Source organism: Hetaerina americana, unplaced genomic scaffold, assembly GCF_022747635.1.
Source record: "Hetaerina americana unplaced genomic scaffold, ioHetAmer1.1.p SCAF_6, whole genome shotgun sequence".
Classification (NCBI taxonomy): domain Eukaryota; kingdom Metazoa; phylum Arthropoda; class Insecta; order Odonata; family Calopterygidae; genus Hetaerina; species Hetaerina americana.
The window spans coordinates 38,386,359-38,530,537 of record NW_027287205.1 but is presented as its reverse complement, the minus strand read 5'-3'; the positions used below and the strand labels follow the sequence as shown (position 1 = coordinate 38,530,537).

General features: G+C 36.9%; 2 protein-coding genes and 1 long non-coding RNA gene across 6 annotated transcripts in view; 1 reads left to right on the top strand and 2 right to left on the bottom strand.

Moving 5' to 3' along the window:
* Nucleotides 1–11,808, bottom strand: part of LOC139695187 (uncharacterized) — a 16,169-nt gene extending 4,361 nt beyond the window's left edge. The window contains exons 1-3 of the long non-coding RNA XR_011702280.1: nucleotides 11,694–11,808; nucleotides 10,104–10,326; nucleotides 785–903 (exon numbers count right to left, since the gene is read on the bottom strand). This is a non-coding gene — a long non-coding RNA (uncharacterized lncRNA). The remainder of the gene's footprint in view (nucleotides 1–784; nucleotides 904–10,103; nucleotides 10,327–11,693) is intronic.
* Nucleotides 11,809–21,822: 10,014 nt separating this feature from the next.
* Nucleotides 21,823–35,347, bottom strand: LOC139695154 (uncharacterized). The gene is made up of 7 exons (XM_071593807.1): nucleotides 34,927–35,347; nucleotides 33,717–33,783; nucleotides 31,556–31,727; nucleotides 28,573–28,715; nucleotides 24,894–25,023; nucleotides 23,560–23,778; nucleotides 21,823–22,793 (listed from the first exon to the last, which is right to left on the bottom strand). The coding sequence occupies exons 2-7, from the start codon at nucleotides 33,781–33,783 to the stop codon at nucleotides 22,172–22,174; spliced, it is 1,353 nt and encodes a 450-aa protein (XP_071449908.1). The 5' UTR covers nucleotides 34,927–35,347; the 3' UTR covers nucleotides 21,823–22,171.
* Nucleotides 35,348–80,799: 45,452 nt separating this feature from the next.
* Nucleotides 80,800–143,205, top strand: LOC139695009 (uncharacterized). 4 transcript variants are annotated; one of them, XM_071593587.1, is made up of 9 exons: nucleotides 80,800–81,096; nucleotides 99,517–99,668; nucleotides 101,476–101,637; nucleotides 111,359–111,463; nucleotides 116,491–116,685; nucleotides 120,831–121,021; nucleotides 123,016–123,289; nucleotides 125,196–125,412; nucleotides 142,616–143,205. In XM_071593587.1, exons 2-9 carry the CDS (start codon nucleotides 99,522–99,524, stop codon nucleotides 143,143–143,145), a joined length of 1,821 nt encoding a protein of 606 aa, XP_071449688.1. In that variant the 5' UTR covers nucleotides 80,800–81,096; nucleotides 99,517–99,521; the 3' UTR covers nucleotides 143,146–143,205. The 4 variants fall into 4 exon arrangements, with proteins under 4 accessions (XP_071449688.1, XP_071449690.1, XP_071449689.1 ...); XM_071593589.1 differs by lacking the exon at nucleotides 111,359–111,463; XM_071593588.1 differs by lacking the exon at nucleotides 111,359–111,463 and having other exon boundaries at nucleotides 101,476–101,652.
* The last annotated feature ends 974 nt before the right edge of the window (nucleotides 143,206–144,179 follow it).

The following is a 144,179-nucleotide window of genomic DNA, read 5'->3' as shown; positions in this document are numbered from 1 at the left end:
TTTTGTATAGCATTTTGATTAGCAATGGAATGTTGAAGATTAATAGAGGGGAGAATGTTGGACAAGTGAGGAAGGGGCAGAAATAGGATAAGGATTTTGGGCGGAATGAAGGGACTAAGGAAGAATAAAAAAACACAAACACAGTAACCAACCCAAAGGTCGGTTTGGTAAGTGATGGTAGAGTTCACCCAGTACTAAGCCCGATGGCGTGTGAAATTCGCACATCAGGACAGGGTGGCCAGTTCCTTTCCAAGTGCCGGTTATGGTTTCCCAGAAAAATCTGGTACCCTAGAAATCACATAGCTTGGGTGGAGCTGCAGGTGTCCAGAGATTTGCCCGGGAATCGAACCCTCCGGTCAGTAGTCCAATGCTCTACCCCCTGGACTACCGCGACCCACGAAGGTAGAGCGCTTATGGCAGGAAGTATACGGAGATGAAAAGGAGCTTGAGTGGGATGTCGGGTTGTGTTTTGTTAGGAGAAACAAAGAAATGTATTCGTTGTTCAGTCTTTGTCCATTCGAAACCTACCTACTATTTTTGAAATTCTACCGACACGATAAAATACCAAGTAAGTCACAAATATTACGCCAATTTCTTCCAGTTACATCATGTTTTAAGCCTGTTCTAACTTGCTATTGGCGACCTATCATGGTCTACGTGACTATCAAATAGTGTATCGAAGTTAGTAACACTCTTCTCGGGTTTGTCATGAAGTCTGAGGCTTATCTTGAGCGTCAAAATATTACATCAATTGAGAGGATAAAAATGGTATTGAGTCACTCACTTGTTCTCAATGAAGTAATCGACTCTTCTATTTATATTTGTGAACATGGCCCATCCGCAGGGAACTCCGTTGTCACATGTTTTGATTTCACCCATCGCCTCCTCCCTTTCGACATTCCTCTGAAAGAATGGACAAAAAACTTAAGGATTCACATTTCAATGAAATACAATCGTGTATGCTACCAATGTATTACCATGCCACAATAAAGTATCGATATTGATTAAGCCATCAAATTAATCATCTATACCAATTCGTTTATTCTGTGCATAATGAGAGAAACTTCAGTGTAAAAATGTAAGCATCAGTTAACTCACTATTTGCCTCTTATTGATTGATAAGTTGATGAGAAATTAACTTTATGTATTAATGAATGGTAAATATGTGAATCAATATGGTCTGGGAGTGTTCTTGAACTAAGTACAATTTATGGAAAGATCTACAAAGCAGGAGAGCAGAGGCACATTCACACCAAAATTACAGAATACGCTAATAGTAGTAATGATAGACAAAAATATTAATGATAAATTAAAAAGAGGGCGCATTGAATCAAAAATCTAAAAACATAACGAAAAATGTTTCCAGTTGAATATTTACGTACGTGTATTGAAAAATAGATCATAGTGTGGTTCAATTCTACGAAAGGAGTGTGGTGAAAGAATATGGGTATTATTTTCAATGCATGCCTTGCCAGTTGTGCTAATTGGTATCGTGATTTTGTTTTACCTTTGAGCTCTAATCCTAGGCCGTTTTTATAAAGGGTAGATAAAAATTTCTGTACCTCCATGCCAAAACACGCCTATGCACAAACCACCAATGTACAACAATAATCACAAAAAATAAATTGATTCTTGCTAACGCTTGGAGAGCCCAACAGATATAATGTTTTTTTCTTGAATATTAGAATCCTCAAGGAGCAGCAACTTACCATTACTTATTTTAAAATTTTTACTCTTAGATAATCCGTAATATGTCTTTGTTCTAAGCTGATTTTTTGCCTTCTATATCAATATCATTAGGTACTTTTCCAGATATTCATTTGCTATTATTTTTCTTTGATATCTTTGGATTTACGTGTTTTAAATTCCTTACAATAATGCTTCGACGAACTTAGCATTCACAATGAGTCAGTTACTATTTTAATGCCAACAGTTCGACTAAAATATCATGAACCACAGCTGAAAAGTCATTATCAATAAATTTCATAAATTAGAACCCAACGAAGATAATATCCCGCACCCAAACTTGTATTAACCCCTAATTGAGAATCTGAAATTGTACCTCAAGAAATTAAACTATAAAGTATCAGCGCAATGAGTTAAGACGATCTTAATAGGGCTATTTCCCCGAGTTTTAGAATTTCCTTTACCTCTCCTCCCGTCTGTTCTCATATACTCTAGGAATTGAAAATCCCTCAGGAATTCACGAAGGAAAGTTTGGCATCGAGGCTGTTCGCGTATCCTTCCTTAGGAGAGAAGTCATTACATGACTTTTCACCTACACGTAACTTACGGTGACCAGTGTAGCCATTTGATTTGTTTGTTTTGTTTTTTCCCCATATGTGTGCAATTTTAGGAGGATTTATTTTTTCACAGACTAGAGATATTTTGGGATTTTTCTCATGAAAGCTACCAAGTTAAGATCCTTTTTGAAAGGTCTATGCCAAAGAAACAATTATTGACAAGGTTTTATTTAAACATTTCTGAACCTGTATTTATGTACATTAAAGCTGTTACTAAGATTTTTCGTGACATTATATTATTGTTTTGAGCATTCAGAGTAATTGTATGCAATGATCACTAATTTTTTCTCTTGTTCTTAGATGCTTTTTATTTACGTGCATGGCTTCCGGAAATTTTTGATATGTGACTGAAAAATATAGGAATTGATTTGCTCAAGTTTGACATATTATTTACCATGATAAAACCTTCAGTTTTTTCGCTTATGCATTCCTTGCCAAGTCATTGATCACTACCAGGTGACGAACCAGCCTCAAAGCGTACTGAAACTCGTTCATGCGTATCTATGACTCCAGGTCAATGATAAAAAGCCAGTACTGAGTTTAAAAAAAGAAGATATATTTCCTGTATTTTGCCACAAATTAGGCAGAATTACGGGTGACATCCTTAATCACATCCCCTTACTATACATCTGTAGACTTCGTATCGTCCACATTCGTAGAGTTGGTGCAGATTTTAATATTTTCTCCCATTTGCCTTTTTCGCTCCGTCGAAATGTCTTCTTTAAAAGCTCTCAGCTGATCAATACATAGCTGTGTCGTAGATACACGTAGTTCACCATTTTGACACGAGCTAGTTCAAGCGTCGAAGTAATTGCAATATTTTATATTGATTACACTGTCGGGAATTTTGGCGCTTCCTGATAGAGTAGGTAATATACCCATTTTCTCGAGTCACTAATACGCGTATTGCTATATACCCTAGGGATAGAATTTTTACGTGTAATCAAATGTAATAAATGTTAGGTTTATCTAAGTCTAACATAAAATGTCGGAGGTCCCTTAAGGATTACTTAAATCTTGTGAGTTCATATTATTCTCATTGTTTCGTCTCAACACTTATGGTGTGGTGTTCCAAGGAAGGCTTTTGGGGTTTGGGAATTTTCGACATCAAGCCATTGTTACCCATCCGCGCAATAGCACTTTGAGGGGAGAGCGCTTTTGGATACTGCTAACAACCTCTTGAAAAAGGTATTCATTTTCGGCCGTTAAAGCTCTGAAAAAACATAATACAAGAAGATAACTAAAATCCTTGATTACGGAAGAGAAAAGTTGAAACATACCACGATTTGAAAAATGAAACTATTACAAACTGAATCCTTAATCTACCTGAGAAATAGTAGTACAACTTGGTATAGAAGAAGTTCGACCGACATCAAACGAAGAATAGCTGAAGCTAAGAAGGCGTTTAAGAAGGAGAGGAAATTACCATATTCCAAGAACCTATATTCGCAAACAAGGAAACAGTTCGCCAAAACATTTATAAGGAACATGACACTCCACCGATTAGACGCATGGAACATTGGATAATTTGACCAGCGTAGAATACTAAAACATGGTACTGGAGGAGAACACAGAACAATAAATGGACGGGCAATGTGAGGAATGATAAAATATACAGGAAAGCAGGAGAGGAAAGGACCATGTGGAAAGGATTCTACGGGAAAGAAGAAATAGATGGATCGGGCACACTTTGAGGTGAAATGGATTAGTTATAAATATAGCAGAAGGGAAAATTGGAAAGAAGATCCCGCGAGGAAGACCAAGAAATAAGTACGTGTGTATAGGACAAATTAAGAGGACGTAAAAAAGGAATCTATCAGGGGGTGAGAAAATTAACACCCAATAGGGAAGACTCCAGGGCTACATTAAATCAATTTCAAGATTGAAATACTGCTGAAGGAAGCTCAGAAACACAATTTTGTAAGCATGTATCTAATATCTTTGGAAAAAAGTATTATTATTACATAGTACCCTGCAAGTCACCGATGGGTTGAGTGGCAGGGGATGATTACACTCGACTACTTTTGATCCAAAATACTTTTCTCCTCTAGCGCGGCCGGTCAATGTTATTCTGATCAAGTATGCGTCATATAACAAGACTGAAATTCTTATAGATGTATCATTATTGCCTGAAGTTTTAGAAAATCAGTATAAATTAATCCGCCACTTAGCCTAGTTACCGGTCGCCCTCTATAATAGAAGTATAATTTTAATTTCTCTCGATGAAATTAGATCCTTCCTTTGGTATAATTTCCCTAACTTATTACCGTGCTCGAAATAATAAGTTTTTCGCCAAAATAATTAATAGCAATTATAGGGCGTCAGCTTCCTTTTTTCTTCCCTCTTCGACTTCTTGTCACACTCCATTCTGAAGAACAAAATGTTTCATTTTATCACCCCCTCTCCTTTCAATCAGTCCACGCACGTCTATCTTCGGTGTTCCATCAGACCGTAGTGGAGCTCGTATTTTGAAGGACCTCCCAGAGTTTGAGGCTTGTCACTCTCCCCCATATTAGCCGCACTCCTCCCTCCTAATATTGTTCTTGTCCTCTCCCCCTTTCTCCTCTAGTGTCTCGACTCATTTGTATTTCAATTGAATCGTATTGTTGTGTGGTGCTGATTTGTGAATTATGAAAATTCCTGTAGCTAATAATAAGACACTTTAGAAAGTTCCAATAGCATTAGTTCGGTCAGCCGGTGGCCATCAACGGTAAGAGTTAAGGGCTTGACAGCGAGAACAAGTCAGTACCGAAGCACTGTTCGATATCAAGAGAAATGTCCTCTTGGCCCTGATTTTTTTATATTTTTTTACGTTAATTATTGATATTTTTGTCGCGCAACCAATTTGATTGACTGCGTCATGATTTTGAACTAAATAAATAAATGAATTTTATGATCAAGCTGCTGAGAGACAAAATCAGACCGACGAGGAAAGTCTCAAAAATGAATCTTTGTTGAACGCTACATCTATTCCGGGGGAGGAAATCTAAATATCTTACCGTGTAACTTGATTAGTTCAGTCATTCATAAGGCATTCCGAACTGACTGTCACAAGAGAGCAAACTTGGGACCCGTGAGTTCGCAGAACTTCGCGCTTGCAGGAAATGCAATCCATTAGCTTCGCATGGGAGAATATAATAGGAGATTTACGTGACAGTCAGCAGATGTTCGGTTGATAAACGGGATGAAGTTGAGTGAATGAGTATGCCCTTACTTCCTCTTGATTGTCCCATCGCATTGCTCGTTCCCGTTGGATAATCAACCCGTTTCATTGATTGCTGACAGATTTAGGCTGCGTAGAAGCAAGAAGGCATTTTAGAGATAAAGTTCTTTCCCTCGATAAAGATTGTTCTATCGAACAGGGTGTCCCTGTTGAGTTTCAGAGAACCCCAAGGGCGGGAATCGTTCAAATTGTCAATTAAAATTGGGCGGTAGGTTCGATCCTACACAAAAATTTCATGGATTTATTTTGAAAATTCTGAATTTCTTTACCCATGCTTCGAGATTATAGTTTGGTACGATTTAACCTTGCCCGTATTCACTGATATATTAATAAACATTAAGTTGTGTAAATAAAGTATGCTATAATAATAACTATGGAAAAAAACTCATGAATGTAAGAATATCTCTCTTGTTCTAAGAGGCAAGAGGGTTTACGTAAATTGGAGAGTCATGAGATGAGAGAGGGCAGAAAAATGGAAACAAAATGGACGAAGGTAAAAGCAAAGGAAAAATTGATGGGTAGGTTAGGGGGAGAGACATGGTTGTTTGGAAGCAGTCCGATTAGGAAGAAAGAATAAATCCAAGAGGTAATTAAGAAGTATTGTAATTTTGACGACTGTTATAGAGGGGAGAATGTGGAACTAAGGTTGAGCGAGTTAAAGCTTAGGCATTGTGGATATAATGACAGGAGATAGAAAGTATATGGAGCTAAATATGATTTATTTGTAATGTTGGGTTCTGAGTTACTATATAGTATCATGTTTGGCAGACCTTAGAGGTGTAACAGTTATTAGACCTGATCCATGGACGAATAACTTAACCGTTAGACGACATCAATGAAATTGGTTGATAAATGTGGTTGAATAATCGATTCAACTAGTTGAATCGATAACTAGAGTGAATTCTCATCAAAGCTGAATATTAATGAGATAATTATATCTTATTACATAATTTTTCAGTCACAACTGCATACGAAATGAGGAATCAATTTGGGAAGTAATCTTCGCCTGCCAGAAACGAATTATATAAATATTTAACTTGGAGTATTTACTTTATTTAAATTCGTGTGGAATGCCTTCGAGCGGTTCCTCTCCGGCGTCATGGTGATATCACAGTTAAATGATATATGAGCGAATGGAACAACAATCTGGCATCATAGCGCGTGCGTGTAATTTTTTTTACGCGATAAACAACCAATTACGTTACATCAAACTTGTCAGCGAGTAACCAAATATAACGCAATTCATAGCGTCGCCATGAAACGTTAGAGCCGACTAATGAGGTAAATGATCGCGGAATACGCTACGGAGGAGAGTCCAGTTGTCGATAGTGTGGAAAAAGATCCACGATAGCGGCCCTGATCAATAAATCTATTGGTATACTGCGGCGAGAGTTGAGCTTTCTGCTTTTCAATACTTATGAAAAGATTTTATTATACTGCATTCAGGTATTTATGTTGTCTCCTCCTTTGTTACCTTTTAGGTCGTTAGCCTTTCACTCATTAACATTTCCTTTTAGAGGCACGTTAAAATTAACACGTTACTTCGATCATGTTGACGAATTTATTACTGCCTCTCCCATCTGCCAAATTGTTAATACTGCCAAATTATCTCCTTTTCATTTGAGCCATATTAATCCAAACAGTTAAATAAGTTGTTGATATCATGCTCAAGGAAATAAATTTAATAAACTAACGCACACATTACCATGTACATATATAGCAACATTTAAACAAAAAAATTAAACTCAATAGTAGGTCCATAATTTAACTCATACCTTTGATCAAAGGGCTTAGAATTTGAGAGAAAAACAGTCAAACTTCTCCAAATCCTTTGTTTTATTAATAATACAAGAAGGACAACCAATTGCAGGGAAAGCTGAACGGCTGATTTACCGAAAAAATGTAGAAGATTGGAGGCATTCCTAGCAGTTGTCGTGGCCTTGTGAAGTTGGTTTTATCGCATTGTACTCTGGGATTCCTTCGTGTACTTGAGTAACGGAATCAGATAGATCAAATGATTTTGAACGCTGTGAATTACATCAAATTTATACTTACTGCCTTAAAGCATAATTTATACGACAAATATTCGTAATGCTGTAATCCTTAGGTACCTCAAGTCCTCAAGTTTCTAATAAAGTATTTATAGAGTTTTCCTTCAAAACTAGCACATATTTAAAATTTATACGGGACTTTCCGCAAATTTAGTAATAACATAATTTTTTTTCTTTAAACGGTGAAAAAAACATTTGCCTTGATTACGTATAAGCTGCAAGTTCAAATTTTTTTCATCCGTCAAAATGGCAAGAACGCAAATTTTGGTCATCGGACATTCTGGGTCAAAAACCGTCTTTTAAATGTTAAGTGTTTTTGTTTAGCAGTTTTAACGTTGTGATAAAACTAGCTATAAAAGCGATAATAAAATAATATCATCTGATGATAAAAATGTTTATCATATACATGTACATACTAGAGAATAAAATATATGAATACTTCTGGAATTCCTTTAAAAAAAAATCAACGCATGAAATTAGATTTTTCAAATAAGCTTCTGATAAACAAATTATTACCATGACCATTTTTGGAAGATATGCTTTTCTTTCTTTCAAAGCAACAATTTGTAAACTTATTGACTAACACGAAAGGCTGCACCTTTTAAAATAACGTAATTTCACGAAGAGCTTTATTTCGGTTTTATGAATTATCCCGTTTTAATTACTAATAAAATGAGCATAAGTTTTTATAAGTTACAGAATAGTGTGATTATATATCGATAGACACGTTTTTCGAATAGGTTTACTAAAGTTCGCTTTTACGCTCGTATTGTGAGGAAGAGTACTGAGAAATATTCGGTACTTAAACAGATGTTTCTAAACTTTTCTACTTGCAGATCCCCTAAAAGAGATACTTTAATCATCTTATTCCTTAAATAAGTACGTGATGAACCAGTAATGACATTTTGATAATTTAGTTTACCCTTGGCACTTCAGGCCTCTAGTCTATCTCTATTGGGAAAACCCTCGCATAGTGATACGTATGACCGCTGATTCTCATTCGAAACTACCTGAGCGTTTTTGTGCATCCTGGTTGAGTATAGAAGCTTCTTCTTAATCAGAAAAAAACATCCATACTTCTATAAATGTATTATACTAATTTTTAGCTGTAATCAATTTACCCCTCGATCGGAATTTGAAACTGAATTCCTCGTTGCCCGACCGCGTGCTTGAAACTTATTGAAATCAACAGTGTAAGGGGACACCTGGTAGCTTAATTGGTTGAAGCACTTGGCAGGGCATAAACGGTTCCAGGTTCAAATCTCGGCTGAGGTGAATAATTTTAACAATGTAAATTCCTATATTTTGAATGCATAACAGCGGATAACTCCGTGAAAGTGACAGTCGCGGCATCTACCGCAGTTCTATCAAAGTATTACTTATTTTATTTTATGAAAAAGCGAAATTTTACGAGACCCTTCCTCCTCGATGATCTTTGTAATAATACTGTTGGAAATGAAAAAAATGTGATAAAACAGACAGCAGAGTTGAAAAAGAATACTGTGCGATGCCGTGTCCACCCGTCTCATATTTTAATTCCATTTCCTTTTCCTCGCGAGCTGTTTGTTTGCCGTCGGAGGAAGCAATACATACCATGAGCTCAAGTTCATTTAGCACTCTCTTTTAGGCAGCATTTTTCTGAAAAGTTGGTGCCTGAAGGATGTCCCAGCATGATTCCCCACAAACATCTACGTGTGCAACAAAGAATTCCTGGTTGTTAATTTTTTTCGGATTTCTACTACCAGGAACTTAATGCTGTCTTCGCTTACAAATACATTTTTGGTTTGAATTCACTCTCCTTTGTCAAGCTCATCGTACTTTTCTGCTGCCCACATAGCCTATTGTCATGATAAAAATAATTCAGGTGGTTTCCTGTCGCTTCCCTTATACGTAAAGTGGTTTTGAAATGTGAGTATTGGGGAAAAAGGAAATGAATTAAACGGAGAGGACGACTAATGACGATGCTTCAAATATGGTAGGAAAGGATAGGAATGTGCTTGGTGAAATTCAAAGTTGGCAGAAAAATTGGGTGAAGGAAATATTGACATATAGTGGAAAACTGAAATATCAATGGAAGGCTAAATGTTATGAAAGTCGGGAAAAGAGGAAGAAAGAGGATTTTTTGACTGTACTCAGGGAGGTAAAACGTATGAAGGACTGAAGAAAGAAATTATGTTGGTAAAACATAGGAATTCAATGCGACAAGTAGTGTGTACATAATATTTGCTAGCGACCTTTCAGAACCTAACATCAATTGGTGAATTACCTTTTATGATGCGAAATTCGATCCAGAATAATAAATATGATATTTATTTGGTTTATTATGAAGTGGCCACTGATATAGATGCGAAATTCGATGCGGAATTATTAATATGATTTTTATTTGGCTCATTATAAATTGGCCAATGATCTAGATCCGAGTTCGTATCCGGATCGATTGAAATTATTTTTCCCGCGGCACAACTCCCATCGTTTTGCGAAATAACTTCTCTATTGTAGATAGAATAATAACGAAACGGTTATTACCCTGTTGTTTAACGTGGCGCCGTAGACTGCTTCGGGCAAGAGAGCTAGTGTGACTGTCAGAAGTACAACCGCTCTCGACGCGGCACCACACACTTTCCCGCGCATCTTCCAGTATCTGCTCGCTCCTCCCACCTGCTTAACTCCTCCGGCACACCCGGATGTCGGCAGGCCTTTTCACGGTCAACGGGAGAGATGCCCAAGGACCGCTGGTAAAACGTCCACTCTGATGTAAGCAAACCAAAACATTTATTAAAGAGATTCATTCGATATTGCGAGTATAAAATAGAGTTGTGCATCGATGATACACAAGTATTCGTTATGTATGCGTGTAAAGCTATTGCTTTCGCAAAACCTGATAGTACTGATACATAGCCTTCCATTAGTGAGGCATTTAGAAATGACCTAATTTTTAGATTACACTTTAAATTCAGATGTGTGTCCACCTACAATATTAACCTTGATTCCAATGATTATTCAAAGTATTCAAAGACATTTTCAATTTATTTTAGTAACTGAGAAGTGAGTATAGGTTTATTTTAAATTTAAAAAATCAGGATTTTTCTGCAAATAATATCAACATTTACCAATAAGTCGCCTGTGATAAAATCCAAAAAATAAACCGATATCAAACATTGAAGAGAAGAAAATCAAGGTGAATAATTTTACCCTGACCCTAAATGTTTATAGGTTTATGGACCCTTGGAAACCTATCCCCTGTTAACTATGATAAAATTATTTTAAAACTTGAATATGGCATAGTACATTGACGTAACTGATGTCGTGGAATAACGGCATTCCATCTTTTTCTCAACCGTGTCAAAACAAAACAGCAATCATCTCGAAGGTTGATTTGATAGGTGAGAATAGAGCTCATTCATAATAAGCCCTGCGCGGCGTTTAAAATTCGCTCATTCAGTGTAACATTTCCTCAGCCTTTACCACCGAAGATATGGTGCCCGAAAAACAGTCATCTGAGTAAAACTGAGGGTGCCCAAAGTCGCCGGGAATCAAACCCGAACCTTTCGGCCAGAAACCTAAGGGTTCGGGTAGTTACAGTAGAATGAGAGTCCGTAGAGTAACGAGGATAGTAAGCAAGACTAAGTCTATGAGAGAGATACGAAACAATCGAGTTTCTTAGAGACACCGAGAGAATTATTATGGCACTCGCATTACATTGCTATATTTCACCACCAGGATAAAATGAGACAAGTCCCATCACTGAAAAATCCAAATACTCTTTCATCTCCCACATGTACAACATCATAACAAAATCAGACGTAAAAACTACTATCTTTTAAGTTCAAAAAGCAAAATTTAAAACGTTACCCGAGCTCATCCATTATTGCGCAATGGACCTAGTCAAGTGTGAGTGTGAGTGTACGTATTATTGTGGTTACGGAAATATATTTATGTATAAGTGAATGTTTATACATAAAAGGCTGATGTCCTAAAAAACTCCCGCAACACGCCCTCGCGGCAAAGGTCTGCTTGAGTAACGTAGATCCGTTTCTGAAGCGTGTTTTGCAAGGCATCGCGCATCGCACTTACTTTACCTATTTGTTTATATGAGAAAATACAGACCACACTTGCCTATGAACGCGAAACAGTCCCCGCTGGTATTGACGAGAGCGAACTTCGGTGCCTCCCGAGATTATATCCTTCCTCCCGTACTCAAGAGCGTAGCTAGTATTTTGCGACGAAGCGAAAGAGACTGACTCACTGGGGAGAGATGTCGCACGTCCCGAACTTGAGCCCAGTGCCTCTCCCCTCCGCTGTCCCTCATCCCTCGGGACGTGATCGAGAGCCAATGACACCCGCTTCCCTTTCGTCCCCACATGCGGGCTCTCACTTGCCGCGAGCAACGTGACACTCATGTCTCCATCCTCCACCCACAGAGAGCGCTGACAACCTTGACCGAATACCAGATTTGGTCCCCACTACGTAACGAGAGCAAGCAATAACATCTACTACGCGATTTTTTGTTGAGAAACCCCCGCCCGGCCCCCTTAATAGGGATGTCGAATGGATCAAAATGCCTGCGTGCTAAGGATTTGAGCGTAGAAATTGGTACAGTGAGTGAGTGTACGTGGATGTCCAGTAAGTAGAGCGAAGGGCTACTCATCGGAGAGCCCCGGTTAGATTCTCGGGGACGCCTCTGGGCACCTTCAACTTCACCCACGCGGCGTGATTCTTCGGGCACCAGATCTTCCTGAGAAATCACAGGCAGCACAGGGAAAGGAATCGAGAAGAAGCAAGAGAGATATAGTATGCTATATAAGTGGTAACGTACTTGTAGTATAGAGGTTAAGATAATCAGGATGCAACGACATGGGAGCTACGAGCAAGCGGAAAGAAATTGAGGTCAACAGTCACAGGAAGAAGATAATCCTGGTGGTTAACGATAATTTTTAATTAAGAAAAATAGTAAATAGAACAGGAATTGCAAAGAAGGCTTTCTATTAGAAGAAACAACTAGGTACAAACTGCTAATACGTAGTACTACGCACTGTTCTTTTCCTGTATGATGTTGTATGAATTCTAACCACCTTCCTTTCCTCTTGTGTATTGTCTAATTCTCCTTTGGTGGGTGAAACAGCCCCCTGACGCCATCTCTTGGCTAAAGAATCGGGGCGCTTGGCGACATATAAGACCCACGGATCTCAGGGTAAATTACATATCCTCGATAGCTCAAGTGGTTAAGAGCATCCGCCCGGCAAGTGGAAAGATCCGGTGTTCGAGTCCCGGTTGAGGAGATATTTTTACTCTTGTGATCCGTTCGATTCCGCCTTCCCCACCTCTATTGTGTTCGTCCTTTATACGTGTTCCTATCCCTTTTCCTTATATATGTTTCTGTATATATGAGTATTTATTCGCCGTTTGGCGGGATTTCGTGTTTGAATGTGTATTTGGCCAATGTGGCTCATCTCTTTCTTCTGGCTATGCGTGCCACGAAACGCACTGTTCTTTTCCTGTATGATGTTGTATGAATTCTAACCACCTTCCTTTCCTCTTGTGTATTGTCTAATTCTCCTTTGGTGGGTGAAACAGCCCCCTGACGCCATCTCTTGGCTAAAGAATCGGGGCGCTTGGCGACATATAAGACCCACGGATCTCAGGGTAAATTACATATCCTCGATAGCTCAAGTGGTTAAGAGCATCCGCCCGGCAAGTGGAAAGATCCGGTGTTCGAGTCCCGGTTGAGGAAATATTTTTACTCTTGTGATCCGTTCGATTCCGCCTTCCCCACCTCTATTGTGTTCGTCCTTTATACGTGTTCCTATCCCTTTTCCTTATATATGTTTCTGTATATATGAGTATATATATATATATATATATATATATATATATATATATATATATATATATATATATATATATATATATATATATATATATCGGTTCCGCTAATAGCTTATGTGCCCCGACATCCCTCGCCAGTAGATTCAAATCTCGGTCGTGGGAATTTTTCAGTGGAATTCCGAACCCCCTATTTGTGGGTCCGTGCGAAGTGCACCTCTAGTGCAGTTCTCCGTCCGTCGGAATGGTTGCCAAACTGTGTGACTCCTCAGAACTTTTCGATATGTGTGGTCTGGATTCGACTCCGGGTTGCACCGGATGTGTGTGAGGGAGTTTGTGGTGGAGGGGGGAGGTTTCGTGGTAGTCCAGGGGAACCAACGTTGATCTACTGACGGGGGACCCTGGTTCTTTTACCGGACACGCCTCTCTGGGCACACTCAATATATACAAGTATATCGTATATATATCGGCAGCAGCAGGACAGAAGACGCAGGATAAGAAGACAAAATTAGTTAAAGCAGGGAAACATTTGATAGTGATGGGTGAGTGGAATGCGACGGTAGGCGAAAGGAAAGATGGTGATGAGGTGGGGGACTACGGTTTAGGCACGAGGAATGACCGCGGGGAGAAAGCAGTTAAGTTCGGCAGGAGATAGAGATTAGTTATCACCAACACTTGGTTCAGGCACCACAAAAGGCGTAGGTGTTCATGGAAAGTGCCAGGTGACTCAGAAAGGTTTCAGCTAGATTATATGCTGGTTAGAAACAGGTTTAGGAACAGTGTGATAAATTCGCACAGCTTCTCGGGAGCGGATGCGGACTCTGACCACAATTTAGTTGTTATGAAATGTAGCCTCCGTTTCAAAGAGATAAGGCAGGGGCGGCGGGTGGGAAAATGGAATGAAGAAGCATTAAATGGATTGACAAGGAAGGAATACCAGCAGGCTGCAGAGAAAATAATGGAAGATGGTAAAGAGCTAAGTACTATCGAAGAAAAATGGGAATGTATGAAGAAAGGGTTATCAAAGGCCACAAAAGACTATTGGAACCGTTAACGCGAAAAAGACCAGGAAACAATGGATCACGGATGAGACGATCACGAAGATGGATGAGAGGGGAAAATGGAAGAATGTAAAAACAGAGTTAGGCAAAATGAAGTACAAAGAGCTAAATAATAAAATGAGGTGGGCAGTAAATTAAGCAAAAGAAGCATGGTGGAAGACGCAGTGCGAGGATATGGAAAGTTTGCAGAGGAAGGGTGAAATTGGGGCGCTGTACAGCAAATTTAATCTTTATCGGGAAGTAAGAAAGGAAGATCTATGATAACAGAGATAAGGCGGGTAAGATAATAGTTAACACAGGAAAGATCCAAGAGAGATGGAAGGAATATAAAGAAGAACTGTATAGGAACTTAGACCAACAAAGTTAGACAAAGAAAAGGAACATGACATAGAGGAAGATAGCTTAGGTCCAGGCATACTCGACGATGAGATAGGAAGGGCATTAAGGGAGATGAAACTAAATATTTCCGAAACACTTCCGAGATACGTAAACTGTTCCACCTGCCCTAGTTTTTGCCCTTTGATTTTAATGGTCACTTAAGCCTTTATATATGTATAGTTGTTTAGATATATATATGTATAAACAAATATATTTGTTAATTATATACATATAACATATGTATATATATTATATATATATATAAGAAAAAGGGAGAAGAACGCATATTAAGGGCAAAAATAGATAAATAAATACATATATAGTTTATTTTCAACATGCTCCAATTCTACATTGTAATTCACCTAAAATATGATGCATGATGTAATGCATATAAAAGCGCGTAGCGGGAGCTGGCATGAGGTAAAGAACTGAGTCGGAAGAACTAGTAGCGTTCCACGTGTGAAAGGTTTACTTCAGATAGGGGGTAATAGAGGGCTACAGGTCTTCGTTGTGACAATTAGTAAGCATAGTATTACGACATCCGCTCCACTGTGGCTTGGGTATAGGACTATAGACAGAGGACTCTTTCGTTCGAAATATACATTATCTAAATGCTGTAATTTCTATTTTCATAAATTCCACTGTGGAATATTAGATTTTTCAAGATTTTTATTGTCACCGACTTTCGGTGCATTTTCTTCCCCTATTTACTCCCGATCGGAGAAAGCTTCAACTGAAATCATTAATGAAAATTGGAGCTCAGTTAGAATTAAAACGCTTGCTCCTTAGAAATGCTGTGGTATTCGATTACAGTTTATTTATTGTGCGAAACCTTGGCAGACCACAGTTTAGATGTGAAAAGCATCATCACCATGTAAAAAGCAGCTAACCATTTGTTGTTTCCACGCTCCGATTATTAATGATACTAATGAATAGAATTTCTTTGTCGTGTGCCATTTAAACTGTGGTATTTATAACTATAAAACGTCTGGCAATAAATTTTGATTTAGTAGTAAATAATTAGATATTCGTGAAAATGGCAAGAAGCTTTATAAATGTAATTGTTCCATTTTTTCAATAAATTTTAACAATATGGTCGGAAACCATGGTGGGCGACTCGTGTAATAGATTTATTCTTGTATTTTTCTGAGGTCCATGACAATTAGGGCGAGTGAACGTTTTCGTCGACTCTGGGGCATCATACCTCCCGAATATGTGGTCGGAGACTGTTCCACCTCCAGAATTAAGGCCGCCGGGTAAATTAAAGAGGCGAAGAAAATTGGGATGCACGAGGCAGGCGACGTGTTTAAGTGTTTCGAAAGAAAGGACTTTATGAGGGGGACAAGAGATCGTCGACCTCCCACTATCTTCCGTCGCGGTTCGACAACTGTCTCTCAGCTTCCATTTTGCCTCCCAGATCCTCTCCATCAATAGGACCGCATTCTGGGCCATTTCATCATCCCATGCTGAACCATGCGTCGTGGGCTCCAATGCCATATGATTATCCATGAAAATGAAACGCTTACGCGTCAGCTCCTATCCACTTGAAATTTTTATTGCCCAAAATACGATTTTGTCGAGGACTCGTCCGATTTTAAGTCAGAGGCAGTGTATGAATATAGTATTTTCCTCAAACGACTGAAGCTCTCTGGTATCAAAGTTAAAGAAGCTCTAGTTTAAAATGTGTTTATCTTGTTCATGAAGTATTTAATGACGGTTTGAATTTCAAATATTTTCGATGAAGGATTAGTGCATTGTAAAATTATTAGCCTAAAATTGACAGAATCCGCAGATAATAATAAATGGAAAAGCCTTAAACAAAACTAAGGGGAAAGGACAAGGAAACCATGAGTTACGGACGAGATGATTAGAAAGAAAGACCAGAAAAATATTAGTTGAACCAGAAAAGATCCTAGAGAGGTGTAAGAAATATATAGAGGAACTCTATGGTAGAGAATTTAGACCCGAGAGATATTATATAGGGAGAGAATATGACGTAGATGAGTGTAGGCTGGGTCCAAGCGAACTTTTAATGGTGAGATAAAAACAAATCAAATAAGGCAGTGGGATAGACATTCCTCCGGAGCTACGAAAAGCTTAGGATATGATTGGAGGAAGAGCTTTTATGGACTAATTCGTAGCATTTGTGAGGGAGGAATTCGGCCGGAGGACTTTATAAGATCAGTTTTATTCCCTATCCCTAAAGAAGGAAATGCAGCAGTATGTGTGGAATACAGAACGATAAGCTTGATTGCGTGCGCAGCTAAAGTGGTTCTCAGAATCATTAGTAAGAGGATATAGAGCAGAGCAAGTGATTACTTAGGGGGCGATCAGTTTGGGTTCAGGAAGGGGAGAGGCACACGAGACGCCATAGCAGTAATGAGGTCACTAATAGAGAGGAACATATGATACAATCAGGACGCATTTATCTATTTCGCAGATTTTAAAAAGGCGTTTGATAGAGTGAATGGGGAAAAATTAATGAATAAATTTCAGAAAAAAGGAGTATATCAGAGGAATGAGAGAATTATTTGCAAGGTTTTCATGTCACAGATTGTGCTCTGGTATGAGTGGGGGATGGAGAACCGGGATGAGCAGAGTTAAGAACATGTATAAGAGGGGTACCCATCATCACCTATACTTTTCTATATATATACTCGTAAGTCGAAGGAAATGATCAAAGTACCATAGAAAGAACTCGAAATACATATAAAAGTCTGTGGACATTTAATAAAATCAGTCAAATTTCGGGATGACGAAGATTTAGTTTTCCAGTCAGTCAAGGGGTGCAGACATTGCTTAGAGCACTGTAAAGTCAGCATAATATATATTAGATTAAAATAAATGTAAATAAAACAAAGATTATGCGATTTTTTCAGAAAGAGGCTAAGCTAAACGTTGAATAATGAGGGCAAAAACGATGGGAGGGTGGAACAGTTTACGTATGTGGGAAGTGTTTTGGAACAAAACGGTCAAAGTACTAAGAACATAAGACGTAAAATTTCGTGCTTAGGAGGCAGGAAAGGTAAACTCAGGACATTTTGAGGGGAGATAGAATGTTGAATACCGTTATACAGGGGAAAACAACAGGAGAGCGTGTTCGGGGACGATAAGGATAGGAATGTCAGCCGGAATGAAGGGAGGAAGGATGCAGGGTTGGGGGACAGTTGATTGTAGTGTAGGATGTTGGGATGTGCTTAATCAGGAGGGTCTTAGCAATGCATATGTGTGTAGCTCACGCCTGTGCAAAACCTATCTTATCTTGTATAATACCAAAAACAATAATTAATAGAAAGGGGATTGGGTTGCTGCGGTGGCTAATATACTGTAAAGTAAGTATTTTTTTTTGCTTTTAGCAGCAGAAGGCAATTTGATTCAATATACCCTTAAATATGATAGCTTTTGGTGCCAACTAGAACAAACCTGTGTTTTTACAACCGTCATTATAAATTAAGATATGCACTGACATAAAAATACACTTATTACATTTTCAGAACTTCACATAATTCGAAATGAAATGCGCATTATTTGCCACGATAATGAAATACAAAGGTAAAGAATCTTAAAACAAAATAAAAATGTCTTCTTTAGACAATACCCAGGATTTTGTGATATTTAGAAACCTACTGTATTACATGCTTTAGCATGTTTTATTTCTTCAGGTAACAATGTTAAAGTCTTTCAATACATCGAAAAAAATACCGTATGAATACAGTGAAATTGGATTTAATTAGTTAAACATTTCCTCTCCACAAATTCTTTGTACGATCAGAAATAGTCGCCAGATTAACACTTGATAAAAAAGTTTCAACTTGTTGAGCATAAACAGGTGTCGTAGCATACTTAAATTCACAAACACTGCATTTGAATTGTCATTTCTATTTTTTTTAGTTATACGTCTAATTGTCCTTTTCTATGAAGCTGTTGTATGATAGTATATTTCTATGCAATTCTCCATTTTTACTAGATTAACCACACGGATCAGTCTATGACTGACCAAAATATGTGACTCTTTCCAAAATATATTCATTGTCAGGAAATGTTCAAGTGTGTGCTAAATGCTTGGATCTCATTTGCATCGTTAGATAAAGGGAGACACGCTTATCATTGTCCTTATTATGACATACTTCAATGTTTCAGTGGTAAAATAATAAGGGAAATGCCTGTCATTCCTTTTTTATACGGGTAGTGTTACAGTAATGAACCATAAGTCGCTTGACGGAGTGTAACGTAGTAACACCGCTTATCCTTATGCAAACGGTTGAAACTTGATAATATAGGGTATGTGTGTAAAACTTTACAGAGCTATTTATTCTATTGACAAAGTTACACCAGTTATAGTAACTGCCCAAAATTTCGACAATAACACACTCGTCCAGATTCCTTCTTGAAAATGAAGCCTTACTGCTTCGCAAGCACTTACAGACGCCAGAGGAGATGCTGATCGACTCTTTTGCGTGTATTTTTGACGCTTGAGTAATTCACAGCTGCTAAAACATAAAAACACTGTTTTTCCACGATTGGGGTTAGACTATTGCACGTGATTCATCTCCAACGAGGAATAAATACTCCCGCGCCAAACGAGACCCTAGGACACCTCCCCCAATACCATCATCTATCTGCAACCAATGACTACCGAGAAGCAACACCAGGTGGCCTGCTATCCAGGCACCATTTTAAATTGGGGGAAGGGGAGACTAGGGTTCCTTTAACAACTCCACTGGTTTGCATTCACAGATGACGTAGCGAATTCAAAATGAGATGCAAGTGTTAGGTTTGCCTGCCTGTTTCAAATATATGAACTGAAACCATCCTCAACCTCCCCTCAACTCCTCTTTCAATCTGTTCAAAGCATTTGGATCGGACATGTGCAATGACAGCTGCCACATGAGTTGCTAAGGAAATTGTTTGGTGTTATTTGCTCTCCTTGACAATAATTATGATCAAAATATCCCAATATTCCCTCCATTTCACTCATGATGCTTACTTCTCCCAAAATACCAAATTTAATTTTCATGGCTAGTTTTTAAAAGTATGGAAGTTGACTTAACCTACATTTTCAAATGGAGAGGACAGTAATTATTACCAGATCTACTTCGTGAACTTTAATTTCCAGTATAAATTTTTCAGCCGTATTCATTGCAATTAAATGGAAAATTTCAATGTCATGAATTTATAAAAACTATAGTAATCCACCATACCGTTCAGTTGATGTGTGTGGGCAGAGCTCGCATTGTCCTGATACTTAGTGTGATGGAATTCACAAATTAAGGACATTCCTGTTTTATTCCCTCTGGCACCTGTTTAATTGGGCAAATAAATTCAATTAAAAATGTTTCACAACACTGCTGCATCTTCAAGTGTAGTGTTTGAGGTGATTTGAAGATTCTAAGGTGAATTTCACAAGTGATGATATTTGACACACTCCATCAGGAGGTGCTTATGCTGCAATGCCCACATTATGGATATTACTCATATTTGAATTATTATCGCATTACTCACATGATTGAATGTGTCAGCTCTCTATGACCTAATTTTAGACACTTAAGAATTATCTCCTCTTTCTCACACTTCCTAATTCAGGATTGACAAGGAGGCAATATGATTATAATGGAATACTTTTTCTCAGAGAGTTGCCCAAACCACAGGATGTCTAGGAGAAGTTAGTGGAAGGCAAACAAATGGTTATTGGTGATATTTAGTACTTTCATGCTCAAGCCATCTGTTATAAAATTGCCACCCACATCCCTTATAATTCTTGATATAGAAAATTGAGATCACCTGTATAGTTGCATTCATCAAGGAGATGGGACTGTGAAGGGTGAATTCCCATTCCATTTGATATCATCTTGTTGATATTATGCCACCCAAACTGGATCTACATAATTATATGATTCCTTCAGAGAAAAAACATAAAATGAACAATGGTAACTTAAATGCTCAACTAAAGATTCATGATCACAACCTTCACTTCAAATAACAATTTCCAAAATCATCAAAATTAATGTCATTATGAGATTTGACATTACCTGGATAGGGCCATTGGTTGGCTGGTTATCACCAAGTTGAGAGCCAATAAATTGCCCTTAACTTTAAGAGCAACTAAACTATAACATACAGTAATTTTGTGTCGGTAAGTGAAAAATTATTATGTTTATCTCATTGTATATTATATTAAAATAAGTATCTTCTATCAAATACCATAGCATTTTCTTAACCTTTTCATCAAAAACTGAGGTTCATTCCATCTTTATTTCATCAACATTAGAACCATCTGGATGTGCCTTACATTTAAGTAAACCATCACAAAACATCCATACCCTAGGTGTGACTAAAACTCCCAATCCTTACAGTGCTATGTAGCAGGGTGGTACATTGCCCACAAGCTATTGCAACCAACTGATTCCAGCTGAACTGATTCCAAAATACATAGGTATGCATATGTACTTCCAAGTCAAGCCCCAAATAAAAATGCTTTGCAGCAATTTTATCAAATTCTTTTGGCCAAACTGAGTTCAGCCATTTATACTATGTTCAATATGTGTTACTTACCCATCAAATGAGCAATATTAGTGATTATAACCAAAATTAAAATATGAACAGTGTGTTTGCATATTAGGAACATTTAAAAAATCTCATTTTCAGAGGATAGGATAAACTAGAATTTGCTGCATTGTAAATAATCTTTTCTACATTTCCTGCTCAATGCAAACCCTTTCATTAATATGAACAAAAATACATACCTAATGTTTACATGCCTCTGTATCATCAAATACATTCCTTATTTTTTTAAACATGCTTATTTATTGAGTATTTTAGATTAAAAATTCACTAATAAATAGTTTGACATTTCATTTAAATTCCATCATGCCAATTCATTTGGAGATAAGTCACCCATATCACAGGTATAAAAACAGTGTTGGTAACTGACTTATCTGCTCTAAGGAAATCATTCATAACGCTACTTTTGTTTAAATAAATATAATTTTCATATGCATTAATATTTTTTGCAAAGTTTATTTTAAATGGTTTGAAATAAATAATTATACCCTCCGTATAATTTAAAACTGAAAGTAACAATTCCACTGTAGCATATTGCATGTACTAGGCTGCAGGAGGGGTTTTTAAATTTCATAAGCAATTGAAAATCTTACAATTTAACTATTTTTTTCATTTTATACAATGATTAAAAACTTAAATACATTTTGTCATAGTTCATATTCTAACACTACACATAAAACAGTGCACTGATAGTTCTTGATTGTTAGCCCTTCTGCCCCAACATGAATCATAGTCTTGCTATTAATGAATTTTCAATGGACACAGAAAAAACTAAGCATTTATAGAAACATATGATAAACTCATTAAACATATAGCAATTGGTATGAGAGCATTGGAAGTAATACTGATAGACACACCACTTGACAAACCCTGCTGATTTGCACCTTCTAAGGTGTTCCCATAGTAATAACTGGGATACCAGGGCTCTGTAGTGGTTTGCTGTTTCCTGCTTGGGGTAGCAGACCTTATTGTGGTCATTTCACCAGTCTTCCTCCCTTCATCCCCCCAAGAAGCACTGGACCACGCTGAAGGATCACTTGTCCCCTCGGAGAAAGCTCGTGGTCCCAGTGATCTTCCGACACCCATTTCTGACCTACTTCGCCCAACACTTTTCTCCCTCACTGTCGTGAATTTTGGCCCACTGACAACTTTCACCACATCATCTCTTCCAGGATCAAGACCTTTCCCCTCAGTTCCCTTATCTGCATAGTTCTGTCCTTCCCGATCCTGTGGCCAGGAGTCATACTCATCAGAAGACTTTGTTGTTCCTGGTGGGGCACCACTGCTTACAGAAGGTGCAGTTGGTGGTTGGAGAGGCTCAGTGGTTATATTCATTTTGGCCGCATCATGTTCAGTCATTCCCCGATGTTCAAGGCAGTCATTGGAGTTCAAACTATATCAAGAGATTGTAATAATATCAATAGGATATTTTTGTTTATATATACATATAATCACCACTGAAACAAATAGATTATTAGTAAAAGACAAAAATATTGTCTTGCTAAGGAAAATGTTTGAGTTATATTAAGCAAAAATGGAGGCCATTGTCAACATTAAAAGGCCTCTAAGGGCTCATTGTACAAGTAAAGATGATGTATTGCCAGTCTACAATATAAATGTTTATGTCCACACCCAGTTTTGGTGATACAGTTAATTAAAAATATTTTCCTTAGTAAGATGGTATTTTTGTCTTTTATTAATGTATTTGTTTCATTGGAGATCTATTATACTGAATTAAGAAAGACAAAATGTTGTTTTACTAAGCTCAAAAGTTTTGCAAGAAAGATGTAGAGGAGATGAGAAATGAATCAAGTCAAGCAAATTATAAGCAACATATAAAACAGTGAAAATCTCCTCTATGGTTTAGAAAAGTAAATTGTATTGGTTTGATTAAAGAAGATATTTATATTTATGTGGCTCTCTCTCTTTTTCAATATTAGGATTTTAAGGTATACAACATTAGGGTTTTCTAGGCTTTCTATGTCCATGGCATTGTTTTCCATAAAGTTTGTACAACACATATATAGCTATGTTTATAAAAGTCCAAGCATCATCATACTCTGTACCCTAAAGCTCATTATCACTTCACACTGGTGAAACCTCTATTCACAATAGCAAAACAAAAATTACATATGTAACCACAATCCAAATTCACTCACATGTATTGACGGCACTGATCCATTATGAAGCTGAGGGCTTGGTCAAGCACTTGCTGTGCGAACTGAGATGCAGTTCTTGATTCATCTGCAACTGGCCTCCCTGTGTCCTTGGTCCATCTATGACCTTTAGACGTAGTCAGCCTCTTTAGTTCATCATCTGGAAGATCACAATTTTGCTTGGCCTCTCGGACAACACATTCTCTAAACATGTGATGTGCACTGAAAAATGTGATAGTTAATGATTATTTGGTTACATTATATATCTTAGATTACATATATGTTAGATAACTTCACTTTACAGTTCTTTAAAGTGATGAGGAGTGTTTATAAAACAAAGCAACAAGAAATAATTGTAGGTCACTCCATCCAGCCATGCAGCTCACGTTTTTCTTTAAATCCTGATTTTTCTTTTGATTTATGAAAAGGGAAAAAATTTAGTTCTCTAGATGGCCAAAAATGCTGTCCTTAATGGTTTACATTTTGTAGTACAATTGAAAGATACAGTATCATTTTAGAACTAGAAAAAGAATTGGATGGTTGGAGGCATTACTTTGTGGAAGCGATTCATACTGAAAAAGAAAATACTTTCTTCTTCCACATATGTTTATCCTCTGATGATGACTTTGTAAGTCTAAATGTAGGATGTGCGCAATAGAATTTATGTGGAAGAGCAAAGTATTTTCTTTTTCAGCAACTAGAAAAAGAGTTGAAAGTGAAGAGTGAATTCCTATTATGAGATGATACAAATAGATGTCTCATAATAATCTAGCCAAATAGTGAAAGCTTGAAATTGTACATATCAAGAACTCTTTTTGATCCAACTTTGATTTGAAATCATATTAGTTTACCCTATTTAGGTGACATCAGAGGGGGACCATATGATTTTTTGAGGATATGCTGTTATCTATATCACACAGGTTGAGACAATGACCTTGGAAATCTTTGCAAATATTAAAAACATGAAAGGCCTAACTAAATATAATTTCAATTATGATTTTACATTTAAAAATACAACTCTCCACATAAAGAGGAATTTAAAATAGAAAAGGAATAACAGTTTCCGTTGGTGCTAATCAGTGTTAAACAAATCCAAACTTACAACAGTCTTCCTGAAAACCTTTCTAACTCAAATGTTATACCTGCCTTAATGGGTTAGAATTCTACTGATTCGTAAATATGATAAAAGCTTTATTGAATGATTTTCTTCCATGTTTCTTGGGCCCAAACATTCAGCTTATTTGAGATATTTGAAGAACATATTCATTGCAGGTTAGTCACCATAGTTTCAGCTTTAATGGTACATAATTTAGAATTAAAATAATCTAAAAACTTACCAACACATGCTAGCCTTGTCAGATGAATGTGGAGACACCTCTGTGTTAGCAACCATTCTTTCATAGTACATGCCACAGTGATCTTTAAGCGTCAATGTGGCCTTGATACAAGGAGCATGACCAAGGTACTCTGAAAAGTTCATAGAAATAAGGTTTCATAATGTGCAGATTGTGTGAATGCACAGCATTGAAAATTATAGGATTTCAAAACTGAGCCCACTCCTGCTTGACTTTCAACAAATATCATCCCTAGTCTAAATCTCTTTTAGACAGATGGAAAGTTGGTGTTAGTAAACATTATTATGAATTGTATTAGAAAATAATTATCTTTAGTAATGTCAGAAGGATTCAGAAACGAATCAAAGAAATTAGATGTAAGATTGATAACTGTGGGCCCAATGCTACAAGTAGGATTTGGGCCAAAGCCTATTTCACTTTCTCAACATTCTTCACTCTATGCCTTTGTTTATCAGTATCCCCTGCCTTTATCCAATATCTCCAAACAACCTTCTCTCTTTCCTTACAATGTCTACAATTTCTTCATTTTCTCCCTTTTGGTTAATTGAATTGTTCTTCTCCATATCTGCAAGACAATATCCTCCAATCTTTGCCTAAACTCTTTCCCTAAGTACCAAGTTTCAGATTCAATTAAACTATACTTCATAACAAAGTTCTTACTAAACTCTTATTTAAATCTTTCCTTAAGGTGCATGTCATGGACTCCCTACTCATTTGAAAGGATTCTTTATGTAACCCAATTTTTCTTCTGACATCCTAAATACTTTAACCATTTTGTCAAAAAGACTTCCTATACAGATGAATTCTCCTTCCTATTCTAGTTTATGTTCTCCAACTTACACCTTTTCCTTAAACGTCCTAACAACAGTATGTGTAAGGCAAGAACATATAAAGTGACTTGTGCGGGAGGGAAGAGCTGTGATTTGGGAGTAGATCTGATGACAAATGAGAGAAGGGGGTGGTGTATTGTTGTTTTTTATGCCTTTGGAAAGGAATATAGCTGATAGACTAAAAAATAATTAGTTTATTTCACTCAGTTAACCTTACAGAGACTCTGAACTTCAGTGCAGTGGAGGATGAGATGAAAGCCTTAGATTTTCAAGGATTAGGAAGATTTTTCAGTTTCTGGATGAGAAAACCAAAAGTTTTCCTCTTATAGGTATGCAAAATTGTAAGATTAGAGAGATAATGTGATCATCATCAATACACTGACTAGGACAAGGCAACTTACACCCATTAAATTAATGTTGAAAGTCAGCATTTCACAGTAATATTGATGGGGTTGGACTTAAAAGGCTGGGGGTGGGAAGAAAAACCATCCCACTTGCCCTCCCAAACTTATTTCAATAGCCCTGCCCCATTTGTTGAGTACTTGAAGCCCATTGTTATTAACACATAGCAGCAGAACATGAAACAAGTGACCAGTGTTCCTGCAATTATTAAAAAATTGTAAAACTAGTAATCAAATAAAACATGACATCAAATAAAACAAATTTTCAACCCAAAGTTTGGTTTTACATGAGTAGAAAGTACTCTCTAAATCCTATGCCATCTAAAATCGACTCATAAAAATGAGGATGGATTAATGCTTTTCCAATACCACCTGCAGTCTATCAGGTAGATTTAGTTCTCATAAAATCACACAGCTAAGTATAACACTTAAGGAGTACCTACAAGAGGTAAATTTTAACCCAGATCCTGCCAACAAATAGCCACATTTTCATCCGTTAGGCTACCACACGATCAAATCTTGACCTCAAATCCTCAAAAAAAACCTTGAATATAGCAGAAACAAAGTGGTTTTCAGAATCAGCCACAAAAGGATATAGAGTAGGGTAAATGATTACATAGGGGATGATCAGTTTGGGTTTAGAAAGGGGAGAGGTACCCGTGATGCCATTGCAGTAATGAGATTATTATTCAAGAGGAATATAGAATACAACCAGGATGTATTTGCCTGTTTCCTAGACTTCAAAAAATCGTTTGATAGAGTGGACTGGGAAAAACTAATGAGTATTCTGCAGAAAATAGGCATAGATTGGAGGGAAAGGAGACTAATCCGCGACCTGTACATGTCTCAGACTGCTCAGGCGCGAGTGGGGAACGGGGAGTTCGGATGGGCAGTGTTAGGAAGAGGTGTAAGGCAGGGTTGCCCATTATCACCGTTGCTGTTCAACCTGTATGCAGAGGAAATGATTAAAGAGGCATGGGAAGAACTGGAGGAAGGAATGAAAGTCGGAGGGGAATTCTTAAAGTCAGTTAGGTTTGCTGATGACCAAGCTTTAGTTTTTCAGTCAGCCAAGGGGTTGCAAGCATTGCTGAGTGAATTGGAAATTCAGTGTGACAGGTATGGAATGAGAATCAATATTAATAAAACAAAGGTTATGCGATTTTCTAAAAATAAAAAGGCTAAGCTAAACATTAAAATTGGAGGGCAAAAACTAGAGCAGGTAGAACAGTTTACATATCTTGGGAGTGTTTTGGACCAAAATGGTCAAAGTATTAGGGACTCAAGGAGAAGAATTGCATTAGAAAAAGAAGCTTTCGCAACGAGGATAGAATTGATGACAGGGACATTGAGTAAGGATATTAAGAAAAGACTCATCAAAACTTTGATATGGAGCATAGTCATGTACAGCACGGAAACGCGGTCACTGAAGCAGGAGGATAGATGAAGATTGGAGGCTTTTGAAATATGGGTGTGGAGAAGGATGGAGAAGGTGAAATGGATGAAAGGAAAACAAATGAGGAAGTGTTACAAATGGCAGACAAGGAGAGAGGATTGTTGGGAGAAATCATAGGGAGGCAGGAAAAATGGATGCAAAGCATAATGATCGGTAGTGGGGTGTTGAAGACTGTAATATACAATCGTTTTCCTGCCCTATACTTCCAGCAATTTATCATAAAAATCTGGTGGCCAAAAAGGCCAAAAGCAGGGTACTTCACACACCCCTTCATTTAGACACCCAGGGTTTTTATCCAGATACCCCAATTCACTCCAAGGTGCTTGTCAATGCTGGTTTTGGGATACTCATTTCTAATTCCCCATTTGTTCAACAGAACTTCTAATAATGTGTAGTCTAGCAGACAGATGGGGCAAGAGAAGGCAGAGGAGGGTCAAAATGGCAGACGATGTGGAAGAGGGTGATAGGTTTGAGGAAATGAAGAGGAAGGTGCAGGAAAGGTAAACATAGTAGAGAAGAGGTCTCCATGGACCTTCCAACTGTGGCAGATGACCTATAATGATGATGAGTGGACAAAGCCTCAACCAAGGATTTTTTCTAAAGCATTCAAAATAATATAATTTTTCCTTTATCGAAACTGTCTTGAAAGTTTGTTTTAGCTTAGGATCAAATAATAGACTTTTTCCACTAGATAACAATATATAATCAATCAGGTTTCAATGTACTACAAGATCTTCAGCTGAGTGACCTGAGGAGGATTTTAATACATAGAAATCTGGTCATTTATAAATTTGTGACTAGTCCAAAAAGTGCTACTATTTGGTCATTATGTTCCAATTCCACCATAGCATGCCTGAAACAGTGCAATTTGTTCGCAACAGTTGAATTAACATTCAAATTATGGGAGATTTAAATAATATGATGATTGTATATGTTCCCACACTACTTTTTAACATTCTGTGTGTAAATTTACCAACCTTTTTGATATAAAGACTGCGTGCAAAGGGCATTTACAGAGGCCAATGCTCCTCCTGCTCCTTTCTGAAATGCCTCTCGTCGATCTTGACTAAAGCAGCGGCCAGTGTAGGACCCCACACACCCCACCAGCTGCCTCCATGTCCTAAAATATGGTAGAGAATAAGAGTCCAGTCTAAATTGAAACATCTTGGGATACCTTGGTAACACTGTACCTTCACCTTTAAGTTGATGTTGGAAATAAACAGGCAATAAGGTGGGTGATTCCCCACCCAATATTTTTACCCTGAGTTCAGACATTCATGATGGATTAACCATCCATAACGAATATGCTTCTCTTTTATTTTACATATATATATATCACACTTGGTTCAGAAAACATTTAACATTAATGAGTTAAATTAAAGAGTTAATTCTTGCATTGCCTCTCAACTTGTCCATTAATTTTTCTATTAACTTTAAAACTGAATTCATTTACTCATTAGGAAAATCTTCACATAAAATGTATCTATTTATGTTATACAGGGCAGGCTCAACTTATATGGAAAAATGTAACTGTACATCAGGTTCTACTATGATTTAGCTTTTTCCTTGAGAAATGAGCAACATTTTTGATATTTTTGTAAGAGTAAAATTAATTAGATTAAATTAACCTGAACAATCAATCAAATGTTGATTCTGATTTAACTTAGAAAATAATTTTATTGGCTTCACTTTAATCCAAACCAGTAAAAATTGTAGGGGTGTTTCATTTAAATAAACTGAGTTAACTTTTGCAGTTAACTTTCCCTCATCTGATGAACATTATCTTTGGAACACACTATGGTTAGAGAAACAAGAACTTTGCTGGGAAAACATGCATAGGCAGAATGTTTTAGTAATATTAGACCAACAGACTTATGTTTAGGCCATAAATATGTTGCTTCAGTGAACTTAAGGCAATAGGGAACAAAAGATGGTGAGGTGAGGTAGGGTGAAAGGAAGGTGAGAAGAAACAAAGGAAAATTCTTGGTTGTTATTAAGGGTGACTTGGGTGCCCTTAAATTTCATTTAAAAAATGTAATGCAATGTGCTTATTATAAATCAATCATGAAATCTGATGCAATCAATTAATTCCATTGCTCTTTGCCTCTCAACTTGTCCATTAATTTTTCTATTAACTTTAAAACTGAATTCATTTACTCATTAGGAAAATCTTCACATAAAATGTATCTATTTATGTTATACAGGGCAGGCTCAACTTATATGGAAAAATGTAACTGTACATCAGGTTCTACTATGATTTAGCTTTTTCCTTGAGAAATGAGCAACATTTTTGATATTTTTGTAAGAGTAAAATTAATTAGATTAAATTAACCTGAACAATCAATCAAATGTTGATTCTGATTTAACTTAGAAAATAATTTTATTGGCTTCACTTTAATCCAAACCAGTAAAAATTGTAGGGGTGTTTCATTTAAATAAACTGAGTTAACTTTTGCAGTTAACTTTCCCTCATCTGATGAACATTATCTTTGGAACACACTATGGTTAGAGAAACAAGAACTTTGCTGGGAAAACATGCATAGGCAGAATGTTTTAGTAATATTAGACCAACAGACTTATGTTTAGGCCATAAATATGTTGCTTCAGTGAACTTAAGGCAATAGGGAACAAAAGATGGTGAGGTGAGGTAGGGTGAAAGGAAGGTGAGAAGAAACAAAGGAAAATTCTTGGTTGTTATTAAGGGTGACTTGGGTGCCCTTAAATTTCATTTAAAAAATGTAATGCAATGTGCTTATTATAAATCAATCATGAAATCTGATGCAATCAATTAATTCCACAAAGATATATTTTTGAATTTGTAAATCTTTCATCTGTAAATTCGTATATACTAAGGCAACATGAATATCTTCTAAATTAAAGGCCTTCAAACAGACCACCTCAAGACAAGCACAGTTTAGTTTGATGTTGTAGGAAGATAAAGGAAATATTTCCAGAGCATTAAATCATCCTGATGAATGGATAATCTAATGGCTTTAGAGGTGTGAGATGAAGAAATACAAGGAAAGATTATTGAAGAAGAAATGTCATTTCAAGTGATTTTCCCATTAGCAAGCTCATTATCATGCATTCTCATCTCTCAGCATAGGTTACAAGCAGACAACATTATTGAAAGATGAGAATAATGCTATTTATAATTACCTAAAAGTAGAATAGTTGCTAGAAGGAAAAAATGGAATATGATTGAAAGAGAGTTGATATAAGCTAGGGAGAAAGAGTTTAAAGGATATGAAAATGCCATTAAATACACACTGTAAGGATGGTAAAAAGGATGATGAATGAAATTATATATATGGAACACATGAAAAAGAGTTGTTAAAAGCTCAATGGCACACTCTCATTTCATGTTGAAGGTCCCTCACTATACACTCTCACTTTTCCCAAAGTATTAATTCTGAATTTGGCTTTGCAATAAGTAAGCAAGGCCTCATGAGAAATAAATGCATTAGTTTTAACAAACAATATTACGGAGAGCATGCTCATTGCAAATATTTCAGAATTATTATTGCTTCACAGAGTTCATTCACGAGACCCAAATAAGTGAGAGACCTATAGATCAGTATAATTTAATATAGAAATAAATATAACTGCACACTTTTAATAGAGTTAAAAATTTATAGATATTATTGACATATATAGTATTGACAAAATCTGAAAATTAAAATTAGGATTGAACGATAATTAACCGAACATGAGTAGCAAAAAACTACTTTTAAGGCAACATTATGATCCTGGCTACCACATTCAATTTCCAAAATGGTAATGCTTTTGTATATCACAGCAGTTTCATTATTTCCAGCAAATGTAAAGCTACACTGGTCAAAAAACATTTTTCAGCAAATATATTCCCCTAGGTCAGTATCAGTCTAATTTTTCATAGATGTAATTCTTTTGAAAATTCTTCCTTGAAGCAATAAACACAATCACTGTTTTTGTCCATACCTGCATACACGCTCTATATCTGCCATGTTGTCTGGAAATACTAAATCTGGATCCCTAAGAAGTGGTTCTGCTAAAATAGTGCAATGCCTAGTTTCCTCTGGTGAGCATGAACCCATGCCACTTTCTCTGTGTTCCATTTTTAGTTCTTCAAAGTAAGCAGGTGATGGTAAAGCTAACAAAGAATGAAATGAAGACAGCAATGAATTAGTTTTCTATCAATTGGATACTTATAATTAGTAGTGAGACTATAATTCCTGAATAACACATCAGAGTGTCTTTTATAAAGATAGTATCTTCTAATACGTACCTCTTATTTCTCATTTCTAAATTTCTTATGTTTCCAGTATTTCTATAGTTTATTTCTGAGATAACATTTAGCCAACTATTAAGATATATTAACCAATCTATTATGATGAACAGTGTGCTTTTTTTTAAAGTAGCACAGATGTGGCCAGCTTAATGGGAGTGAAAATTTGTCTTTGCATTCCATTCCAACTCTTTGGATTCAATAATTAATTAAGTTATAGTTTGTTCGCAGGTACAAACTTGTGACAAGTCTATGCTTCCAAGATGTCAAAGTAATTCCTGCCATTGGGTATCACCTTTGTCCTCAATTTGGGTGTATGGAAGCAACCATATTCACCATGTGGTTTGGGCACATCACATATGGAATGTTTTCAAAATTTCAAGAAAATGCAATGACTGAATTAAATTTCATCAGGTTTATTAGGTTAAAATTTGCAAATAGGTTCGCAGGGTATATTTTAGCATGGGCAATGGGAAAAACACTGCTGGAATGATAAAATGTAGATTCATTACAGAGAAGAAAAGTCCAAGTTTTGAACAAATTTATTTCAGACTTATTCTACCCTTACTCAAGATATGCCTTATGTGAAAAAATACAATTTATTTCTGTTCGAAGCTATGAATTTTTAATAAATTCCTTATTTCAATGAAGGAATGGAAATGACACAGTTTCAGGTGCAACATGGTGAAAATGCTTAATGATTAAAGAAGACACTTTGCTTTTACACACATCGTAGAATGGTTTTATCACAATATGAAGATTATTGAAGATGTTACGCTGCAACAAAACCTAGGATGCAATAAAAAAATTCTATGTGGAAAAGTAAAGTGTCTTCTTTCATCATGAAGGATAGGAAAATTATTATTATGAACTGGCAGTATTTCTCTAGGTTTAGAATTGGCAAAAACATTATTATAATTTGTAATTACTCCTTTCTACCATAATTTTAATCAGAACATGCTGTAAGAATGACTTCAGAAATTATATTTCGATAATGATAATTAAAAGCCATTAAATCACAATTAATTAGGCTTGTTTGCAGATTTTTTTTACCCGAGAGAGCGATATTTTTGCAAAAAATCCCATTATTGACTATTGACCTCATTGAGTTACAAGTTTTGTTCATTTGATTTAAGATAGGTTTGAAAATGTCAAAACGCGAAATTATAATTTTATATACATTGGAACATGGAAAGTTTGTACCACATTCATGTATGGCTTCAATGCATTCGCCAAGGAGTCCAGGAGAAAAGAACATATCAAAGAAGAGGTTCTTGTATTGTAATAATTAACATATTGTAAACATTTTACTATTGAATTTTTTGGCAAACAGTATTTTCCGTGAATAAAAAAATTATAAAAACTCCACCTTTACCAATTTCTTGCAAATTAACGTGGTGATGGCTTTTCATTGCTACTTATTTTCATCAAGGGTTCTGCGATTAGTAGAATAAAAATAATATTTTCTTTGACTCTGAACATCAAATTTATTTGAAAATTTACCGTTATAATTAACATTTAAAAGTACATTTAGGGGCTTATCTAAATTAACAATGGAATGAATGATAGGTAAATAATTATTAAAAAATTTTAAAATGAATGGATATTAATTGACTGATATTTTTTCATGGCATTAACTTTTGATAGGGAAAGCTATTCCATACTCGAATGATAGCAGTTTGCAAATAATATCAGTTTTACATCTTTCCGAAGGGCGAAGAAGACCAAATCAACAAAGGTTTGAGAGGAGTGAACAAAAAGCCAGCACATCTAATTTTTCGTTGTGTTCGAACTTCGCGCTCCCTCCTTAGCCTCAATGGCTCCAAGCCTTTGACGGTAGACACTGTTGCTCACCGAGCAGAACAGCCGTCGTCGCTATCAGCCACTCACGCCTCGCTGATTTTGGAACACGCCCCGCCATCTGAAAATTACCGGAAACCATGTTTGTTTCATTCTTTCCTTATATGTCAAACGTTTATTTGGGAGCACAATGTACCTATTCGAGTCAGCCTGGATGGAATATGCATTACTAACGCAATAAGGCAGTGCCAAGTAATTAAATATGGATCCCTCGGTCATATGCCAATCATGCATTACCCTGTCATTTTACCCCTTCCAAAATTAAAACTGCTTTCATTTGCACTAATCTCTATAGAGTACATCAAGCAAACCAATTGAAAAAGGAGGTCTAAGGTAGGCACATATTTTATTAGAGCTTCCTTCACTCGTGGGATTTGGGCTTGCATGTATGACCGCGCCAAAAGCAATAAACCTAGTGATCGTTTGAACAAGGGTGCCAAAATCATAGGAAATCGCCGAGTAGACACTGTAACCTTCATGTTCCCGTGGAAAAAAATCAAGAATCGGCTTAAGCAAATAAAAATTCCTTGAATCGAGTGAATGCAAACAACCCTCAAATTAGAATAAAATTAGAATGATAAAAATGAGGTACTCGCGTGTTTTCCAAAGCTACGAATTCTACTTATAAGTCTCAGAGATATGCTCATATAAAGATCCTTCTGATAAAAAATGAATGTAATCCATCTTTATGCTGTATGAATGAACAATTAATTTTAGAGGACTTGCAAATAGACTTTTTGTTTTGATCAATGGGCCGCAGTTATTAATTATTTTGGGGCTTGATACGGCAATTACCATTAAGGTACAGCTAAAACCTATTTCTTGGAAGTAATTATCGCTATAAAAAGTGGGTCTCAATCTCTATATCCTCGCAATGCCCTTGGGAATGAATTTGTTATTTTTATAAATATCTAATTAGCCGAAAAAAAGAAGGCATTAAGAGCAGCAATTTAGAGCTCGGAGTCTCCACAAACTAGCCTTGGGGAGAGACAATCCACAGGTTAAAAAGGCCTGCTATAAAAAGGTAATCGATATGTATTTTGGCTGGGATTTCGTCGAATGGTTTCAACAGCGGTAAACAGAAAACAACCGACAAATTCAATACAGAATATACGACTTCCACTGAAAATGTATCACAATTTGAAGACATCGTATTGAAATAATTCAATTATGCTCATTCTCAACCATATGATTTTTTTCTTACGTCTTCAGGATGTCACCAGACACTCATGACAGCCAAGAGGATCAGGAATGGATGGCGATGAAGTGCTTAACACTAAAATCCAACTTTGACACTGGCCAATGCTTGTCAACGATCACCATCAAAATTTCTAAATCACTCCGAGGAGAGACTTGCACTCCACTGTAAACCTGAACTGACACTTCATACTCATTTCTGGCTTTCGATTTTGACACAAAACGAAGTTCCTTCCACCAGTCCCCTTCTTTTTAACAGAAGAATCTCGGAAAATTAGACCGGTTAAGCTATAGTTAACTGTTGCACTCACGTCGACCTTCTTTTCTGACACTGCCGTAAGTGCGGCTCGCGGGAAGAAAATTAAAGAATGGACACTTCCCCGCGAAGAAAAGTACTGGAGGAGGTCTCACCACAACCTCACGCGGCCACTGGCTGGTCGGCACTGACCGTTCGCTCCGCTGAGGCGCAATATGGCACCTCACCTCTCTCATGGCGGAAGCATTTTACGCTATGCTGGTCTTGCAAACAAAGAACTTTCACTCGGCTGAAAAAGAGTGCAAGTGGCGCATCCGTGAACAAAAAAATACATCGTTTTTATCTCCTCTTTTATCGCACAGAAATTCAAGCAGTGCAAGGTGAGCCTTTTTTTAGATTTATTTTCTGACGGAGAATAAGAGATGGACATTGATGACAAAGAACGGAGTTCGACAGAAGTAAGCAGAGGTGTCGAGGTTATGCCATTTCTGAATTGACAATTCGGGATTGGCGAATTAATCACTTCGGATCCTCATTATAAAAGAAATAAAACTTTTCCGTCCTCGGTTCCGTTTTGACAGGAAACCAATTGTTCCCCGCTCTGGTGACAACAATAGACAGATACGACATGCTGTGATGCGTTTCGTATGCCAGTTGTGTCCGTGTGGACAGTGCGGTCGTCGTAGTCTAGTCCCTCTCCGTCCGTGGGCTCACCTCGCCAGATCGAATTTCGGTCCCGTAAAAAAAAATCTTTACGTGAAAGTAACGATCCGATGCAACAGACATGCGAAGTTGAGGGTGTGGATTGCTTGCATGATCGTGTGTGCATGCCTTGCCAAGCGCCGATATTATGTTCCGGCCCCGGATGCCCGGTCATGGTCAGATTCCTTGTGCACTCAAACGCTCGACTGGATCGCGATAATTCGGTTGCAATGGGAGCTTAATCGGGAAACAACAACGCTTACATATGCACCTCAGAGAAATTAAAATAATGTCTCGTAAAACTGAAAGATTACTTTAACCTCTGGTTTAGTCAAAATTTAGTTTATTCTGTTTTCAGCCAAAACTTTTTGTAAGTAATATCCAAGTTTATTTAAATTTCATAGTAACTATCGACTGGATTTAAGGAGACATTATAACACCTGGCCTAAAAGTGTTTGGTAAGGAACTCACCTACGATAGACATTAAGGCTGGGAATACATGAACTAGGACAGGTAGTACAGTTCATATATTTGGGAAGAGTTTTGGAGGAGAGTGAGCAAAGTAGTAGAGACATTACATTAAGAATTGCGTAAGGTGGACGAGTTTTAACAAATAGTCAGGGTTTGATAACTTTATGTGAAGATGTACCATGAAAAGTAGTTTTGTAAACTCAGAAAAATGGTCGTTGGTTCGTAAGAGGACGAGCATTAGCGTACGTTTGAGGCTTGGGAAACGTAGGTGTGGTATAGAATGAAAAAATTAAATGAACAAAAATGGAAACAAGCAATGAATTTGTAGCCATGTCAGGGGAAAAGAGACGACTGTTGGAAGGCGTTAGAAGGACGAGTGGCTACAGGAGCAACTGAGAAGCAATGGGATGCTGAAGGAGGTGATTGGGGGAGAATGCCGGGAAAATGATATAGAGGGAGGAAAAGAATATTGGTTTTGGATGAAATCAAAGTAGCTAGCAAGTATGCAATGCCTAAGAACGAGTAATTTTAATATAACTTCTGGGGTTTTAGGATATTTTGCGTCATGCTGGGTAGGATTTAGGAGCACGGTAGCGTGTAGTGTCAGCATCCAATATAACTCTAACCAAACCTGATAGAATACCTACTGCTAATGACCTATTTACGCATTGTCACAGGAGTCATAATTTCTAATAGCTCTGAAGTGTACCAATAAGCTTGTACAGGTAAATGATTAATGCCAAGAAATTGTGGGAGATGCCGAAACTGTAACTTTGAACGGAGTCATCCGCTAATATGCATTTCAAGGCAACAATTTTAAAATTAGTGTAAAAATCATTCGCCCTGACCGGGATTCGAACCCGGATCCCTCGATGTCTCGAAAATTTCAGATTTAAAGAGGACGCCTTGATAGCTTAACTGGTTAAAGCACTCGGCCGGATATCGAGGGATACGGGTTCGAATCCCGGACAGGGCAAATGATTTTTACACTCTAAAATTATTCCATTGTAAATGCTTCTGTCACCAAAGTGATTCTTCAACGAATGTCTCCTCTACTAAGCCCATTTTTATCTCGAATATTTGCTCTCCAAACACGTGAACCACACCACGTACGTATCCCATTTTATTCACTTCTATTCTGATGTTTAAACCTAGCTTTCTTACTTCTCAAGAATCTAATTGCTTTTGTTTTCTTGTGCTTTTCTTCGTTCATTCTTTTTTTTCCTTTTCTTCGTTTTCTTCGTTCCATACTTTCCTCATTACTCCTGTAAAGGAGCAGAGCGAGAATTTTCTTGCAGATAGCTAAATGGAATAGGTATGACCTGAGGAAACGTACAAAAAATGAGTCTATGATTTAATGTTGTATGTTTTCCGCGGGTTAAATTCTATATATTGCTCTGTAAGCTCAATAAGTTGGAAGGAAACAAATTCTCAAGAGCATAGCACATTTCGATTAACATTACTTTCCTCGCCAATTCTAAATATTCCCGGACCTGCTTCCATAAGTATTAAAATAATACTTTAAATTTATTAAAATAATCTAGTACTTATTTATTTACTCTCTACTATCTAATTAACTTCCTCGAACCTTCTTCGAGGGTGTTAAGAGTTCCAAAATTCTGCGAAAGTTTCGGAAGTCGGATTTTAGATTTATTGATTCTTATCTGATCGATGGTATTTTCCTCCGACTAATGCTTAACAGATTATAATCTCTATGGGTGGCTGTTCAGACTCTTTAAGTTGTTACAAAGGAGCCTCTCCCACTAAAATAATATCTCTTAATCTTTATGCAATAAATAAACCGATGAGATAAGAGATTAATTTTTGAAAAATACTTTTGGAAACATTTTTTTAAAAATCCTGGAGATAAAAAATTGACCATTACCCTTACCAAAATCCGATACCTGGGCTCCTGCACCCCAGCTATTTTAAAACACGCATCTATGTGACGTCTACCTATAGTATTATCAGCCTTCTCTGAAATCCACCCTTCGTGACGTTCACTTTTCCGAGCCTCACAAAGTTAAAATCCACTTCAACGTTTCTTCGTACCCATTCGTAGACTCTCCATTCAGGATCTCCGTCCTCCATGACGGTGAAAAATTGCGGCTTCGCATCCACTTAGTCTTCTTAGATAAGTTTGACGTACACCCTAAACTTAAGTCAAAATAAACCATTGTGTAATACAAGGTGCATGCCCAGAAGGCAATCGCGAACATGTGTCCTGTGCTTACCTGAGAGCTGGGTCAGCTGGATTCATTCGCATTTTCTTTTGCCTAACTTTCGTGTAAAGGTGGCCAAAGGCCACATGCAAGAATTTGCAATCAAATGCCGATGTAAGCTGAAGTACTACGTAAGTGTAAAAGTGCAAATATTTTTTTAGTGTCTTTGTACCTTGATTTTTTATTTCCTGTGATGCTCTAACTTGACGGCATTTAGGATGTTTAACATTTTGATTTGATTGATAAATTATTATTATTATTATTAGACCTCAGTTCCAAACAGCGTCTTAAAAGGTATTGGCTTCAATGTCAACCGAATGTCTCGATGAAGTCGTCTTGGTTAGAGTAAATAATTAGCTATTCTGATTCATTTTAAGATTCTCAGTGTGAGATTTCATGACAAAATAATCTTGCCGCCACCATCCTAGTAATCAACCTGAAGATTGGGTTTTATATGTGAGAATAAACTTCACTCCGAACTTAGAATAAGTAACTTCAGGGAAGTTAAGTCCAACTTTAAAGTAGGAAGAAAATAACTAGTACAGGTGGGGCAGTTCACGTATTTTGGAGGTATTTTAGAGGAAATTGGTCGTAATAAAAGGCACATTAGGGGAAAGTAAGGGAAATAGAAAAAAGTAAAGAAACATTCACAAGAAGAAGAGAATTGAAGGCAGATACGATAAGATTAGTGGAGACTTCAAATATGGACCGAAGTGCTTTAGGAATGTGAAACAAGACCTTTTAAGCGGGATGAAGAACGTAAATTAAGACATGCAATATGGGTATGGAAAAGTGGAGAATAAGTTGTACAGAGGGAATACCAAGGGCCAAGTTTCAAATAATATGGGCTGAGAGAGGAAGTTGCTGGGATAAATCCGAAAAAAGTAGAAGAAGTGGGTGGAGGTCAGTTTTGAACCCCATGTTGAGTAAGTGTGAAATAGGAAGAAAATAGGGTTTTCAGATAGAATGGAAGTGGGTGGAAGTTACTAAGTACTGAAGGAGAGAATAATGTTGTGCTAAAGATAGGAAGATTTCGTGATACGTGAGAGTAAATAGTCGTACTGGACTGTCGAAAATCTACTTTAATTGGTGGATCACCTTAAACAAAGATTAAAAAAAACTATGAAAATAAACTCTCTCAATCTACTACCTCCAACTGGCATACCGTAAATTCATCGCTAAACAATATTGACAAGATAACAAATTCAATTGTTGGAAATCATCCCTTATATGGGATATTATGAGATATGATTTACTGCTTCATACTTTGGATACAAGGTTCTTGGTGATCACTATATCAGTAACCCTTTAGTAAATGAGTTAAATAATGTCTGATATAAAAAGAGAACAATCCAATCATTCGCGACGGCAGCACAATGCAGATCTCCACCCAGTTGTCTTTGTCCAAATACTCGCATGCTTTTGAGTGATCTTCCTTGTTTTCACGTCTTTCAGCCATCATTTAATACATTCATTTTGCGATCTCCCTCTGCATCTCTCCCCTCCAAGTTTTTCCAGCTATTGTTTCAAACCAGCTCGCGAGTCTTAAGTTGTCCAATGAGTTTATTCATTTGCTTGTTTATGTATTTCAAGCGATGTGTTTCTTCCTTTACTCTTTTCAGAATTTTTTTCACCACTAATATTCACTTTCATCCCTGATTTGAGTTGAGTCGGGAATTCCGCAGATTTATGAAGGGAACCAAAAATGGAAATGTTCTCATATTTTTTTGAGTCAGAACCACTTCCTCTGGTCAGTTATTCTGACTCTCTCACCCCTCATCACTTTTTATTCATTCATGAAGTAGAATTCGTGTCACTTTTATCAATATTCTGTGTCCATGAAGTTCCTTAATACATAAAGGGCTACTCTTACACATAATTATATTCCCTTTCGTACTATATTTATTTTGAAAATATTGAGAAACATATTCAGTACCAAGCAGTACTAAAACCGACCTTCAGTTATGTGGGAAGAATTAAGGTAAGAGAAACCTGGCGTTTGCCACAAGCTAGTCTAATTGTAAGTCAAGCATGCCATGGGGTCACGTTTCGTAACGTCCCGTATGTTGGAGGCTGCGTCTTGCTAACAATTGACCGGGCGTACTTCCGGTGCGGGCAAGTGGGAAACTGGTTAAGCACATAAAAATACTGCTTTCGGAGAAAGAACTGCGTTTGTAACCATCGAAAGTTTACGTACGAAGGTATTGCGGGTGTTACGTGGGGGCGGGACGAGGGGGAGGGCAGGTGAGAGTCGCGGAGGCTATTTGTCAGTTGTTCTTCTGGCGCTAAACTGTAGTTCCATTCCGGATAAATGTTACCTCCGCCATTGACCGTCAACTTCGCAGTCGAACAAATACTTTGGAGTCCCTTTCAGAATGTGTATTCGGTTGCTGCGTCTCATACGTAACTCTTTAGGAAACATCACCGAACATGTGCCAATTCCGCCACGACGCGGTGGCGGGTCTTGGGCACTCAGCTTGTCAGGTGAGCATTACTGGGTCCAGGAGTATGGTTGCACGATATGTTGATGTACCGAAACAATATAGAAAAATATAATATCGTTCAGGTTGACATGACTAAGTTAAAGTAACCGATATATTGAGGGTTGATAATAATCACAGATTTGGTGATATAATTATGACTTGTATTTATGGTATACATACATTTTTGCTTTTACCTGTTCATTCAATCATTCATTTTGGTCTATTCCTTGTATATTCCACGGCAATATTCTGGTTTCATATGAAGGAGAATTTATACTTCAGCATTCCATGTGATGGCAACGTAAATACTCTCCCTCTGGTATGTACAATATGTGGCCACATCTCGTATATGGCCCTATATATGATAGACGATGAAATGGAATTTTCTCGATAAACTCGATAAACTCGATAGTCGAAATTATTCCATTCAAGTATCAAAATTTTGTTGATATCACTCGATATTCCTGAGAATTAGCGTCGCGTCGATGCATGGTCGACCCTAGGTTTGAGATGTGATGGCACTGATTCTTATTCGTCGTGTGAAATTCACACACAAAGGCAGGGCAGGGTGGGGGGGTTCCTCCTGCTCTTATCCCAGAAAGGTGTGGTACCCAAACATGATACAGCTTGAGTGACGCTGGGAGGTATCGAGAGACCTCACCTGGAATCAACCCTGAGCCCTCCAGTCATAAGCGCAGCGCTCTAATCACCGGAAATATTGCAGTGTAAAAGTATAAAGGAATATAGTACATACAGGGTTCGTCCGGAAAATAAGTGTACTGAGCTCAGGAAAAAAAATTATTACACTTCTACATATCTTAAGCTAATATTCCTCAAAATAGGACCTTTGTGAGTCGATACATCTCAAACTCGTCGATACATAAACGTCAATACAAATACAAATACGTCGATACATAAACTCAATATCAAAAAGTGTAGCTGTATGTCATTCTATAGAAATAATACTCCTGTTTTATTCAAGTATTGCATCATGAATACACCTCTCGACCGAACTATCGAGATCAAGGATCTGGGCATAATATTTACTCACTCAATGACTTTTGACAAACATATTGATAATAGTGTTAAAAGAGCTAATAAAATGTTGGGGTTCATCACCCGATTCACCAGAGATATTTTTGATGTAACTTGCATCAAATCACTATTCACCATGCTTGTGTTACCAATTTTGGAATATGGCTGCATTGTGTGGTCACCATTTTATGAGTGTCATATTAATAGGCTTGAAAAGGTTCAAAGACACTTTATTAGGCTATGCATGCGCAAAATTGGTGTTGACATGTACAACATTTCATACCCGGATGCATACAAGGACCTGGGGATCTCAGTTTTATCTTCCCGGCGCATCATGGCAGATATGATGTTCCTACACAAATTGTTGAATAATAGCGTGTCCAGTCCTGAACTTTTGGAATTAGTCTCTTTACAAACGCCTTCTTATGCTACCAGAAGCAAGTTATTATTTCACAGAGAATTTTATAGACGCAACTATATGTACCACAGCCCAATAGCTAGAATTCTGAGGGAAGGAAATGAACTTCCTCCTGAAATTGATTTCTTTGCTATGAATGCTATGCAGTTTAAGCGATGTTTGAGATACAATTTGTAATTGTGAAGAAATTTCTTTTTCTTTTTATATATATATTCTTAAATTTCAATGGGTAATTGCCCGTGTATGTGCAATACATGTATTTATGTTTGTTGTGTTGTGCAATAAAATAAAATAAAATAAAATAAAGATACACTTGTTCCAGCGGCGTTCCCATTCCTGGAACGCTCCCGCGAAGGCATCATCGGGAACCTCTCGAAGACTCGTCGTCGACCTCTTCTCTGCCCTCCACGAACATCTTGTGCCACCGAAAGATCATGTTTCTGGACATGGCTGACTCCCCGTAAGCCTGGTTAATCATACCGACAGTTTCGGTAGACGATTTCCCAAGCTTTACCGCAAATTTGATGGAATAACGCTGCTCCAAAAACTTCGGCATCGCGTTCCGTGACGTGGGTCGAGCGTGGAGGTTCGCGTTAACAGAGCTCCTCACTACACCACAGCTCAGAGCCGACTGCCTTTTTCAGCGTCGCTTGCCAACATACCCCCCTCCAATCGCAGCCCGTCAGAGCGGTGCTGGGCGCGCCTGGAGTGGCGGGAAAAAATCAGTACACTTATTTTCCGGACGAACCCTGTAGTTCGTTTGCTTCGTGAATTTCGAGATGACATTTAACATGATGTAAGGGGCAAAGTTAATGTAAGAAATGCACGAGATGGAATTAGTTTATATGGATTGGCGACTTATTCAATATATTTAGAAGAATCAGACTGTACAAGAAGAAGCCGGATAGAGAATCGGGATAAGCAGTAAGGAAAGAGACAAAAGGGTTATTCGTGTTCGCTCAGGTTTTTTAACGTATTCCACGAGGAAAAAGGACAGGAGCAGGAATGAATATGGGTAAAGAATTAAATGAATGAGCTATACTTTCGAGTGGTAAAGCTCTAGGTATCCATTCAGCCAAGGAATTAGGGCCATTTTTGAACAGAGGCATATCGGATTGAAACCCAAAAAAACTTAAGTAAGAATACCTACTTCAACATTAAAGTAAACGGGCAGAAATTGTAGCAACTTAATACAATAAGAAAGAATTTTGAAAAAAATGACCATATAGTGAGGAGGTTATAAAAATGTTTTTAGAAAGGTAGACTTTCCAGTAAAATGGATTTTTAAGAAAAGGGGTGGTTACTTTGGTCGGCGGTTGAACTACAATGCGAATAATTATATCAAATTCGGGACAAATTTTAATATAAAACTCTGCTAGCTGAAAAGAAAGAGTTAATGTTGATATAAAACTAGTCAGCTGGATGGAAGAACGATTTTAAATACCACTGCCAACAAAGCCCGTTAAGGCAAATGATATTATGCTAGTACAAGCAAAGGCAAAGGTGTATTGTCAGCCAAGGCATGTACTTTAAGGGCGACAAGTTCGATTAAGCTGTTTCCGTCGAAATAAACAAGTTATAAAATCAGTCCTGTCTTTTTTTGATCACACCTTGTATATCGTACTAATCTAGAGTGTGTTTACTGAGGGAATATAAAACATTAAAGTACTAAGAGCATTATTACTTGGTTAATTATGCCTTCCACTGCGTCACAGTGTATTCTGAGAGGTCTGCGACCATTATCTCTGCATTCTGAACTGACAACGTATACAATTTGAAAGCTGTTGATTTGAAAACAAAATAGTCTGTCTTTTGAGCATCTTGTTCCCCATCGTTGCTGGGCCACTCCGAAGTTTGTGTGAAATGACAAACAAAGAATGGAGGACTAGAGAAAAATAAAAATGCTATATAAGTTTATTTCGTTTTTGGGCAATATGAAAAAATATTGAAACAGCTTAAAAATCAGGATTATTTTGACCGCCTATTTACCCTCCCAGCATTCACTCTCGATTTTTCTTGCATACATGGGCTGTGTTTTGAAAGTATTACACGTACAGTATAATTGACGATAGGGTGTATATATATATATATATATATATATATATATATATATATATATATATATATATAACTTGGACAGGAACAAACAATATAAGAACACATAAAAAAACACTCACATGTTATTTCTTAATAATTTCGACGGAATTTAGCTCCGTCTTCCTCGGAAGAAACAGTACTAATGTACTATAGGCATACACATATATGAATATATATATATATATATATATATATATATATATATATATATATATATATATATATATATATATATATATATATATATATATATACTTACACACGGGCATGTCCCTTAGTTCACCTTGGTCTATTCTATCTTGGCTAAACGAGCCGCTTTCATATTAATGGCTTCTTTCAAATTTTCGCCAATTTCGATCATTAAAACACAACAATTTCGACCTGTGTGATCTCCTTTTCTCTTCCATTAGTTTATGCCAATCGAGTGCGAATCCCGTGTCGATATGGAACCCGTAACTGGTGTGTCCCAGCCCTAATAAATCCACGGAGGCAGTGACGCAACGCGACGGGGCTGTCACGGCAATTAGGTCCCCCTTTGTTCTGGCTCCCGGAAAGGCGTTGCTTCTGACCTTTGAGCTGGCTCGAGAGATAAGCGAGGAAAAGTTGAGTGAACTCTTCCGCCGAAAACCTCCTTGCCCTCTGATCGATGAACATTTTACCTGATGATCGAATATGGAAGACCTGTTGGGGTGGAACCGATTCATATTTCGAGGGAGTCGAGCACATTTACATTCCTTTTGATTATTTTCTTCACGACTTCTTTTTTGCGTACGGCATATCATTGAGGAAGCAGAGGCAGAGGGAGCATGGATACACTTAGTGACCGGTTGGCAAGAAAGCTTCTTGAATTTTGAAATTTTCATCACTACAATTAAAAAAAATTTAGATGCCCGCGATGGAGAAAAAAACATGAGATAAAATTTCAAATTATAATCGCATTATGTTAATATGTCAGTAATTAAGGGCAAACGATGCATTTCCAAGTTGGAACTCGTATTTTTCAGCCATATTCCAAGGTTTTCTGTGTTATTTCACAGTAGGGAGAACTGTTATCCAGTAGTTTTTGAGTATAAAATCTAGAGTTTTTAGTTTTCATTATTATTTATTGTTAACATTAATCAGGGTCGGTTTTTTATGAGCTCATTGGCCATATTACACTTATAAGCCGCAACTAATTTGACCTTAAATATCGTTCCATATACTCGTAAATAATAAACCATTCTCCGACTCGTTATACTGTAGGCCTTCCTCCATTCCGTCCAACATGCCGATCTTTCCCACCCATTACCTCACCTACCCAACATCCTCCCCTCTTAACAGTCATTAATATTCTATTACCATTCAATATGCTTTGAATCGATTTTTTCTGCCTTCTTCGAATTCCTCCCAATTACCTTCTCTTCTCCCCTACCACAAGGAGTGTACGTTTTCCTTTCCGTTAATTTTACTTTTTTCCACATCAATCCTCACCAATATACGCATCAAGAGCCTTGAATTATGAACTTATTCTCTCGTTTGCTCCATTACGTTTCGGGGTTGAACGAAATTTAGTTTATATAATTTCTTTGATTGACTATTGCTTATTATAACTTTCATTTTAAAGGTTATAATTATGTGTTTATCTAAGAATGGTGTAAAATTCTATTCATTATTTGATATAGATATCGTTTCATACGATGATAAAACTTTCATGCTAACGCAAGTGTCAATTGCAATCAAATTCTAGACTCCAGAAAATTGATCGTGAAATTTACTTCATGGCTTGGGATTATATTGCACGTAAACAGCAGAAAATGAGAGTCAGCCTCAAAATAATCAAAAGTTTCCATGAATTTCGACTTCCGGTTGAGATAAACTTCTTTCAAAGAGAAATTGGATTTTACATTTTACTTGGATACTACAAAGTTTTTTTTACCGTCTTGAATGAACTTTTCTTTATCCAGAATGAGATATCGGCTTGTAATTTAGTCGCATAGATTATTCGCCCGTTCTCCTCACTTGAAAGTGACGGAGATCGGGATTGGTGCGGTGGCTATCGTACTGGCTTCCCACCCAGAGGGCCCGGGTTCAAACCGAGGGCGGTGTTGAATATTTTTCAGAGGTATCTCGATCCCTGCTCGAGGTGCTTTGTGGAGGGCACTTTGAGTGAGTACGCCGTCCGTCGGATGGGACGTTAAGCTGCGGACCCCTTGGCGCCTTTCGTTAAGAGTAGGCTAATGACGACGCCGGGATTCTCTCCTCCCTTCACCCTTTCCTGTCCATCCCCTATGGCACAAATGACCTCAGCTGTCGGTCGCCTCCCGTAAATACTACTACTACTACTACTTGAAAGCGCCTTTTTCTATTTTCTAATTTATCATACGTGACATTCATCATTTGATTGATATTGGTTACGTATTATCATTAAATCGGCATTTTATATATATATTATATATTTTATATATATATATATATATATATATACATATAGTAATATATAAACATACAATAATATATACATATAAAATGTATACATATAATTATTATTAGTTTAATTGACAGTATTAATATCATTTAATTCAAAATCAAAAGTTTTTTGGTAGTGTTATTCTTAGAGAACTGTGCGTAGTTTAAAATGAAAAAATACCATCGATCTTAAGATCAATTCATATTTCCCTCTATGACCTTGTCCCTTGTCGATTACCATACGCGTGTCACAGGGTGTGACAAGGTACGCCCTTTGCGTGCACCCTAGCGCTCGAAAAATTGTGGGTGTGGAAAATATATATTTTTTGGGGGCCAGTCGGTAGTGAGGTAAGATATTAAGGTACTAATAACAAATTGTTTCTAAGAATCTAGCCGCCACAAATATTAACCTTCATTGCGCAATGAGTATATTTCTATGAAATATTAATAAAAAACAATGAAAATCAACCAGAGTAATTAACCCGAAGTTCGGTTTGGCAGGTAAGGGTGGACCTCACCTAGTAATAAGCCCTTTTTCGTGTAAAATTCCCCTTTTCCTCTACCACCTACGGCTCCCCAGGAAGATCTGATACCTGAACATCTTGGGTGAAGCTGACCAAGGCGTCACCCGGAATCGAACCCTATCCCTTCGATCAGGGGCCCAGTTTTCTAACCACAGGACTTTTACGCCCGAATTAATAGGTTGAAAAAGATTCTGGTTTTGTCTTAATAAAAATCTCTGTGCTTGCTCATTTTGGTTACGTTCATTACGATGGGTCGAAGGTGAATTGATATTGAAATTCTTTAATGGAGATACTGAGGTGATTTTTTCACGCCAGCAACAAAGAAATCTGGCAGGGGTAACAAGAAATTCAAATATTTTCAATCCAATAATCTGCATGCTTACTCTTTCTCTCTTTCCCCTCGCGGCTATTCAAGTTCATTTTCAAGGGCAATCGATCGCTAGCGCACTCTTCCAAATGCCTGCTCGGGCGTCATTTTTCACCTGGCCGTGCGCCATGATGCACGAAGAAAATATTACTGCCACACTCTCTTGAGTTTGGATAAATACTACATTTTCCACTTTAAATAACCTCCGATAATCAAATGATCGGGCACTATAAAGAGGATTATTCCAGCAATGAATGTTTCGCCTGGATAAATAGATTTTTAATTTTCACGAGTGTACAGTTAAGTTCGTAACTTGATCTGATCATACGTTGGTAGTCATAAGGCAGTGGCGTTGATATAGAGGCCAGTACCAAATATTTCCTGGGAAAATAAATATTGATCTCAAATAAATTTTCCTCGATATCCATTAAATCGCTATATCCAGGAATCATTCTTACAGAAAATAATATAAGGAATATTTTTAAATAAATGTATTAATTTATTTATTTTATTAATTTGCTTACAAGACGTAAGCGATATGTTGTCTCAGGATTACGTAGTTTTCCGTATGCTATTATATGTCGCCCAGGAGCTCCGAGCTCAGAAGCACGTATTTCTCATTCCCTCCCAGGTGCAGCTTTCAATTCACCCTTTCTCGCCACCAGAGCCGCCCGCCTTCCGGCGCTCAGTCACCCTCCCCCCCCGCACACCTATCCGCTCCGCCGAATTGGCAGCACCACCCACCCCCATGCAATTGCCCCCGGCCCTTTCGCCACGCCCCACTGGGTGCAAACTCATCGGAAGGGTTGCGGCTGCCCAAAGGCTGAGTCAACTCTTTTCGCTGACACCCTCGCCTACAGAAATAGTCATAGCGTCGTCACCTTAGAAATGAAGTCACTCCTAAAGCCTGTTCGAGAGACGTGGTACCATACAAATTGAGGACCACAATATCATACATTGTTTAATATGGAAACGAATTAACTTGACTTCACGTGAATAATACCAAATTCCTCCGTAATAGAAATGACTGTAAAAATATATAAATATGAAATATATATTATTTTATCAAATTTCATCTCTTATTGAATGTATTCAATCACTCCGCATTATCATGTAATTTCATAGAGGGGGGTTTTATAACCATTCTTCCTCCCGGAAAATCGCAAACCAAATGAATCCTTGCATAGTTTACTACCATCCGTCCGCCAAACTGTCGCGCTATTTTTCAAGTACTTTTCAGTGCGTTATATATGTATATGTGTGTGTGTGTATATATATATATATATATATATATATAATATATATATATATATTTTTTTTTAAATACCAAGAAAGAATAATGACCCAACTGAGAACAAAATAGTATCCTCCAGGAAGCAAATGGAGGTAAATCTTGGGATATGGACGATAAAAGTAGGTGAAAAAAGGGTACCAAAGTGATGAAAATATGACATTACAGAAAAATGAATATGAATGAAAAGTATAACTCCAAAAATACTTTCGTTTTTAAGGGTACATTTAGTCTTGTGACATTGTCATGTCCATCCCTTAATGAACCAATTTTATGCATCATAAACAATCTTATGCATACACACAATACCCCGCAAGCCGCCGCAAGGACGTGCGGGGGGTGTTAGGGCACCAGCCATATATGCACAAATATTAGTTTATACACGTATTTTAATATACATGGTATGGATTAAAATAATTGGAAATAATTTTTTCCCGACGCGATTGTACGTCGCAGCGCTCACCGCGCAGGCTCGGTGGTGGGGGGCTGACGTTCAACTCGCGCCAAACGCCAATCGCCTGCAAGCGTTCGTTCAGGCTGGATCGTGTTTTTCGTGGACACCTGTCGAGTGACTCGGTGCAAACGCAAAATTTAGTGAATGATTGAACAGCGGTACGCCATCAAACTTTGTGTTGGACTGGGAAAATCGGGTACGAAGACATTGGGCATGATTCGCCAAGTTTTCAAGGAAAACATGTCACAAACTGCAGTTTTTAAGTGGCACAAGCTCTTCAAAGATTGCCGAGTGAGAACAAGCACCGCGGTGGCCGGCCGTCGGCGTCAAGGACCGACGACAACGTGCAACTGCGTGAAGTGCTGAATTGAGAGTGTGTGCATGATCGCAGATCGTATTGACATTGATGCAATAACTGTGCACACCATGAACATTTGGCGATGTCAAAGACTTGCACTGTAGTGTGGCTGGGCGCTGCGCACCAAGCCACACCAGCTCCAAGGCAACCGACTAACTGACAATAAACCGCATTGCTACGATTCCCCAACCCCCTTACACTCCCGACTTGGCCCCATCAGACTATTTCCTACTCCCAAAAGAGAAATCCTCCCTCATAGCACACCACCATGGGACCCTAAGTGCCGTCAAAGAAACTGGTAAGCGTTACAGGATGGATCTTCAGGAATCCGCCAATAAGGGAGCCTTCAAGTCGTGGAAAAACCGCTGGCAAAAATGTGTCGACGCTCAAGAGATGTACTTTGAAGATTTGTAGCAATATATGAAATAAATCTACTCTCAGAAACATTCCCCAATACTTTTAGTACAAACCTTGTATATCTGCTCATATATACAAACACATGCACACATGTATGCCCATGAACATCATGCATTTGTTTTCTAAATCATTGCATTTTGGTCTTTGAATAAAAACACTCGGGTGTTTGGATTCGATTTTGTCATGGTTCGTATCGTGCGAGGGAAAAAGGAATGCTTGAATTTGTCGGTGACACTGTTTATTTCCCTTATTTAATCACGGTGGTCGAATCTCCCAATATAATATGCTGCCATTTTTATTCCTTTGTAGTCCTAGGAAACTTAAATGGACTATACATCTTTAAAAGTCTTAAGTTATCCCTTCTATTTTCGGAAATCAAACGGCTCTCAACCTAATTCTTCCAGCACACCCGTCACGCTTACTCTCTTCTCGTAGCAATGTTGAACAAATTTAGCATATTATCTCTGAAGCTTTTCCAATTCCCTAATTAACTCCCATGAAACATACGTAAAATAACATAATTACCGTGTATAATGTGGTCTAATAAAATCGGAGCACCTTATACGACCGGTAATTAATAAGTGCGAAACAAATGTGCTTCGGTAGTTTGGTGATGTTAAGTGAATAAATGATAGTAGAATCGCCATTAACGACATATGAGAGAAGAGTTAATGGTTTGAGAGGAAAGTGAGATGGAGAAATTCACAGGTGAATGCAGTCGACAAAACTCTCAAGACGAGGAATATAACTCATGAATAGAAGGGCATGTGTCGACCATTTTTATTATGATATGAAGCAAGATGATAGGCGTAGAATGCAGGTTCTGTTTACGTTGGGAGAGGCAAGTTAATGTATCATTGTGCTGTTGTAGAGTCTGTGTCCATCCAAAATCTACTTTAAGCTGTAAAATACCAAAAAAAGAGGCCAAAGTAGTAAATCATGGACAGTACAGTGTGGAAGATCTTAGTAAAAGGAAAAAAATGTCCTGTAATCACTAATTAAAATAAGGCATTTATTTCTCGCCCTAATCCGAAAGGGAACGGTGCGAAGGGTATTTAAGTATTTTTTTCTTTTAGACCTCACTGTTCGACATTATTGTACCATGAATGTTCCATACTGGATATATATATATATATATATGATAAATGCATTATATTGATCAGAATATTAATTTTTAATCACTTAGTACCCTGCAAGACACAACAGCTGTTTGGCAGGAGGTGATTAGGTGATTGCAAACCAGACTACTTTTGACCCAAAATTCTCCCCCCACCCACCCTAGCGCGGTCGGTTTCCTTATCGTTCGTGAGAAAAATGGCATCTTTAATTTATCTATTCTTAATCTATACAATGCTAACATTATATGATCTCTCCTATCGTAGTACGACGGCACTAATAGTACATTTTTGACATAATTGATAAAGAAACATTTTTAAAATTTATGCAAGAGATTTAATCTGTAATTTAACCTTCGCTTAGTTAGTAGCCCAACCTAGCTCCTCGAATAATTTTGTGTTGCGTTGTTCAGTTTATCATCACATCTTTTTAAAAATCTAACTCTCGTACGCTGCACGTGTGTCGGATAGGACGTTAAATTGTGAACCCTTTGACGCCTTTCGTCAAGAGCAGGCTAATGCCAATGCCGGGTTTCTATCCAAAAATCGGCATTAGCCTACTCTTAGCGAAATTTCCCAAGGGCTCGTCCAAAGTTTAACGTACCCTCTGACGGATGGAGTACTCCACCTGAAGTTCTCTCCTGGCATTCAAGTAGGGATCGCGATACCTCTGTGAAAAATCTGCCACCGTCTTCATTTGAACTCGGACCCTTGGGGTGGGAGGCCGGTACATTAGGCATCGCAACAACCCGGCCTTAAGTATTTAGATTAAAATTCCTTCGCCATATAAAAGTTAAAGAGTGCAATTTTTTTATTGTGTTTTGGAAAGTGTTTTTCAGGGCAACTGCGCATAGAAAAATAAGCAAATGAAGAGCTAGGCGTGGTAGGGGAAGGGAAGGAGATTTTGGGAGAAAAGCAAGGTTGGAAAACTGGATGGAGAGCAATTTCATTGCAAATGGACTATTCAAGACTGTGGTAGACGAGAGAAAGTTGGATGGACATCGTAGGAGGCAGGAAAAGAATAGGAATATTGGACGGAATGAATAGAAGCAGAAAAGAATTGGGATTAGAAGACTGGCTAAACGCAATATAAGTTTTACAGTGTTTATTTAGTGTTGTTTAGGTGTTGCTTGGAAACGTACATTAGTAACGCCTAGGGGTATTCGATCCATCAAACTCCTACCTTGATCTTTGGATTACTGCTAATAAATAAATACGTCTGTTCCTCTGCTAATTTTTAATAAGCGCGCTAAAAATGAAACTTCCAACGAATTACTTTCATGCCGATTTGCTAACTTTTCATACGCGACGGCTCCTCGCCAGTCATTTATTTCCAGTGGTCATTATTAACGTTAGAGTTCCTGAAGACGAAGAACGTGACACTTAATGATGCAATGGAATTAATGAATATAGGGCTTCAACTTTGTGGAAATTTATGACAAACAAGGAAGAATAATATTATATTCGCATCCCAGGAACAAGAGATTTATTCCCGACTGGTTTGCTTACGCTGGAGCATATTGGCGCACAGTTGGTTACGAGGATCTTATGCGGTGCCGGAGTTCGGAAGGGGTTTGAAAGTAAGAATGTGAAGAGGTGTGGGAGCAAAAACACTGGTCCACTGCAACCGAAGACGCTACATTGTAGCGAATCAGGTTAGAAATGAGTTGTTTATTACTTGGAAACCCATACTTTTATTCCTCCTTAGAAGAAAATATTGACTAGGAAGATAGCTGGCTTATCTAGAACTCATACATTTTTATGACTGCAAAAGTGCGGATAGCTGATGGAGAGTCGAGGTGAGTAGTGATAGAAAGGGGAGAAAGCAGATATATTTGTTAATAATCATCTGTTCCATTCAACATATATGCGCAGGAAATGGAAAGGGGAGAAAGAGAAGGGCTGAAATCGGGTGGGGAATTCATCAAATCAGTCAGATTTGCCGTTGATCAAGCTTTAGTTAGCCAAAGGGTTACAAACATTAGCTACTTATCTCAATACACAATCAGCGCAATAGGTATGGAGAGAGAATCAACTATAAGAAAACTAAGGTTATAAGATTCTGGAGAGGTAAGAAGGCTAAACTGAACATCAAAGTCAGGGGACATAAAGAACAGGAGGTGGGACAGTTAAACTATTTGGCAAGGGTTTAGGAGAAGGGTGGGCAGAGTATTGGGGTCATTAAAACAAGAATTCCGTTGGGAAGAGTTTTTTATACGAAGAGTTTTTATAAGAGTTGATGATAGGCACGTTGGGTAAAGGTTTAAGGAAAATAGTAGCGAAAAGATTTCTTGGGTTTCCTTATCGATCATACCGCCGTCGCGTGCGTGAATTAACCGAAAGTTCCCAACAGAGACGCAGGGAACGCACTCTGCGTACCCCTCACGCTTTCACTTCTCCATCGCACGCCTCGCCGCTCAAAACCGTCCAAAATGAGCTCTTTCTCCTCACTTTCACACGTTATCTTTCAACGCGGTCGAATGTTAAGGCACCGCTGCGTACGCAGCCCTGAATGGAACCCTTCTCGAGTTTTTAGATGGTGAAAACTTAAAAAGCTTTGAGTGGTGGGCTGCGGGCGTAGTCGGTCCGGAGATATACGTAGATATCTTGATGTAAACGAGAGCCCTGAACATTAGCGCCCCCAGTGGACATATCGTAAGAAAGGGGGTTAATTAAATCACCCAACCGAACTACGCATACTGAATATTTTAAGGCTCGGGTTAATGAAAGAAGCTGGGAAAGGACATGGTTGAGCTAGTGGATGATGTTTGATAACAATGCAGCGAGGGGAGAAACCAGAGGCAGGTAGTTGGGAGGATATCCGAAGCAAAGTTGGCTTGCCGTAATTTAAGGCATTCTACCAATTCATCTTTGTTAACTGAACTATCAGTTCACTTTTTTTTCCCCAATTTTAGGTTAATTATATGCTTATGTCATTAGAATAGCATTTCAACATAAATGAAATTGAAAATGACACATACGAATATACGCATACAAATTCATATATATATATATATATATATATATATATATATATATATATATATATATATATATATATAAACCATAAACACAGTAATCAACCCGGAGGTCGGTTTGGTAGGTGATGGTAGAGTTCACCCATGACTAAGCCCGACGGGGGACGAAATTCACACATCAGGGTAGGGGGGCCAGTTCCTTTCCCTGATATATATATATATATATTATATACATATATAAAGATATACATGTGTATATATAAATATGTATACATATATACACACGCGTGCGTGTGTATAATACATACACGCACGTGTGTGTATACTACCTTGATCAAAAAGTTCCCGGAATAACCACCGTGTGGCGCTCCCATCGTTCCGATTTGAGTTCTGTTTTTTTTGTTAAATTGGCACATCTGTTGTTGATATTCCCTTTAAATCTTAGTGTCATAACTTGACATTTGCAAAAGTTACGTAGCCAAGAGTACATCTATCTCTGTGTGTGTTGGCGATTTTTTACAATTGCAGAAATGGATTTAAATTTGCAACAACGAACTTGTATTAAATTTTGCCTAAAAAACGGATTTAGTGGCGCACGGACGTTGGAAATGTTGGAAAAGTGTTTCGGCAACGATTCTCTAAAAAAAACGGTCGTTTACCAGTGGCACGAGCGGTTCAGAAGTGGTCGTGAGTCAATCGAAGATGATGAACGCAGTGGCAGACCATCGACATCGAAAGTCGGTGAAAAAATTGATAAAGTAAAAGAAATGTTGGTCAATAACCGCAAATTAACCATCAGAGAAATAGCGGAGGACTTGAACATTGCCTATGGATCCGCCCAAGACATTGTGGTTAATGATTTGGGTTTCCGTCGTGTAGCAGCAAAAAGACCTCAATTTCATGCAAAAAAGAGACCGTGTTGACGTCGCAAAAGACATGATTTGCGAGGCTGAATCCGATCCCACATTCATCAAAAGGATCATTACTGGAGACGAGACGTGGGTTTATGAGTACGACACGCAATCCAGACATCAGGCAAGTGAATGGCGTTCACCAAATGAGCCGAGACCAAAAAAACCACGTCGTTTTCAGTCAAAAAAGAAGGCAATGCTGACGGTTTTCATGGATTACAACGGTGTAGTGCATCATGAATTTTTGCCAGAAGGCCAGACAGTAAACAAAGAGTATTATTTGGGCGTTATGAGACGTTTGCGTGAAGCAATTCGCCGAAAGAGACCAGAAATGTGGGCAGAAAACTCGTGGATTTTGCACCATGATAACGCACCGTCGCACAGTGCTATCATTATTCGTAATTTTTTGACGAAAAATGCAACAAATACCATCCAACAGCCACCGAATTCACCTGATTTGGCTCCCTGTGACTTCTTTCTGTTCAATCGAGTTAAAAAACCATTACGGGGAACGCGTTTTAGCAGCCGAGAGGAAGTAATGGAAAAATCGCAGGAAGCACTGATGGACATACCGAAAACCGAATATAAAAAATGTTTCGAGGATTGGATCAAGCGCTGGCATAAGTGTGTTGCAGTCGATGGGGATTACTTTGAAGGGGACAATATAGATTTAGATGAATAAACTTGTATTTTTCATTTTCTGAATAAATTCCGGGAAATTTTTGATCAAGGTAGTATTAGGGTGAATTTAGGATATAGAGTGAGTAATCACTGCTTCGTTTCTGTACCCCATATAACACGGTGCAGGCGATGTCATACGCTACAATAAACTTCTTCAATCAGTTCACTGTGCCTACCCTTTTTCTCTTTCTATCTCACCTACTCAACATTCTCACCTTTATCATGGCCTTCAACATCCCAAAGCCAATCAAAATTTCTTACCTCCGTCAGATATCTCCCAAAAACGCTCTCTCTTCCCCTGCCGTATCTAGTATATTTTCTTTTTTTGCCCTTTCCATCCATTTTACTTTTTCAATACTGCACCACATCCACTGCTAAAAATACTCCAATCCTCCCTATCATTTTGCATATTCAATCAAGTTTCCTTTCCGTACAAAGCCTCCGCCTTTTTTTAGCATCCTTTCTCAGGATCCCTGCATATGTAATTCTCTCATATCTCTCATCCTTGCAATAGCTTCTTTACTCTACAAAATCATTCTTCTTATCTGCATATATCTGGACCAGCTTCGTCTGAAATAATTCCAAATTTATTTGCTCAAGAGGATGCCCTCAAAATTCAATGTTTAACTTGTCCTTTCTATTTCCTGGGTATCACATGGCTTTGTTTTGTTTACGTTGATTCTCAGGCCATGCCTATCACACTTTTCTCTAATGCGCTCAGCAATGACCGTAAGCCCTTGGCTGGCTGGGTAACAAAAGCTTCATCGTACACAAATTTAACTGATTTTATGAATTCCCCGTCGATTTTCATTCCTACCTCCAGCTCTTCCTTTACTTCATATGCAATTTCCTCCGCGTATACTTTGGAAAGCACGGGTGATGGCGGGCAGCCCTACTTTACCCCCGTCCTAATACTACCTTTCCTGACTCTCCATTAATGCGTGAATTTTGCCCATAATATGATTTAGTTCGATGTGAGCACCACCCCTAACCAAACATCAGGTTGAATACACATGTTTATTTTATTAAATCTTCTGTATTAAAGCCATAGGAATGAGTAATGGATAAAAGGGATTTAGAAATTGGAAGCAGTTTAATCGAAGCTATCAAGTCTGCTCGCGGAGAAAATGAAACTATTTCCGTAAATCATTTACTTCAGTTTACGTTCATCGACCGACCGCAAATATAGGTTAGCGGTAAGAGATTGAGTTTTAGATGCCAACGTTCGATCAACTAATTCAATTTTCCCGCGGTTGAAAATATTTATCGCCATTAATTTTTTGACGAGATACAGAAACTTCAGATGAATTCAAAGCATGTTTTCACCTGAATCTATTACCTAATTTTTAAGTAATTTTATTGAAGTATTGTCTTCTTTAGGGATTACCCTTCCGAATTTCCACGGATTGGAGTTACGAGCTAGGACTAAATAAGCTACAGAATAACTAATAAGCCCTTAGCAAAGGCACATTGTCTTTTGTTATTTTAGCTTTAGTTTTTCAAGAATGCGGGTTCAGTGGGTTTTGTTCAGCCCGGGAGGTTTAAATGAGTGGAGCACCCAAATAAGCGCCCTCTCGCCGGTTCTCAACTCTGGCGTCGAAATGTCATAACTAAATATGTGCGTGTCCTTTCTCTGTGTTTAAATGTTTTCATTAAAGTTTTTATATATTTTTGTTGTCATAAATTTTATATGTTTGTTGTTGTCAATATCAAGAAAATACGTGTGAGTGTTCTTTTTTTTGTGTTTCTATATTGTGTGTTACTGTGTATTGTACTATTCGGCACTTCCGTGTTACGTCTACGAAAGCATATATATATATATATATATATATATATATATATATATATATATATATATATATATATATATATGTGTGTGTGTGTGTGTGTGTGTGTGTATGTATGTATATATATATTATGGAAAATGAATATATGTGGGTCGCGGTAGTCCAGTGGGTAGAGCGTTGGGCTGCTGACCGGAGGGTCCGGGGTTCGATTCAAGGCACTCTGGGCACCTGCAGCTCCAACCAAGCTAAATTGATTTTTCGGGTACCAGGTCTTCCTGGGAAACCATAACCGGCACAGGGAAAGGAACTGGTCCCCCTACCCTGATGTGTGAATTTTCACACGCCGTATAGGGCTTAGTACTAGGTGATCTCTACCATCACCTACTAAACCGACCTTCGGGTTGATTACTGTGTTTATGGTTTTTTTTTATATGAATATATATATTTTTTCTTTATTTCCATTCATTCACATGGAAATAGATATAAGGAAAACGGATAGGAACACTTTCAAGGACGAACACAGCAGAGGTGGGGAAGCCGGAATCGAAAGGGTCACAAAAGTAAAAATATGTGGGATAATTAGCGGAATTTTGCGATGATATCGCTTACATTTACAAAGAAGTCAATCTTTTTAAAGGTAAGTCCGTAATTAGGCAAAATTTATGAGGAAATGAGATCGCATGGCACTGGGTTTTTACGTCGAAAATGGCAATGAACTGTTAAAAACGAGGTCGGCAGCAACAGCTTTGTATTCGTGGCGTGCGTGGCGTGTGTACGTCCTGGGTTGTATGTTTGCTGAAATTTGTGGGAGGAACTTCCATTTCCACGCTCGAATTCCAGAAATCTTCATGCCTATCCTTCGTGCTCCAAACTCAGCTGCCTCACGCTCCGCTACGCGCTCTTAGCCTGCTCACCGAGTAGGGAAAAATTTTGAGCACGCTAATTCAAGATTTTTAAAGAAAGCCTCCAGCGCTTGGAGATCTTTCCGTATAGAGCTGTCAGAGGGAACTGATAGCATTGACTATAATATACTAATAATCGCTTGTCGACACCTTTTCTAAAAGTGATGGTGGTGACATAAATATTATTTCACGGAAGAAGTCCTCGACGAAACTGTTTTACCTTCAACCTATTTTCTTTCCTTACCTCCTCCTGAATTGACTGAGTTTATTTTAGTGTTAAATAAAATGGTCATAAATGAGCTTTTATCATTATCGTTTTCAAGTCAGTGGATTTCCAAATAAACACGTTTCATACGGACAACAGCGAGGGTGAATCAAGTGAAATCCTAGAAAGTTCACTAATATTTCAAAATGGTGTCCCGCTGCCTTTTTTGTTGGCAATAGCCATGGTTTAATTAGTGTCCTATATCCAGTAGCATGATGCCAGAAAGTAATAATGCAGTGCAACAATAGTGTAAATATGGTATTTGCATTTGTAAAATGTACCAGAGTCATTTTTCTCTTGAGTAGCTAAGAGGACAAACATTGAAAGTCAGCCATAAATGAAAGTTGGTGATTCTTCTCTGCCACTCTAACGAGTTCATAGGTGAACTAGGCAGTAGCTCAACTATGGTAGAGGCTCAACATCATTACCTCTGTAAGAGACTCCTCTAGATCAAGTCAGGCACAACAAGTATTGACACTGCTGGCCTTGGTGGCAGTTAAAGCCATGGTGTTTATGGAGTTATCGTGAACTTTCAAAGTGCTGGAATATTTCTATTGCACATCATGAAGAGTACATATGAAAATAATATGACTGAGAATCTTTGGTATTCAAGAAATTAAGAGGTTAAAAATACATAGACTTAAAGGTTTTCATTTGACTCTCCCAATTACTATATACTTTTAAGTTTTACGAGGTCTTATATTCTTTTCTTTCGAACAATCGACACTAAAAAATTGAAACTACAATTACTTCTGGACATAATCTCCCTGCAGACGAATGCAGTTTTTTACGACGGTTGCGATGTAATTCAATAGACGCCATGAACGCTTCCCTAGGAGTCTCTTTACCCACTACAAAATTGCTGATGGTCCGTGGTTGAGGCTAATTGGGTTCGTTTACGCATGACGTTTGGTCTTCTTTGAACTGTCTCACCTACGATCGTACATTTTCCACAGTCATAACATTTCCGCCGTATGTTTCACTCAAATGGCAAGGATTTGTAGTGGGTTTGATGCAGAAGAACAGCACGTATGAAATTATTTATTTTCTTCGCGTGGGTATTTAACTCATGTGGAGAAAATGGATAACTTTATGCTGTTCTTCTGCACTAAACGATGTCGTTTTAAGTTTTGAAAACGCTTCCCACTCTAGCGGAAGCTACATAGCCCTTTGCATCGTACGGTGAAGTCATCTGTATTTTATATTCATAAATTACACGTATATTAACCTCAACCATATCTTATTGATATAATTGAGCTCTTACGGCTAGTAGTATTAAATAAATGAAAAACTCCAATAGCCGTAAACAGTTTACCTTTCAAAACAAAAAACAAATGAGATTAGTTGGTTAACGCCACAAGTCAAGAAGGGGTGAAAGGTAAAAAGGGAAGGGATAAGAAAGGTGAATACGAATACGCGTATTTCGGCCACAAAGTAGCGTACTGAAGGTTAATCGTCTCGATAACACAAGTCGAAGTGAGAAAGGGTAAGGGCAATCCGAAGTATATATAGTGTAACATGTGGGGGGAGGGGGTTACCCGGGTTACCTTAAAACTTGAATCCACTCAATAAAATTACAATTTTTTCAATGCGGCGTTTCCAATTCAATGCATCAAATCCTCACATAATTTCCAGTGTTTATAAGTATCGATATATCTAAATTAACCATCGCGGCCACGGTGGGCTCGTATCACTATTTTCTTTCCAAATTCTCGTGAATTGAAAAGGGGCACTGATCTCGTCCGTTACTGAGCTAGCGCGTAAGCAGGACAAATTTCTTCCCCAATGAGTTTGTATTCTCTCCTAGGGAAACGAATAGCGATATTTTTTAACATTTTCGAGTGCAGTAATTCTGAATGCATAGCACTCCGGGACAGTAATCTCCTGACGGTAGAATGCATTACACACGGCTTTTCTGAGTTACCACGAGAATTGCATTGAGAGAAGACATTGATCTGAATTTGAATAATAGGCAGTATAATCATCTACTTTTACTAAAGTTACGCATATGCAATGAGCATATAATTATATCAGAGAGGGTTTTTATGTCGTAGCCATATTGAATCGTTATCGTTGACATCTTTAAACTTGATATATGAAGAAAAAGTGAATTTTCACTTTTTATTCCATGCCATAGTCACCGTTGACCTTGACTCTAAATTGCAGTCGCGAAATGGCTTTAAGATGTTTACTTTTTAAAACGCCTTTTAAAATACCGTTCTTGAACTTCAAAGCGAGAGTTCAGCCAACTTTCAGCCCTGTCAAGTCCATTTCTTTGACACGGGTACTGTAATAAACACTCTTGAACAATGAGGCCACCTATCCTCATGTCAAATAACGACTGTGTGGTCAAATTTTTAATATCGGTAATTCGACGAAGCCGGGTGAATTGCGACGAGCGTATTTCTCAGTATTCTCTTAAAGTGACGGTTTTGCAACCATCGTTGCGGAACTTAAATTTTGGGATTTAATACGAGCGGAGAGTATTTTTTTTCGTGATAACATTCACTTATGCACGTATTTTTCTATGGTGAAATCTAGTTGTCCTTGGTTCATGTTTTTTATTGAGTATAGTTTCCCTTTGGCCTTTATGATTTCCAATTTTCACATTAGTTGCATTATAGGTATAATTGAATAAACAAAGTTTTTTCTATCCAGAAATGTTTCATTGTTCCCTCTGCCCTAAGGAACAATACCCAAGTGAATACTCTTCTGATTAGAACACTTCTTGAGTAGCTTCAGGCGTGATGGGGTGGAAGTCGAACATAATGAATAACTGACCGTAGTACTTTTCCACTTGATGATTTTATTTTTATTTTACGACCGGGTTTCGATGTATTATAGCATCATCAGGAGATGGACCTGATGATGATGTAATACATCGAAACCCGGTTGTAAAAAAAATAAAAATATCAAGTGGAAAAGTGCTAGGACCAGTTATCCATTAAACACTTCTGATAAGAAAATCGGATTTTGTGGTTGGTTCTGATTGTATATTGCTTATTTATTGAAAAGCCTAATTTCAGCTATCAATTCAAATGCTGATTGAGGGTTTCTGGACTACTTTAGAAAAACTAATCAGGTCAAATGACACGAGCTATTAGGAGAAAAAATAATAAATGATTGAAAATTCTTATATTGGCCATTATTGTAAATTCCCTCCATCCATTTAGGAAAATTTTCATCAATGTGGCATCCATCACTTGGTAGTCGAATCCGCGAAATTTCTGCGTGCCTTTGAAATCTAAAGGGACATAAAAACTAATGTTAATCTTTATGGCAACCTGTTGCACACATAGTTGTTCTTATTATAAATTGAAAATATTCCATATTTCATTGCATCTATCACCTTTTTTTTAATAATGCCACAGATAGTGCAAAATTGTAAATGATCGCTGAAGCAACCATGGGAATGTTCGTCTTGAGTGAACCTATTTTTAATCAAAGGGCAGGCAGGCTCTTTAAGGACGATGCGATGGAAAGATATTGTTAGCGTGACGAAACTTATCGAAGATCAGGACTGCGAATTTTGAAGGACACGAGAGCAGGGAATAACACCTTTTGAGATTTGCCACACAACGGTCATCCTGCGAAGATATCGTAGAGAAATGTCTCACAGCAATAAAAAAAACTTACTTTTTCTTTAAATTTACGCAGGGCTAACCGCTGTTCTATGCGCCCACGACTAAAATATTTATTTCTCTTTGTTCGAATGTTTGGATTTGTCTATTTAAAATTCAACAGTCACATTCATGCATCATGATTACATGGTGCACTTGCGTGGTTAGTGTGAAGTCATCGCTGCAGAAGAAAGGTGAATATAACCTTGAACCCTTACACCCAAAATAAAAGATCGATATGAAATCTCGTGCCGCACATTTGCAAGGCTAGACCGCGCTGTTTATGCCCTACCCCCGTATTTCCACGTAAACACGCAAAAGCATGAATAAAAACGAGACCCTGGTGTACGACCTTCATGACTTAAAAAAGTACATTATAGACATGACTTAAGTGCACAAGACTCCAAAACTTTAACGGAGGTAACTAAATGTTTTTTTTTATTTCGTTACCGGCATGTCAACAGAAACATTTCTCATAAATAATACCTTATTGATTTTGGTTGAAGTTTATCCAAGTCATGCCCGTAGCTAAGATAATAACTTTTATATAATTCCATATAAAAAATATGCCGTGTTTCAGAAACGACATTTTCTACTCACAGGTAATTTCCCCTTAATGATGGCCTATAGGTATCAATAACTTATTCCTATGCCGCGTTTCATGCATCAAATTGAGGGAGTGCTCAATTTTGGGAAAGAAGTGACAGAAATGTTCCGATTTACTTCGAAAAACTCCAACACAAATCCCAATAAATGTTCCTCGGAGCTTTCTGTCGTAGTATCACGCGTTATCCTGGTAAATGGTTTTACAAATTCACGTCAGGGGAAATAAAACGATACAATATCTCATTATAACTAAAATGGTTTTAATTTATTTTATTACTCCTCATCATACTTTTTTTAAAGTTATCCATGATAAACTAAAGACGACTACAATCTGAAAAGTGAATTAATGAACGAGAACTACAGAATTAAATCTTGCTGATCTGAAATAGCATAATTCTTAGTTGCCCATGGTATTACAAAAGTATCCTAGGAGAGATAAGAACTCACAAACATGTATTCATTTTAACAAAATGTAATTTCAGCATAATTTAAACTATTGAGTGTTTCACGCAGAAATGTTCTTTGGTGGAATTAAACATACATTCAGGTATTCAATCCATTACACACACACAGTTGCATGTGAAATATGAAATACAGAGGTTCTTCAAAATATGACATGTAGTCTTCAAGTAGTGAATTCAACTTCATTTCTAAATAGTTTAAATTATCTTAAACCAAATTTATTACCAAATCATTTATATTATTTCATTGAATAATAAATAAGCAAACGATTTTTTAAAATATTTTCATATGAAATATAACTACCAGAAATACCATGTGTCATTAAATGAAATTCACTATGACATCGCAATTTCTTTCAAATACTCATCATGTATCCAATTAGTACTGCTTTAGGTTTTAGTTTCCTTTACGTACTATCTTGTAAGAAGAAGGGCACTGTAACTTCCTGTGGAAGGACCTAAATGTGAAAAGTAGCACAATTTCAACAAACACACCATATTGCGTTGGAAATGTGCTCGAGGAGCATGCTTGGGCACACACCCATTGCCCTGGGTGTGGGTTAAACACTGAAACGCATTGTAACCAACTTAAGTACGTAATTGCCGTAAGTTACTGCAAGAAGGCGGTAGATAACGGACATGTCTGAACCTTTAATGTCGGTGAAGGCGAAGAAGGGGGGGAAGAGGAAGTAGTACGAACCATGCGCTTAAACTAAGACATCACATCCTTCATAAGTGCCTCATAGTCGGCATGCCACCTAAGTATAACTTGGAAAAGTATATAAACATGAGTCAGCAATAATAATTTTGGACGAATGTAATCTCAGAAGCATTCCATGTTAATTATTTTCGAGGTACGCCCACTGATTAAATGTAAATTTTGGACTGTCTCTGGAAGTATCTATTATTACACACACTACTGCAAATTAATTTACAAGTCTTCTGACAAAAATTTTAGCGTAATTAATAAGAATAAATTTTAGGCATGCTCAAAACAGATATTTTTGCCATACGAAATCTACCTGACTATTGGAGAGAAGGAAATTTAAGAGCCTTTTTAGGATGTTACTGTTGTCAAGATTATGGGTACATTATGCATATTTCATATGAGTATTCATTAGATGGATCCTCTTGAATTGATTCATCTACGTGAGAAAGTTCTGCTCAGGGATGTGATCTAAAATTTTAAAATCAACTGTAAAATTTTCATTTTTATTTAGAACTTGACACGTTATATGGATGCAGGAATCCATGTCATCCATTCTACTAAAAGTAAAATATTTTCCCTCACTAATTATTACTTCATTGAATTACACTGTTTCGTAATCAGGAGTAACTTACTAGTTGTCGAAAAATTGTAGAGTATTCAATCCTATTTATTACTTAACATCCTAATAAAGTAACTTGTTGCCGATCTCGATTATTTAGTATTTATGTTGTACTTGTAATCGCTACGTTAAGAAAAAATTAGTGTCCCTTGTAATCTGCTCGTGGCTTTTAGAAAGTCATCATTATATTTATGTAATCATTCATTTTTATTTCACTCTCAATAGACACAATCAGAATAAGTTTTAACACAAGTCTTTCGTGCTTTTGGAGGTCGAACACTATAGATATTGAAGCCGGAAGTTTCAAAACCAACTTTCTCCTAATCCTTCAAGTACTTCACCCTGTGAAATTCAAATAATATTTTTATTTGTGAGCACTTACACACACATTCATTTTTCAATTATAAATTTTTCCGTTGATCCTCTCTTAGCCTAAATTAAATAATTACTTTCGTATTGAAAGTAAAATCCAATGTGTTCTCGCATGACCTCATCACATTATTATTCCTATTGTTACTCCACCGGTTAAGTTATATTTTGGATAGACATAGCAACAGTAAATTTATTTGCCTCTCCCAACAAAACGCAATCTGACATCCAGACCCGCTTTGAATGTTTGATAAAAAGTAATTGTAGTCTACTGGCAACTGTAACTAGTTGCTCGAAAATTTAATTAAAACCTCTTATTGCATATATAAAAGAGTAACTGTAATTGGGTTGTTTCTTATTTCGATAATTCATTGAACATATGCTATCATTTTAAGTTTAAAAAACTTCTTGTAACCTTTAACAATTTGTGCTCTATGTCAAAATCTTCATGTTAAACAGGCAATGGAGTTAAAAATACAAAATAAATACGGCTAAGAAACAAACTTACTTTGACCACTACAAATTATCAAAATATGACGTATGAAGTTAATTTCCTGGACTTAATATTCACAAAACTTCATTATTTTCGTGTTTCATTCAACATCTCTGCATTATTATTACGCAACATCAACTGCAGATATAATTTCCAATCGAACTGTAGTGCATAGAAATGCTACCTCTTCCATGATAACACCTACGTTTCCTTGATTTTCTTTTAATCGACCTTACTTTATTCCCATTCCCCGGGATGACCCAGTAGTTTCATAAGTGTCGGAAAGTCAATGTTATGCAATGATAAAACGCTCGGAGGTTTGCGCTCACTAAATTCCCCCAAATGCCAAAGCGAAGTGCCTCGGCAGTCAATAGCGTGAGGAGGGGGGGAGCGTGAGCCCCTCACATGAATCAATCAACACCTCCCTCCTCCATCCACGTGGTTTGGGCACTGATAAATATTTCAAGAGGCTTTAATGATAGGTTGCCGGCGTCCAAAACCCTTGCCTGTATACAGAGCAGACCCTCGTTTCTGAGTTTGCCTCAATCAGCTTTGCATGGCATCTCAGACGAAAAATATGTATTAATTCAAATCTAAGTTGGTACAAAATTTAGGTTCATTGGAAATATTCTCAGTATTTCTGTATCATATATAAGTTGATCCGTTCACCAAGATTGAATGCCACCTTTTATCTCTATTATCCCCTAGGGAGAAGGATAAATAAGGTCGGAAAAATTAAATTGGGCCATATAAGATGATGGCAATGAAGTCTGAAAACTGAAGGAAAAAGAATGATGGAGTGAAAAATCTTGAATAAACTAGGTGGAAAAGGAATTGGCTCTTGCATAGAATGAAGGGAGGTAGGAAGTGTGTTATGCGGAGTTAAAAAATGGTTTATTGTGATGCAAGTTTTAGAATTTTTATTTAGTGTCATGTAATGTAGGACTTAAAACTATGATACTGCTTAGTTGATGGGCACATCAACAATCCTTCTTTGACCTCAGGACTATTCTTAATAATAATTACCAACTTGAACTTCAAATATACCACCTGTTTGAGTCGTGAATTCCTCAATCGGTCACGCGACGACGCTACATTAATATATTCTGGACTCTAATGACCAAATAGTAGCACTTTTCCGCTGCATAAGACTTTATTACCGACCAAAACCATCTTCAGATGAAGATGCTGTAGAGTATCGAAGCCTAATCGGTAATTTTTTTCATCTTGTGGAAAAGTGCTGGTATTTCATCACTAGGTTCCAATGCCGCTATCTCACGTCCGAAACTACGCAGGCCGTTATTTTGGGCTGTAAGCAAATTCACTAGTAAACAAAGTAAAACAGTTTCCACAGTATTTTTTTAGCATCATGGCTTAAGCTATACTGCAGCAAAATATTGTATGTTATACCTTCATCTTGTGGTAAAATGAAGAACCAATCTCAGTTAAACCTCCGCAGAATATAAAATACCATACCCAACATACGTGTAGACTATAGTCCAGGAACATTAATTCTTACCACTATCGTACAATCTCACCGCATGTTCTTATGTGAATTTTCAAGGTGTAAATATAATATACAGATTGCTTTAATATCGGAAATCAAATGCACCTTTTTTACGGTTTTAGGCAAGAGTTTTGCAGTGAAAAAGATCCTTCTCTTGCAACGTGATTCGAACCCAGATTTCCAGCAGAATACCTTGGGACAAAAAAAATGGCAGAGTTTCACCGCGGATTGAATTCGAATTCAGTTTTTTTTCCCGGAATGATGAAACTGTGAATTTCTCGTATGTTAGTGCACATTAACGTGTTAATTCGCTTACGTCACTGTCGCGGAAATTCCCGAAGAACTTGAGGTAAAAAGAAAAGGCATCAGGTCGTTTACTGACTAAAACAATCGGGTACGGACACTCGTCTACAAATATTGGCGCTGTTATTCAATTTAGGGCCAAAGTGTATATAACCACGACGTTTAATTTCTGAGAGTATAAAAAGTGTACCAATTTCGCATTTTCGCAGAAACTTGGGGTTGATTCCGTACTCTACATCAATCATACCCAAACGTTTTTGGTTTGGCGGCCTCATTCATTTTAGTAAATAAAATTCATTCTTGCTAGGGCACATAAGATCCCGCCCCCCCCCCACCCCCGCCCAACGGCTTCTGACGAAATCCATGCATCACCTCGACAGTAATCACTATCAACACTTATCAATAAAAAATACCATTACAGTGGAACCTCGCTTAGCGAGCCCTTCGGATAGCGAGTAATTCGCATAACGAGCAAAAATATTGTGCCCAAGAATAACTCGCTTAGCGAGTGACATTTCGCGTAACGAGTGGTAAGGAAATGGGGATGCCCGGAGTGATTTACTCGTGAGTGGCTGTTCACGTTTGTGCTTAAGACAAGTTCAACTAACATCGTGGTGCTGCTATTGAACGCACATTTGTCCAAACTTGTGTCCAGGCGTGTTATTTGTGACCTTTCGTGCACAGTAAAATAATATTTTATTAATGGTTTTAAAAATGCCCCCAAAGAAAATCCGCAATAAGACAGTCAAAAGAAATTAAAAAGAACTGTAGAAATGAAAAATGAAGTCATTCAAAAGCGAGAATGAGGTGTCAGTGTATCTGATCTATCACCCACATACGATCGGTTGACATCAAAGCTTTGTACTATCATCAGGAGTCAGGAAAGCTGACTCTTGAAGAGCTTATGGAGTCGCGTTGTGTTTCACAAAAAGAACCTGTGGAGGAGAGTTCGCTTGAGGAGGAGGAGGCAACATCCAAGCAACAATCACCCAGCACAATCGGAGAAATGATGAAAGCATGAAAAACTGTCGCATCGTACAATAACAAGCCTAGCCCTAATACGGCAGTTGTTACTCGCGCTACGAATTTTTCAAGATGATAATGCTGAGTCGCACCTTCACAACATTTTGAAGAGTCGACAAAACAAATGTATCTCGGCAGTTTTCTAGTAAAAAAAGAATTAGGTATGTATCATAAATAATAAACTAATTATTTTAATTCGTTTTTTTTACAAATCTAAATCGTAGACGTATTCCAGATTGGTTCATTCCGCGATAGAGGAATCGACGAAGACTTTAATTCTCTGTTACATCGTATATTGAAAAGAATCATCCTAATAAGACTGGATATGCGCGCTAAAAATGTATGTAATGATAATGCTATGTCGCATTTTTTTAAATTGAAAATTCGGTAAAAACAAATGACTATCAACAAGTTTCTTGCAAAAATGAACCATGAATGTATCATAAATAATGAAATAATTATTTCCATTATTTTTTGTGTTCTACGAATCGAATACGTATTTCCAGTGGTTTCATTCCGCGATAAAAGAAAATGTGAACGTGAACCGCGATCTTAAATAATATCCATATAATTTTATTTGAATAAACCTTGGACAAAATTCATTTTTTTTCGGCATGGAACGGATTATCGTATTTTACATTACTTAAAGTGGAAAAAATGATTTACTTAACGAGCGTTTCGTTTTATGAGAAAGGTCGCGGAACGAGTCAGCCTCGTATTAGGAGGTTCCACTGTATTCTGGTATTGGCTTGGAGCAGGCCTCTCATTTTTTCTGTCAAACCCCTTAATTTCTACTCATACTTTCACTGTGAAGCTAGTGCATCTTCCCTTCTCATGGTGCACTAATACTTTCATCAAGCCTTTGTGTCACGAATTATTCAAATAATCTTAAAGCCTTTCGTAATTTTCCTTGGCATTCTCTCTTACCCCTCTCACTCAAATACATTTTCAATGCTTCCCTTGTTGACCCTGATTTTTAATGATTCATTGCAATGCTGAAAATCTTACTCCATATTCACGTACATATGATATCCTTCCTTATTAGCACGCAATCCCCCTGTGTTTCAGAATGCCAAAGGAGCTATATCTGTGTTAGAAACGGAGATAGAGTATTTTTAAAATCATCATTGGAAAGTAAATAGAACTGACTACAATTGGTGCACATCACATAATTTTCGTCTCGTGTTATTTCAAAAGTTAATAGCAGAATTGACTTCCTACGCGATAATAAACTGGTGATTCCAGGGTGTCATTATGAAAAGAGTGAATATTCGACAAAAGAATACCACTTCTTCGTAAACATTTATGTTTCCTGAAATGCAAAAAAGTGTATTAATCTATCTCAAAGACTGTGTTTTATAACAAGCATATTTATGGAAATTAAATTTGTGTTAGATGAAAGGTTTGTGTTGGCATCAATCTGCATCTAATGTCGAAAGATCATGTATATATTTAGTGCTTCTTCAGGCTAGATTATCCGACTCTAACTTAAAATTTATCTTGGAATAAAATCTATTTTGCTGAAGCTATTTTGTTTCAGATCACTCTGCACTTCTTCCATCGTTGTAGATTCTGCTTCCTATTTGAAATTCATCCACCCATTCCAGCTTGTAATTCTCATTTATCTTCCCTCTACTATTTTGCCTTAAGCTGTTCTATTTATTTCGTATTATTTTCCGCAGGTTGTTTATCTTTATAATGCTTTCTGAGTTTAAAATAACCTCTTAAAACTCTTCCCTTTCCCTCTCTTTCTCCCTTTGCCATTTCAGTTGCAAGTTCGGCAGTTAACAAATTTATCCATTTTCCTTCATCGATACGCGGCAGCACACCACTTCCTTTTAATTCATCAATCGCTTTCTCAGCGCAGACAAAAAAGACAATGGTGACAGTGCACGCCCTTGCCCTACTCCACTCTTCGTTTCTGTCTCTACACGGCTGAATCTAGATTTAAAATCAGCTACTTTCTAAGGGCTCTCTTTTCTTCTCTTTGTCTCTCTTCTGTCATAATAAAACACCCCTGCGACCTTCAGTTCCTATGGTAACTAACTATCATTCTGTGAGATCAGTTATTTATGAACCTCAACGATGTGGTTATTGGGAAAATATATTAAGTAATGGTAAGTTTAATTTGAACAGTTAGATTGAGATCTAGCTATCATCATTATCTATGCTGAGAATGAGCACCAGACATCTGTGACATTCGAAAATATTAAAATTTATTTCTTCGCCAACTATACTGATGTGTCTATATTTGTACTGCACACCCGTGAAACGTAGAATTAAGGCTGCACGAAAACATCATAAAATAATTTTTTGGAGCAAAATCTTAGAATATCCATCTATTTCTTTAAATATTAGATTGATATTCTTCCCACTCCCAAGGAATCGTTGGCTCTGATTTTCTTCGTTTGCTCATAATCCGTAAATTTAAACTTCTACTTTAATTTTAGAATTATATTAAACCTTATAGATACTTACAAAGCATAGTTAAAACGTATGCATTAAATCATTCAACTTTCATGATTCATTTCCCGCAATATCGTACTTTTTCCATAAAACAGTAACTGCCTACTTATGAGGAGGTGCAGGAAATATTATTATATGGTTAACGAAGGAGTCGAGGAATCTATGAATACGTATGCATGAAAAAGATGGAAACTAATTTGGTATCTTATGACCTACGATAAGTTACCAAAAACTATGCATGAGGACATCGTTGAACTGGCGTGGAGTGGAGGTTTTAGAGATGTGGAGAGGAAGGATGGAAAAGGTGAAGTGGACAGAAAGGAAAGCAAACGAGGAAGTACAACACATGGTGAGGGAGGAGAGGGGATTGTTGAGAGAAATCCAACGGAGGCAAGATTGATGCAGAGCATACTGATAGGCAATAGGATGTTTAAGATTATGATAGAGGGGAGAATGTTAGACAAACGAGGAAGGGAAAGGAATAGGACGTGGAAGTTGGACGAATTGAATGGACAAAGAAGTACGCGGAATTAAAGAAGGGTTTATTTTAGGGTCGGTTGTCAGGTTGCGTCTGGTTAAACGCAATTGGTGAGGATTGGAAATTTTCAGGTCCATCCAAAACTTAAATTAATCAGCAGAAGACCATTACTAATCAAAATAACTATAGGCACATTATGTAGGTAGAGTATCTACAGAAAAACATGTGAATGAAATTATTATTATCAGGTAATCTACCGCTTAAGGTAGGTTTTTAGATGGAAAAACTACCAAGTAAATATTTTGTGACTCCTAACAAAGCACAATCCAGCAACCTAATCTACATCAAGTCACTCTTCATCTCCGAGTACTTTCTTCCTCCCTTCATCCCGTCCAACATCCCTATCCTGTTTCTGCGCTTTCCTCGTTTGCCTAACATTGTCCCCTCTATTACAATCTTCAACATTCCACTGCCGATCGATACGCCCTTCATCCATTTTTCCTGCCTCCTTATGATTTCTCCAAGTAATCCCCTCTCCTCGCCCACCATACCTAGCACTTCCTCGTTTGTTTTCCTTTCTGTCCATTTCACCTTCTCCATTCTTTTCCACACTCACATTTCAAAAGCCTCCAATCTATTCTACCCCCCTGCTTTAGTGACCATGTTTCCGCGTCGTATAAAATTACGCTCCATATCAAAGTTTTGACGAGCCTTTCTTAACATCCTTACTCAACATCCCTGTCATGCCTTCTGACGCCCTTGTCAAAGCTTCCTTTCCTAGCGAAATTCACCGTATGCCCTTACTACTTTGACCATTTTGGTCCAATGTACTTCCGAGATACGTAAACTTCTACCTGCTCCAGTTTTTGCCCTCCTATTTTTATGTTATGTTTAGCTTAGCCTTTTTCTTTCTAGAAAATCGCATAACCTTTGATTTATTAATATTGATTCTCATCCCATATCTGTCGCACTAAATTTCCTATTAAATCAGAAATACTTGCAATCCCTTGGCTGAATGACAAACTAGAGCTTGGCCATCAGCAAACGTAACTGATTTTACGAATTCCACGCCGACTTTTATACCTATCTCCAGTTCTTTCCATGCCTCTTTAATCATTTCCTCCACATATAGAGGCTCCTGTACGTTGAACAGCACTGGTGTTAATGGACAAGCCTGCCTTACACCTCTTCCTAGAAGAAGGGACCATTTGGTCTTAATTTCGCCCAAATAAAGACCTCTATCTATCTTCCTAACACTGCCCATCCGGACTCCCCGTTCCCCACTCGTACCCGAGCAGTCTGAGACGTACAGGTGGCGGATTAGCCTCCTGTCCCTCCAATCTAATCCTATTTTCTTCAACATAATCATTAGTTTTTCCCAATTCACTCTATCAAACGCTTTTTCGAAATCTACGAAACAGGCAAATACATCCTGATTGTATTCTATATTCCTCTCGATTAATAATCTCATTACTGTAATGGTATCACGCGAACCTCTCCCCTTCCTAAACCCAAACTGATCATCCCCTAAGTAAACATTTGCCCTACACTCTATCCTTTTGTTGATGATCCTGATAATAACTTTAGCTTCGTGGGATATCAAACTTATTGTCCTGTAGAACCTGATGTAGCCTTTACCTTTTTCAGAATAGGAACTAACACAGATATCACAGAGTCTTATGGCCAGATTCCTTCCTCATAGATGAAATAGGTGAAAATGACTTGGAAAATTTCACAAATTATTTTTTTCTGTGGAATTAACAAATTTATTTTATTAAATTTTTTTGCATAACAAGTCCACCGAGTATCGTCAGAGAACGTCAATTTTACTGTAGAGTATGGACACGAATGGACTACGAGAAGCAGGTAATAGAAAATGTTGGCGCAGGGTTCCATAAGGTAATAAAACGATGAGCAGCGTCCAGGATAGTTACATATGAAATAATACCCGCATTGATAACACGCGATGATGAAGGAAAGTTTCAGTAAAAAAAATGTTTTTGAGAACCCAGTTTTGGGTTAAAATAAAATATATATATTTGCAAATAAATATCAAAAATTTCTCCCCAAGCTCTCAAAACGGAACTTCATGGCGCCAATCAGGGTTATTACACTCCTACCCTGAAGTCCGATGTTCTCTGTGTTGTGACTGATCGTGCTGCACAGAGAACGGTAAAAGAAACTTTTTCTTAAGGCTTTCTCAAACACGTAACCCTTCCCTCCTGATATTTTTTTTCTGACGGGGGAAATTCACTGTTGAAAGTATCACACATTTACCCGAAACGCGAAATAATACATTATTTGCTCTCTCGACGTGTGGTATCTCGTGCTCAGAAAAATAACGGGTTAACACGGGGAACGAGGAAATTCGTTCCGTGCTTGACACAACATCTCTCGATTTGCGGGTTTCCGTTCCCTGCGAGTTGTCGCGCACTGCACGACAGCCAACCAAGACCGGAGAACCTTAATTATACGCATGAAATGCTTTATGAAATGTGCTCACTCTCTACTTTGCATACACTACCATTTTGTCTTTGGCAACTTATAAATTTCAGCATGGATCTATAAACAAATATTTTCAAAATATCAATTTCTTTCGTGTTCACCAAGAGAGGAGGTCTTGTGGATGTCACCTGAGCCTTAGACGCCCAAATAGGATGGGTAAAAAAATCCCTCTAGGGTATTGTCGCGTTCGGAATTCGAACTTGGAAATCCTGCCTCTCATTCACTACATTGACGGCGAGAATGAGAGGTGAATGACCGTCATTCCCTTCCATTCACTGAAGAAAATGTATCCGTCACCTAAGTTGACAAAAAAACCGGAAGTGTTGTATTTTTTTGTGAGCGTCTATGTTTTTTTTGTGGTTGCCACGTAGTTGGCGCCAACAAACGTGAATATTTTATAAGGAATTAGTTGTTTTCTTCATGCTACACGAAAAATTAACACAGCTATCATTTTCAATCAATGTTGTACACATATGCACTGCTTATTGGATACACAAAACCTTTACACTCGTTGAATAACTGTTAACGTCTCCAGACTTTTCACAACTGGTTTTCGTAATCCGAATAAAAGAAACACGAGATTTCGGCTTGAAAATATCAAAGCCCCAGATTCTCTCCTTCTGTTGGAAGTCCTGATGGCAACTCCATTGAATGCATACTTGTCTCGGTAAAGGCTCAGTCACAATTATCAATGGGGAAAAGAACCTTCTACAAATTTACCAACTTTTTGCGTCACGTGATCTAATCACGATTCTATCCCCTCTGTTTTGGTCGACTATTAAATTATCCCAGCGAATTACTGATTACATTGCCGCATACTTCCTACAGTGGTGAAAATCACAAATGCCTCCATTAACCACTCCCATTAATTAAAACAACAGTTATTGTTTTCAGCAAATTATTTTATTTCAATCAAAAATCTTTTAAAAAAATATTCATTCTTTAGAAATTTCACGAAACGTTTTTTCTCCTTGCTGATTTTTCGACACCAGAATTCCCTAGGGGAAATAAAAAAAACAACACTAATGACGTAATTTCACAGTTACCATTGGCGTGGAGTCCAAACTTTTAAAAGACATCACTGGAACTCGAACAGGATTCGTATTTTCTCGACTAGGCTAGTCGAACTGCACATGGAATCAAGATGCCTAATGAATAAATACCCTTAGAAGCCATTCAACAGCATAATTATCTTACTTTTTCCTACTACTGCAAGCGAGGGTAAACATACATAGCGCATACCTACTTCAAAAAAGTATATTGTGAAATGCCTACATGGAGAATGTGGTTGCCTCACTTCGATATGGCTTTTTGGTCTAATGAATTATTTGAACTATTTGCCAAATTTTAATATAGGAGTTACGTTTTCTCGTGTCCATATTCACTTGATCAAATATCGTTCTGAGTGGATATCTGCATTTATTAAAAAATATTTTTAATACACTATTCACGTTAAAGCAACAATATTCATATCTTTGGAGAAGATGTTTAATTTCTGCCATTTCTCCAATGGAATGATCTTTTGTATCCCTAAAATTTAAAGAATTTTTGGAAAAATAATCTTTGATCGATGATAGTTCGGATAATTTCAGATTTTCTTTAAAATAAAATCGATTATCCTTGGCAAAAAACGTTATTTTATTAAATGTGTGCATTGACTAAATATATACAAAAAATTCAAATAATCTTTATATTTATGGAAGCAATCAAGTATTTTCTGGGTTAACTGACAATTGTTTTTACCTCCATAACACCGTAATTGAGGTATTTTTGTCCGCCACATAATCAAGTGAGAAAAAGTGTCTAAAGCTGCAAAATCTGCCGTCCATCAAAGTATTTACCATGACTTCCAAAACCCTTGTATAGAGACACATTTGGGACAAACGATATAAGTTTCAAGGTAAAGATCGGCATACGCACATATCGACACTCAAGCCAAAATCCGCAGCGCAACCTAAAGGAAAAGCATTTTCATCTGCGATGTGATCATCTCCAATTGAGGGTACGCAAGCCATAACTCACACTGCTTGTTTGAAAGGAGATAACTCATCATCGGTTATCGAGGAAAAAACTACTGATATAACAAATTATTCATCTAGCATTCACATTCGTCCTCTGCCTGCAAGCCTAATCCGCACCCTTTAGCGCCGCGTACGCATATTACGCATGGAATTTCATCAAGCAGCCCGACGGATGTGAATGCAAACTCAGTGAAACGGAACTCGGTGCTTAAGAGTTTGTGCAATTGGAATAAACAATCATGACTCACAGTTTTCGAGGTGATAGCCTGCTACTTTTTCCCCCTGGGACGAGTCGTATTGTAAATCCCACTCTTTTAAGTATATTTCACTCGACTATTCGCCGCCGTTCATGTCCCCTCTCATACGCGATGTTTTCCCTTGACGCGAACAGCGTGACGGCCGAGTCACGTGAACCATGGGCGTCTCCCCCATTGGCTTCTGGACCGTTCAGTGAGTCGCGGAAGCTCCACCCCTCCTTGCAGGTGCTGGTTCTTTTTAGTCATCGGGCTGACATTTATTTCCCTTCCTCGATGGGTTCAGTTTTCATTTTCTTGTCATCACGATGGAGCCACTCGTATTTGCAATGTCATCTGCCTTTCGCTACCATTGTCCCTTCAACGCGCATTAGGTGTCCATCCCCACGACCAGAGGACCTTCAGAGAACATATGTATCTTCGGTTGAACTGATAGATACACACATTCCCTCTCATTGTACACGCCCACCGGGGATTGGATGTTTTTTTCTGAATCGTATCGCGTTTAAGAATCTAAATTTATTTTCCCTCCCCCTACATCCGGATCGGGAATACAGAATAGGGTCGTTTCCTCCCCAGCCATATCCGTCGAAATGGCTTCTGGACAGTGGCAATCGTGTTATGTTAAAAATATTAAAATTACTGAGAGGAAATATATTTCTAACCCCGAGTTAAGCGTCATGCGAGTCATCAGGGTTGAATCGACTAAAATGTTTTGGAGACCGCTGACAGGGGCGTTTTCATAGGTTGAGCAAAGGATGCGATGACCTCCCTGCTCCCATCATCAAGAGAAAAACTTTTATTTTCCGGTCATATTCAGTCGATATACGGATTCTATCCGCGAACAATTCCGGACACAGCAGCAGGAAACATACTTCAAGACAAATTGTACTACATGAATTCCATGCGTCATAGATAATCAACAATGAATCTAATGGCTGGTGGCCTAACACCCCCTAGCACTCGCGCTCGTAACGGTAAGCAGGGTAAAATGTAGATTTATGTAAGAATCTTTCAGAGGAGTTCTATTTGATTAACTTCTACTAATTATTTCATCTAGAGTTGAAGGGAATGTCGTAATGTTTTGAAAAATTATACGAGGTGTAAGTAATTATGGGTCAATCGTGAGAGTCATGTTGGAGGGAATGATGGGAGGAAGGAAGTATGCGGAATTGAAGAAGAAGGGTTTAGAGTATTGTCCGATGTCAGATTTTGTTCCGTTAGGAGAGGCAAAGGAATTCATTGCTGTCTACCCAAAATTCATCTTAAACTGTAGAATACCAAAATTATTTGGGTATATCCCCTTAGGATGTTCCTATTTCTGGACTCGCCCAGGTCCGCATATATCAGAACACCATCCCGCATACATTAACAACATAAGGAAATGGTGTCTAAGCTTAGTGTTCCGGGTGGCCTACAAACGTTTCATACTTCTGGAACTCGAAAGGTTGGGCGTGCGCATTATTATTGCTTCTTTTTAAAGCCCCATCCGGCAACCCGTTATAAAGTTTTTAATTGGGAAATCTTCCGGTTAATGTAGGTTTTGGATGGACCCAGCTACCAAATCAATATTTTGTTTCCCCTAATAATACACTACCCAACATCCTACTCAACAACAAGTCCCACTTTATCTCTGTCTACTTCCTTCATCCCATCCAACATCCTTATCCTATTCCTGCCCTTCCCTTGTTTGCCTAACATTCTCCCCTCTATGACAGTCCTCAACATCCCACTGCCGATCAATACGCCTTTCATCCATTTTTCCTGCCTCCTTATGATTTCTCCGAGCAATCTCCTCTCCTCGCCCCCTATACCTAGAGAGAAACACTCCCTCGTTTGTTTTCCTTTCTGACTATTTCATCTTTTCCATCCTTCTCCACACCCATTTAAAAGACTCAAATCTACGCCTATAGCCTTACTCCAAAGACCATGTCATCGAGCAAAAACACGCTCCAGGTAGAAGTTTTGACCATCTGTTCCTTAACATTCTTACTCAACGCCCTTGCCATCGATTCCCTCTTTAGTGTATTTGCCTAACTCAGTTCTTCTTCTTATGTCCCTACTACTAAGACCACCATATTGCAATCAACTTTGCCAAAAATATAAGCATGACGAAAAGTCTGGAGGAGTTTGGAGCCAATTAGTAAATCGCGAGTAAACGGGAATCATTCATTATGGAAAATGGAGCATTATGCGTGTATTTCAAATTCCCGGAAATGAAATCCGGATGTGAGCATGACTGAGGTACATACACGATAGGCCCGTCTCAAGGAAAACTTAAGATGTGGGCGGAGCAACAGTGGATTTTAAGAGGAGATTAAAACTCGATCTCCGCCTTAGTTTATAATCTTGCTAGTCGTTAATTAAGTTGGATCAAGATATAACTAAACTTTAGTCTACACCTAATTTTTTCCATCTATTTTGCATTAGTGCTCTCGGAAATATAAGAACGAAGAATTTCTGGCTTTTGGGATGAGTTCCAGCCTCTACTTTGAATTCGGAATTTGAAGAGTTTATCCTTCATCAAACTTCCCAATTACGAAAGATTTCCGTAGATTTATTCGAAATACTGTTTCTTTTAATATTAATGTTATAAAGAAGCTATATCATATATGAAGAATAGATCAGTAAATTATTAAAACTTTTGTATGCATGCCACTGTAGTAGAAACATTTTCAGCTCATTCGAAGAGGTATCAGGGGTTGAACAATAGGATAAAATCTCTCCGGGTGGCTTTGAAAAACTTTTTGCCTAAGTTGGTGGGACTCTTCCTATTTCTGAAAACAACTATTTACCCTTCTATTTCATGAATGAAAGTATAGGTGATTATTAATTTATCTCGATCTCCAGCTAATGCGATATTTAAAGCGCGGAATATTAATCGCTTTGATGCCACAATATAGGATTAAGACGAAAATATAATTATACCTGGTAAATCCACGATAAAGTATTTTCTTAGAGAAAATCATGCCGATTTCCAGTCGCGGTCCAATGATTCTTATGAGCAACATAATTCGTGGCCCTAAGCACTTCTGGGCATAAAAGTTAAGGAATAGTATAACCTAAACGGTAACTTAAGAAATCTTTTGTTTAAAACAATTGAGATCAGCTAGTAGAATGAAATCGTATTCTTAAATCCAAGCAAGAATATTTGGTGCTCTTTTTAAATACAGCGGCAACTGCACTCAGGTAAAGCTCCATCATTTCAACCAGGCCGGTGTCAGCGGTCGGCCCATATTCGGCCTTGTTCCGTGCCATCTACGAGCGGGGGTCAGAACTAAGAGATGCTTACAGACCTCCCCCTCCGACAGGAAGAGGTGGGGGAGGGAAGCGTATTCCGGGAAAGGATCCAATTTCGATTCAAACAATCTCGTTAGCTTCGAATAAAGTCGAGTTTTCTGTGATATTTCCTTATTGAATATTCCATAAATCAGCAATAGCACGTAGACGATGTTGCGTGTTCGGTTGTGATTCAAGAGGAGGAAAACAATTCAACTTTCCAAGAGTAATTGAGAGGCAAGTAATTTGCGTAGTAAGATTCATGCCTAACGAACTCAGACGCACATGTTGCCAGACAATAATGGAATCAACTTTACCTTTAATTATCCTCAGAAGTTATTTCATGCGTAGAGTAACTATGTTATACTCATGCGAAAGTCGATTAATGAAGAATTGGTTCTATTTGCCTCAGTTATTGAAACATTGGATCTACCTGAAGTAGGTTCGGATATTGTTACCATACCTATTCAATTCCATTGTAATGTGTGTATTTTGTGCTACATGTTGGTTTCCCTAAAGTTTAGTCGTTTCACATGAGGATGACTCCGCAGGCCAATCGCCGTTACGGCTTTTATTTCTCGGAATGAAAGCCTGGCATTCAAACTTCGAATTCAGAGGCACATATTACATTCATATAACATTCATATAAATGATTGGTAATATTTATAATTGAACCTTAGTTATTATAACTTTTATGTGTATTTATTCATTCTACCGTGTTGTCGGTTTACATAATTAATGCTGTTATATGCATTGTATTTCACGGTTTTATTTTAGGAAAATGTATGAGAAATAATTTTTATTTTGAAATTTTATTGAAATATTATATTTTGCTCTTGAATCTGGTTTCATCTCTATTTTTTTTATTAGATTCTGCTCTTTCTTTCAGGGCTTTGGCATGGAAGGTTTTCTGCCTGAATCCAAAGTAGGAGAGAACTGCAGTGGAGAAATTTCACAACAGCTTCCAGATTTATTTGAACATTTTGACATCAACCCCTTTACCTATCCTTCATCAGACCACCTAATCCGTTCTGCTATGCCTACTCTTTTTCTCATCATTAACCCATTGGTAGTTGCACCTTTGGAACCTGTGCCTCAAGTCCTTAAAACACCATCACCTCCCCATCATGTTTTCCTTCTTCCTCACACTTTGACTCCAGACCATTAACCTCCTATGATGTTGCACATCCTGCCTCCTCCACTGCAACCCCACCCCCTTAGAACTCTTCAACAGATACTGAATGAACCCTTACCCTTGCCTGTGATGAACTATGTGACAGCAAACGTAAGTAAGCCATCCGTTCTGCATGACCTAGGAATTACAAGGATAGTACATATGACACCAAGGAAAAAGTTATTATAAAACAGATTAAAAAGGAAGGTTAAAGAGATTCAGAGGCTGAAAAGAGCAGGATTAAAATTATCAGTGCCAAAAGTCTAATAAATGAGATTAGAGTGCAGAATCACATTTTAAAGTAAAATCAACTTAAAAAAATGGAAAGTATAGAGGTTTTCTTTCAAAGTGAAACTCAAGAATCCTCTAATGAAGTGTTATTATTCATGGGATGGAATTGTAAATAGCAAGCAATTTTAGTGCATTGTGTTTTTATTACATACTCTAACGTATATGTTCTTTCTCAAGTAAGTTTATAGTGTTGAAATGTACCTGTATTTTGTGTTTGATGACTCCTGTACATTCATACATGATCAGTGAACAATAAAAATATTATTACCGCTTTTAAAGTTAATGACAAGCTTCCTGGCATGGAATTTCTGTCCAAAAACTCAAGAGGTCCTCCATCCTTGGCCATAAATTATAGTACGAGCAAAAGTAGCTTTTGTACAAAATGCCATTTTGTTAAATTTATCAAACAATAATTGAATTCAAAATGCATTTTGCAAAAATATCATAATTACGTTATATAGCTATATTTCGTCCATATTACAAACTAATTTTGTTCAATTAAGGTTCCTCAAATAATCTTATGTAGTGATAGCATTTTAATTTGGTATGTGCTATGGAATTTCTTTTTTAGGCACATTTACAAGTTTATAGTTGTGGATCAGTGAAATCTAAGGTATGCCTCATATTGCCGACATAGGATATAGTTAAACATGGTTACGATAGTTATTGTTAATGATAATCCAATGGTAAAGGCAGGGTTTTGGATGGACATAGCCTTGATAATGGTGAAATGATGCATTTACTTGCCTCTTCTACCAAAACAAACTGACATTACAACAATCCGGCATTACAACAAGCCCCTCTTCAATAGAGCATACTTCTATTGTTTCAGGCTTCACTTCGTGGAAGTAATTGATATCCATTATTGAAATAGAAAGAAAGACTCGTACTTTTCCACAGATTTTATTATACGGTACACCGCGTTTCACCGACTTGCGGCATCATCAGGTACCTGATGATGCCGCAAGTTGGTGAAACGCGTTAATGGAGAGCATACTTCTTTCATTTCGTCCAACATTCCAATCCTTTTCTTTCCCTTTCCTGACTTACCTAACATTCTCCCCTCTATCAGTCTTCAATATTCCCAGAGAACTCAAAATCAATGGACGAAATCTCTGTTTCACACTATGAAATGGTTTGTTTGATCCCTTAGGCTTCTCTACAGGAATAATAAAACTCATATGTTCAGTCTGTAGCAAGGGAATAAAAATCTACCATATTAGCTCTCTGAATTCTCTTCAAATCTCTTGTTTGCATTGAGTTTGGAAGACAATTTTGACGAATAACTTCCACGAAGTAATGCATTTGTTGATGCTATTTCAGCAATGCTATTATGTCACTGGCTCAGCAGCCTGACACTCAAACAGCATCCAGAAATGGCATCGGTGCCTTTTACGGAATAACTTGTTATGCCATTTCACATAGACGATGCCATTATGGCATTGGATGCCATCATTAGGGAATAACCCCCCAGGATTACTCACAGTTTTAAATAGTTAGATCTGCTCCCAGAAGCTCATATCTTGACTCATTGTGAGTCTTCCAAAGATGGGCCTCCTTCACTCCTTTGGAATACCTGGGTATTATACATTTCTTGGTGTGGAAATTCAGTTTATCTTTCCCATTATTTACTTCTCATCTAGGAAGCCAAAGATTTCAGTGACAGTGTTTCCACCCCGTACATAACTACGCTCCATATCAAAGTTTAAGTTACCCATTTCTTCTTACTGAACGCCCCTGTCATCATTTTTCTCCTCCTTGTGAAACCTTTTTTGCCTAGTGCGATTTTTCTCCTTACATCATCAACTACTTTGTCCATTTTTCCAAAACACTACCAAAATATGTAAACTGTTCCACCTGCTCTAGTTTTAGCCCTCCGATTTTGATGTTAAGCTTAGCCTTTGACTTTCTATAAAATTGCATAATCTTTGTTTTATTTATGTTATTTATCATTCCATATCTATAACACTGAATATCCAATTCACTCTGTAATGCTTGAAACCCCTTGGCTGACTGATAAACTAGAGCTAGGTCATCAGCAATCCTAACTAATTTTACAAATCTCCTGCCAACTTTCATATCTATCTCCAGTTCTTTCCATACCCTTGTGATCATTTTCTCCACATATACATTAAACAGCACAGGTGATAATGGATGACCCTGCTTTACAACTCTTCCTGACACTGTCCATCTCAACTCTCCATCCCTTACTCACACCTGAGCACTCTAGAGACATGTACCAGTTATGGATTAGCCTCCTGTCCCTCCAATCTATTTCTATTTTATTCAATTTACTCAATAGTTTTTCCCAATTCACTCAAGCAAATGCCTTTTTGAAATCTAAGAAACAGGCAAATACGTCTGAATTGTATTCTATATTCCTCTCAATTAGTGATTTCATTACTGCAATGGCTTCATACATGCCTCTCCCCTTTCTAAAACCCAAACTGATCTCCATCCTTTGGTTGATGATCCTGAGAACCACTTAGGCTGCATGGGAAATCAAATTATTGTTCTGTGGTTTTCACATGATGCAGCCTTTAGTTTTTTTGGAATAGGAACTAACACTGATCTCACAGTCTTCTGGCCAGATTCCTTCCTCATAGATCGTATAAGTCAGTCCACATAGACTCTTCCTTCCACATATTCCTGAACTTTTTAGTAGTTCCACAGGAATTTTGTTTACCCCCATGGCCTTATTTGATTTCATCTCCCTGAATGCCCTTTCTATCTCATCGTCGAGTATTCCTGAACCTAAGCTATTTTCCTCTAGGTCATGTTCTCTTTCTATGTCTATCCTTGTTGGCCCAAGTTCTTCACCGTACAGTTCTTCTATATATTCCTTACTTACTCTTGGATCTTTTCTGAGTCAACTATTATCTTACCTGAATTATCTGAAATTGTTAACACATCTTCCCATCTTTTTTCTCCAATGTGTTTCAACCTTCTTGCATAACACACTAATTTCACCCTTCCTCTGCAAACTTTCGATATCCTCGCACTGCATCTTCCACCAAGCTGATTTTGCTTTATTTGTTAATCATCTCAATTTATTGTTTAACTCTTTGTACTGCCTTCTTCCTAACTCTGTGTTTATATTCTTCTATTTCCTTCTCTCATCTATCTGTCTAATCATCTCATCTGTGATCCATGTTTTCCAATTCCTTTTACCATCAACAGTTCTTATAGTTTCTTTTGCTGGCTTTCAATATCCCTTTTTTGGGTATATTTCCATGTTTCATCAATGGTACTCCGCTCTTTTTCCTCATTCAAGCCTCTTCTCTACAGCCTGATGATACTCATTCCTTGTCAGTCCAGTTAATGCTTCTGCCCTCCATTTCCTAACCCGCTGCCCAGCCTTATCTTTTTGAAATGTACTCTACACTTCGTAACAACTAAATTGTGATCAGAGTCTGCATCCGCTCCCGGGGAAACAGTGCGATTTTATTGCTCTGTTCCTTAATCTGTGCCTAACCATAATATAATCTCACTGATACCTTTCTGAGTCACCTGGCATTTTCCATGTATACCTATGCCTTTTGTGGTGTCCAAGCAAAGTGTTGTTGATGACTAACCCCTGTCTCCTGCAGAACTCAACTACTTTCTCCCCGCGGTCATTCCTCGTGCCTAAACCGTAGTCCCCAACCTCATCACCAGCTCTTCCTTTGCCTACCATTGCATTCCAATCCCCCATCACTATTAAATGTTTCCCTGCAGGAACACATTCGATTATGTCCTCTAATTGATCATATATCTTATCGACCTCTTCCTCCGTATGGTTGCTCGGTGGCATGTATACCTGAATAATAACCAAGTTCGTCGGTTCTGCTTTTATCTCTACTAGTAATATTCTATCCGTTGCCTGTTCTATGCTTACTACACTTCTTCCTACCTCTTTCTTTAATACTATGGCAACCCCTTGCTGGCTCTCGTCCCTGTCACTGTATATTATTCTATAATTATCACTCCAGTAATCCCCACTATCCTTCCATCTCACCGTGCATAGACCTAAAATATTTATATTTCCCCTTTCCATCTCTCGCTTAATAGTCTCCAATTTCCCAGTCCTCATCATTGTCCTAACATTCCACGTTCCTATTTTAACTAATTCGGTCTTCTTATCCTGCATCTTCTGTCCTGCTACTGCCGCTGCTATGATATACTCGTACCTATTGAGTGTGCCCAGAGAGGGTTAATCCCTGACTCCTCAAGAATTCAATTGCTCTCTCCCTGTGGTCATTTCTTGTACCTAAACCATAGTCCTGCACCTCATCACCATCTCTTCCTTCGCCTATCATCGCATTCCAATCCCCCATAAATATCAAATGTTTCCCTGCAGGAACACATGCAATTATGTCCTCTAACTGCCCGTACTACTCTGTCCATTAAATACTCGAACCGAGGCCATAAAAACTTTATTTTGTAAAATTTAGTGTACATCGATTTTGTCCCCTTCAAAGTACTCTCCATTTGTTGCTCTGCACTTATTCCATCTTCTTTTCCGCTGTTATACCACCCTTGGAAGTCCTTGGCAGTTAGGCTTACTCATGGATTCTTGCCTTATCGTGTCCACATCTTCCCAGTGATGTCCCCTTATCACATTTTTGCATTTTGGGAATAGGAAAAAGTGGCAGGGGCAAGATCTGGTGAATGAGGATGATCAAGGATGATGATTGAATTTTTTGCCAGAACCTGGTGAACAATCAATGCTGAATGCACAGGTGTATTGTCATGGTGAAGGATCCATCCATCATGGTAGGTTAAAATAGTGGGCACTGTTGATTTTCCTAAATTCAGTTCATCAGCTATCATTTGGACAGTTTTTCGACAATCGGTAAGGACAAGGGACTAGACACCATTAATGCTGTCGTCAACACAGGTGGTTGAAGGTTGTCCCGGCCTGGCATTATCCGTGGTATCTTATTGGTCATCTTTAAAATGCTTAATCCACTTGAAAACGGATGTTTTCATTTGAGCAGTAGCCCCTGTCTCCGACAGAATTCAATTGCTTTCTCCCCGCGATGATGCCTTGTACATAAACTGCAGTCCCCATCCCATCACCATCTCCACCTTTGCATTCCAATTCCCCATCACTATCAAAATTTCTCCCTGCAGGAACACATGTGATTATGTCATTTAACTGACCGTATATCGTATAGACTTCTTCCTTCTTATGATTGCTTGATGGCATGTATACCTGAACAATGACCAGTTCGTCGGTTCTGCTTTTATCTATACTAGTAATATTCTATCTGTTGCTTGCTGTATGTTGTCTATTTCCTACCTTTCTATTCAATATTATGGATACCCCTCGATGACACCTCCCAACCATGACAAAAGTAGCAGGCTTTGGGCCCAAGTCCATAGAACCAGTGCTGTACAACAAACTGCTTCAGGCTTCGTAAAAAATCAAAAATGTACGCGGGTAAATTTAAAAATTATGTAATGCTGTTTCTTGCCAAGAAAAATTACTACAGCCTTTTATTGATGGCAAATAATGATACTCCATATACATAAATTCTATTTCTTCTATACTGTCTGCCTTTGTATCAATTCTTAAGTTGTAAATAATGAGGAACTTAAAATTTTAACCATGCATGTATTACAGAACATTATTGTTAGTCTCTCTCCCATCCCAGATAGGTCGAAAGTTAGGATCCAGACAAAAGGAAGTCTGTGCAGCATCTGTTTCTCGGTGAGGCAGCTGCAAATACATCTGACCCCAGTGGGGTGTCCATTGAGAATTGGTGTCACTTTGAAAACACTATTGAGGAAGGCATTGGGAAACCACCTCAATTATTATTTCCAAGACTTTTACAATGGACTGTATAGAGAATATCAGTCCTGGCAACTACAGGACCTGGCCCTATTAGCTGAGTGTCATGCCTGGCAGCAGGAGAGACAACACTTCCGCTGTCATTATCTCACGAAACCCTTGTTAAGCAAAACCGATAGCACCAGCACAGAAGGAGACCGAATTAATTAGAATAGGAACTTGGAATGTTAGGATAATGTTGGGTTGGTTTTCAATTAAATTTTATAATTCCTAGCCTTTACATACAAGAGATTTTCCCAATGAATGATTAAAATAATTTTATAAAAGAATTATTGATATAAAATTGTACAAGCTTGTTGATGACCTTTTTGATCTCAAATTGTAAACAGATGTGTTTTGACAAAGCTATACATGTAATAATGTCTTAAGCCAGCAAAAATATTATTATGTATTAGTAATATTTTTTAACAATTTCATTTTTCCTTTGGATTTTGAAATCTGCAGCTTATGCAGATATTTTAACCATGCCTAAAATAAAACAAGCATTGATGTACCACTACTGTATTCTTTACAGACTCTGATACGAAGGTCATATACTGGGTCACTTGCCAAATTGCCAAGAAACTGTGGAGAAAGGTATTGGATATAGAGCAGATGATTGATAGATTTCTGCTGACTGAGATAGACACAGGCCCATCCAGTTTAGTGGTAATCCATGTGCAATCATGGACGGTTTGTCACCAGGAGGAAGAAGTAGATGCTTTGACAGCTCAGTTACAAGAAATGACTGGGATCATCCAAGGAAGGAAACATCTGAGAGTCATGGGGAATGTGAATACAGTGCTAGGACAAGGAAGGGATGGGAGAGAGGTAGGAAATTATAGTTTAGAAATTGGACTGTAGAGAGAAAGCGATCAAGTTCTGCAGTAGAATTGATTTGATAATTACTTCCAGTTCAAAAAATCTACACGGGCATGGATACACAAAGAAAATACTAAGGTAATCAGTAAAGTACTATGCAGTTAGATTATTTTAAAGTTACATTTAAATTTATTATTATTATTATATAAATCTTGTTGCAAGTAGGCAATTGTCCTGGTGGCAACAGTCAAGTCTGGTCAATGCTCTTACAATACACATACATACACAAGAAGAACAGATATGAGGCAAAATTCTCTTACATACAATGACACTTTAAAATTACCAACCATACCTTTAACATCACACAAGGGCTAGGTTCACACCATACCTACAATGCTCTGTCCATCGCCGCACTCCGTCCATAATCAAGCACTCTTCAATTTCACATACTGTTCAAAACCATGCACCATTAATACATCGTTCACTTTTGCAATACAACTTCTCACGCCATCCACATCACTTAAAAATAATATTTTAATAAGTACAATAGTATAATAATCGCTTATCAATGAAGTTTATCACCCAGTGGCTGCTTTACACTTATTCATAAAACTCCTAAAATTAGATGGGAATGGCTCAAACAAACCTTCAGGCAGCTGGCTCCATTCAACAAAAGTTCTGTTTAAAAAAGAGTATTTTTTCTTATTTGTTTTTTACTTTCTTATTTTTATTTTAAAACTGTGGTCGTTTTAAGTTTGGTTTTTTTATCTCTTTCCATAAATCTTCCCAAGCTTCATCATTTTTAACAATTCTATACATCACGCCTAACCTACTCCTTTTTCTTCTATATTTCGAACTCTCCCATTTCAGTATATCTAACATTTCTGTGACACTATCTGTTCTTTTGTACTTTCTGAGTACCTATCTTGCTGCCTTTCTTTGAACTTTTTCTATCTTTTTAATATGTCCCACCTCATATGGATCCCATGCTATGGAGGAGTATTCTAGGATATGGATAACCAGTACCTTATTTGCTTTTTCTTTTATGGCTACGCTACTTCCTTTCAAATTTCTCACTGCCCAATGAAGTAATTTTAATGCCTTCCTTGTCAAATTATCTACTTGGACTCCCCACCCAAGATCCCTAGTTATATAAACGCCTAAATATTTTCAATGACTGCTACATGGGATTCTTTCTCCAAAGAGGGTGTAAATATCCTTTCGTGCATTCTTTTCGTTTGAAAAATTTATGTGCTTACTCTTACAGACATTAATGCCCATATTGTTATTTGTAACCCAGTCACCAAGGGGATCGATGTCATTTTGTAGTATTACGTGGTCTTTTACATGCTCTACCTGTCTGTATATAATGAGTCTTACTTGGGAAGGTAAATTATTTGGCCGATCGTAGTAGTAGTAGTATTTAGGGGAGGCGACCGACAGCTGGGGTCATTTGCACCATAGGGGATGGGCAGAAAAGGATGAAGAATGGAGAGAAACCCGGCATTGGCATTAGCCTACTCTTTACAAAAGGCACCAAGGGGTCCACAGCTTAACGTCCCATCCGACGGACGGTGTACTTACTCAAAGTGCCCTCCACAAAGCACCTCAAGTAGGGATGGAGATACCTCTGAAAAATATTCAACACCGCCGGGATTTGAACCCGGGCCCTTTGGTTGGGAAGCCAGTACGTTAGCCCCCCACACCATCTCAATCCCCTTGACCGATCGTTTACATAAATGGGGAAGAGTAATGGCCTAGAACACTGCTTGTAGAACTCCAGCTATAACGTTCACCTCTTTTGAAAATCATCCCCTTACTTTTTGAATTCTGCATGTAAGAAAACTTTTTATCCATTTCTTTACCCTCAAATCCAATGATAACAACTCCCAACTTTAGCAATAATCTATCGATAGGTACTCGGTCGAAAGCTGCTGAAAAATCAACTATTACCTCATCAACATCCTTTCCTTCATCCATTACGTCGCCAATATATTGGCTTTATCCCGAAAGCTGCATTTCACAGGACTATCCTGTTCTAAACCCATGTTGGTGTTTGGATAGCCATCTATCTCTTGTCCACCATTCCCAAATGTAGTCAGCTATTCTTTTTTCTATTATTTGTAAACGACTGATGTTATGCTTACCAGTCTATAATCCTTGGCTATTGTTTTATTCCCTCTCTTGAAAATTGGTGTAGTGTTTGCTTTTTTCTAATGATTAGGCAAGGCATCATTATTTAAAGTTACTTTGAATAGATGACTCAGGTACAAAGATAATGCAGTATCACCCAGTTTTAGAATGTTAATTGATGTATTATCCGGTCTAACTGAATTATTTTTTCACAAAATATGAGTCCTCCATGATAATACCATTTGTCAAGGGAAGTGAGCTGTTTTGTGCTGTTACCATGATGAAGTTCTCGGTCGGTTATGAGCTATTTAGGCAAGCCTTATTTTCCTCTTTGTTTTTTACTCCCCGAAAAAAGTCCATAAAGCAGAAGTTGAAAATATTTGCTATTTCTACAGTGTCAGTTATAATGCCATTATCATTAGTTTTTCCTATGTTGACGCCTTCCCTGTTGTCTTTCCTCATTCTCATATATCTATAGAATTTCGTTGCATTGTCCTTCGAAATTGCATTGATAAGAAATTTTTCCTTAGCCTTTTTCTTTTCCCTATATAGGTTCCAGACCAAGGTACTGTAATGCTGTGACATTACTTAAATTTCATCCTTTAATCTGGGTGCCTTTTTTTTACCGCTTTCTTGAGTTTCTTTATGATTTTGTTGTTGTACTCCGTGTCCATATTCTGTTAAAAAATTTTTATGAGGACATACTTTGTTTGCCCTTCAAGATTTATTTCTTTGAATGTTTCCCACATTTTCTCCATGGTCACTTTACTACCTGCCCATCCTGGAAACTTGCCCCTTAAAAATGTCTGAAACTCTTCCCTATCTCCCCGGGTATATTGCCAAATTTTCTTTTCATCCCCCATACCTCCCTTCGTTGAAAATACCAATCCATCTGAACACACACTGCTGCTTAGTCACTTATTCCCGGAGAAACATCTATACTAACAAAAGGGTGTTGAGTTCTACCCAGAAAAACATAAAGGGTGTTTTCTTCCCTAGTGGGCTAATGTTCTACCAGGTTACACCCTTCTTCATTAATGAGGCGATTTACCTGGTCTTGTGCCTGCCCATCCTCTGCAGTTTTGCCCACCCATCCTATTTCTGAAAGGTTTTAATCCGTGGCTATGACGATATGATCTTGGGGGTTTTTAGAGCAATAGTCAGGAAGGATCTCCAATAAGTGCATATCTTCAATTAGACTTCTATACACAGCAATTATGTTTAACCATTTGCTATTTTCTGCTTCACATATCCTTACACACATCATCTCACAGTCACTTTGTTGCCAATCTAAAAAGCTTATTATGGTGCTAAAAACACAAATAAATATTCCTCCACCCCTCCCTTCTTGATCCCTCCAATAGACATTGTAATTTGGCAGAAAAATTTCGGTCGATATAATGCTATTTTTAAGCCAAGATTCTGTGCCAATTATAATGTTGGGATTACACACATCTACTACAGTCTCAAATTCCCTAGTTTTGTTGAGAATACTTCAACAGTTCACCTGAAGGATATTTATGCCCTTACCTTGAATTTTACCGTCTGTACCATGCACACCCTAGGGTCTGCTTGTAGAGCCACTGGGCAATGCTGGGCAAGCTTTTCTATTGTAGGTCTTTCTTCCCTAGTTTGTTTGAAACACTCTTTTCACATTATTTACACTTTCACCCTTCTTGAATACACTCTTTCATTGTCTTCTTACTGTACTTGAAGTGAAACCAACATCCACAATTTGTGCATTGGGCACCGTTTTTTAAATACCTTTTACAGACCTTGTACTTAATCATGACTTACTCCCCTGAATGACCTCCCCAGGCATTTTGACCACAAACTTTCTCTTCCTCTCAGCGATGATAAAACACGTCCTCTCTCAGTGACCGCGTACAAGTGAGTGATTTATTACCAGCCAATCAACTCACTCAGCTTCCTGTTTGTGGATGCAATTTGGACCATTATGTAGTTTTTATAAAGTACAACTTAAAATTCAGAAAGCATTAGACACTGTGATGTAAAAATGTTAAGATTGATAGTCGAAGCTTTAATGATGAAAACATGAAAGAATACTTAGAAATACCCTACCTAAAAATCTAAATGAAACTAAAGGGATGGGAACTGTTGATAAACAGTGGGTAGACGTGAAAAAAAGAATAACAAGAGATGCAGAGGAACCAATGGAATGGGTAAATATGAAAATAATTAATAATCCATGAATCACTGGAGAATTTAAAAGCTTGACGGAAGAGAAAAGGAATTAATTTGTAATGTTAATGTTTAAGTAGGGAGAATGCACACCAAAGTAATGAATCCAAAGTTTTCTATGATAGGTGAGGGTTAAGCTCACCTAATACTTAAAGTGCAAGGCACATATCATAGTATGGGGCCCGGCTCATTTCACTTTGCATTCCCACCAAGATAGTGTTCCCAAAAAATCACTCAGTTTGGTTGAAGCTAAGGATATCCAAACAGAACTACTGGAACTGAATCTGGACATCCCATCAGTAGCCGAACACTCTCCACTGAAATAATAAACCTCCAAAGAGTATGCAGAGAACTAAATAATAAACATAGTCAAGAAGTCAACAATTGGGAAAGAAAATGTTGTGGAAATAGAAGTGTGAGGAGGTGGAGCAATTTCAGAGATGGAAATATAGGAAGTGCTATAGTTATTAGAAGGTCAATGAACTGTCATATAGTAAAGAAAAAAACTATAACATCTATATGAGATTAGACTAAGAGCGTTTTTAAGAGGGGCAGATGGTATTCTGGTAAGTTAGAAAGAATAATAGATGAGTTTTATAGTGGAGAGATTAATCGAACTAACTTGGTTATAGAAATAGTGTTAGATATTGTGATTAGCATAGCTTGGGTCCAGGAAACTAAATGGAGTGATAGAAATAATGCTATCAGGAATAATGGTGATTATACCATGGGGATAGAAAATATCTCTACAGAATTATTGTGGAGCTGAGGGCCAAATGGCATGTACAAATCTTTTAGACTTTTATATGGATTTTAAATAGAAGATGAAAATTTTATCACGGATGGTTTTGACTGAAAGGCTTTTGACAATCAGTAAAAATAACATAAAGGAAAAAACAACAGTATTTACCGACTGCTGGGCCATAAGCTCAATTTTGCTTGCACAAATGCAAAATTTAGAATAATTAACGAAAGAATGGGGATGATGGGAAAAGATTATTGTGAAGAAATGTTTGGGTTTAAAAGGATTGGGATATATGTATTACCCTAGAAGTAGTGAAAATACAAATGTAAAGAATTATTTAATTATATAATGCACACAGTTTTACATTTGATACAACAGTTAACACATATGTGGATGGCAGAGTAAATAAACTAAGATATTAAAATAGAGGCCAACAGTGAGCTTAATACTGAGCATTACACATACACATTTTACGGGGATTGAGATGGTGCGGTGGCTATCGTGCTGGCTTCCCACCCAGAGGGCCCTGGTTCAAATCCCTGCGGTGTTGAATATTTTTCAGAGGTATCTCGATCCCTACTTGAGGTGCTTTGTGGAGGGCAAAATGATTGAGTACGCCGTCCGTCAGATGGGATGTTAAGCTGCAGACCCCTTGGTGCCTTTCGTAAAGAGTAGGCTAATGCCAATGCCAGGGTTTCTCTCCACCCTTCATCCTTTCCAGTCCATCCCTAATGGCGCAAATGACCTTAGCTGTCGGTTGCCTCCCCTAAATACTACTACTGTAGACATTTTACTTTTCTTCAGAATTGAACGGATCTAGAACACATGGGGAGATGAGCCCAAAAAGAGAATGCCATATGATAAATGAGAATAAAAATGAGTAAAATAAATACTTTTCAGCACATCTGCACTTTGAGATTGTTTAAGGATAGACAACATATCATAGGCAGAATTCAGCATTTCACATAAAATTATAATGTGGAAAGAACATTTCAGTTGTGGTTTAAGTACAACCCAAAGGCATTTTACACATTCATTAAGAGTACATATATATCAACATCATTATGCTCTTGGGAAAGAAATAAAAGTATCAGTTAGATTATATTCTGGTAAGGCACAGGTTTATGACCAGTGTAATCAATTCGCACAGCTTCCCGGGAGCAGATGCGGACTCTGGCAACAATTTAGTTGTTATAAATTGTAGTGAACATTTCAAAAGGATAAGGTTGGGAGAGGCGGGTTAGGAAATGGAATGTAGAAACATTAAATGGATTGACAAGGAAGGAGTATTGGCAGGCTGTAGAAAAAATCATGCATGCTGGTAAAGAGCTGAGTACTATTGAAGAAAAATGGGAATGTATAAAGAAAGGGATGTTGAAAGCCACGAAAAACACTATTTGAACCTTTAATGGGAAAAGGACAAGGAAACCATGGATCACGGATGAGATGATGTTGAAGCTGGATGAGAGAAGAAAATGGAAGAATGTAAACACAGAGTTAGGCAAAATGAAGTACAAAGAGTGAAATAATAAATTGAGGCAGGCAACAAATAAAGCAAAAGAAGCATAGTGGAAGATGGAGTGCGAGGATATGGAAAGTTTGCAGAGGAAGGTTGAAATTGATGCACTGATGCAGAACTACTGAAATGTTTAGGAAAATGTGAGAGGAAGACTATGGGCCGATTCGTAATATCTCTTAGGAAGGAATCTGGCTGGAAGACATAGTGAGATCAGTGTTAGTTCCAATACCCAAAAAGGTAAAGGCTGCATCAAGTGAGGACTACAGAACAATAAGTTTGATATCTCAGCTAAAGTTGTTCTCAGAATCATCAAAAAAAAGATAGAGAGTTGGGCAAATAATTACTTAGGGGATGATCAGTTTGGTTTTAGGAAGGGGAGAGGTACACGAGATGCTATTGCAGTAATGAGATCACTAATCGCGAGGAATATAGAGTACAATCAGGACGTATTTACCTGTTTCGCATATTGAAGAAAATAGGAATAGATTGGAGGGACAGGAGGCTAATCCACAACCTGTACATGTCTCAGACTGCTCGGGTACGAGTGGAGAACGGGGAGTCCGGATGGGCAGTGTGAGGAAGAGGTGTAAGGCAGGGTTGTCCATTATCACCAGTGCTGTTCAACGTACAGGATCCTCTATATGTGGAGGAAATGATTAAAGAGGCATGGGAAGAACTGGAGATAGATATAAAAGTCGGCAGGCAATTCGTAAAATCAGTTAGGTTTGCTGATGGTCAAGCTCTAGTTTGTCAGTCAGCCAAGGGATTGCAAGCATTACTGATTGAATTGGAAATTTATTGCGACAGGTATGGGATGAGAATCAATATTAATAAAACAAAGGTTATGCGATTTTCGAGAAAGAAAAAGGCTAAGCTAAACATCAAAATAGGAGGGCAAAAACTAGAGCAGGTAGAGCAGTTTACGTATCTCGGTAGTGTTTTGGACCAACATGATCAAAGTAGTAGGGACGTAAGGAGAAGAATTGCGCTAGGCAAAGAGGCTTTCACAAGGAGGAGGGAGTTGATGACGGGGACGTTGAGTAAGGATGTTAAGAAAAGACTCGTGAAAACTTTGATATGGAGCGAAGCTGTGTACGGCACGGAAACGTGGTCATTGAAGCAGGAGTACAGACGTAGATTGGAGGCTTTGAAATGTGGGTGTGGAGAACAATGGAGAAGGTGAAATTGACCAAAAGGAAAACAAATGAGGAAGTACTAGGTATGGTGGGCGAGGAGAGGAGTTTGTTGGGATAAATCCTAAGGAGGCAGGAAAAATGGATGAAGGGCATATTGATTGGCAGTGGGATGCTAAAAATTGTATTAGAGTGGAGAATGTTAGGCAAACAAGGAAAGGGCAGGAACAAGATGGGGATGTTGGATGGAATGAAGGGAGGAAAGAAGGGCAGAGAGATGAAGAAGGACTTGATGTAGAGTAGGTTGCTGGATTGTGTTTCTTAGGAGTCACAAAATATTTAGTTGGTAGTTGTGTCCATCCAAAACCTACCTTAACCAGTAGATTACCTTATGATAATATATCAAAAGTAAAGTGAATTTCCTCTTGTCATTCAGAATAAGGCTATTGTCCAATTGCACCATTGCAGTGGGGCAATATAGGGATTTTCTTTATCATCTTTATTACCTTTCAATATACATGAGATGATATTGGTAAGAATGGAATGGACTGGAGGTAGAATGAAAGTAGGTGGGGTACTGATAAAGGCTTGTTTAATACTCAGATTATAAAGCTTTAATCAGCCACTGGAAACTTCGATGCATGAAACTTTTACACAGTGCATCCATGGCAACATGGTTGTTTAAGCAAGATGATTGGCATAAATTTGAAGCTTTCGAAAGTTTGGCATGGAGAAGGATGGAAAAGATAAAATAGATGGAAAGGAAAACAATCCAAGAAGTACTACACATATCAAGGGAGAATTGAATGGTGTTGGAAGAAATTTTAAGAAAGCAGGAAAGATGGATGAAGGGCATTTTGATTACTGATGAAATGCAGAGAAGAAAAGGGATAATTGGTTAACATTGTGGTGTGGGGTGCTAGGTTGTGTCTTGTTAGGTGATAAGAAATGTATCAGTGTTGTCTGTGTCCATCCAAAACCTAACTAAATTGGTAGGCCACTAAATAATTATTCAAGCAAGAGATTATAACCATTGCTGAGTGTATTACTAAGGGCATTTTTGTATAGTTCAGAAACTTGGCCGCTGAGGCAAGAGGATAAGTGAAGATTGGAGGCCAATGAGATATGGGTGTAGAGGAGAATAGAGAAAATGGAATGGATTGAAAGGGAGGTAGAAAGTATGCAAAGCTATGAGTTATTGTGATGTATGGAGTGTAAGGTTATTTTGCCACGTTAGTTAAGACTTTGATGTACATTAGTGTGCTATGCCAGGACCCATCAAAACCCTACCCTAAGCCAGAAAACTACTATTAGTCACAATTGCCAGAACAAGGTAAAAGAATGCCTAATGTAAGATGTTCAGAGAATTTGTCATTAAACTTGGCACAATAATAAAAAATATAAATTTAATTTGGTATCTATGAAATTCATGAGCATATATAGTCTAAAATATTAAATAAATAGAAGGAACTTATGGAAAAAAACTTGTTTTTTCAGTCGAGTGACTGTTAAACTACACATAAGGAGCATAGGAAATGTGAACATGACAACAGAGGTGGTCAATTCATTGTAAATGCTTAGTAAATTACTATCCCTATTATTGGAATTGGTACAGGAAAATTGTTGCATAGGAAATTTACCAATAAGGATGATAATAAAATTAAATTTTACAAGTTTTATTTCTCAAACTTCAATGTTTTTCTGAGTATTGATGCATGATGTGAAATATTTTTGAGTCCAAAGCTGCAGAGATAAATGGAGAAACCTCAACAGACAAGTAGTTCCAGCATTAAGGTGTGATCTAGCTACTATAAGAATATCCATAGAAAATTATAACTGTATCATCCATACCCTTTAATTGGAGGTACATGGCAAATTCGTTTTAGGTGTAGCGAAATATATCCATTCAAGTTTCTCTGCGGCTTCATTGTACTTAACTTCCTTGATAAATTTTCTACCATCACAGAAATATTCATTTTATAAAATGCCCTTTGCCTCTGTGGATTATACATTGATCCATTCAATGCACATTTTTAAAATATCAGCTCCTGTTAAATTTGCCACTTTATGAGGTATAAGGTAACTAGTATATTTATCTCTGACAGGATTTACGTTACTGCAAAACGAATTAGTATAAGTGCAGAGTCACCACAATATTCCCTTGGATACACGTCCACACGATCTTTTCTTTGATCTGGAATTTTAGGCCACAGAAAAGGGATGGAATACAGATTATCAACATCAGATTGCCTGAAATTATTTTGAAAACTTCCATCATAATGTTTTCCTCTTTGAAAGGGCTATATTTCTCGAATTATCACCAACAAGACTTTCCAAGTTTTGAATGGAAATTAGTTCGCGTGGAAAGTAAAACATTGGAAAAATTTGATGCAACATTATTTGCAACTTTTGTTGATTACAATGGAATTAGCTATTCCCCCTTTCCCTGATTCTCAACGGCAATTACTCAATCGCAGCCACGAAGGGGCTCCCACATATGACAAAAAATAAGCGGCAGGGAAAGTGAGGTAAATTGTACACGTCCACTATTCCCATTACGTTGTATACTGTAAAATTGTGGGCAATAAATAAACAACTTTGGTATCAGGACACATGCAGTTATGCATAAAAGACTAACCACACATTGACCTACTCCATTTCAAAGTCGGAAACAAAAACATACCATTCAGCATTAGAAAACCTCTGCGATTAAGGCCAACTATATGAGATAGTTTAAATAAATACTGGAGACAGTTCTTATCAAGATCATCACTTCTGACGCATCGGGTCGAGTTATTGTTTGTCTTTAATGGCAAGTTGATAGATGAACAACACGAGTAATTGGCTGACGATAGAAAATATTGTTCGGAAGCAATCAGTATGACCGCTATACGTAGTATTACTTCCGAGGGAAGTAAAATAAATAGCGCCCAGTTGTGCGATCAGATACGTGGGTTCAATGGCATGAATTATCAGTCAACAGCTAGGCCGTATGGTGCGTATAGACTCAGCGAAAAAAAACACTTCCTGCAACACACGGGTATAAGGCTTACAAGATAACTTTTCAACGCCGGTAATTTGAGTCTCCATTCAGGAGCACGAACTACAAAAATGTCTTGGTATTAGCAGCTTATGAAATAATCAATTTACAGTACCCACAGACAAATTGTTAAGTTACGGAGAAACAATAAATGTATGAGTAACAGCACCGAGGAAAAGTAGTGAATTTATTACACGAATAATGGCTGATGTATAGCCATGTATTTCACCACATTTGAAGTCCTACGATTGTCTACAACGTGAAAACACCTAATTTTTCATAAGAAAACATGCAATATAGGTTGATTTTTCACAACGGCCAGTATTTGCAGGAGGAGTGGCACGGTCTTATTCGAATATGAAAATTTATTTCTATTTCCTTCATATTTAATTCCCACCACATCAACCTTTTTTGTAATGAGTTCGGCCGTTGGCGTGGGGTGGGGCAATCGAAAGTATCGTTGATCGATGTATAACTTCTATTTGAAAGGCATCTCATATTTAATATATAATAGATAACTGTAACCATGAATGCAACAAAATACTCTCAAAAATTCATTTCTGTTCATATTTTATTTAAATAATACAATAAATAAGAGTCCTTCCGCTAGCGAACAATACTTTTATACATCGATTTTCATTTAAAGACGGGTGTCGATATGACGATGTATCGAAAACAAACGGCGTCGACGTCATGGTCGTTTGCGATTCAAGGAAAATAAAATTTTTTTCTCAAAGATGTTGAATAGTGTGTAAATTTTCAAATTATAGTTCTATGAATTGTGCGCGAAAGAGTGCTTAGTATTTTTCTGTGTGGATACAATTTCAATAGTTGTGATGGCGATCGCCGGATACAGAAGAGTCAACTACTACGAATTGTGTCGCCTTTGCACTTCTAGCGAAGGGACCAAAATGCATATCTTCAGGGACGAGGGAAGGCGAAGGCAGCTTCCAACAAAGATACAAATATGCCTACCACTTCAGGTATGATCCATATTATGTTAAATTCGTCAGAAGTTTTGCGGGGTACTAGTTTGAACCTCTCACAATAGTAACGTTATTTCCCTCCAATACCATGTAGGCTTGGTAACTGACACCCAGAGATATCAAATATACTTCAAGTAATACCCCTTGTGATATGCTTTTTTTTGTTCACTGTTCGTACATATTACACGACTTCACATTTGCTTACGTTGCGGCTTGTTTTAATAGACATTTAGGGGCGTTTCGTTTGACGTAAATATTACATATAACACAGTAAATTTGCTTCGAATATATTTCGAAACTGTGCTTTGTAGCTTCAGCTATTGGCTAGCACGAAAGTGTTTTTCATAAATGAAATAAAAATTTTGATGCATTTTTTTCTGTTGATGTTACTGTGGTAGTTATCAATTTAATTAATTGGATGTTGGAAGCCCGAGATCGAAAATGAAAAAAATTGGACATTGTAAACGAATTTCATGTCATAAATGTATTTATTATAATCATGCTACGTCATCTAATAGTAATGACAGTCTGTTGAGACGTTAATGTTTACGTGCATATTTTTGTAAAACGTTATTATATGTATTAAACCAACTTTGTTGGAAGTTGAAATAAATTATTTACATGATTTCCTGATCAGTCAGCCCGAAATTCGGACTTATCTTGGTCTTATCTACCCAAATGAGGGAAGCAATTCTTAGTTAATTTCTTCTATAAATTTAACTGAAATCATCATTTTAATGGGTATTCTTAGGGCTATACATGTATACAGTCGTTATTTTCACTACCCGATGTGGACCATTATTTGTTAACGAATGCTTGGGAGTTATCTGTGTGCCTAATCATCCATAGAGTACCGTTTTATCTCTTAATTTTTACCTACTTAAGTATTTTCTGAAACTGCTGTCTTTGGCAACATTAGTGTTTTGACATCCATTTTGAAAACACATGAAAATATCATTACTTCGATGGCTGAATTAGTATGAATTACCTGTTTATTAGAATGCGTTTTAAGTCCCACGTATCTTTTATTTGCTTTTAAATTTAAATAGTGAAAATATTTTTCAGAACAAAATATAATATCTGTCGTACTTTTTCCTGTGATTAAGCCTACATGCATTGTTTACTAATGATTGATGATATTGTGAAGGCCCACAGTGTTGTGTGAACTCCCAGTAATTATTCCATCAAAACCATATTCATCAATATGATAAAGTAAAATGTTTAAATGATACTCGTATATGCTCACTAATAATGGTGTAAGGTTGTTGACCTCTGACTCTGTATATTTAATCATATTTTAAGTACAGTTCTTATTTTATGAGCTTTTTCTCATGGTTCCAAAAATTTGCCTTAAGTTTTGTGAATTTTTCACTTGATTAGTTGATCACAGTGAACAAAGTTTGTTGTGAAGTCAAGGTTGAAGGATCTTTGCCCACCTTGTTGAAAGATCTTAATTACTCTGTTAGAATCCACTTTTTTGTGTCGCCCATATATTTACGATTTGTCTTATTGTTAATTTATTGTTGGTGCTGAAAATGTCAGTGCACATTAACTTTGATAGGTATAACAATCGTTTATAGTCTCACTTGATCGCAGAAATGTGATGCACTCTTAGTATTAGTGAGATAAAGGTAAAACAAATGAAAGTAGAATATTATGAATTAAAAATCATTGTAACTCTTGAATCATTAAAATGCACATTTGTTTCCAGTTGGTTCGTTCCATTGATAGTTAATAAAATGTGATTCTTTTGGAGACCTGACATTTAATAATTCATGAGTTGCTTATCTTTTATTTTGCCTAGGTGTGCGAAGATGACAGCTTACCGAAGATTATATGCAACCATTGTGTAGAAAAATTAGAAAGTTTCTACGATTTTCGAGAATCATGTGTGAATGCTGAGGCAATGCTGGAATCATACTTCACATCACTACGCTATTCAGAGGACTTCAACCGCGAGGGAAAGGTACCCTCCGCTAATGTGAGGAACGGTGGGCTACAGAGAGGAGGCTGAGGAGGAGAGGAATGATTTTTTTGGGGGAAATTTGAAATTCTATTGTGACAGTTAATCCCTTGATGCATGGCCTTTTTTTTTTACTTTTTATAAGCCATCACAAAAGTTCACCGTGGCAATTTCCCCCTAAGTTTTGATGTTCATTTGCCATGTAAACTGAACAAATATCAGGAAAGTGGAAAATGGAAAATCATATGCAGTTCTAATATGGTTTTGAATTTTGGCAAATTTGCTCGTTCTAGTAATTGCGATCATACTTTTATTAGTTTTCATGCATCGAGTTTGATTTTCATCCTGTAGTTTTATTGATCACTTTTGGCCATATTTTTATAAAAATGTTGTTTGCCATAATATTCATGTGCTTACCAATGAGTATATCCCTCTTGTGTAACCCACTCGTTTTGTGAAATAGCAAGGAAATTTGGAATTTTATTTTATTTAGGTAAGATTTGAAATAGATTGTTATTATTTAGTTAATTGTGCTCATTAGAATGGGCCGGCTTACCCTTCTCATTTCAGCATTTCCAATGTCCTCATTTTTAGTCAAAAATGTTTGATAATTGCCTCCTTATTTTTAGATTGGTATTTTTTCAATGTAGGCATATTAATGCTTAAAGATGCATATATATTTCAGGCATCATGTCTCTAAAATTGTCCATGTCATATTTGTAGTGAATTAAGTTGTGATATTTAGTTGACTCTCTCTCATATTTAACCCTTTGGTCCTTTATTCATAGGTTGGCATCTAGCATGAGTTGAAAATAGTATTAAGAAAATATATTTTTTTCCAAATTTGTCTCGTACCATTTTATTGCCATGGGTAGTCTTTTTTTTTTAATTACTGAAGTGCCTACATCAGTATATGTTGCAATACCAGAGGCCAACTTATGAGGAAAAGGCCATAAAGATATGTTTTCCTCCATCTTATTATAACAGCTCTCCCTTCATATTTCTTTAATATCTCCCCAATATAGTTCTCTTATCTTTCCTATGCTAAACTTTGACGTTTCTTATTAGCATGTATGTAATGTATTGTCCGTTTAGTTTGGCATGCCAAGTGCTTAAATTCAGGAACGAAAGTTAATTTGATTTATATATACTAATCAGGGATGGTGTGGTAGCCTGGAACTGGTCCTCCCTTAATTTGAATTTTGGATAGAGTAGAGAGAATATTAAATAAGAGTCTATCAATATTGATAAGTGAACCCTACCTCCACCTGTCAAGCTGTCATTCACACTGATGCCTGGCTTTTTGTACAAAACAGGTTCCCAACAGGAAGCTACATTTAGATCATGACTACAGCAAAATTGTTGGCCAGCATGAATGCCTATTTGGCTTCACTGGCATGAAATATGAAGTATATACGTTAGAAGGAGTCTAGGAAATCAAGTACTCTAGGAAAACGTAAAAAAACAAAGAATAGAGTAGGCTTTTCTATTTTAGAAATGTTCAGATATTGTAATAGGTTTTTTGAAGTATCTGGAAATCTGTGCTGAAACTTTTCCTGTTATTAGAAATTAAAGATTTAGAAAAATATCGTATACCCTAATATAGTGCTTGCCCCCTGCGTTGGGGGAAAAATTGGGGATGCAGATAAGTTATCAAAATAAATGTTGACAGTAGGTGAGAGCCTTCACTTGAGTGTACCATTCTTTAGCCACATGTTTTATTTGAGATAGATATCATAGAGACTTAGATACTTCTATGCATAACTTTTTCAAGTCTATCATGATATTTGTCCATAAATATAGTTAATATCATTATCTCTTTCCATTATTTTAAAAAAATATGCTATTTTTTCCATTGAAGGCGATGAAATGAAACTGTTACTGAGGTAATTTGTTGATTGAAGGCTAAAAGCTATTGAATATATTCTGAAGTATTTTCTAAAAACAAATAATAAACTCAGTATTTTCAATGATATGTTTTAAATCAAAATGGCACAATGGAAATGAAATGAAATAATTTACTTTGTAATTCCGCACACTTTAAATAAAGAAATACGACCCAGGTTTCAACGTTGAACGTCACCATCAGCATCACCTGATGATGACGTTCAACGTCGAAACCTGGGTCGTATTTTTTTAAATAAAGAGTGCAGAATTACAAAGCAAATTATTTAATTTCAAAATTTTATGCAAATTCCATAAAGTTACGCCCGAGAAAACAAAAAATGGCACTAAATAAAGATAAACATTAGCAACAAATTTTTAAGCGTGGGATTATTACCATTGTAAATGTTGCATTTTTCAATGAATTTCTGTCCTAACTTACCTCAGAATTAAGCTGTATTCTGATGCTTGAAGATAATGTGTATAAATGATTACCATTATATCTCGAGATTCCATTGCATTTGCTAGTTATGAAATTTTTTTGTTAATTGTATGGAATCCTATAATAACTTTTCTGTAGAGGCCAAGCTTCACAGTCATCTTCACTCGTATGGATACGGTTAGAGTGGATATTTTTGAACTAATTTAACCTAATAAATTGTGAGTTTTTATTTTTCTGAATTTTTATACTCTTATTCATTGAAAGTAGCCAGCATGATGGGGCATTTAATTTATCAAATTTGTACGAAAATGAATATTCTTTTATGAGAATACATTTGAAATTATGATTGAATGAAAATGAAGCAGTCGAGTGTTTGAGTGCACAGTTCATCTAGAGGTAATTTGTTTAGGATTTATTAGCTTTCTCAAAACACAGCTGTCACAACTCTTCTTGCGTCTCAAGCACCATTACTTAAGTTTTGCAGTCACTTGAACCTTTTACAGTATTTGTATTAAGTGTTACAGTATTAGCAGAAAATGCAATAATGAGTGCTATAAATAGCATAGTAATGCATCAATTTCAGAGTGTAAAAATCATTTGCCTTGATCGCAGTCAAGGTGAATGATTTTTACACTCTGAAATTGTTGCATTGAAATGCATATTAGCGGATGACTCCGTTAAAAGTTACTGTCGCGGTATCTCCCACAGTTTCTTTGGAAATAGCATAGTATTTATTGCACCCAAGATTAGAGAGGTATCAGGTTGATCATCGAAGAAATTGACCCACAATCACATAATACATTCCCTAGCTGTTACACATTATATATATTAGGCATTCTTTATCTTGAAGAGTAGTATGGATTTGGATAAATGCAGCCATTATGTTTTTTGCATATTTTCTAGAAGATTCATCCACACACCCTAGAGGGAATGTGGATGAGTATTTGAGAAAATAAAAATTATAAACCCTTAACGGGTAAATTAATGTCTTTTAAGGTGTGTATAACGGGGTTTTTCCAAACAAAAAAATGTTAAATGATTCACCGTTAAGGGATTCCTAATTAATTAAATCTGGCAATTGGTTTTAATAAGCCCATTCTCATTTAACCAATTAGTCACCAAACGATATTCGGGGAAGAGCAGCTTTTCATAGAGTCTTAAATAGTCCAGACTGACCATTTTATAGCCAGAGTCTTTAAATGGCCCAGTATTACCTACACCCTATTTTTATCCTAAACCAAAATTTTATTATTTTTGAAAATTGTGGACATTTTGTCAATGATGGAACATTTGCAGTGGATCATATCAGTTGTACAATTTACAATATGGCATAACTTGCTAATTTTCTGATAACTATTATATGTAGATGATGAAGATGTATCTAATTATTATTATCGGTAATCTGCTGGTTAAGGTAGGTTTTGAATGGACATAACCTATATAACTGTTCAATAATATATTTATTTGCGTCTCCTAACAAAAGGTATGACCATTCATGCCCCTTCCTAGTTTGCCTTATGTTCTCCCCTCTATCACAGTCCTCCATATTCCATTCCCAATCATCTGCATTCATATTGCCGGAAACATTATTTCCTCTGAAGGCTTTGAAAGATACAATCTCAACTATGGTATAAAACATTCCACAGTGTCACTTTAGGGTAGCCCATTAGGACAGCCAAATGTGAAACCATCACTTCAAATAACACTAATTAAATGAATATTTCCCTCTGAAACAATAAAAAGTAAAGAATAAGTTTAACTAGTGGTTTTTTATTTCAATACTTAAGTAAAGGTCTTCTTGAAGAGGCTATGCTACTTCACAATTCTTCATTAATTTAAATTGCTCGTGGCCTCTTTTTCCATTCATAAGAATTCAATAAATTATAATAGTATATCGAAATCGGGTGGAAAATTCACTGAGCTAGTTATTAAGTCACTAGAATCCTGTATGTACTCTAAGGGAAGGTGTATATGGTATGATTTTATTGTCTTGTTTATTTCATCCAAGAGCAGGTATTAAAAATACACAAATTTATTTCGACATCCTTATACTATCAGATACAATATGAAGCAAAGCTTTAACTTGTGAAATTTAACTTAGTATTTGTCCTAATTAATTCATGGATTGGCTCATGCCCCAATTGCAAATGTATTTTTAAGGGTCTATACAGTTAATATATATGTATCAGTCTTGGGCAGTTTTACACAATCACTTGATCCTACCCACTTTTGAGCTTATAGGTATGATATGTTTAAACTCTAAACTAAGATTTGTTAGATATTTATGTTTATGAATCTTTGAAATATTCATAATCATGTGTTAAACTCTACCATGTTTGATTTTATACCCAACACTAAAGAATATGTAATATTTTGTGGCATAGATATTTTGAAATCAGAAAAGTTTGCGTGTATGAAACCAGTTTGGCATTTTTAGTTAATGAATTATTTATTTGTTTCAATTCACTGGAATTTCGACAAATTTGCCTCAAAATCAATAATAATGAAGCTTCATACACCCATACATGTTATTTATAAAAATAAGTTGTGCATAATGCATTAATAAGCATTTGCTTATTCAATTGTTCCTGGCTCAACCTTGTGGAAATTCATTTTAATAAAATTAAGAATACAAAGTATCTTTCCACTGTCCTTGTCCAAAGGACAATGGAAAGATACTTTGTATTCTTAATTTTATTAAGCATTTGCTTGTTTACTGGCTGCTTTCCTCCCATAAAATTGAATAAGGGAAGTCATGTTTGTTGTATAAAATACCTTTAAACCTGTAATGGGAACATGTAGCCACCATATCATGCTTTTTCAACCTTGTTTAATTGCTTAGTATTTGACAGTTTGCAATGCTAAGATTTACCTGAAAATTCTCTTAACAATATTCTAGATTTATTTTTAACTAAATTGCAGTCAATCGTATTAGGAATAAATATTGGCGATGGTATGCTGAAAGAATCTTGTATGAAAGAATAAAAGATGCACAAATACTCACGTAAAAAATTGTGTTGCAAAAATTACTGCTTTAAGGAGGAGAGAATTCAAACGTTAAGGTTGCTTTGTAATTTTCTGAAACTGCACAAGACAATAGAATAAAGGATTTGTCACTACACATTATCCAGTTACAAACCTCGCTTCAAGATTTTAAGAAACTGTTACTTTTGGTTTGTTAACTGACTGCTTTTGTCTTGTTACACAGATGCCACAAAATGTTGTGAACTTCATTATAATACATCTTTTCCTTGATTTTGTCAGTAAGCCAGCAGTAGTATTATCAGATAGTGAAGCATCAGCATGAAGTATCAGTTGCAGAAAGAGGAGGAAATGTTGAAAAAAACTGGATGCTTAATGTTTTTGAAGTGCTGTTTCTTTTTTAAACTCGTCCATGGGACATCAAGAGAAAAAAGGATTAAATTAGTCACATACCAAAATTGAATTTAAAAAGGCAAGCAGAAAGACCATGAAAGAAGGATCAAACCATGATTAGGTATCAAGCTTCTTCGTTGACAAATATTTTTTTACATGTAATAAGAGAGAATGTCAGAAAATGCAAATGCTTCACTTTTCATTTCTAATGACCATTAGAAATCACCATTCAATTGATCAGTCGTTTGTAAATTTGAGCATGGCAGTGCAATTGCTGTGTGACAGTCTTTTTTGCTCTTAGTTTCCATGTAATTCTTTCATTTCTCAATGTAATTTTCAGTTGAAGTAGCCTCAGGGTTTGCATATTAATATTAACTCACATTATATGTACATATGACTTTTAAAAAAAAGTGTTTTTTTGTTTTTGAATTGAAGTGGTTGAAAATGTCTTGTCATGATAAGAAGGATATTTACTTTTAAGCCTCCATTGTCCAGAAAAAGTCATAATATCATATTAACATAATGCAGGCCCGATTGTGCCAGGTTAAAAGTCCTCAACTATCACCTTAAAATCTCTCTGTTGTGATTATTCATGGTACACCATACTTATATTCTGTGTTATGAATTGATTACTGACCAACTTGAACTTCCTCTCGACCTCATATTTCTTTTTCAACACTTTGAAAGAGCTATGGCCCAACTTTTTTGTGGTATATATAATTGTACTCTGGCTGTCTTACTCTGGGTAAGGAAATCTTTAATTTTAACATGTAGTTCTTGCTGTGCCTATTACCTGCAGTTACGAAATCAGTTACATTTGATATATTTTGGACAACAGACAAACATGTCTTATATCTACAATGAAAAAATTTTGATATAAGTTGCCATTTTCAGCATTTTAAAGATGTCTGTGCCCAATCTAGCTAAAACTTTTATTGGACTAATACTTGCCTGAAAATCGAACCTGGGCCCTCCAGTCAGTAGTTCAATGCTCTATCCCTGGCGTACCCCGACCCACATTTTTTTCATAGTTCATTTCCTTAATTTAAGTCACCTTAGTTACAGAAAAGCAACATTCTTAGCAACTTTTCTAGCAAATTTTGTTTATTTATTTATTTCTCGACTTAATTGGGCGAGGTTGAGACCTATAGTCCATTCTTCCACCTAACCTTTACATTACATTGAAGACAATTACATACAACCAAGCCCTAGATGGAGGAAAATCCACCTAGGTGGGAATCAGACCCGCGACCTCTGGGTTGGTAGGCGAGGACGTTACCCCGCCGCCAGCGGGGCTGGGGTTAATAAGTGAATCAAAAAGAATCATTGAGTATTTATGGCATTAGAAATCTTCTGGGGAAGTAAATTGTAATCTTTACTTTTCCAAGTTGGTTACTACTGACCAGTCCTGCAAATTAATTGCTTTCAGAATAAGCAATCGCCACTGATTAGTGAAATATCTATGCACAATGTCACTGTGGTTATTATTTTTTGCTCATTCCTCAAATGGTTTGGAGTAGTTCAGAGATAAATATCAGGGCCCTTAGTTTTGTTATAACTTCTGTGAATAATCTTTCTAGTTCCATGTGTGCTACCTTTTCTGTTTAATGTTCAAATAATACCTCCTGTTTATAATAGTGCCCTTAAGGTTTTCCATTCTGTATTCTCAATTTTATAGCAGGACCTAGTGGTGTTGAAAATGCAACTTCAGTTCTGTACTTCCTTTTTACTTCAACCCTGATGTTATCTCCATAATATTTATGTCCCCCGGTAATAGAGATGAAACCATGAGATAAATATTAAGAAAGTTTTGATTATAAGTGATTGATAACGAAGGAATGTTAGTATAATTTACATCTTATTTACTTCAAAAATATTTCATTAAATTTGAGCTACAGGTGGCCATTTCCACTTTCCTAGTATTTATTTGTCTATGCTATTTTTAAATTGCTGTCTGATTTTTTTCCTTTTTACAACCCTTAAAGTAGTAAAATCATGTTTAAAGAATGCATGTGAAATTTTGTTGTTACTGCTACCTTAATGGAATATAGAGGGGGGAATCCTTGTATCTTGAATTATATATTGGCATGCTTCACACACCTTATAAGTGCATGTTTGCTGTCCCAAGGTTATTGTAGGTTTGAAGGTCATAATTTTAGCAAAAAAAAAACTCTACTCCTCTACTGCTCTCTACCACCAAATTAAATTCATCAAACACCATGACAAAAATTTCAAAAGCTTTTCTCTTGAGTATGTATTTTTTTTTAAATAATGCTTGCCGCGAAGTTAATCATTCCAAAAGGAACGTAGGTAGTTATTATATTGCAAATTATCACTGTAGCCTCTTTTAATCAAGAGGTTACTTGAAATATTTGCCATCTCTTCTTAGGATAACTCTGGTCATTCACGATTTTTTTACAATTTCTTTCTCAAGTTAGCTAATAAAAATTTGTCACGTGTGTGTGTGTGTGTGATTAGTATCATAATAAACCTAAATTTGTTCACTAATTGCTTGCATTGTGTGTGATTCTTGCGTGCTACTGATGGAATTGTATTCATGATCTAAGCTCAAGTGTTGGTGAAAAGTTTGCCACATAGTGTTGAATGCTTAGCAACTTGATTTGAAGATGATACTTTGTATTTTTTTCCATTATTTCATAAAGGAAGTGAAAGTTTAGTCATTTAATTGAGGGTATCATATGAATTTTTGTCTACCTAATGTGTTACTTTTTTCCTCTGTTATATGTAATTTACTCTTTCTAAATTATATTCATGTAGTCATATTAGCATGGTCAAAGTAATTATTTGGGAATTAGCATCTTTCCTATTTTAAATTACTTGCCTGTTTGCTCTTGCAATCTTCTATGTCTTAAGTTACTAAGGCTGGTGGTCTATTATAATAATTTCATAACAATTAAGTATACGATTTTATCAATGGCAGTAATTTATTTGCAAGGATTTAAAGAGCTATGAATTTCAGTCATACATATTAATTGTAGAGAGAAATTATTTAAAATAAAATAGGATCTCATGTAACTGATTCCCGGAAAGAATTCATATTTATTAACTTAGTTGAATTTGGGCTCATGCCTTCTTGATAAAATTCTTCAAATAATATTATCAAATGAATTGTTCATTAACATGGAAGTAATATTTTGGTTTCTATAAGCTTTATCAGTTAAAGTTAAAAATGAATGTTTTGGGAATCACCTAAGTTAATAATATATGAGATCCTGCTTCTCATGTATATCACTGGTTTTTTTTTTAATTTTTTAAATTTAGATTTCTCTGTACTGGTATCAGTTGAAATTAGAGGATCTAATAGTTTTGGCCTATGATAAAAATTTAAAATAATTTAGTTTTAATACATAATGAATATGTGTGTTTATAAGTATCTATACACATGTAGTTTTATACGTATAATATATTCTTTAAAATATAAGGTAGTCATATTAGTATCACCTTCACTATTTCTTATCAAAATTTGTGTGCTGGGACCCAGAAATTCAAACAGCCTAAAGTTGCATAATCAACAATTACTACAATAAATAGATTCATTCAAATTATTTCATCTCTCTCCTTGCCCTGTCAGGCATCCCCTCTGGTAATATATGATATGAAAACTTTATTTATAGATCCAAATATGACCTTTTGTATAGTATAACTGAACTTGAGCTTGCAGAGAGTTGAAATGAAGGGGGTCATACTGCACTAATGTTCACCTTCTGAATTTTGCCCCCAATAATTAATCTAATGCTCTTTTTCAACTCTTTTCTTATTCCCATTATTGATAAGGTCTTGCTATTTTTTCCTCTTGTGCAGGTTTTTTCTTATAAATGTTTCGTTGAAGCTGTTACTACTAGGCACACAAGCTGATTGAGGAATTATTTTCCTACTTTCTAGTTATTCCATATGCATGAATAGGTTTCAGACCTCAACCTTGTTCAAGTTTGTGCCATTTGATATCAAAATTAGGCTATATGTATTGCCTCCCTAAATTGTAAAATTTCTTCGTCTTTATAGATATTAGTTGAAAACAATTGCTCACCAGTACAAATTGACAAAGCAGTTGGGACTGATCCAGAAGAGCTCAAAACAGAGACTGTCCTAGATAATTCGGGAAGTATGGTAAGCCTAGGCTTACCTTTGTGAAGCTGTGAAATAAAAAGATGAATTGTTTTGTGTAGTGATTTGTCTTTTCAGTCTTTACTTTTGTACTTAATATTCAGTAATTATCTATCTGTTGTGGTAATTAGGTGGTCTTGATTAATCAGAAAACATTTTTTAGCCTTATCATGCCATAAATTGACTTTTCGATGTATCTAAGATAGACGTTTCATCTCAAAAATGACCAAATTTACTTTTCTTTCTCTCAAATCAAAATTCATGCATGTTTGACTGTATTGAAATTTCTTGTGAAAAAATTTATGTGATAGTGTCTTTATTTATTTATTTCTTTAATGATAGATTCTCTTTCCTATTAAACTGTTTGAATGTCAGACTTTTTTCATAATTTCTCATAGGTTTGTTTTATAATGGCTCATTAAAAGCAAAACATAGTATTCTGTTCAGTTCTTATTTATGTGTATTGGTTAGGCAAAGTGAAAAATTAGCACGGAAGAAGAATTCACTTACATTCATGTGATAACTTGCCACTCCTGTGAACTTGTAGCCAAGACCTCTATATGAGGTAATTTTGATTAGTGTTCCTTTTTACATCAGTAATAGCATTTATGCTAAAGTCAACCCCTTGATATTTATAATGATCATTTATAATTTTCATTGCGTTAGTTGTTTTATCACTCTTGTATTTCCTCAATATTATCTCTAGGGGTTATTTTAATGTGTTATTAGTAAACTTTGGGATTCAGGACTCTTCTTCTGTTTTTATGTAGTCATCCGTTCCCTAGATAAGGAAGATTTACTAAATGAAAAGTTTATCTAGAGATTCTGAAGCAATATAGTGATTTTTTTCTTCGGGCAATATTTTTCTTTTGGAAGTCGTCCATAATATTTCAAAGGATTTTTAGAAATTTAGAAAACCAAAAAAGATAATAGGTTGACCTGCATGTCTCTTTCAAATTGTTAGAAAATTGTCGTAAACATTGATAAATATTATATTCGTATGAAATTAAATTCACATTATGAATGAAGCCTTCTGCTGCAATTTGATGGAAAGTTTGACTCATTTATAGTAACCTGCATTCTAGTTACATACAATGGACTCCCTCTTATCCGATTTTTATCCTGGTGTTTTTATCTTGTCTCTGTTTCTCCAGAGATTGAATAATACAAATTATGTTTGAGTATAATTTGGAAAATAGAAATAAGGGTTAACAGTTCTCAGTCAATTGTCAAATTAATGATATTTTCTTTTGTGTCAATGTAGGTTACCAAACATTTATTATTTTTACTCAATTTATAGCCTATTAAATGGCATTTTGAATGTGTTTTCTGATTAACCAGCCATTTATTATTATCCGTCAGGGGTCTAGGCCCACATTGATTGGCTAAGGGGGAGTCAACTCTATATTTGTGTTTCATTATCATGCACTGGACAAATAAATTGAAATTGGACCAAAATTAGGAGACTCAGATGATCCATTCTGTTGTGGCACAGGGCTTTATTGAGCCAGCAAATGTAAATGGCATTACCAAGAGTTGGATATTAGGGTGTCTCAAATTTTTGTGATAAATTAATAGAGTGAGATACAGCCTGCTAGATTGGTGCTCTCATGGGAAAATATTGCCCTTGAATTGCGGGTGTAAGAACAAAATATTCCACTGAAATTGTAAACTGCGATAATTTGATCAAAATGGTGTAATTTTCAGCCATACAATCAGAAAATTAACCACATATTCATGCTTTTCCAGATGAAATATATCCTTGAGAAAATCCGAACAAATACATGTCTCTTCTTGAATATATTTTAAGTTTGAGCTACACGTCCATTTATTTAAAAATGTTCTTCTCTCTTTTTGTTGGGGTTGTCAGATTATGAAACTCGTATAGTTAACTGCCCATTTTGTCATTAACATGATAATTTAATCTCCTGCTCATTCTTTTCAAAGTGAAATGAAGGAAATACTAACTGAAATTGCTTTGGAAACAATTTGTGAAATGGAAAAACCATTGGGACCAACTTTGGTCATAAATGGCAAACAAAGTGATTAAGGGTGATTCTCGTGAAAATATCTAATGATGTTCCAAACGATCACTTGGGAGAAACAAAGGATAGTGCGTTCATCAGGAAAAGAAGGAAAAAGTCCAGAATGGGAATTTTAGAAAATGACTGGCAACCCTATACAAAAATAAACAGTCAGTATCGAAAACTTTAAAATTGGTGAATGATGGATCATTTTTAAGGAGGGCTCGATTGAATGCTGAAATGCAGAGCATTGGGGAAAAGGTGCTTAGTGAGGAATTATAGATGACCATTTTTGGCATAGTCCTCCTATGACTGAACTAAGAATGAAATTTATGCTTTTCAACGAAGTAGTAGTATGTTTAACCTCTCAGAGAAATCAAGGGAATATTACCGGTATGTTTTATCCTCAGTTATTTCATTCGTCCAACCGTCTATCCCATATCAATAGCAATACTTCACGATAATGGGAAAAATATTTTGGTGGATATTAGGCTAGAGGGAAATTTTTTTACTAATTTTTACCAAATTTTTATTATTTAATGTCTCAGTTCAAAAAAAACTTTGTGGGCCTTATATTTTGGGACAAATTCATCTATGATTGGCACCAATTTGTGGGTGGTATCTCAGAGAGCTTTGAAAATTTCTATTTTTTTTTTGGGTCATTCTAATGGTCCATGCAAAAAAATTTATGGTTAGACCATGTTACCATGTTTGCACTAAGGAAGAAAATTCTTTTTTTGTTTTGATTAGTTATTCTAAATTTGATGTAAGGTTTATATTAAGTACGGTTGATATTGGGTTTGATGGGCCTATTTCCATTAATAATTTTTTTTAGTTCTAAGCAATTTAATATACTTCTATCAGGGTTGGGTAAGCTACCAAAAAGTTTTGCCAGCCTTTTAGCAGATGTTTTATCTAAGAATGAAGCAATTCTCCATAAATTAACAAATTGAATAACATATACAAGGAATTAAGCAATTCAATTATTGTGTCATTCTATTTTAAATACGTCGTTTGTTCTGAAAACTTTAATCTTAATTGGGTTTTCACAAAATTTATAAAAAGGATGTACTTTACAATTATTATTATTAGCATGTGAGAAACAATATTAAAAAACAATTAAAATGCATCAAAGTATTCACAATTTGTTTTGGAAATAGTTATGGCTTGATTTGCATACTTCCAAAATGTCTGTGAAATTTCCATTTTTATTCCATTCCCTAACCTGGAGGTATTTCTGTTATCCATTGCATAGCATTCATTCTTCATGAGCTGTAGCAATTTCCCCTTCAGTTCATTCATGAAAGAAATTTTTGCCGTTACAAAAGACAATTTCTCTGCTTCCTTGTGGTGGATAGGTACTTATCTTCTCATTCCATACTTAGATGTTTAAGGAGAAGCATTTATTGTTGCACTTCTTCAGGTAGTTATCCTCCTCTCATTTGTAAGGGAATTTTTCAGAATTATCCGACAACCTTTGGTGATACATGCAAATTGCATCTGCTACTGTGACTAATATGTGGCATATTAGTAAAAGTTTTCAAAAAGTAGCCAAGTTCATTATTACAGGCTACAGAATATTTGTCGCTGTTACACGAAAAGCTCAGTCAGAGATCTGGTGTATTTTGGACAAAATATTTGTTCCATAGGCATAGCTTTTTGGTAGCTATTACCTAATCCTGAATTCTATTAATGAGATATCTTTATTTCAAATTTATGTCTTGTGCTTTGATGGGACTTGAACAGAACAGGCACAAATTTAATTTAGTTAAATTTTAACTCTTAACCTTTTTAGAAAAATTTCCAGTATTTTTAGCTAAGGAATCATTCTTTTTAATTTGGTTTCAAGCTCTTGAGTTTTGAAATTGTTTAATTTCATTGAAGCCTTTAGTAAGAATTCTTAATTTCCTCTAAATACAGGCATTAAATAAATACATATTTTGCTTTTGTCAGTGAAATTATTTGAATTCATTGGTAAATGAAGCTATTTTCCTAGCCTATTCTTTGAAATATCATCAATGCTAACTATGGCAATATTCCATAATTAAATTGACTGCATGAAAATTTTAAACAAAATTGTAAATGCCCTAGAACTTTAGTTAAGGGAATTCAATTGCCCCGCCATGTGTATGTTAACAGTAAGTGAAAAAAGAACAACAAAATTGGTCTCTGTAGTATTGAAAAAAATTAATGCAGTTCTGGTAATTAATACATTATTTATTAGCATGGTTAGTGCATTATTACCCTAAGTTTACCGAGTTATAATTTAATCCAGCGTGCACTAATAAATAAATCTGCTCAAGGCCTTGATATAAACCAATATAAACATCATAAAATTGCATGTGGGGATAAAACTCTGCAAATAAAAAAATTAGTAACTTGTGAGAATTATGACGTATAGTAGTTAATTGCTGGTAGTAATAATACATTTGTACTCTTTTGCCAAGTTCTGTTCAGGTCCTTTTCACAGTTGTGTAAGAAATTAAAATGGCTGTCATAAGAGTTTACTAGGCCTGATTAGTTGTTCTTTCAGTTTATGGTATTTTGTAGTAATAAGTGGTTCAAATTATTGAAATTGCATTAATTTATCCCTATGCAGGATTTTCCTGGTATCAAACTGTAACTTTCATATCTGAATTTTTATGCATCTACCATTGGTCTTTTTCATATTCTCGCTGTGGATTTCAGTGTTCAGTGTTATTTGTATCATAAAATTTCTGTGTAATATAATTTAACACATGCTAATATTAACAAACTTTGTATAAAATGTATGTTGATCATAATCAATCCTTTTAATCACTTACCTTTCATGGATTTGCGGCACCACTCCTTTCTCTGGTTAATTGAACCTAGCATTAGCTTTGTGCTTGTCATTTTAGAAAATATATCATAAGAAGAAGTGTGTCATGATCAGGAATAAAATAGATTTATAACACTTGGAACAAATCATGAGTGAAAATTAATTTATATTTGAGTATTCATGTTCTCTGTTTTTGCATATTTCAGTGCTATGTCAAAGATGATACACCTCCAAAGTCTCGTGGCAAGGGAGCTGGTGATAAGCATCATAATGGGAAATCTGATGGACTTAATAGTTTGGTACAGGCTGCTGGGATCACAATGGAGACGGGAGGGCAGAGTGGAACGGTAGAAGGTGCTGAAGGACGTGGTTACACTTATGAAGGAACAGCTGAAACAAAGGTAGGCGGCAACGTGAGTATTATGTCTTGTCAGAAGTTTCAATATTTCCAAGAACCTAGTTATTATTGTGTTGCTGCAGCTAATATTTTCAGTTTAGTGAAACCTCTTCACAGTGAAACTTTGACACTTTGGTTATTCAGAAAAACATAAATTTTGATATTTTTTATGACCCAGCCAGGCCTCCATATTAATCAACTCAATCAATGTCTCAAGTTAAATTCACTAGTGAAATTTACGCAAACTCTCAATGTCCAACGTAGATGACAAGCATATATTTTTATATTTCTTCCCTGGTTTCATTCATCATTGTTTTTAGTTTTTATATTATGTTTATTGGTCGATCAAAATTATTTTTGCTGATAATTTGTAAAAATGGAGTATATTATTCAATTTGTAAGATTATCATCAGTTTATGTAGCTACCAGGAGGGAAATTTAAACTTAACAAAATTATGTGGTTTTGTTTTTCCATTGGGTTTGGTTTTTTAAAAATCAGTTGAAATAACACCACAAATGTTGATTGGCCTCAGTTGCATTGTATTTAAATTTAATTTTCATTAATAAAGGTTTTAAAAGATCGGAAGAAGGTTGAAATTGTGAAAATCTTAACAGAAACTGTGTATTCCCCATGAAGTAGACAAATAGATATGAAACCCTCCTATATGTAAGTCATACTTAAAATTTTTCAGTTTTTGGATTTTTTATGTGCATTTATTGCACCTGATTGTTTTAACAAATTGTTTCATGTATTATTTGTGTCATTGAAATCATTTCAGATTTCAGTTATTAAATGTGGAATTAGACTTGTTAAAGTATTTCCCTACTCTGAACCCTATAAATTGTGCAATTTTTTTAATAGACTCTTCAAAAAATATTTTCGTATAAGGTTTACTGTATATACATACTACATAATTTGACTTTGTGATTACATTGATGTTACAAGTGGCTTCTGGATAAAATTTTAAATACTTTTAACATTGATTATTTGATTTATTTCTCAAGTCAAATTCATAGGAATGGTGTGACCATTTAATTCATGCCTAATTTCCGTGAAAATTATTCTGCAAGTATGATTAGATTCTTCAGGTTTGACTAAATGGGAAGGTGGGTGTGCTCAATGATAACATATTTTTGTTTCCTGTAAAAGAAACTATTGTCCTAGTAGGGAACCTTTGCTTTTTTAATAGTTGATGTGAAATATTGGGAATAGTTATGAGTTGAAGCAGAATTTAATTCTAGCATTACTAAATGTATAATCTAGTTTTCTTTGTGAATTTGGTGCATCACTCTTAATCAATGATTAGATCTTCCACTTATCATTATCATGGTCGAGTGAAGATTGAGTGGTATCCCATGTAGACACTCCCTCCTTTTTCCCTTTCTATGTCTCACCTTTCTGATGACTTCTGGCAGGCAGGAGTTTGGTGGCTGTGGTCAAAATTAGCTGACCGGGAGGAATTGGAAACACATACTTTCATGCTTTAGCAGAACACCAGGCATATGTTTTTGTTGAAGTTTCCAAGCTCATTAATTTACTAGTTTCTAGGTATAAAATGTGTTTTCTGGCAAATGGCTTCAAATGTTTTACTTGTTGCTGAATGTTAGTAACTCAATTGCAGTTTTATTTAGCCTCCAAACATGGGTAATGCTGGAAAAAACTTGTGAAAATACTAATAGGCCTCTCTTCAGGAGGCAGTGTTACTTAATAATCACGGAATAATATGATTAGTTATGGATGTTGTTAGTATCGATCAGTGGTGAAGTAGGGAGATGCATAAGGTTGGTTAAAGGGGAGAAGGGATCAAAAAGGGATGATACCTCACAGGGCTCATTTACCCCAAACATAATCTGCTGGCAATGACATCCTGGAGGAAAAGTGCGATGCTGTAGCTATTGCACTTGTTTTGAATTGGCACAAGGTAGTTAGTGGTCATCGGAGCACGGTTGCGATCGAAAGGAAGGTGACAGTAGATAGATGGGGTATGAGGAACAATTGGCACCTTGGGGATAAGGCTGAAAAGAGAGAGAAATATAGGAAGCCACAATTCTTTTTCCATGGAAATTCCATCATTGTCAGGCAAAGTGCGGTAATGAAATGACTGCACAATTGGTCACAGGAAAGTAGAGCATAGAAGTGAAAATGGTGAATGAGTGGTTGAGGAGATAAGGGAGGGAGCAATTCTTAAATATGTTAGGTATGTAAGAATAGTGGGAAGAGGGAGCAGATGATTTGGTCTTGAGTCAAGATTTAAATGGTTAAATGATATTCCAATAAAGATACAATAATTGGCATTGATGAGGAGGGAAGAGTATTTCCTAGAAGGAGTAACTCAGAAGAAGATAAATAAAGGAGTGCTGGATCCTGTTCTAAATTTCGTGTTCATTCCTGTTAGTAATGTAGCATTTGAGCTTCCCTGGCCATTTTTGTTGGAGGTCAAAGTATTATACAGATTCCAAAATCTTCATATTTGCACTAAATATATGGTTCAAATTCATTGTTTTAAATTTTAATTTATTGGTTTTAAGCTAGAGAAAAAGGCGGAAACGGGTAGAAAAGAAAGGTGAAATGCAAATTTGATTACCTTCCAGCCACCGTACTGGATTAATTTTTGTTTGAGCCCATAAAAAATTCACTGTCTATAAAAATACTGTCAGTATTTGGATCTAATGAATGAAGAGCTATTGCTTCGAGAGTTTTAGATGTATTTGTAAAATCTGTATGACAGCCATCAAATTATTAATTTGTGTCTTGAGGCTTCTTATTAAAAATACTGCAGAAATGAAGATTTCATGAAAAGCCTCATTTTGTAGTTGTTTTGGACTTTTTGTCACTTCAAAAGTTGTACCCTTCTGGTGAGGCTAGGAGAGAATAGCGGCATTTGACTGAAGCTGACGGAAAGTTTGACTGTTGTCAAAACAAACCCAGATATTCTGACTCATCAGTTATGTGCTGTTTACATTTACATCCTACCCTGAAAGCTGCACTGAAGTTGTGTGGCAGCAGTTGTTAATCACAAGCCATTAGAGTAATTGTTAATTGGTTACTAATTTTGTTTGGGAAATTCAGTCCGTCACAAGATCTTTCCTGTTGTTTTCTCAAATTGTGTGAGGGAAATTTTTTCCTTGTATCAATCAACTCTGCAGTGAATTACCCTTTTCTTCTCTGTCTTGTCTTGCCTACCAATGTAATGTGACCCTAGGATTTTTCCTTATGTCAGGGTTAACTTGAGCAATCAATACTTTTCTATAAGTTATGCATGTGATATCATGCTTCCATTGTCTCCCAACTCAGGCTGTGCCAGGATAATGCTCTGTTTGTTCATAGAAATTTAAAAAAGAGGCTGCCACTCTTTTCAAAAGGTCTCATTTGCTCTTTGTGTATTCGAGGTTGAGTCTAACTAAAAACACCTCCCTCTGGCTATATCTTGTAAATATGTCCGGATATTTACATGTGCGAACTCTAGTTTCTGCAATCTTGCTGTACAGTTGAAGAAATGATTTGTGTTATCCAAAGGTATTTTCATGTCATTGTTATAATTTTTCTAAGCTGAATATTATAATATGAATAATATTATTGTGAGTAGAAAACGAGTATGTAAATTAAAGCATTTATGGAAAGAATCTTAATTTACCTTGACTGTTAAGACAGGATGAGTTTGGCCATCGAACGTCATTCCCAATGTCATCTGACCAACATGTTGGCCTTCATGTAGTACTGTCAGTTGATATAATATCCTCATTTCAGTCTGAACTTCCCAACAGAGGGCATTTTGTGCTTACCATTCTCAGCAACATAATCTCCTGAATGACATGTAAAAAGCAATAGTATAAGCACATATTGATGCATAAATGGCTGGTCCCTAATACCCCTGGCCTCTCTCCCTTGTGGGTGCTTGCAGGTCCAATTGACATAAAAGGTAGAGTTTTGGGTGATGATGTCAGAATAAATGTCCTAGTAGTTGAAGCAATTCAATTAATCATTTTCCTTTTGTATTAATGTTACTTAAGTAGGGTATATTCTCCAGTGTCCCGTAATAGTTTAAACAAAATGAGTAGTATGAGAACACCTTTTTTTATTTCTGTAAGAAAATGTTTTCTTGTCAATGTTTCATGTTTTTTTTTTTACTTTTGTCCTCATGATTAAAGGTGGAAGAAGGTGGTGGCGCTGAGAGGATCAAACGAGGTGATGGCAATAGTGATGGTGAGTCTGCATCCGCAAGTTTTGCTGCTGCAGGCCAAGAGATGCTGGTAGAATTTGGATTTCTCAAGGATCGTGATGCCTATTTATCCAGGGGGGAAGATCAGACCGGAGGTGGTGGTGTAGCTGGTGGACTTAGGTTAGTTGCTAAAGTGTGAACAAATCATCTTGAAGTTTTGTGTTTTCATTCACAGGAATATTGGTTCTTTAGTTAGTATTTGGAATTGATTTCGCATTTTAATTGTGAACTTCTGAAAAATTCTCTTTTAAGTCACTGAGCAAATATTCTTTGAAATTATTTCCAAATCGCATTATGGTTTGTCTAGTATTTAATAGAATTTACTGTTGTACTTATTGGATTATAAGGTAGACCAAATTTTTAAAGTGAATATATGCTGCGAGTCTTTAAGGACTATAACAAATTAATCTTTTAATAGTAGTATTCAAATAAATAAATAATTACTTATTATGTAATTAAACTGGGTGGACTCTACAATTGCCTACCAAACCGACCTTCGGGTTGATTACTGTGTTTATGGCTATGGTTTTACAACTCAATAAATATCATTCAAAATGAGGGTAAAAAGAAACTTACTTCCACTAGAAAATATTGTAGAAGTGTTAAGTTTCTTTTTACCCTCAGCATGTATGTATTCCACAAAGTTAAACCTGAAACTGTTATGTTTATCGTTTGAAATGTTAAATTATATCTTTTATCAGCCCTTAATACTTGAAAGTATGCAATAACAGAAGTTTACAGGTTATAATTATAATTAATTCACTGGAATTAACTTAACAGCATTTAATATTCATTTTTTTTATTTGGGTTGACTCAGATACAAGATATGTAAACAAAAAAGACTAAAATTTTTAGCAAAAATTTGTGAATCAGCCTTTACGCATAGGTATATGATGTATGCTAAATAAGACCAGCCCTCAGCTTAGTGAAATGTGGGTTGTTCAGCAAGTCCTTGGGAAAAAATGGAAAACAATTATTTTGTATAGATTTTTTTTTATTTTTCAACATTATATCAATGGAACTTGATGTACTTTTCCCTTTTTTTTTTCAACTTTTTTGAACCGTCCCATAAAGTAGGGTCTGGGAAGGCCCTCAAAGTAGGATTTTGTGTAGGCTATGACCTCCTTGTACAATGTGGATAGTTTTCCGCTGAGCAATTTTTTCAAATTATTAAATAAAAAGTCACTGTGGGCCAAATCTGGTGAATACATTAGTTGTTCTAATCATTCGAAATTTAATTCCATTCCAAGGAACTTTGGGAGATGCTGCGACAGTGACTTTTAATGGAGTCATCCACTAAATGTGCGTTACAATGCAACGATTTCATTTTGTAAAAATCATTTGCCTTAATGGGTGTCAAACACGGATCCCTCGATGTCTGGCTGAGTGCTTTCTCTAGCTGTTAAGCTATCAAGACATCCTCTAGGAAAAATTCCAGAAAAATCTGAAATTGGAATCCAAGATGGAATATTCGAGACCTCCCTGATCAAAGCACAAAATAACATGCATTCATCTAGACTTGCTTCAGATTACATGATATTTCTAATGAATCAGAATTGAAACGACAGGGTTTTGCTGTATGCTGTTCTTGAAGATGCAGTATGTTAATCAGTATATGAAGGATTGTCCATCAAATGGTCGAATAAATATGCGACCCCTTTGATCTGTAGGCTAACACTGCCATCATGTTTCCATTCTACTCCTTTGTCCTAAGAACCTTTCTTCTCAGTTACCCATTTCTATAGTTAGTATTACTATATTTGGTGAAAGTGGCTGTAAAGGTGACCTACTATAACCATAATCTGAAGTATATAATAACTCCTAAGTTTTTTTCTGGTGTTCTTCCATTGCTCTAATTGTACATGAATCTAAAACAGTGTGACACTATTTGGAAAAGTACTCAGGAATTTCCCTTTGTGTTCCACTTATTCTTATGCATAAGATGGGAAGGGCAGCTTGTTTCACGGTATCCATTACCTTTCCCAGTTGGGAACTCTCTTAATATCGTATCACAAATTAGACGGCAATACCAAGGTTAATCATGCTTTGATTTTGTTAACCTTGGCTCATAACTGATAAGTTTGATAATATGGAATTTTATTTGTTTCCCGCAGATCGTCAATTGCCCAAATAGGTGAATTTTTACGTATGAAGAGTGTTTGTGGAGGAGGTCCAAGTATGTCGGATGGAACGGAAGAAGGGGAGGAAGGGGGAGGGGCAAATCGCTGTGACCGCTGTGGGAAGACTCATGGAACTCCCGAGGAGCTTCAGGCACATATACCAACATGCCAGGGAGCAACAGGACCAGGTGCGGAAGGCAAAGGCGGAGGGAACTACAACTGTGATGTATGCGGGAAACACTTCAAACGGAAAGAGCACCTCTTGCAGGTATGTGGTCTTATTTAATTAAATGGGTTGAAGTGATCAGCTTGATTGTGCAATCCCCTCTTTTTGCACGGTCAGATGCAATAAATCTGAGTAAAATATACGTAATACCAACGTGTATGCTAAAACTATTCATTCAGAAATGTCTGCTGAATACCATATTCCTATATTTGCATGTGCATCTTGCAGTTGTCCGGCTTCTGCTGGATTCTTATTGCTTTTATTTCTTTCAAAACTTTTAAAGCAGTTTTAAAATGGTATAATGTGTGAATAAGAACTGTCAACAGCTATGTTACCAGACCTTATTTACTGCTACAACTATTTTACATGATTAAAATTCACTCCCACCAAAAAAAATTTAAAGCCCAGTGTTTAGTGAAATTCAAATTACCTTCAGGCATTTGACTTGTTTGTTGATCATTTTAATGATGGGATGAACTTAGACCTTATCATTTTATTATCAAAAACTAATGTAATGACCCAGTGTACATAATACAATAAAAATATGCTGTTATGAATGAAACTGGGAAAAAATATCAAGAATTAGTGTGTTATCTCCATGGAGCAGTGTTAGTAAACATACATTTTGTGTTGAGTGTTGTGTTTTGATGCAGTAATATATATCGAGATCTGTGAAAACTATAGTAAAATTATGTAAAATCAGCTGTCATGTACATGGAGTTCATTCCTATTGGAAACTGAATTCCATGTGTAAATTCATTAATTTTTACCATTGAAACCTTTTGGAGAAAATCATACCATTGAAATCCGTTTGAATTAAGTGAATTACTATTACCATTGAAGTCACTAATTCAATATTCTAGTGGCATTAATCCTTCACTCAAAAAATTATTATTTTTATAATGCACAGAATGTTGATAAGCAGCAATATGTGAGTAACCTAAACATTTTTGCATAATTCCCACTCTGAAGATACAGGGCCTGTCCCAAAAATGAGTAGAATAGCCTCGTGAAAAAAGTATTGTAGATCAAAGTACAAATTACTGAAGTTCTTCAAAATAGCACCCTTTTACATCAACATACCAATGCCAGCACCTCAGCCAATCACTCTACGCTTTCTGGATAGCATCTACTGGAACCTACTTCAGGCACCTCACTACAGCCTCTTTGATGTTATCCAGAATCCAAAAATGGTTGCCTTTCAAGTTTCTTCCTCATCTTGGGAACAAAAAGAAATCTGGTGGTGCCACATTAGGGGCGGCTGGGGCTAGAGCCAAGAGATAACACAAGCAGCCTTTTGATCTTCGGACAGCACCTTGGGGACCATCTTGGCATGCACCTTTCTCATGCCTAAATCTTGTGTAAGAATGCAATGCCCTGTGGTTTTTAGAATATTTCACTCCTCTGCTAACATTCTGATGCTGACATCAATCAAGATTGAGCATATCTCTCACTCTCTGCATGTTTTCGTCACCCTGTTTCGTTGATGGACGTCGAGGGAGTTTCTTGTCGTCAACCTCCTCTCTACCCTTATGGAACATCTTGTGCCAGTGGAAAGCCATTCCCTGGGACATTCTTTATAAGTACACATATCTCTGAATCTGATTTTGCGAGTTAAATACAAAATTTTATCGCATATCATTGCTCCGTGGAATGGAGGCCATGAATTCATGATGTGGCACTTAAACAGGGTTCCAGACTAGCTGTGATCCACACACTTCTAGTGGCCCACTGACAGCTGATGCAGGTTGCATTGCTTTCCCAAATCATCCCGCCACTAATTGCCCCACTCCAGCCATCCGTCTGTTGGGGAAAAATCATTCTACTTATATTTGAGGGACACCCTGTATTTATCACCTAATTTTGTTGTCCTATCACGAATGGCCTCACGACCCTTGTGAGGAATGCTTTACTCATGTGTTTGTGTCTTTTATTTATCCCCATGCAGCATCGGAAACTCCACACTGGTGAGCGGCCTTATGGGTGTTCAGCATGTGGCAAGTCATTCTCCCGAAAAGAGCACCTGGTGAGGCATTCGGTGTCACATACTGGAGAGAAGGTTCATGCGTGTGAGCTATGCGGGAAGGCGTTCTCAAGGAGGGACAACTTGCTGAAACATCGGAAGACTCATGGGATAGCAGGGCCCTATGTGTGTGAGACATGTGGTAAGCCCACAATTGCCAAGGGGCTTATTCTCACCTTATGTCCTCTCTCCCCCAATGCATGAATTTTTTTTGCTTTTTTCTGGATGCATGGTTGGTAAAATATTATCATAGTCTGAACGTTGATGGGACATATTTGTATCGGCAAATGAAACATATCACATATCAGGGATGGAAGTCCAAGCAGAGCTTAAAAAAGAATTTATCAGTGAATTTGAATCACCAGCTGCAGAATGGCAACTCGAGAAAAGGAATGAAACCTCTTACCTTCTCAAGTTCAGTGGTATAACTTCTGTTAGCTACAAGCTCTTCATCGAATATGAATCTATTAGTTAAAATATGAGTGAATCATAGTTTGGAATAGGTAAAAACGAGAGAGCTGCAGCTATCAATATGCAAATGGAAATGGTGAGGCAATTTTAAAAAGCATCTTTTAGCTGATATAATTCCACCAATACAATTTTGAGCTGTTTTTTTAGTCTTAATTTCTGTGGTGTTTGCTTTTTATGTTAAGTGTGGTGCAAGTTATTGAAGTACTTTTGGGTGACCGCGGGTGTTAATGGTCATAAAACCTACTAATTTTGAAAAATCTTGAAAATAATAATAATAATACATTTATTTGTCCGGAGATTTGTTGCATATTCATACATGCACAAATATAGGACACGTCAAATATAATTTTCACAATTTCACAATAGAAGAGATACAATATATATATATAAGAGATACAATATATATATATATATATATATATATATATATATATATATATATATATATATATATATACACACATACCAGTACACAGGGGGGGATCGAGATGGTGCGGGGGCTAACGTACTGGCTTCCCACCCTGAGGGCGCGGGTTCAAATCCCGGCGGTGTTGAATATTTTTCAGAGGTATCTCGATCCCTACTTGAGGTGCTTTGTGGAGGGCACTTTGAGTGAGTACGCCGTCCGTCGGATGGGACGTTAAGCCGCGGACCCCTTGGCGCCTTTCGTAAAGAGTAGGCTAATGCCGACGCCGGGTTTCTCTCCACCCTTCATCCTTTCCTGTCCTTCCCCTATGGCGCAAATGACCTTAGCTGTCGGTCGCCTCCCCTCAAAACTACTACTACTACCAGTACACTAGTATAATTACATATCAATTGTTTAAGCCGGAATTGACGCATTGCGACAATTCAAGGTATTCATTTACAGAATAGAACATATTATTTTTTAAAAGGTTAAACAGCTTTTTCTTGAAAACAGGTACTTTTGTTTCATATTTGATTTCATGGGGAAGTTTATTGAATAACCTTAAGCCCATTGCTTTGGGCCCATGGGCAGTATTGTGTGTCCTGACAAATGGTTGGTGCAGGTCATTGCAGGTCCTTGTGTAGTGACTATGGTAATTGTGGTTGGACTTGTAATGGGAAATATTACCCTTTGCATGTAAGATGACATTAAATATATATATGCAAGGTACTGGTAATAAACCAAGTCTTTTGAAGAGAGGTTTACATGGTGCATCACAAGGAGCATTGATCATAATACGTATAATCCTCTTTTGGATTTTGAAGATTATGCCCACATGGGGAGAGGAACCCCAGAAGAGGATACTGAAAGTAACACGAGAATGAAATTCACCATAGTAAATGGATAGAAGTACCCCTAAATTTACAGAATACCTTATATTTCTAATAAGGAAGCATAGGGAGCTTAACTTGCTGCGTAATTTGAAAATATGTTCCTCCCAAGACATGTTTTTCTTCAGGATTACTCCCAGGAATTGGGTACTGGAATTTTGGGGAATGCTCACACCTTCTACATCTACTGAGATTGCAGATGAAACTTTCTTTTTATTAGTAAAATAAATCAGGCTGGACTTATTTATATTGGGTTTTAGAAAGTTATGAAGACACCATTCATTGAAAATCTGAGCTACTTCGGCTGCTCTTTCTGTCAAGCTGTCTACTGAGGAGGCTGATACAAAGATATTTGTATCATCAGCATACAGTATTGGGTCTATCCCCTTAATGAGCTTAAGATTGTCTGGGAGATCATTGATATAGATTAAAAATAAAATAGGACCAAGTACAGAACCCTGGGGAACACCCAGTGTTACTTCTCTACCAAGGGAAACATATTTGGAGCCATTTCTTGAGAGCTCAACATACTGATGCCATTCACTTAGATAAGATTCAATCCATTTGTAAGGCGTGCCTCTTATACCATAGCATTTCAGTTTATATAGGAGTAACTGATGATTGACAAAGTCAAAAGCTTTACTGAAATCGAAAAATAATCCTAAAGTTTCAGTTCTATTATTCAATCCTGAAAGTATTTGATTCACCATGTGATATGTGGCTGTTGTAGTGGACCTTGTTTTCCTAAATCCATGTTGAGATGTGGATAATAGCTTATATGTCTCAAGATATGATACAAGACGTTGATAAAAAACTATTTCAAATATTTTCCCCAGCTGGTTTAACAGGGATATTGGTCTATAAGAATTCATTGCCATTTTGCAACCTTTCCCTTTGTATATTGGCACAATTTTTGCTGATTTAAGAGGGCTCGGGAAAATTCCAGTTTTTAGGGATTCATTAATTAAGAACAGCAGCTGATCCTTAATAGCATTAAACGACCTTTTTATGACTATCCCTGGGATGTCATCTAATCCAGGACTAAATTTGTTAGGTAATTTATTGATTACATTGGTCAGTTCCATGGCTGAACATGGGAATATATATAATGAATAGCATGAGTTAGGAATTTGAGAATAATTAGCTGAATTGACTGAAACTGTGGGATTTTGATGGGATAGATATAAATCATTCAGGATGGAGGCCATTTTAGAGTAATCTGATATAGCATTACCAGTGGAGTCCTGCAGTTGAAGATCTTGTACATGATGTGGACCCTTGGATTCGTTAATAATTTTCCAAATCTCTCTAGATTTATTGTCTGCATTGGTAAGTCTAAGGTTGTTGAAAGATTTTTTGGCATGCTGTAAGGTTTGGCGATAACTTTTCTTGAGTACTGAGTATTCTTGGCGATCTACTGGATTTGATTTACTTTTGTAATACACTGCGGCATCTTTCATTTTCTTTGAAAGCCAACGAATTTCATCAGAGACCCACTGACTTTTGTAGTTAACAGAAGAGCTTTTGTTTTTTGTATGCTTCAGGACACGGGGAAAGCAGATTTCAAAGTAATGTAGATAGGTGGAATAGAAATATTCAAAGCTAAGGTCAAAGGACTTCAAGGAAAACAAATCGGACCAGTCATGGGAATTTAATAAGTCACAAAAGGCGATCATATTCTGATCAGAGAAATACCTTTTGTAGTATTTTTTACTTTCTTTGGATGTAGACACAGCAATTGTAGAAAGAAGTGGGTAGTGATCAGATAGGTGGGCATTAATGGTATTTGTTTGTACTAGATCAAGGTCGATATTAGTTAGTACATTATCTAAAACTGTTTGCGAACTAGCACTCACTCTAGTAGGTTCACTGTTGGTAGCATTGATGTTGAATGACGTCAGTAAATCCATGAATTCCTTTTTAGCTTTAGAATCGGCCATAAAATTACAATTAAAGTCACCTGTAATTATTATGCAAGGCTCATGGATTGACCTATGGATTATTTCCAAGAGTTTCGTCAGTTTGGTCAGGAAAACGCAAAAGTCACTCTTCGGCGAACGATAAATAGACAGCACATAAAAAACAGTAGTATCCATTTTGAAGCAGGCAACACAGCATTCAAATGATTGTTCTTCATTGAGAAATTCGTATGGGTAACCAATGGGAATATGGGAAAAACATTCAGACAGTAGGATTAAAACACCACCATTTTTGTGAACAGTCCGGCAAAAGGCACTAGCGATGACATACCCAGGCACATGAAGAGAGTCAAGTTCACTCGCATTTAACCAATGTTCGTTGACACAGATCACATGGGGTTGGTACTCGTTTACTAGAACCTCGAGGTCCAGTAATTTATTACGTATGCACTGAATGTTTATGTGCAAGAGCTTCAAATAACGGGTTATCCTTCCGGCGCTGGTGGGAGGCGTGGCTTCAAAAAAGAAAAATTTCCCACGAACACATTTTTAGGCCAAAAGGCGGCATTACTGAGGGTTTCGCGAAAATCTTGGTGTATGGATACCCGAAACAATGTATAATTTCCGCGCGTTACCTTAAGTTGTTCGATCACCAGTTCCGTTGAGGTATCAATCTCCGGGATTTCATCTTTTACATAGTTTCTCAACTGGGTAACTGTTGTATCGGAGGTGAAGTTCCACACATGGAGATGGGAAAGACGAGGGATCCCCGAAAGAGAGCATTCTTTCGTAGATGTTCCGATGATCGGCGATTTATGGCGCCTACGTTTGTGGCTCACAGTAACAAATCCATCGTCTCCTTCTGCAGAAAGTTCTTCTACACCACTTTTCTCACATTTCTCATCAGGAATATGAGGTAGCACGGTAGTGATTGAGGGAGTAACACAAACATTTTTCGAGATCGGCACCTGTTGCCCTATCAAGTCACTGCTAAATTTAGTCCGATTGGAGGTCGATTTATCTGAAGCAAAGTCTTTCTCTGGGTTGACTTTTACGGTTTTCGCAAATGATACACCCTTACATACGTTAGTAGCCTTTTTCGTTGCGAGAGAATCTTTTAAAATGCTCATTTCCTGTTTCAGCATGTCGATATCGGACGCCATGTTAGATAGTGCAAGCTTATTAGCACGACAGGAAAAACATTTCCAAAAAATATCTCTACATTCAAATATGGCTTTCAAAAAGAGATCATTCAGATTAGTGCATTTGGAATGAAAAAAGCGTGAACATAAATCGCAATTAATTACTTTATCTGTAGAATTAAGGGAAATATTGCAGGAGCTACACTGGCTTGCAAAGTAAGCGGCCGCCATCTTGAATCAAACTTTGAAAAGCTTTGAATAAGCCTTGCTAATTGTGTTGTATGAATTTGTTCAGCCCCTCAGTCATTTTATGTTTTGGAAAGATTTCCCAAAATCAATTAAACATTTTCCTTCGTAAAGAATAAATCCTTCCCTTTGAGAAGTGCTCATGGGCATGCCAAAAAGTGCCAGCTTGCTTTGTTGTCCCTATATTTGCAGTCTTAAATTACAATCCGATGCTTGTTCATATTGTCATATAATGTTTTAATCAACACCAAAAATCAAAATCATAAATTCGACAAATCTTTGAAATAACTCCCTAGTCTTTCCTTATTGACAGATTTATCATTCAGAACAGTCCCTGAGATTTGGAAATTTATCTCAGACTACAGTACAGCTTTTAAGTGCATTGTCTACTAGTCTCAGTTATGCTAACCACCAGCATCAGTTTCCTCAAATAATATAGTTACACGATTTAGGGAAAATAGAATAGAACAGATCTTGTTCGCTGACTTTCACAGACAGTAACAAATGGTCTTTTGGAAGACCCAGTAATGCCAACCTCGAACCCTCCAACCCCCAAATCAATGTCGCCAACCTCCACTACTCCCAGACCATTAGTGAAGATCTTCATCATCCACATCTTCTTGCAATACTTGGGTTGCACTGCTTTGAAGCTAATATGGTCTTTTGCATTATTAAACGAAATTTTGAATCTCTAGTTTACATTTTGGAGGAGACTAGTATAGAAAAGTAAAATTGAGGTTGGGGGAAAAAATTTTCAAGTTTATTTGGATGTTTTATGAATTAAACACAGTATTGCTGTGAAAAATATAAGCACACTAATAAAAATGATGTAAAACAAGTATTAAAAAAGTAAATTTATTACTGACACCATGAAAAAAGTATGATAAATATTGGTACATCTGCAGGGGAAATGAGATGTACATTAATTTCAGGTTCAGAAGCCTAAAATAATGGGTGCTTATATTTCTGACTGAAATAAATTGTTTGTTTTTAGTGGATGTAGGCTCTACAAATATTATTTTAGTGTTTCCCCTGGAACAGGTAGATCAACCACTATTTTTTGGACCTAACTAGCATCCCTGCTGAATATTTCCAATCAGTTTTCTATTATTATGTAAAATATTTTATTAATTAATGATTGTGCATACGTCTAAGCAGCTGGAAAAAAGACAGTTGAATTCAACAAGCAATGACTAATAATGTTTTTGAATTCGCTGAAAATATGGGAGATCCTGAATGAGCATTCAATATGATTTCTATTACACATGCTGTACATTTTTGAGAAGTTTCCACTACATCAGTCATCATTGCATGGATTGGAAAAAAGGACATTTTCAGGGAAGAGGTATAAATAATTGACTCCCTGTTTTTGTAGTTTCATTGCCTTTGGGAAAAAATAATATTTTTAAATACCTCAAAATGTTGCAGTCATGGTAATATTTTTTCTTCTTCCATTTTGTAATAAATAGTCGTAGTTTAAGCTATTATTGCAGAGTAGTAAAGAATGCTTTTAGTACTTCTACTAAATCAGGTGAGTGAAGTAGTTGCCTATCCAGAAAGGTGGTTTCCATAGGATCAGGACTTATTAAAGGTAAACTTAAGGTTAAGGTAGGTTACCCGCTGATCAATATTGCACTAAAACTACAATTACTTATTATTTCTCTCCACTAACTTTCTACCTCTCTTCATCCCTTCTTACATGCCTAATCTTTTCTGCATTATCCCTCGATTTCTCAATATGCTCCTGTCCCTCACCATCTTGAACATTCCATTGTCAATCCATATGCCCTGCATCCTCCTTTTCTGCCTTCTTAGAATTTCTTGTACCAGCATTTTCTCCTCTCCTACCTGACCTATAACATTTTTGTTTGCTTTCTATTCTATCCATTTAATTTATTTTTTTATTATCCCCCCCCCCACCCATATCTTAATAGCCTCCAATTCACAAGGGTAATCCCCAAAGCAAGGTCTCCAAAGCCCCGGGGTCACAAGTAAACTCTGCGCTGGTCACTTGGTCACACTGTTGTATTCATTGCTTTTTCACTCCCAAACAAGCCATTGTTCTGCCCCTGGGACACTTAGTCTTGGGTCAGCAGCCATTGTAGTGGAGCTCCTACTTCCCCTATCACTAAGTGAGATATTCATGGTTATTTGATTTTTGAACACAAAAATAGTAAACCAATAATATTGCTCATTTGTCACAAATTGACGGAAGTGTATGGAGATTTGTGCATGGATGTAAAAAACATTGCAATTGATATAGGGATTTAACAGCTGGTCACACTGAAATTTCATGATAGAGAAAGGAGGAGACTGTCAACTTCTGCTGAGATGGTCATGAAGATTGAAAAAATCATGCGTCTAGATCAGAGGACCACTCTAGATTTTGTTAACTCAGGTTTCTCAAAGTGTCATATATAGTATTTTGACTGGGAATATCGGAAGGTGTATGCAAGATAGTTCCTGCAAATGCTCACAGCAGACAACCAATTGAGATTAAACAGCAATCACATAAGTGGTGACATTCTTCTTTGCCCAAACTGATAGTTCAAACAGACATTCTGCCAGCAAAATCATGGAAATTGTGTTATAGGATTGAAACAGGGTACCGTTTGTTGACTTTTTAGTTCATATCACAATAAATGCTGTCAGATATGGTAAGGCACTTACACAACTCAGATAAGCGATTATCTTTCCTCTATATTTCTGTTTGTTTCTATCAGTAAAATGTAGTGTTTAAATTTATGGGATAACCATTATTGGCTCCTCTCTATCTGTTTTCTTTCTCTGAATTTCCCTGTGCTTGTTTTAATCTATTATGGGAATACTGCTAAGTCTGTGTGTCATAGAGTAGAATGCAACATGTGGTTACTGTAGATCATTTGATCAGTGTGCCGTGGTTTCTCTCTAAGTATGGAATTATTGGATTACCTGTTGGCATAAGGATATATTAAAGTATCTTAACTTGTAAACAAAAAACCTTTTTATCGTGTGAATTTAGCACTCCTAAAAGAACTGTGCAATTACCTCTTAATATCCATACACAAAACACATTATCTGCATACATGTATGACCATTGAAGTACTACCTTGATCAAAAAGTTCCCGGAATAACCACCGTGTGGCGCTCCCATCGTTCCGATTTGAGTTCTGTTTTTTTTGTTAAATTGGTACATCTGTTGTTGATATTCCCTTTAAATCTTAGTGTCATAACTTGACATTTGCAAAAGTTACGTAGCCAAGAGTACATCTATCTCTGTGTGTGTTGGCGATTTTTTACAATTTCAGAAATGGATTTAAATTTGCAACAACGAACTTGTATTAAATTTTGCGTAAAAAACGGATTTAGTGGCGCACGGACGTTGGAAATGTTGGAAAAGTGTTTCGGCAACGATTCTCTAAAAAAAAACGGTCGTTTACCAGTGGCACGAGCGGTTCAGAAGTGGTCGTGAGTCAATCGAAGATGATGAACGCAGTGGCAGACCATTGACATCGAAAGTCGGTGAAAAAATTGATAAAGTAAAAGAAATGTTGGTCAATAACCGCAAATTAACCATCAGAGAAATAGCGGAGGACTTGAACATTGCCTATGGATCCGCCCAAGACATTGTAGTTAATGATTTGGGTTTCCGTCGTGTAGCAGCAAAGTTGGTTCCAAAAGACCTCAATTTCATGCAAAAAAGAGACCGTGTTGACGTCGCAAAAGACATGATTTGCGAGGCTGAATCCGATCCCACATTCATCAAAAGGATCATTACTGGAGACGAGACGTGGGTTTATGAGTACGACACGCAATCCAGACATCAGGCAAGTGAATGGCGTTCACCAAATGAGCCGAGACCAAAAAAACCACGTCGTTTTCAGTCAAAAAAGAAGGCAATGCTGACGGGTTTTCATGGATTACAACGGTGTAGTGCATCATGAATTTTTTGCCAGAAGGCCAGACAGTAAACAAAGAGTATTATTTGGGCGTTATGAGACGTTTGCGTGAAGCAATTCGCCGAAAGAGACCAGAAATGTGGGCAGAAAACTCGTGGATTTTGCACCATGATAACGCACCGTCGCACAGTGCTATCATTATTCGTAATTTTTTGACGAAAAATGCAACAAATACCATCCAACAGCCACCGAATTCACCTGATTTGGCTCCCTGTGACTTCTTTCTGTTCAATCGAGTTAAAAAAACCATTACGGGGAACGCGTTTTAGCAGCCGAGAGGAAGTAATGGAAAAATCGCAGGAAGCACTGATGGACATACCGAAAACCGACCGTAACTTTTGCAAATGTCAAGTTATGACACTAAGATTTAAAGGGAATATCAACAACAGATGTACCAATTTAACAAGAAAAACAGAACTCAAATCGGAACGATGGGAGCGCCACACGGTGGTTATTCCGGGAACTTTTTGATCAAGGTAGTATGTGTTCAATGAGAAAGTATTTTGAGAACAATTAGTATTCCACTTAAATATTTACCAAGAGAAGGAAAATCAGGGACCTCTCATGGTTAGGCTGTAGAGTTTAAGGAAGTGTTTATTGTTGAACAAGAAACTTTTGTTATGAACACATTTACATTACAGGCACAACTCAGTAATGGCTAGTGGAGGCATTCCTGCCTTCACAAGAGTCAAATTAATTGTATTAGGAATGTTTGCACTGTTATGTTGTAGTAATGGTCTGATCTAAAGCATAATTTACTTCACTCTGCATGAAACTTTTGCTTCATAATTTTTCTTTGTAAAAATCCCGATTCCATGCTCAGGATTTGATATTGAGTCCAGACCTGTTTAATTTGTGTAGTGATTGTTAGGCAACGAAGTCTTTTGAATTTCTAATTTCCATCCCAAGTCTTGTCAATGTATGTATGCCACAAACATAGTGCCCTACATTTCCTTGGATAATCACTGTAATTTCAAATTCCTCATACTAAATATGATCCATAATAGCCATCCCCCCTGTTTGTCTCACCTTCTTGAAGAACAAAAATGGCATTTTTTCCTCAATTTTTCCAAAGTCAGTCGTGCTATAGATTTGGGTTTTGCCATGGCTTTCATGAAGTACGATGACTTATAGCAAACAAGAACTGGATTCCCAGCTAAAAAGAACATTTTTCTAATCCAGAATTCCTAATTTACGTATATATTTAACCTTTTAAAAATATTCAGTCCCTCTCCAGACTTCATAGCAATAAGTAGCCACCCTGAGGAAGTGAGAATCTAAATGTACCTTGAATGAACTATCAGTGTTCCTGATTGACCTCATTTATTTATATATAGCGATGAAGTAAATACAACCACTGCCAGGACAATTACGAATATGTATCATCATTTTTAGTCTTGTTAATAATGTACATTTATGGTAATGCAAAATAGGCATTTTTGTTAAAAGAGGCTCTTATCATCCCGTTCCCTAAACTACGTGAATAAACACAAAATTCTTAATTGAGACTGAAACCCTAGACCCAGTAGTTTTTGCAATTTACATTTTTGTATGCAGTACTTTACTTGTATATTCTAATATTTGTAAAGTGAAAGAGCCACCTATTGTATTATCTGCCAGTTGCTTCGCTTTAAGTTGTGCCGGTAGAATTTTGCATCTGTTCGCCCATCCAGAAAAAATCATGGAATCAGACTTAAACCTTAGAATGTCCTCTTTATATTCCACTCATACTTCGGTCACTTTATAAGGTGGACATGGCTTATTATGTGGTGGCTCTCCTTGTATGGTTGTGCGTAAGATGGGGCCACAGCATGATTTTGAGTCCTCACTCTAGGATTTAATTCATCTTCTGTTTAATACATCACTGTCAAGATTTTCTCCTTGAAAATGCATGCCGCTTTTATCGGGCAATATTTGCACCTCTATGCCATCATGCACACCGAGTACCCTGGGCAAGAACCTCGCATGGTGTTATCAACAGTAATTATGAAAATGTTGCTATGCTCATAAAACCAAATTTAGTTCCAAGAAACTGCAGAAGATGCCGCTGCATTAACTTTTGATGGAACCGCTAATATGCATTACAATGCAACAATTTCTTAAAGCCCCCAAAATTTGGGAGTGTAAGAGGACACCTAGATAGATTAACTGGCCAAAGCACTCGGCTGTACATTTAGGGATCCAGATCCGAATCCCGGTCCAGGCGAATATTTACACTCCGAAATTGTTTCATTGTAATGCAAATTTAGTTTTTCATGCTATGATTAACATAGCCTTTTTTACGTTTATTTAGCTAATAAATTATCTTGTATACATACAATTTGTGAAATGCCATCGTCGAACAGTTAAATCTATCCAATTATATTAATCTTCAAAGGATGATTTGGCTGGATATTCAATGGAAATACAAAAAATTGTTCTCTTAATTTAGGAGGAATCTTCCTTTTTACTTCTGCCATTCTTCTCTCTCTTGCCGAGTGAATGTCTTTCTTGGGTGTATGCACTATAAACTACAAGGGTAATCCCAGAAGTACCCGACCCAACAAAGAAAATACAAAAATTTTGAAAAAATGTATTTATTTTTCAACACAATCTTCTTTCAGCCCTGTACACTTTTCCTAGCGATGTTAAATAAGTTTGATACCCTTTTTATGATAAAATTGTCTTGCTCCTTGAAATAGCCAACTGCCGGCATCATATCTTCGCAATTGGAAAATCTTTGACCGCCGAGCCATTTTTTCAAGTTTGCAAACAGTAAATAATGCAAGGGGACCAAATCTGGCAAATAGGGTGCATTAGGTAGCAATTCAAACTTAAAATCATGAATTTTGGCCATAGCTATAATGGATTTGTGAGCCGGTGCATTGTCTTGATGAAACAACACTTTCCTCTGAGCCAAATGCGATCGCTTTTGCTTGATTTCTCACTCAAATGTTGCAATAAGTTCGCATATTACCTGCCGGTGATGGTTTTTCCTTTTTCTAAATAGTCAATGAAATAATCCCGCGTGCATTCCAAAAAATCGATGCCATGACCTTACCTGCAGATGAAACGGTCTTCGCCTTTTTTGAAGCCAGTTCTCCCTCTTTTGAATCCATTGTTTTGATTGTTCTTTTGTCTCGGGTGTGAAGTAATGGACCCATTTTTGATAGGTGATTACGAAACGGCGAAAAAATGCTGCTTTGTTGCTGTGAAACTTTGCTAAACACTCAATTGAAACATCTTCATGAAACTGGGTTTGCTCGAGTGTGAACAAACGGGCCACCCATCTTGCACACAGCTTTCTCATGTCCAAATTCTAAGTTAATATGCGATGTACCGTACTTTTTGGAATGCCTACTATGTTTGCTAGCTCGCGAGCTTTCAGTCGACAATCATCCAGTATCACTTTGTGGATTTTCTTCGCCGTTTCTGGAGTCATCACCTCATTTGGTCGACCAATGCGATACTCATCTTGACAGCTCGTACGACCTAGTTTAAACTCTGCTACCCAATATTTTATTGGTGTAAACGAAGGAGAAGACTCACCCAGAGTAAATGCATTTCAGCTTTTATATTGGTTGGGCTGAGGCCTTTCAAGCAAAAATATTGTATCATATAACGATTACCAATTTTTCGATTTTCACAAATTCACTGAAAACATTTACTATTGATGGATGCCAAACAAATACTAAACATCCTAGCATCTTCAAACTTGAAACATGTGCTTTATAGATCGTATACTTTCTAATACAGTGATATTTTTCAAACAACTACCGTCATCTCTAGGTCAGGCCGGGTACTTCTAGGCCATCCCATGTATATGAATATATATGTTGTTTAAAAAAATTCCAGATCAGGCCATGTACTACACTCGGCATTACCTGGGTGTCAATATTGTCTTAGGATTATAGAATGGAGGATTGAGTCTGGTTACTCATGATGAAGGCAAAGTAAACATCACTGCACTTTATAACTTGGTCATTTGAGAAGTTAATTCTGGAATTTCTCTTCCAAGTAATCGACGTTGTGGTAGGTTGGATGTAGTTCACCCATCCTCCCTTACGTGATGGGATGTCACCAGCAGCTGTCAGTAGATTCCATTTAATGTGTTGCAATTACATGTTGGTAAGACTATCCTTGACCATTATGGGGCGTATTTAAAAAAAATTTAATATCAAGCAGTCCATTGAAACTCATTGGCAGTTAGGAATCTTTTCCACATTGGGCTGAGACAATAATTGCCGTCTCTATTAAATGACAAAAGTCAGTTGGCTATCTCCATAGCTTCCTGATCAAGGATAATGTAAATTCCAAGAAACTGCACGAGACGCTTAGACAGTTACTTTTAACGTTGTCACCCGCTAAGTGTTAGGTGATAGAAGAGGCTCCATAGTCACAATCTTGGCCCAAAATAAAGAAGTATATCTATCTATCTTAGTGTGCATTACAATGCAGCAATTTCAGAGTGTAAAAATCATTCACCTTTACTGGGATTCGAACCGGGATCTCTCAATGTCCAGGTTCGCCAAATTTTCCCAAAATTGACTGCATTGTTCCAGGCAACTTTTCTCAATGGCAATAAATGTAAATGGCGATAAAATAATTCTTAATTTTACGTTTCATGCTATTTTTTTGTACCTCGTTGTATAAGTATATGACTTCAGCTAGTTATCATAAATAATAATTGTTTTCAGTTTTTTCTTCGTAAATTCTGCATTTTTCTTTAAGAATAGCCTGGTAATTATTGCACAAAAATAAGCAATTACGCATTGTACTTGAAAGTGTTTAACACTTGGCTTGGAATTTAATGCACTCATACATTCCTAATAATAAACTGTCTATGAAACGTATACTTGGGAATCAATGTTTGATGCTCTAAGGAGCAAGGTTTTTGAAACTTAGATAAAGTAAATGTTGGAACTCTGGCATTTTCAGTGTGTTTCATTTTTGGGTAGCAGGTAAGTTGCATGACAAGTTGCAACAGTTTTTGCATGTGTGTAATTCTTCCTTTAAATTATGTTTTGAAAACAGCTCTTTGTTTGCATGAAAATGGGTTTGCTTCACTCTTTGTTGTATGCAATACTATCCTGTAGTTGAGTTGGTTTAATAATTCTGAATATAGCTCCAAGAGTTTAGGGCAGTGTTTCCCCAACATTTTTGAGCCACCTTAGATCCATAAACCTATGCTCAACACCCTCTAATTGATAGCTTTGAAATAATAAAGTTTATAACAATGACTAATATATGTTTATTTAGAATCCAATGTATGGATAGTTTTCATATCAAATTTATGCAAAAGACTTTAAATTCACAATAAAAGGAACTTGGGTGAGAATATACCTTTTACATAAAAATAAATTATCAAAACAAATAATTTTAATAAAGCTTTTTTTAGGAGTTTACATGCCATTTTTTTACTTAACTTAAGCAATTATGTAACATGAACATTTTGAATTTATGAAAATAGAATAACCAATCATGTTTTGTTAAAATTAGTTAAACAATTAAGTGACTATTGGTTATAGTTTTTCATGGTCTAGAAGTCATGTAAGGATTCTATTGCCTACTTCAATAACATATTTCCATCAAACAAAATTTTAATTGGATGGATGGGCTTGATGACCTGTTCCAAGTTTTCCAGCGTCCGGTTTTATAACTCTTTGCAGGAGTCTTAAATCACCGCATTCACAAACCTTAAGTCAAATATGAAGTCGGAAAAGCAAGAAGGAGTTTTTTAACCACCATCCATTATACGGGATAATGATCAGAAGCCTCCTTTTGTAACCAAAACGCTTAATAATTTATCTTAAACTTTGGTTTCAATTCAACGTCATTTTGTAGTCCAATTAGTTCTTCCTCTAATACTCCAACTCTGTCAATATCTGCACACAGATTTATCGCCAAGAAGTCATTTCCTACCATTTTATTTCTGCAGTCTAGGTTTAAATATTAAATTTTGTAAAAATAAAATTTAATATATATTAGCGAAATTGAATACACGCATGAGGTAATAATAAGATGTGGAGTCAATCTTAAAGTGGTTGCCTTTTAAAATAAAATTGCTAATAACCATCTGAAAAATATCAAAACAAAAGTATTGATGTGTTTGCGGCATAATTTCAAACATATATAAGTAAGCCTGACTATACACGTTATTTTGCTCTTGAACGGTAGTAGTTTCACTTCAGGTTAACTAGAAATATTATTTATATTTCATAAATACTGTACATTTCATATACAAATGCAATTCATTCATCATGCAAGCGCGAATTTAAAAATGGTGCATAGGGAGTTAGTGCTGGAGTTCTGCACATGCACCTTTGCCATCTTTCATTGAGAAATCAAACACTCGGCAGCAAAGTAAGCTCCTCAAAAATTCAATTTATAATACTGGTCTAGTCAGTTGAGGATGAAATAATATTTCTTTGGCTCCTATTCTGTAGTTATGATCTTATTAGTCCATGCAATTCCCTAAATTGCATGCATAAGAAAGGCAGCTTAAGGGACTGTTGTGGTGAAATTTGCTTTGTTTCAATTTTTGGAAACTTGGTGTGCGTTGGTTCAACTAAAGTTTATTCAATAGCAAGGCTACCTTTTCATTTGATGATATATTATTAAGAGGAATTTCGTGAAGAAGTATGTTTACTACTCAATTTACTCGTGCAAGCAAAATATTGCCAAAGTTTTCTGTTTATTCAAAGAATTATTGTGAATATTACCCATTGTTTGTAAAAAGCAATGCTTCAAGGAAATTCGCAATGCTAGCAAAACTAATGATGAATTGGTAATGAATCAGCCCTTGCCAATCGAAGAAACATACCAGTATGACCTTCACATTGGACGGGGATATGAGAGCTTTCTTTGGTCCTGATGACCTTTCGACTGAGAAGACTGGGCCTTGGTCTCATTATCATAACTGTAAATTCAGGTTTCCTCACTGATTACGATTGTTTTGAGAAATTCTGGGTCGGCAGTGGCTCAATCCAGGAGTTCCTGACAAATGTCCACACATTTTTGTCCGTTCATCTGTCAGCACCCGCAGGACGAATTTTGATGTGACGCGCATCATGCCCAAAATGTCTGTCAAAATTGCCTTACAGGATCTAAAACTAATGTTCACTTCCCGTGGCTATTTCCCTAACAGTTAAACAGCAATTTGCCCGCACCAAATTGTTCACCAATTTGACATGGTTGGGGTCTGTTGAAGTGGAAGGCTGCCCCGTTCGCAAATCTTCATCTGTTGAGGTTCTGCCCGATTTAAAATGACTGTACCACTCAAAGCACTGGCTTCGACTCATAGCTTCATTGACAAAGGCTTGCTGAATCATTCCAAATGTCTACGTAGCACTTTTTTCAAGTTTGAAACAAAATTTCACACACACACTCACACTGTTCCTCTAGCTCCTTCATTGCTGCCATAGCACACAGTGATGAGCAGGTTAAGACAAGTACCGCTGTTGCTGTGTAACGACTTGACGTAAACAAACGCAACACCTCTCATTTTAGTCATCAGATGTCTCGCTAGATGATGCACTGTGACCCATTTTGATCGGTTGAACAGTTTGCACAGAATAAAATCAGTCCAGTCTTTTTTTGATTACACTTTGTTAATGTCAATTGTGTACCATGGGGCTAAAATAAGGAAGGATTAAAATAACGGATGGTGTGATGAGAAAAAGTTATATGGGTGACCCTTTCAGTGAAAAATAATCCTAGTCTCCCATGATTATCATTCTAGGGTTTGATTGTTATTATTACTATCATATATATCTTTGACGTTGGTCGTTTTAAGAAGAAAATTAACATGGTTTTTGAGTGCATGATGGAGTTTTTTTAGTGGGTTATTAAACATAGTAAACAATTAACCAAATTTCATGAGTGAGCGGGTATGAATAAGTCAGACGATGAATTTAGTACCTGCTATTGGTCAGTTTATGTGCTCACCTACCTCAAAGCCATTATTTCAAGAAATCATCTTTTTTCATGTCAGGTTAACTATATCATTTGAAGACTTTAAAATAAATGCCAAACTTTAAAATAAATGTGTATTGCTTGAATCAGCACATTGCCACTGTTTCGTTGAATCTTGAGTTGCGTGACTTATAATCTGTGGCAGATTTTCTCAAATTTTAACTTTATCTCTCCAATTATTTCATATGATATGATTGATTGCTTTAAAATTTTTTTGCATAGATGGAAATTTCCACGAACTAAATTGTAAAGTTACACCATTTACAATTATTACATGTGGTATATTAATTAGCCTTTGTGGTCATAATGAGGTACATATTTACTATGTTGAATTTCTATATCCAGGAGATGTCTAGACACATTTAATGCTTTTCCAACAGGAAAGTCCTTCGTTGTTAAACATTACTACCTAATGCATCGGAGTGGGCATGCAGGTGCCAGTGCCCCTGGAGGTGAACGTCCTTACCGCTGTGAAACGTGTGGCAAGACATTTGCCGTCCGGCAGTACCTTGCGACACATCGTTTACGACACACGCGCAACAAGTCATCGGTTGCCGCACAAGCGGTCGCGGGCCAGAGCACCGGGCTAAGTTCGCCCATCGTACCAGCACCGACAGTAGTAGTGACAGCAAATCCCACGGCACCTGCCCCAACGGCCACGGCAGCAGCCTATCTCTCCCCTCCTCCCCCTCCACAGCAACCCCCCCAGCAACAGCAGCAACAACAGCAGCAGCAACAACAACAACAGCAACAACAACAGCAGCAGCAACAACAGCAACAGCAGCAGCAACAACAACAACAACAAGGGGTCGTGGTGGCAGCAGGAGCGGGTGCACCCGGGGGTGGTGGCGGGGGAGTAACAACGGCCAATGAGCTGCTGGAGACTTATCGAAGACTCCATACGGCGTGAAGGGCGCTTTGCCCGGAGGCCGGGCCTGTGGGCTACGGAGGCACAGGGCGAGGAGGTGCTGTGGGAGGAGGGGGGGGCGGGAGTGGATCAACTGGGAGTGGGTGGAGTGGTGGTGGAGGGGGTTGTGGCGTAGGGATGGACGAAAGTGCAGACTACGAGAATCGTACCTGCACCACCACTGGTTGGTGGTGACATCCCAACAGACCAAAGTTATAAAGAAAATTAAGTGGAGCCCTTAGAAATAATCACCACCGTGTGTGTTTAGGGAGGAAAAAATGGTGGTTTAAGTGTAGTTTAACAATTCTCCCCCTGGCCGTGCCCATCAAAACATAAAATACTTTTTGTGTGAACGTCTGGGGAATCAAAGTATATGGATGGGTGGTGGAAGATTTGGGTTTAGTCTAGTGGAAGACGTGACTGGGAATAAGAAATTCTAGTAGTGAGGTGTCTCTTTTTGTTCATCTATATATAAATATTAATACATAGCTATATAAATTCTTACACACTCATATTTAAAAGTGAGGACAATAAATGATTCTCTTTTAGCAAGGGATTTTTGTGTAAAATTTGCATTTTATGTGTAAACCTATGTTTAAAGCTTGCTGAAATGCAAAGTAATCAGCGTTAGCTTGTGTAAGTTTGATAGATTAAAGAATTTAAATATATTTATGGGATTCTCAAGAAACAATGTCTGTGCTTATGATAAATCTTCAATTTAATTTTCTATAGGCTCATTCCTGTTAAATTTTCTGTGTATATAATTTGAATATTTTTGGAATTCATTCATATCAGAAATTGGCTTGTCTGAAAAAGATAGTTAAATCATCTTTACCATTTTAGTAATGTGATTCTGTGCAATTATGGCCACGTGTAACTGTGAGATTCAGTGAAGCTGATTTGCTATACCATTGGAAACTTCTGTGCCAACTTAATTAGGTATATTTATTACTTAATCTTCATTTTTATTATGCAGTGCTGAGTGCATAATATGGGTTCATGAATGCATGTTTTCTCTTTGCATCAAGGGAATTAGG

Coding starts and splice junctions, on each gene's coding strand:
- LOC139695154 (XM_071593807.1), bottom strand. CDS start 33,783: ATGGCGGGGCGTGTTCCAAAATCAGCGAGGCGTGAGTGGCTGATAGCG. Junction 31,728..33,716: donor GACGACGGCTGTTCTGCTCG/GTGAGCAACAGT, acceptor ATTCTTTGTTAG/CTTTACCATCACCTGCTTAC. Junction 25,024..28,572: donor GCAGTCTTTATATCAAAAAG/GTTGGTAAATTT, acceptor TGAACTTTTCAG/AGTACCTTGGTCATGCTCCT.
- LOC139695009 (XM_071593586.1), top strand. CDS start 99,522: ATGGCGATCGCCGGATACAGAAGAGTCAACTACTACGAATTGTGTCGC. Junction 101,653..111,358: donor GAAAGGTACCCTCCGCTAAT/GTGAGGAACGGT, acceptor TCGTCTTTATAG/ATATTAGTTGAAAACAATTG. Junction 123,290..125,195: donor GGAAAGAGCACCTCTTGCAG/GTATGTGGTCTT, acceptor ATCCCCATGCAG/CATCGGAAACTCCACACTGG.